This window comes from Gopherus evgoodei, chromosome 4, assembly GCF_007399415.2.
Source record: "Gopherus evgoodei ecotype Sinaloan lineage chromosome 4, rGopEvg1_v1.p, whole genome shotgun sequence".
NCBI classification, from domain to species: Eukaryota; Metazoa; Chordata; order Testudines; family Testudinidae; genus Gopherus; species Gopherus evgoodei.
In genome coordinates, this window is record NC_044325.1 from 8,679,599 (window position 1) to 8,823,240 (window position 143,642).

Consider the following 143,642-nt stretch of genomic DNA (forward strand, 5'->3'; position numbering starts at 1 on the left):
GCTTAACGTCCAATCTAGACAGGTGCCTTCCTGTGATTTCCTGTTATGCTCATCTGTACTCTCAGATAGCAAATACCTGATGCATCTATTAGTAATGCAGAATTGAGCTCTGCAAAAGCAATAGGAAAACGAATTGCATCTAATTTATTAAATGTGCATGCGCTGTCCCTAAATTACTACTCAGGCTTCATGTACAGAATGAAGAAGTAAAATGAAGAACTGTTGCTTAGTTAGCTCAGCTCACACTGTATAACCCCATTCTAATCCCAATATATCGCCAGTGTTGTTGGTTTGTAAAGCAAAATCTGATACACCACAGCAGAACTGTTCAGAAATATACCTCTGTAAAGGTGGGCACCGAAACCAATCAAGACCTGACAGGCTTAAGGGGCTGCATTCAGTTAGTTGTGTGAGAAGGATGACACGCTTTCCCAGAAAGGAAGTAGTGTGAGCTTAGTGTAGTACTTTTGGCTTCTTTTTGATTAACAAAAGAATTAACCATTCTTATTTCAAGCTGGTCACTCTCCAGTCAATGGGCGTTTTGGCGTTGACTTCAGTGGGTCTGGGATTTCCCCCCAGGTGCCAAGCTACCAATGGCAAGGCTTACTTGGGGATTAGACCTTACTCCAAGGCCTGAACTTGCTTCCACTGAAGTCCATGGTAAACCTCCCCTGGACTTCAGTTGGTCTCAAATCACAGTTGCGGGCCACACTCCCACACCCTTACTCATGTTTGAGTGGCATGGTAACGTGCAAATGATCCCCATTGTCTTTAGTGGGACCACATGTGGGACTATCCCGAATGAGCAAGGGTCTCAAAATACAGCCTCATGCCAGGTTGTCAGCTCCTCGGGTTAGCTTCATCCAGTTGTTGGGATAGTTGTCTTCTCGTCAGAGAGTATATGTGTGGTACGTGGGTGGGGGGACGAAGGTGAAGCTGGATGTGATGTCTGTAGCAGATGTTCAGTGTAATCTTGACGAACCTGCTCAGATGTGCCATATTCACTCGACCAGTGCTATGCCGCTTTCATGGGAGTGAAAGTTTAGAAGAAACAACTCACCCCAAATAACAGGGGTAAGGTGGGGCCCTGGTCTCCCTCATTTTGTGGCAGAACGATCGGCTTTGCCAACCACACACAGGTCTTTGACGCCGGCTGAGAATCTGACCCACGATCAGCTTAGCTCCATTAGAACCAATGCGAACTTATCCCAGTTGAGAAACCAGCCTAGAACTTTTACTCCGTTTCTTACCTGCATGAATTGACCTGCATACCAAACCATGCTATTTATGTCAGAAATAAGACAGAAGTGTATGTACAGTAGGCGGTTGTTTGTATAGCCTGGAAAAATGATTGATTGTTTCTAAGCAACCTCTTCAACCCCTGTGAGAGGCAGGCTTGCTCCTTCACTCCCTGTGCCAGTGGAGAAGACAGCATATATTCCATCCATGGGAGATGGAGGGAATAGAAGTTTTTAAGTCCCGGCTTGACAAAACCCTGGTTGGGATGATTTAGTTGGAGTTGGTCCTGCTTTGAGCAGGGGGTTGGACTAGATGACCTCCTGAGGTCCCTTCCAACCCTGATATTCTATGATTCTATAATCAGAGTGCCGTACATTGATCTTGACTGAGCCCCATCTCACTGAATGCTGGGGATGATGTTGGTGGGTTCTGAGGGGGCCATGTCCAGCCCTTCCCGGCTGCAGGGTGGCTCTCAGCATGATGAAGTCTGAGGATGGTGTGGGGAAGTGGGTGAAATTGTGGAAGTCGCATCCCAGCGGTGGATCAGCTGGGTGCTGCACAGCACAGGAAGCCAGTTGAATGGAGATTATTTTGTAAAATGTAATTGAGAAACTTGGACCGTGCCTCACAATCAATTGAAAGAGCTTCCTGGCCTCTCTCGGCGCTGGGCTCACGTGAGAATGGAGTGAAGGAAAACAGGATTCTCAGATGTTTGACCTTTAGCCATGTGGCAATGTTCTTTGGACTGAGATGGGTGGTGCCGCGTGAACAGAGAGTAACGTAACATCCTGTAGGGTGTCTTCAGCACTTTCCCAACTGTCCACTCTGGGTAGACTCGTTTATTGTTCCTTTTACTGCTAAAGTGCTGATTACTCTTTGATGGTGAAATTTGTGCAGGTTATCTGCATGGGGGTGGGGAATCTCACCTGTCATTGCTTAGACTGCTATTTAACAAACTCAGTATGTACTTAGAAGTGACAAACTTTCAGTGTTTATCTCCTGGAGGCCTTGTCAGTGTTAATTTGATGCTTATTTGTCTGAAAACACAGTGCTTGTCTGAGCTCATTCTCTTCTGTTCGGCCTCATCTGGAGTACTGTGTCCAGTTTTGGGCCCCACACTACAAGAAGGATGTGGAAAAATTGGAAAGAGTCCAGCAGAGGGCAACAAAAATGATTAGGGGGCTGGAGCACATGACTTACGAGGAGAGGCTGAGGGAACTGGGATTGTTTAGTCTGCAGAAGAGAAGAATGAGGAGGGATTTGATAGCTGCTTTCAACTACCTGAAAGGGGGTTCCAAGGAGGATGGATCTAGACTGTTCTCAGTGGTACCAGATGACAGAACAAGGAGTAATGGTCTCAAGTTGCAGTGGCGGAGGTCTAGGTTGGATATTAGGAAACACTTTTTCACTAGGAGGGTGGTGAAGCACTGGAATGGGTTACCTAGGGAGGTGGGGGAATCTCCTTCCTTAGAGGTTTTTAAGGCCTGGCTTGACAAAGCTCTGGCTGGGATGATTTAGTTAGGAATTGGTCCTGCTTTGAGCAGGGGGTTGGACTAGAAGGCCTCCTGAGGTCCCTTCCAAACCTGGTATTCTATGATTCTAGGTCTTACCAATGCCACACATTTCTCTTGCAAAGGCTTGTGCAAGCCATAGGGACGGCACAGCCTGTGTGGCTGCACTAAATGCATGAGGAGAGGGTTTACAGAAGAGCCTAAGGGAGTTGGGAGACCAATCCCACTTAAAGGCAGCACCTCCCCACTAATTGTTTGCTCATAATGGGACTGCTGCATTAGACACTTTTGAAAGTCCAGCCCCCAGGTGCTATCCATATAGCCTTTAAAAGTCCTGCTTTCCCCAGACAACAAAGGGCCTGATTTTTTGCCCTTAAAGTCAGTGGGTCTCTTTCTACTAACTTGCTTGGGGATGGGTGTCGCTTTCTCGAGTTTCCATCAACCAGAACTTCCTCTTGAAACAAGTCTCCCTTTTACAGCTCTGCTTCTTTTCCCTCTTCAGAAGCTGCCCACTTAGCGCCCCGCCTCATCCACATGGCTGGAGTTTGTAGCACTTTCAGACCAGTGCTGGGAAATGTAGTCAAACTGGGAAGGAATCTTCCAACCTGTTGTTTCTCTGGGAACAGAGAGTCACTTACGTGCAGAATCAACAGAGACGTCTTTCTCCTGACTATGTTCTGATCCGTGCAAACATTCCTTTTCACAAGGAAATCCCTCTCTGCCATTAGGAGAGGAAGGGGGGGGCTACTTCACATACTCACCCATCTGGGGTTTCTTTTACCCTCCCCTCCTTTCTGTACCAATGTCTGTCTCTTTCTCTCTCTCCCTTTCTGTGTGTGTAATTACGTGTATTATGGACCAAAAACCCTAATTTAAAAGAACATTAAGGCTGCGAAGTCCAGCACTCAAAAGTTAGAAAAGGGCAGAATTCAGGTTGCTGTGCAGGGATATTTGCTGACAGCTGAGGGATGATGAGGCTCAGGAATCTTGGGTTCCATTCCAGGTTTGTGCAGGGGGTGTGCTCTAGTGGTCACAGACTCTTCTGGCCCTATTCCCCCCAAGCCCTACCCCTTTTTCCCTGTCCCCATTCGCCTATCCCTGTGCCAGTCCGGTCTTCCCCAGTTCTTGGTTCCTTGCCCAGCCAATTGCAACATCCCCTGTCCCACCCCACCCCGTCCCAGTCTTCCCTTCCCACAAAACTCTTGTATCAATCCACCCCTTTCCAGTTCTTGTCCCTTGTTTTTCCATCAGCAGCTTCCTCCTCCTCCCCACTGCCTGGACCACAGCAGGGGAGCACTGACAGCACAGGAGAGACAATCTACCTGCTCACAATTCCTGTGTCCAGCACAATAGCCACCTATAACCATTTGGAGGAGCAATTGCAGAGAAAGTTCTGCTCAGCCCTGGGCTGGAGCATGCTCAGTACAGACACAATCTTCAAGGAATTCAGCTGCCAAACTCCAACAGGTCTCTACTAAGTGACGGCAAGCTGAATTTTTCAAAGGCTTACAAGTTGGCCAAATTTGGGCAGTTTTTCACGGAGACGGCATAAGGCACATCCCTGACCTTCCTGCCAAATTTCAAGGCCTTATTTCAAGGCACTAGAGTTTCGCCAAAAAAGGTTGTAAGAATGTTTTCAAGATGGGCAAAAACAACGTATCTTTTCCTAATCTTGCTCTTGAAAATGACTGACAATTTTTGCTGAAACTTTTCAAAAAAGTTCAGCCTGAGGCAGATACCTGGCATGGAAAATGTCAGTCTCAACAGCTAAAATTTGTCTAACTTATAAGGAACTGAAAACAGGGTCTTATAATGGGAAGTGTCAGGCAATCTTAACTGTAGGCATTGTACCAGCTCCACCTGTAATATATCTGCACACATAGATAAAAGATACGGCTGTAATTCTATATTGATATCTCTAGCTCATATGAGAGATATAAAATTAGAATCAGAGGCGTCTATTTTATGCCACTCTGTAAGCTGGTGTCAGTGCTTCTATTCTAAACCTTTATTTTCAAGGGCTTTATATCTGGATCATAAAAACTGAGGAGAGAAACAAAGCACATAAAAGACTTTAGCAGCTGCAGCTGCTTTTGCTTTGTTGTGCTCATATAGCTCATAAACAGCTTTGTTTTCCAAAGCGAAAATATTCAGGCCAGCAGTACATAACACAGAATCTTCCCTTTTGCCGTTGGGTGTTTGCTTTAGCACACAGGAGCTGATGTCTTTCCAACAATAACAACTCACCAAGATTTTTAGGATGCAAACGCAGTGCGACTGTGGGGCAGCTGTATTGACACCATAGCAACTCTGTATCGTCGACAAGCTTGGGCCCCGATCCTGCAAGCTCAGACGTGCAGGCTGCCCCTGCAACCATGAAGAGCCAGCGGCAGGTCATGACCTTGGGAAACACATCATGACTGTAGATAGACTGTAATGGATCACAAGCTGCCATTCTGTTCTGGTTAGTGTATTGCACCCATCACTGCGAAGTCCCAGTGGCTTCCAGAAGGACACTGAGTGACATGAGTAGCAGCTACCCTTAGCTTCTTTCTTTCCCTTCCTTCCTCCCTCCCTCCTTTCTTCCTGGAAAAATAGCATGTGGATTTTTTAAAAAATAAATGTTTAAATGTGTATTTTGGTGTGCTGTGCCCTGTGCTTACATTAGTGAAGGCAGGTGAAAAAAAATGCACGTGGCACTTGGAGTGGAAGGTGGTGAGGTTTGTGGTAGTCCCTGTGGGAGTTCGTTCTACAGTCTGGGAGAAGCCCCCCAAAACACTCCCCTCTCCCACAGACAAGTTTTGCCTTTGCAGCAGAAAGGTCCACTATCCCTGAGGAGTGGAGTTGCTGACCATGATCTTCATCCTGATGCTTTACGTGATCTTTACCCCAGGCCTTGGTGGGAAGGACCAAGGAGGAAAGCCTGCTCTCACTGAAATCAGCGGCAAAACTCCCAGCGACTGCAGCCGACTCCTTGAGTCTGATGTGCTATTCACTAGGAGGCCAGGGTAGAGAGCAGGTCAGATGTGCTCACAGCAGCCTGTGTTGCTGAGGAGACGTGCTGCAATGTTCTGTGCTGATTGCAGATGCCTCAGGGCTGATGGGTTCATGTCCAGGCAAATTGCATTGCTGGGTGGAGAGTACCCCAAGCAAATAGGAGCAATTTAAAAACAAAATAGTATTTCCTTCTCTCTCTCTGCCCCTCCTACGAGGGGAGTAACCTCGCCGTTCCACTCCCCTTCTTTTCATGGGTCTCCTACAGACTCTGCTGAGAGGCGTCCCACAGCCTAGCCAGAGAACCAATCGTCAACTTTCCAAACTGTGCCCATGAATTGAGCTCCTGGCTGAATGTTCTCTGCAGGTCCAAAAGCTTTGTACTATTGGAGGGGAACATACCTTTTACATGGGGCTGAGTGTGGGAGCAAACCCTGAGCACTCTCCCTGCAGCACGTATGTCATCTGTAAGAAAGCAGAATGGAGCTTCACAGCTGAACCTTTTCTCTTGGCTCTGAATAATTGGAGATATACCAGTCTCCTAGAACTGGAAGGGACCTTGAAAGGTCATTGAGTCCAGCCCCCTGCCTTCACTAGCAGGGCCAATTTTTGTCCTAGATCTCTAAGTGGCCCCCTCAAGGATTGAACTCACAACTGTGGGTTTAGCAAGCCAATGCACAAACCACTGAGCTATCCCTCCCCCCCAGGCTTAGCCATGCCTAAATCCTAATGAAGAAACAGTGTGTGGGATCCAGTTCTCCTGGGCTCTAGGAGTCTCTTGCATCAGGGAGATCTTTGTACAGGCCTTTTATTCCTTTGTTAAGGGGCCTGGTTTATTTCCCCAGCAGCACATACCTCTGCTAGAAAAGGGTCACGCATGGCACTGTGGGGTTGTTCTTACAGTTCATAGAGCTTGGATGTAATCAGCAGTCATGGGTTACTGGTGTGGTTAGATGCTCAGCTGCATTTGTGTGTTCTCCCTGTGCGCTGCCCCAGCTCTGCGCAGACAGCCGGCACAACAGACCTGGAGCAAACTGCCCAATGACCACAAGCTCTGTTAAGGTATGAAGGCGCCCAGTGAGGTTTATTGTCAATTAAGTCATAGGTGCCGACTCCGTGGGTGCTCTAGGGCTGGAGCACCCACAGGGAAAAATTAGTGGGTGCTCTGCACCCACTGGCAGCCAACCTCCCCTGTATGTACTGGAGATCCCATTCTTTTTGCACCCCCTGGGTGTGACCCAACTCCGTTGATTTCTACTTTAGATTCTCAGCAGTCTAGGGCAGGAACTGTCTGTGGACACATAGTATTGCACTCAGCACCATGGAGCGCCTAGGTGGAACCCATACATCCTGCTGACGATGGTGATTTCACTGGGGTGGTTTGGGCCCCTCGCACGTAGCCCTAACCCAGACCTCTGCCTCTGATTCCTCTTTGCCCCCTGCCCCACATCTCTGCTCCAGCAACGCTCCCTTTAGATGACTGAAACTCTCTGCCACTGACATGGTAAACTCAACTTTAGTTTGCAGGCTCCTTGGGGAGCAGGGAGCTTATGTAACTAGCACAAAGTCCTGTGCACTCCTGACAGCGCTGCTTATGAGAAAGCAGTAGTAATTCCCTAGATCCTGCTTCCTTGCTGCCTCCCAGCTTTGCCTGCTTGACTTCAGGGGCCCTCTGAAGTGAATTTTCCCATTGATTTAAGTGGGAGCATGACTCAGGCGTCTGCTTCGCCCTCCAACCCAGCAACTCACCCACACAGGCCGGTCTAACTAGCTATCCTTGGGGGAGGTGAGTCAACCCGTCGCTCCAACTCCCCTCCTGCTCTGCTTTAATTAGACAAGAGTGTGATGAACAGCACTCCAGCTCCCAGAGCGGTTCCAACCCGCAGGCCCTGGGAAGAGTCATAAAACTCCCTTTACATTTGGATCCTCACTGGGGCTTCCTGATTCTTCTGTGGTGCTGTCACTTCTTGTAGGAACGATTCACAGCTGGTCCCTCCTGCTTTTCACCAGCAAGGTGACCCAGCCCATTCATGGGAGTGGTGCCATTTGACCACACCCCTTTACAAACCCCAGCTGGGGGAGACCAGTGAAAGCAGGAGGGGAGCTCGCTCTCTCCTGCAGTCCTCCTCCCTGTGTCTGGCCTTCGCCCTCTCCCCTCTGGCAGCAGGGCAGAGGCGCCTTGGAGAGGCTGATGAGGTGGCTGCAGACAGAGCTCCTGGAGGCAGGCTGACAGATGCAGGGGGAAGTTGGCATGGCAGGGGTCACTTTGTTACATTTTTCCACAGGGCTTACTTGTAATTTCCCTGCATCAGATGTCGACGCCTGGCCTGATTTACCATCACTTCTCTGCAAGCCTTCGGATCCCTCCCCTTGCCGCGCTGTGCCCATGTCACACGAATGACATGGCTGAATCCCTTGCCAGGCAAAAGCCGACCAGCTGGCTGGGGCCTTTTGGTTACCGCTGCAGATCACCACACCCAAAATTCTGGCCCCCGCGCACAGCCCAAGCAGCCAGGCAGCATTATTCTGGGGACTGAGGGCTAGAAACCACTGCTCCCAGACGGCTGCTGCTGCAGCCTGTGAGCTGGCAGAGCCTCCTGATGGCTGACCCTCTTCCCCTATCGGAGCAATGGCCAGAGGATCAGCCAGATCCCCATTGCACACCAGGCTGGGCTCCATTGCATGCAGTGGATACAACCCCCAAATCCTGTTTTCCCTGCTTTTTGCACAGCAGAACTGCACTGGCACTGTGTGCATGTGTGGATGAATATAGATAGCAGAGTGCGCATCTGTGTGTGTGTGTGTATAGATAGGGTGGGGGGTGTCCGTGCAGGGAATACAAACCCCTCCTCTACGTGTTTTATTTATAGTGTGCATTTCTTGTGCCATATTCGGTTATGTTTCTTTCTACCCCCGGCTCTAGTCTGACATTGTGCAATGAGACACTTGCACTTAAAAAAAAACAGGCTGATTTCACCTTGGATAGATCCATCTGCTATCCCGCTGCATTCTGCCTGCCAGGAACCTGGTGGGCCAAAGGAAACGTAAGGCAAGGAACATGTAGAGTACAGGCTGAGATCGCTGGGGTTTGCTGACTACCCCAGCAAAGTCTTTTTGAATAGTTCAGAGAGATGAAGTATTATGAGGAGGAATATTGTTTCCTAAAGCCACACGTGCAGATCCAGTTACAGCTTTGGGGCCAAAGGCAGTATGGTTCTTGGGACAGAGACTGGATTTCTCACTGCAAGTTTCCACAGTGCCTAGCACAAAGCGGTGTGAGCCCTGATTGAGCCCCTACGTGCTACAGTTCTTAGTATTAGCAAGGGGTATGTGCCTGACAAAGACATGCATCCGATGCTTTCTCAGTTCCTTTTATGCCTGAATGTGTGAAGTGTAGCAGGAAACTCAATTTCATCCTTGTATTTTCAAATGGCGTCTCTCCTCGCCAAGTCTGCTCAGGATAATTTAGCTCCATCACATATAATTCCATTTGGCTGACTGGGGCAGTTGGCTGCCCGGCTCTTGCTGGTTTTGAGCATCCTCCGTTTCTGTCTTTATGCATCAGGATTTTTGATCTCTAATGGCAGTGTGGGAAGGGAGTGAGCACAGTGTAGGGGCGGGAGAAGGTCCCTGCACCCTGGAGCAGAGCCCATTTGCCAGGACAGGCAGTACGGTCTGGTGGAGCAGACCTGAGACTGGGAGTGAGGAGACCTTGGTCCTAGTCCTAGCTCTGCCGCTGCCCGGCTGGGTGACTGTGGGCACAGCCCTTCTGCGTCTCAGGTACTCGTGTGGCTGCCATCGCTGTGGTAGCTGAGCCCTGGGGGCTGTGCGGAAATCTGGTCCCTACCGTGCACCTCACCTGGCTGGGAGTGTGCTTGGGCCTCGGGCCGGAACCAGGCACCTCACCTGGCTGGGAGTATGCTTGGGCCTGGGGCCGGAACCGGGCACCTCACCTGGCTGGGAGTGTGCTTGGGCCTGGGGCCGGAACCGGGCACCTCACCTGGCTGGGAGTGTGCTTGGGCCTGGGGCCGGAACCGGGCACCTCACCTGGCTGGGAGTGTGCTTGGGCCTGGGGCTGGAACCGTGCACCTCACCTGGCTGGGAGTGTGCTTGGGCCTGGGGCCGGAACCGTGCACCTCACCTGGCTGGGAGTGTGCTTGGGCCTGGGGCCAGAACCGGGCACCTCACCTGGCTGGAAGTGTGCTTGGGCCTGGGGCTGGAACCCATGGCAGCCCCTCTCCCTGATGGGGGTGGAGGAAAACTTGACCCAGCAGGGAGTGGGGGTAAGGAGCTGGGAGAGGGGCTCTGGCACGGCTGGCACCTGGGGCCTGCTCTGGCTCCTTGGCCCTCCTGCTGCTGGGGCAGGGGTGCCTGGTCAGCATGCTCCAGACTGCAATGGTGGCAGGGCTGACTGTGGGGCACAAAGGGGAAGACCCTAAATCCCTTCCCCCAAGGAAGCTGTGAGCCAGCAGGGAGGGGTAAAGGAGCAAGGCGGAGCAGAGGCAGGGGTTTCTGGGAGAGGATGTTAGGAGGCTCCTGGGAGGGGAGTAGGGGCTCATAGGGAGACAGGCAGGGGGTCTGGGAGGGGTGTAGGAGGACAAAAGCAAGGGTCGGGGGGGCAAGGGGGACAGGTGTCAGGCTCAAAGGAACAAAGGCAGGGGCTCTTGCTACCCTGGGTTTTGTGTGGTTTTTAACTCTAAAACTTTTGAAAGTTAGCAGGTGCTCAACCCACTGCACTGTGTGTATCATCATCAGGACTTTGTGCTTTTTCAGTGCAATATAGCGTAAGAAAATGTCAAAATACAAATAAAAGAGGGTAAGCCTGCCCAGCGACAAAAATCCTGTGTTCAGTGGAATTCTTAGACTGCTCAGACAAAGATTTCGAGGGAACGTGGCAGATTTCTCCCTTCAACCTCCGTAGGGCTGTTATCCACATTGTACAGATGAGGAACTGAGGCACAGAGAAGCTAAGTGACTTGCCCATGGCCACACAGGGAGTCTGTTGCAGTTTAGGGCATTGGGTCCACCTCTTCTTAGCACCCTATCCATTTAACCACTCTTCTGCTTCTCCTCCCCGCCTTTCTGCATCAGACTGCAAGTTCTCTGGGACAGTGACTGTCTCTTATTATGGGTTTTTACAGAGCCTCACATCCTGGGGCCCTGAGCTCAGTTGGGCCTTTTGGGAGCTAGTGTAACATATATATAATCTACTGGGCTTTATGCAGGGGCTCAGGATCTGACCCAAAGTGTACGTCTACATTGTAAACCCAGGGCTGCGGGACCTGTGCTTGTCAACTCGGTAGTTCCAAGCCTGCTCTTGAGCACCCACACTGCATTACAGTAAACCTGGGCTTACGATTGCTTTACCTGGTCTAACAGCCGTGCTAATGAATCCACACTGCATTACACAGAACTCCTGACTCCGGTGTGCAGCTTGAGCTGCGTCCACACTGCACTACACAGACCTCCTGATTCCGGTGTGCAGCTTGAGCTGTGTCCACACTGCACTGCACAGACCTCCTGATTCCGGTGTGCAGCTTGAGCTGTGTCCACACTGCACTACACAGACCTCCTGACTCCGGTGTGCAGCTTGAGTTGCGTCCACACTTCACTACACAGACCTCCTGATTCCGGTGTGCAGCTTGAGCTGCGTCCACACTGCACTGCACAGATCTCCTGACTCCAGTGTGCAGCTTGAGCTACATCCACACTGCACTGCACAGACCTCCTGATTCCAGTGTGCAGCTTGAGCTGCGGCCACAATGCACTACACAGATCTCCTGACTCCGGTGTGCAGCTTGAGCTGCATCCACACTGCACTGCACAGACCTCCTGATTCCAGTGTGCAGCTTGAGCTGCGTCCACACTGCACTACACAGATCTCCTGACTCCGGTGTGCAGCTTGAGCGGCGTCCACACTGCACTACACAGACCTCCTGATTCCGGTGTGCAGCTTGAGCTGCGGCCACAATGCACTACACAGATCTCCTGACTCCGGTGTGCAGCTTGAGCTGCATCCACACTGCACTGCACAGACCTCCTGATTCCAGTGTGCAGCTTGAGCTGCGTCCACACTGCACTACACAGATCTCCTGACTCCGGTGTGCAGCTTGAGCGGCGTCCACACTGCACTACACAGACCTCCTGATTCCGGTGTGCAGCTTGAGCTGCGTCCACACTGCACTACATAGACCTCCTGATTCCGGTGTGCAGCTTGAGCGGCGTCCACACTGCACTACACAGACCTCCTGATTCCGGTGTGCAGCTTGAACTGCGTCCACACTGCACTACACAGACCTCCTGACTCCGGTGTGCAGCTTGAGCTGTGTCCACACTGCACTACACAGACTTCCTGACTCTGGTGTGCAGCTTGAGCTGCGTCCGAAATGATGCCAAAGACCCGGAGCGACTGAAGGTCCCCCCATCGCTGAAATGCTGCTGAAGACCAGGAGCAACTGAAGGGCCCTGCGCCGTCAAAATGCCGCTGAAGACCCAGAGCGACTGACGGGTCCCCTGCCGCCGAAATGCCGCTGAAGACCCAGAGCGACTGAAGGCTCCCCCCGCTGCTGAAATGTCACCGAAGACCTGGGGTGACTGAAGTGCCCCTGCCGCTGAAATGCTGCTGAAGACCCGGACTGCAGCCAGGCTGGGCTCGTGGGTCCCCTGTGGGGCCCAGGGCAAATTGCCCCACTTACCCCCCCCCCAGCAGCCCTGAGTGGCTCACATGAGATCTAGATTTGGATGTGAAATCTAAATTAGCTTCAATTTGTTATTCCGGCTCCCCTGAGTGCTGTAGATTCAGACGAGAGGATGTGGCTGCAGACTCAGCTGGAAGCTGTTCACCACTTCCCAGTGGGGGATTAGCTCAGCTGGGTGGAAATTGCCAGGCTAAGGTTATAACTGGGAAGAACAGGAAGGCTTCCCTGCTCTGCAGCACCTCCTTGTGACAGAGCCACTCCATGTGTGAGGAAAGGGCTGTGTCTAAATGCCAGTTTGCTGTTCCTGGCATAACATAATCAGCAAACCAAGAATGAAAACAGGGCCTGGGAAAGAGGATTTGCCCCCACCTACTGTTTTCTTCCTTCCCACGGAGGAGTGTTTGCACCAGCATTTTGGTCCCATGCAAGGTACCTGGTAAAACTGCAAGGAGGAGGGTACAGCCCCAGGAAAAACCCAAAATAAGGTAGGAATTGAATGAGAGACTACTGCAAGGAGGATGTGGAAAATTTGGAGAGAGTCCAGCAGAGGGCAACAAAAATGATTAGGGGGCTGGAGCACATGACTTATGAGGAGAGGCTGAGGGAACTGGGATTGTTTAGTCTGCAGAAGAGAAGAATGAGGAGGGATTTGATAGCTGCTTTCAACTACCTGAAGGGGGTTCCAAAGAGGATGGATCTAGACTGTTCTCAATGGTACCAGAGGACAGAACAAGGAGTAATGGTCTCAAGTTGCAGTGGGGGAGGTTTAGGTTGGATATTAGGAAAAACTTTTTCACTAGAAGGGTGGTGAAGCACTGGAATGGGTTACCTAGGGAGGTGGTGGACTCTCCTTCCTTAGAGGTTTTTAAGGTCAGAATTGACAAAGCCCTGGCTGGGATGATTTAGTAGGTGTTGGTCCTGCTTTGAGCAGAGGGTGGGACTAGATTACCTCCTGAGGTCCCTTCCAACCCTGATATTCTACGATTCTATATTTTTTTCTGCCAGATTAAAAATCCTGGAGCCCTGTGCTAGCTTCGCTGGCACTAGAAGGCCAGAGCGTGTTGCTCTCATGTGCCCTGTACTGTGTGTGTAGCTCTAGATTAGAAGCTGCTCTGAATTATTTAATGATGTGACGCAAAGCCCATTGACAGCTAGACCCTTCGAGCCGCCTTTTCAACCGGCTTCAAACCAGCCTCTAAATGCGCATGTGCAGAATAATTGATAGCTCAGTGGTTTGAGCATTAGCCTCCTAAACCCAGGGTGGTGAGCTCAATCCTTGAGGGGCCCATTTTGGGAACTGGGGTTGGACTAGATGACCTGACGAGGTCCCTTCTGATTCTATAACTCAGATTTCTATGAATTGGCAGGACCAACCATTTGCATGTGCAGTTACCCAATTTTCATGAACAAACAGATCTTTGCATGTGCAACTCAAGTAGTTGGCAATCAGGCTCCTTGATTAGTGCAAACAAATGTTTGGTTTTTCAGTGTAAATGTAGGTTTTCCAATCAGAGGCTGAGATTATTCCAGGTGATCTGTGGCTTTTACTCATTTTGTGCATAAAATAGTGCAAGTGGATTTGTTTAATCTGCTGTGGGGGAGGGAAGGATTTGAGTTAGAATAGAGTTGCCACTGTCCAGGCTTTCCCAGGTTTGTCCTACTTTTGAGTGGTTGTCATGGGAAGTCTGTATTGTTACCAGTTGTCCAGTTTTATGGGCTCAGGATCATGCCTGATGTCCTGGTTTTTTGTACCTGAGATGTGGCAACCTTCAGTTACAAACAGCTTTCTAACAAAAGACACAGATGGAGGAGACACTTAACTTGCTGGCCACTAAATGTTTTGAATTAAAATTAAATCTCCCCCCAGATTAGAAATGAAGCCAACAAACAGAGAAACTCCAATTACCAACTATATTATTAAGCAAACCAATCTCTAATTGACCACAGTTGTGCAATACTTCAAATGCATTGAATTACTCACATAATTTAGACTTATTAGAACAGTTCCTGTATATCTAATATTAAACATCAGAAAATAGGTTCTTAGTAATTAGTCAACCACACATTCCTGCATAGAACAGTGAACCCAGTATCTGCATAGGCACCGACTCCATGGGTTTTCCTGGGCTCATGCACCCGCCGAAAAAAATAGGGGATGCTCAGCAGCCACGAGCCACAGTCATAGGCAGCACGTGACTCTTGCATTTGGGGAGGCTGGGCGGGAGCGCCAGAAGCTCCCTAGAAGTGTGGAGAGCTACCAGTGCCCGCCCTGTGATCCTGCCCCTGCTCTGGCCGAAGGCCCCATCTCTGCTCTGCCTCTTCCTGCCACTGCTCCACTTCTTCTCCCCAGGTGCCCTCCACCCGCTAAGATACCAATTATAGACACACATTCAATAACTTCAATATAAAAGAAGTGTATAAATATGCTGGAAATAGCTTCCCCCCCAAACTGGCAGAGTCCCTCCTCCCCCTCTTCAAAAGCACCCACCAGCAAAAACAAAAGTGAGGACCGGTGGGTAGTTGCCTTAGAAAAACCTAAGCTAGATGGGAAGGTACAATGCGGAGATACAGACACACGCAATACAATTCATCTTATGGTACTGAACCTAACAAGTAAAAATTAGTGCCCCTGACTTTGGTGGAGTTTTGCTGCTAGGTCCAGTGGGCCCAAGATGTGATCCTTAGTGTTCATCTTCAATACATTGGGACAGGGGGGGAATCATCTAATGTTTAATTAAAATTGTCTAATTAGGGTGGAAATTCAGCCAGGGTCAAGGGCTTCCACACAGCCTATGCACCATTCAAGCCTCACATGTAGGGCCTAGGAGGTGCATGGGAGCTCTGCACTGGGTGATTCTTTTTTCACTGAAAGGCTCAATCCTGCAACTGGATCCATGCAGGCAGCCCTCTGGGCAGGTATGGTGTCCCAGTGCCTGCAGTGCGTGAGCAGGGCCAGTGGGCCTGATCCAAAGCCCACTGAAGCCAGTAGAAAGATTGAAAGGGCTTTGAGAACAGGCCATGATGCCCCTCATGCAATGCTCTGGGTATGTACCGGTGCTTTGCAGAGCTGAATATTACTGTGTGATGACTGCATATGCAAACATGGCCAGTATGTTTCACAGCATGAGGGCTCAGTCTGCTGGATTGCGTCTGTTAATTAAACAGAGCTGGATTATTAAAATCTATTTACAAAGGTCTAATATTTATTGACTAGTCTGGAGATGGATCCTTGTACATAGCCATTAATATCCCAGCGAATCCATTCTAATAAGCAATCTGCATCTAATTAAGTCAGCAGCTGCTTCGTTAAATCTAAATGCGATCCTTAGCAGAGCCCCTGTCTGTAAAGCCAGGGTGAAGTGCCGCACAGGCATTCTCGCTGCCTTCCGTGGCAGTAAATGCCATGAGAAAAACTGCAGCTCTGGCAGCTTGCTCCCACGCAGAGCCTAGGACACAGTGGCTGTGGTATTCCTTGCGCTTCGGGCCGAGCTTCTTTCATCTGGGCTCTGACCTAGCATCTGAAGTCAATAGGATGCTTTCTGCTGACCCCAATCAGCTTTGGATTAGGCCTCTGGGGTGTGCTGAGAGCAGTTTGCATGAGACTTTTATGCTGGGGGATACATCGTAAATAGCACGCACATAAGTGCCCAAAGCAGGCCTGCTCAGAGCAGTCATCCTACTCCACTTTCAGCCAGCGAGAGGGGCACTGCAGGTTTCTAAGCCCATTGCAGGACCCTGCTTCACAAAGCTGGAAGAAAAGAGAAGATGTGCCTGGAAAGGGAAGAATCCCCCTTGCACTCCTGTGCAAGCTACTTGGGTCTCAGCACATAGAATCGTAGGATTGGAAGGGACCTCAAGAGATGATCTAGTCCAGTCCCCTGCACTCATGGCAGGACTAAATATAATCTAGACCATCTCTGACAGGTGTTTGTCCAGCCTGCTCTTACAAATCTCCAGTGAGGTAGATTCCACCTCCCTAGGCAATTTATTCCAGTGATTAACCACCCTGACAGTTAGGAAGTTTTTCCTAATGTCCAATCTAAACCTCCCTTGCTGCAATTTAAGCCCATTGCTTCTTGTCCTGTTCTCAGAGGTTAAGGAGAACAATTTTTCTCCCTTCTCCTTGTAGCAACCTTTTGGGGAGGTAAGAGGATGTTGCACACCACTATTGCTCTGTGGAGAAGATGGGTATCCACCCCACACTCACCCACCTTCTCTTCCTACTTACTAGCCGGGGGGTGGGTGGGTTTGGGGCTGTGTTCAACTCCCAGTAGAGACCATCAGCAACTCACTACCCCTCCCCCCAGAGCAGGGAAGGAAAGGGTGAAGAATTATGCCAGAGAGGGGTTTCTCAGGATCGTGGCACCTCTCAGTGTCACATCCGGGACATGGGTGGTCTGGCCTAGCGGGTTCTCGTCTTCCAGACCCTTACACAGGTCCTGAGGGTGCAGCTGATGCGCTGCCCCTTGCTGTGAATTGCCTTGGCCGTCCATCCCTTTTCTCTCATTCTTGTTGAGTAACATTCTAATTCTGCGATGTATTTATGTTGTTTTATGGGAGCTCAATGGGGGACATAAATTCTCATTTGCTGCTTCCAGCCGGCAGAGATTTACTGGCTGTTCAGTTACACTGCCTGTGCCTGACCCCGTAAGATTGATGTTCTGCACAACGAGGATCCAGAGAAATGTTGCTCTTGATGGGAGTATGTAAGAATGGAATTGGGCCTCATTAAACCCACCTTCACTTGGGCATCTGTTTGTGTACTTGCAGCAGTGCCAGGGGATAGAGAACAGAGCAGTTCGCCCTTTTAGATGGAGAATAGGAATGGACACCTTGCTTTTCCCAGCTTTACATTAGCGTGAAAGTAGCACCAAGAACAGTTTACACAATCGCTTCCTTGAATCGTGCTTCTATAGACTGGGAAAAATTCAGATCTTGGTTACATTCATGTAACTCTACTGACTGCAGTGGTGCTACTCTGGATTAACAGCCAGTGTCAATGAGGTTAAAGTCTGTGTTCTCCACCTGTCTGTTGTAGGAGACAGGCAGGAAGCTGCTGTGTATTTTTATTGTTTCTGGAAGTTGCTGTATAGTTTTAGCATGTCTGGAAGTTCCGCGCAATCCATTGACCATAGCTCCAGTACAATAAACAGTGGTTCCACATTCCGACGATGGCATTTACTGCAGTTCATGGACACTTGCTTGCGTGTAGAAAGAGGATTCGTGTTGAAGATCCTTCAGTGAGGATCCTTGTCCATAGCTGATGAGTGGGTGACACTAGTGAAATGCTCTGTGCTGTTTCTTTCATCTTCTTTTCTAAGGAAAGAAATACCACAAACACTACAGTAAAGGCAATACTGGACAGTGAACATCCAGGGCCAAGTCCTCGTCTGATGGAAGTCAGTGTAGCTCTGTCGATAGAGCTACACCAGCAGATGATCTGGTCCCAATTTTTGATGGCATCTGCCATGAGATGGATTTTTCATGGTCAATGACAAGCTGAATGTAGAAAACTCAGAAGAGCCAGGCTTCACTGACTTGCTTTCGTGGTAGTGTTCAAATCAGGCACTATCCTGCCTTCACTTCTTTTTATTGGTCTTGTGGCAGTGCCCTAAAGCCCCAGTCATGGCTCGTGGCCCATTGTGCAAGGTGCTGTACAAATACAAAGCAGAGAGACAGTCCCTGCCCAGAAGATCTAAGCATCTTGTAATGATTGTTTCAAAGAAAGTCTAAGCCTCTTGTAAATAGTCTCATAATCTGCACATTGACTGAAACAGCCTGGTTTTAGCAGTGTTTGAGGATTGGTTGGCTCCAGAAGGTCCCCTTGTTCATTTATCCAGAGAGATTGATGACAAAAAGTTGTCCTACCCACCTGTGACAAAACAGAGACTTTGTTGGCTAAGAGTTAAGAGCCTTGGAACATCCTACCTTTTTTCTTCTTATGATAGTATGTAATGTACCTAGCGGCGTCCCCTCTATCAGATGGTAACCTCATTCAGGGCAGGGGCCCTTCTCTCCAGCAGCACTATATAAATATTATTTCTTCTGGAGTATTCCTCCCAAATGAGCATAGGGTCTTAAATATTGGGGCTTCCTTTATCTGTGATCTTAAGGCTTCACCGTACCATGAAGTATGCCTAATATAGACAAGGGCATCAACATGTATGTACCATATATCAGCTGAGCTATACAGGACACTAATAATGCTTCAGGGGCTGATCCAATACCCATGGAAGACAACGGGAGTGTTTCCATTGACTTCAGTCACTCATAGACTCTAAGGTCAGCAGGGACCATGCCTGACCTCCTGCACATTGCAGGCTACAGATCTTCCCCCACCCACTCCTGTAACAGACCCCTAACCTCTGGCTGAGTTACTGAAGTTCTCAAATCGTGATTTAAAGGCCTCAAGTTACAGAGAATCCACCATTTACACCAGTTTAAACCTGCAAATGACCTGTGCCCCATGGGCTTTGATCTCACCGTACAGGCCTGATGTTGCTGTACAACACTTTTGGGGCAAAATCTGTTGCTGATGAGTGACTTTTCTATCATACATTCCCCTTCTGAACAGACAGGAATGAGGGAAAGTGTAGGGCCAGATAGTGTGAAGAAAAGGTCCTTGCTAATCACTATCACCCACTTCTGCAGGGGCACATTTGTGAATTGTTAAGCCTGATGGAACATCCAGAAAAGTAGCCTGTGTCGGGCATAGGGGATAGATGTTGCTTGTGTTTCTCCCAGGACATGGAGAAAATTGTGCCTATTGTCAGGAAATAAAGGCTTGATCCTATCCCATTGGAGACAATGGGAATTTGATCAGAATTTGACCAGTATCGAAGAGGTTAAAATCTGGTGTACATGTGCTGGGATAAATCAGTGGACCCCCAATGACTGAGGGTCTGGCTGTGAATACAGTCCCACTGGAACATCATATAAAAAAGTAGAGTGGTGAGCCAGCTGTGCTGTAGTTAAGGTTAGTGATCTCAGAGGACTGCTCAGAATCCTGGCCAAGCCACGTGACATCTGCTGCTTGCCTGACCTTGTTCGGATTGACAATTTTCGTACTGTTGTATCAATGACCCACTAGTGAACTGGTTGATACCTACACAATGAGTCATTGTTCTGGCGCAATTCCCTGCTCTCCAAACACATTTTTTCACCTACCTTTGGAATGTGGGACAACTGACCTTGCGAATAAAAACTCAAGCAGGAAAAGTGGGGCCGCCAGTGGCTTTACAGCGGAGAGGACAAACAGTGGGGGAGCATTTTTCCATGCACGGTGTGACCAAATGATGATTTTAAAGTGAAAGGCCAGGGGCAGTTTAAGACAGATATCGTAGCTGCTCATGGGTCTGCTAAAGTTGCAAAGTTGCCTGCCTACACACACACACACACACACACCCCTTGTGTTTATACACAGTGGGCTAACATCCATGTAACTGACAGCAGCGTGTGTACACATTTAATTGCAGACACAAATCCCGAGCTCACTGAGAGCTATGAAGATTAAAGGATGCTGGGTGTCCACAATTTGCTATAACACTGAATCAACAAAGGATGTTGACATTCCTGCTATTCCTTACAGTCTTCAGCTGTGTACATAACGGCATTGAGCTGCTCACAAAAGGCATTACATACTTACGGGTGATTCGACTGATAAGTGAAACCAACCTCACCTTAAAGATGCTGGTTTGCAGTGGATTTCTGTTTGCTGAGTACAGTAACAGAGAATTATTAGAGGTGTTAACAAAACAAACAAGTGCTTACTCTTCATTATTCTGAAGCTGTTACAATAAGGACAGCGAGTACTCTGCAGAAATAAATAACATTGCAGGATGCGACAAACAGGTCCCCAAACACCAGATCAAATTAATAACAATTACTCCCGCTGAGCTTTAGAAAACCAGCCTGGATTCATCCAGAAATCCCAAGTTGGACAGGTACATAGAAAGATATAACGTGCATCTTTTTGGTTCCACTTTATGATTGAATCTGGCCATGGAAATAGAAACACTATGCACTCCAGAGGGTTGTTCTCAGTGCCTCAGGATAAAGAGAGAGGGGAGAAGGGATGCAAAGCAGGATGTAGCATTCTAGGAGAACTTCTATGCAAGGAGTAATTATACAAAATCAATCCAGGTTTTGGGGAGGCGTGGGGTTGAGTCAGTGAACATTAGCTACTAGCTGGAAGAAGCGTGAAGCAGGCACAGCCGTGGTGATGGATGCAAGAGGGAACAAATTCACTTATGAGGAGCAAACACTTTGGGACTGAACAGAAAGAAACAGGACGGACAGTCTCCTGGCTAATACACGGAACAGAAGTTAGGGGTCTATTACAGGAGTGGGTAGGTGAGGTTCTGTAGTCTCTGATATGCAGGAGGGCAGACTAGATCAAACTGTGGGTTGGGACCCCAAAGTGGGTCGAGATCTCATTTTAATGAGGTCGCCAGAGCTGACTTAGACTTGCTGGGGCCCGGGGCCGAAGCCAAAGCCAAAGCCCGAAGGCTTCAGCCCTGGGTGGCAGAGCTCAGATTGGGCTTTGGCTTTGGTCCCCCAACCTGTAGCATGTAGTAATTTTTATTGTAAGAAGGGGGTCTCGGTGCAATTAAGTTTGAGAACCCCTAGACTAGATGATCACGACGATCCTTTATGACCTTAACGTCTCTGAGTTCATATCCTAGTTCTGCCACTCTCTTCCTGTGTGACCTTGGGCAAATCATTTAACCTCTCTGTGCTTAGTTCCCCATCTGTAAAATGGGGATAATACTTCCTTGCAGCCTTTGGCTGTCTTGTCTGTTTAGATTGTAAGCTCTCTAGGGCAGGGCCTACCGCTCACTAAGTGTATGAACAGTAGCTGGCACAGCGGGGCCCTGATCGAGATGGAGTTCTCCAGATTCCACTGTAATACAGATGATGATGATGATGATAGTGAATAAATAGATCAAGTGCAGGTATTGTCTCTGTGTGGTATAATGCTGCTCTGATAGCATGGAATAAGATCATAGAACTACAGGGCTGGAAGGAACCTCTTGAGGTTATCTAGTTAGCCCCCTGCGCTGAGGTCACATACCCATGAACTCAAAGCATCATGCTCATGAATAAAATGTGGCCCACTACCGGTCACAGCTGGGTCATGGGCAGCCAGATGTCACAGTCACGAGACAGGAGTCCAGAGTCAGCTAGGTTGGGATACCAGGAGGTCAGAACCACAAGTCAGGACCCAGAGTCAGGCCGGATCAGGATACCAGGGATCAGAGGCAGGAGACAAAATGGAGGTGGGGAACCACAAGTCAGATGCTTGTTGTCACGTCAGGTCAGAATGCTGGGAAATCCAGCTGGAGCAGCAGGAAGCACAAGGCATGCAGTCCAGAGCAGGGCAGAGTCTAGTTGATCAGACAGCTTCCTGTTCCTACTGCTGGCTTAAGTAGGGCCAGCGAGCCAATCAGCTGCCCTGGGACTCTGCCAATCAGACCTGAGGGGTGGAGCCTTACACTGGGGGCTGGGCTTTGTGAGTCCCAGGTCAGCTCTTTCCAGCAGGCTGCCAGGTGTTGGGTTGAAGCATGGCTGCTCCCATGAGCCTTGGAGGGTCATGACAGAGCTGCTCGTTAATGTGAATTTCCATTGATGAGGCAGCACCATTGCCAAGATAGACCAGGTCACCACAAGGACAATATGCGCACATGCTTAAAAGTAGATACAGTCTGAGGAGCATTTGATGGAGATGGCATGATGGAGCGGAGAATGCTGGGTCACAAACAACCAGTGTCAGATTCCCAAAGTAGACCAGATTCCAGGCAGGTGGAACTTACATGGCCCAATACCTCAGAACAACTGACAAAGCCTAAGGACGATCTGCCTCAGTAAATGCATCTTCTAGGATTAGCACTGGTTTAACTCCTCTTGGTGTGTGACAGCTCAAAGCATGGCCTCTGGCCTATTGCCCTGGTGACACCAACCAGAGAGGAAGTAGAGGCGTCATCTTCTAGGGCAGCAGAAGCTTTGGACTCAAGACTAGCAGAACCAGCAGACTGTTCACTAAAGTGACTCTTTGGCCGTGTGTTGTTAAACCACTCAGCCCATGGTAGTGGAGTATGACTTTGTCGTGTCTAACTAGCCCTGGGCCTTAGGCACTTCTGAAAATTGTATCCCTCCTATAGATATTGATGGATAGATTAAAAAACATAGTAAGTTTGCCCAAGGATTTTATCTATTTATTCTTGAAAAATCTATATTAAAGGTAGGAAGGTAAGTTTTGCAGCTAATTGAAGTGTCAGTATAAGAAATATTCCCCCCCTCCCCAAGTAAATATTACTGTTGGAGCAATGGGAATATTAGTACTTGAAGCCAGCAGTTTAGAAACCCCCTTAAACAATAAAAACACAGTATTAAGATCTTGGATTAGATGCCAAAGGCCCAGTCAGCATATATTTCAGCTTCCCCATGCTGCTAATGTTTCTGAGATCTCATAATTGGTGCGTTAGTCACGCTTGTGGTTTGAACTGTGCTCGGATGAGATGAAGCGAGATGGCAGCCAAGTTTAAAACATGCTGGAGAATTCATAAAACAGAAATCGGTGGCATTTCTGAGTGGCTCTGAAGTAAAACAACAAGACAGTGTGAAAAAGCACCAGGTTTCCAGATAGAATCTGTTAGTAACATTTGGGGGTATGTCCCATTTTAGCACAGGAGTTTTGGTTATTTTAAAACCATATGGCAATTTTCTAATCTGGGTTACACCACTGTAAAACTGAATCACTCCCACTGGAGAAAGTCTATACTGACTTCAATAGTTACACCATGTAAATCGGAGACCAAAACCTGACCTCAAGTGCCAAATTCCTTCCACCTGTACCTCCAGTGAAGTCAATGCATTTACACCAGGGATGGACCAAGATTTGTCTTCATTTAATTCAGAGTGTAGTTATTATAAACCTAGTCCCAGATTTGGACCTTAGCGTCCAAAATATGGGGGTTAGCATGAAAACCTCCAAGCTTAGTTACCAGCTTGAACCTGGTAAAGCTGCCACCACCCAAAAAATTAGAGTGTTTTGGGGCACTCTGGTCCCCCTAACCCTTCCCTGGGGACCCCAAGACCCAAATCCCTTGAGTCTCACAACAAAGGGAAATAAACCTTTTCCCTTCCCCCCTCCAGGTGTTCCTGGAGAGACACACAGAAGCAAGCTCCGTGAATTTAAACAGAGGGATTCCACCCTCCCCGTTTCCAGCCTTGGAAAACAGAAGTACCGAGAGCTAATCTCCCTTCCCCCCTCACCCAGAGGGAATGCAAAGTCAGGCTAGTAAATCTAACACACACAGATTTCCCCCTGACTTCTTCCTCCCACCAATTCCCTGATGAGCACAGACTCAATTCCCTGGAGTTCCCCACTAAAGAAAAACTGCAACAGGTCTTAAAAAGAAAGCTTTATATAAAAAGAAAGAAAAATACATAAAAATGGTCTCTCTGCATTAAGGTGACAAATACAGGGTCAATTGCTTAAAAGAAATATGAATAAACAGCCTTATTCAAAATGAATACAATTCAAAACACTCCAGCAACTACATACATGTAAATACAAAAAAAAACAACCTATCTTTGTACTCACAACTTGGAAACAGAAGATTAGAAAGCAGGAAATAGAAAAATCCTTCCCATAGCCAAGAGGGACAGGCAGAAGACAAAGAACTCAGACACAAACTTCCCTCCACCCAGACCTGAAAAAGTCTGGTTTCCTGATTGGTCCTCCGGTCAGGTGTTTCAGATTACTTTTTTCCAGGTGAAAGAGACGTTAACCCTTAGCTATTTGTTTATGACAGTAGTTACATCAGTGAAACTGATGTGGTTGAGGATAGACATTTATTCCATAGTGACATTTGGGCAAACAAGGAGTCGTTTGTTAATTTACGGTGAAGATTTGTCTTTTGAACTGTGTAATTGCCAGTGACAGAGATAGAACAAGGTAATTGATCCAGGGATGTGAACCAAAGTGAAGGCTCTGATCCTGCAGTCAGGTCTGCTCATGCAGACAGACCCTTGTGCTTATGCAGAATCCCACTGAAGTCACTGGCGCTCCATGCGATTGAAAGGTCTGCCCCCACATCCAATTGCAGGATTGGGGCCTACACATGTGAGGTGTATCCAGATCTCGCCTCCCCCGACCCTCTTTTGTCAATGATGATGTTACTGCAGTCATGCATATCAAGGAGAGTCTAATGACTGAGACAGACAGGCCACTCAGTACTATGTCCAGTAGTCAACAATACATTTCTCTCTCTGAAGCAGCACCCAAATGGTTCATGACTACTGGTTTTGTGCCCTGCCACTTAGCTATTCCCTGTTGAAAATAGATGTCTTTACAAAGCCCCCCACACAGATATAAAAAGTTGCTGCTAAGAATAAATATATTAAGACTCTCGTACTTTGTCTGATTGTCTTAAAACTCTGTGCTTACAGCAACATCTTATGCATAAAGATCTGACAAAAGATGATACCCTAGATCAATTTTATAAAGTAAGTGGTAAAATGGGTCAATCGTTCCTGGAGGCTAAACGCCTTCCCTGGCCCCATTACTCGACTATATTGGTTCTATTCCCCATTAACACAGCGCCTTTACAACTTCAGTACCAGGGGACAGAATAACTCTGTTGCATAAGCAAGGCTGAGCACTTTCTGTGCAAGACTCCTGATCAGTCTGAAGATGACAAGAATAAAATAGACTCTTTAGCCAGACCCCAAATCAAGCCCTCCACTGAACTGCATCAGGTAAAGCATTGGAAATGGCCTTCTGTCATAGCTTTAGGCCTGAGACGGTGGTATTAGTATTTGGATTGCATTAGCTTTGAGAGATTCCAGCCCTGGTGAACACCTCCGCCCCCCCCAAAAAGATGTTTTCAGATCCCATGAGCTTCTGCAGCAAATGGCGTGTCCCCCCACCTCGCTTTTGGCCAAAAGGCTTTCAAGAATGGAACTAGACTAGAAGAGCCATAAAGACGGGTGGTTCTGAAAGTTGTAATCAGACTCAGAACGCCTCCCTTTTACTTCTCATCTGTGTCATGACATTGCAAAAATACATCCCCGGAATGTCCTCACGGCAGCCATCTTCTCTTGAACTCTTCTAAACCCCCTGGCTGTCATGGCCAATAGACTTCCTTAACAAAGGGACATGGGCAGGCAGAAATGGAATGGACACATAGGAACCTGCAGTGTTGTCACATGGCAAACACCTTGACTTTCTGGCCTCCTAAATGACTGGAGGATAATTGATGCCTTTTTCAAACACAGTCATTTGGTTTCCAGAAGGATAACTTTTTAAAATACCTTTTGTAGCCCTAAGACTCGAATTGCCTGAGCCATGTCAGACTCTGGCCCTCAGCCAGAAGAAATGTTGCTGGTCTCAACTGCAGAACTGAGACAGCTTGGCCATCCTCAGCTTGTCACACTTTTAGGCTCAGCAGGATGATAAAAATTCATTTTGAGCCCAAATTAGAGCCATGGGAAACCGGGAGAAGTTGCCTGGAAAGCAAGCTTGCTCTTTTTAAATCAAATGACTTGCCACCAAAGCCTGCAAGAACATGGAGATCTTAAAGTCAATGGAGAAAAGTGCTATATTCTTAACACGTCTTAAAGCTACTCCAGGAGAGGTCGTTGCTGCAGTGGTCTCCTGCAAGAAAATGTGGGGGCAAGGACTAAAAAACTGACTGGTAGAGCTGGTTGAAAAATGCTAGTTGTTGGAGGTGGGGGGAGGGTTGTTTCTTTTTTGTCAGGAAGTTTACGAAAGATCTTTCCTTCAAAATGTCCTTTCAAAAATGTTTCGGGGTTTTGTTTTGTTTTTTTGAGAGAGAAAAAAAAAACTAAACAGAAAACTGGGGGCAGAAATCTTTTTCTTTACAAAACCAAAAAAAAATGGGGGGGGGTTTGGAGGAGGGGTTCAGTAAAAATGTTCAGTTTTAGAAAACCAAATACCAACACAGTTTTATCAGACACCAAAAGAAAATTCCATTTTTGAACAACTGAAAAAAGGTCATCCTTTGATTTTTGAAAATCAAATATTTTTTCAGTGCTTTTTTTTTTTAATAGAAAAATCAGAAAATTTTGAAGGAAACAAAAGTCCTGGCATTGCACTGAAATGTCATGCTTTCAAGAGCTGCATGAAAAATCTGGTCTCCAGGTATTCCCTCTATTATCTAGGGAGTAACCTAAGAAGGATAGCAAGGGCAAGCCACCTAACCCTTTAAATCTCTGGGTTACCTTTTTTTCCCCCATTGGTTTGGCACTAATTGAATTGGTCCCTGCCAGTTGCTCCCTTGTCAGGCAGTGCTAGGCCTGTTAAGCAGGACTGAAGGACTCCCTGGGGACTCATGTTCAGAGCATTCTTTTTTTCCACTGTGTTCTAGCTTCTCCTGCTGCAGGGGCGGCTCCAGCCACCAGCACTCCAAGCGCACACCTGGGGTGGCAAGCCACGGGGGGCGCTTTGCCGGTCGCCGCGAGGGCGGCAGGCAGGGTGCGTTTGGTGGCTTGCCTGCGGAGTGTCCTCTGGTCCTGCGGCTTCGGCGGACCTCCCACAGGCTGCTGCCGAATTCGTGGGACTGGGGACCTCCCGGAGGCAAGCCACCAAAGGCAGCCTGCCTGCCTTGCTTGGGGCGGCAAAATATCTAGAGCTGCCCCTGTCCCGCTGAACTGTCATTTCTCACCATCCATCATTGTCTGTCAGGACCCACATCAGCATGGAGAGAAGCAACAGCTCCTGCTGATAGCCTGTAAGAAGGGGGAACGTTCTAACACTGAGCCAGTCTTTCATGCAGACCATTTAGCTGATGATTTTTGCTTCTCTTCCTGCTCCCAGCAGATCCCAGAGCGGATCGCTATTTTGGTTACTTTCCTAAGCCTGCGTCAGAGCCTATAAGTAAACAACCAGCATAAATATAGGGCCCAGGTCATTAGCTTGCGTAAATCAGTGTAGATCCATTGATTTCATTCATCCAGTGGAGCTGTGTCGATTGAGGCCAGCTAAGGATCTGGCCCTAGAGTTTAAAATTATTTTCTTTGAATGATATAAGGTGTTCCTAATCTTAGGTAAGAAAATTTATTATTTAAAAACACAGGGCCAGAGTCTCATCTGTTGTAAACAATGTAGCTCCATTGAAATCTGTGCTAACTTATCCCAGCTGAGAATCTGGCTCATGATTCTTAGCCCGATAATGATCCTTTCAAGTGCTTCCATTGTGCTTTGAGGTTCTCCGAGCTCACTCTCTCTTCCCTCCACACTTCTACTCCCTCAGCTGGTGTCCAACACAATTCACCACAATAATTCTCTTCAGAGCAGGGACTGTCTCTTTTATTCTGTGGTTATACCATGCCTGGCACAACTGGGTCTTGACCCAGGCTCTTAATGCTACAAATATATAATAATCTATGAAAATATTATTGCTCCTTGATCTCTCCTCTGCCACCATCCTCTGTCCCCTTGAGCCTGGGCTTACGTGCACCAAACAAAATCTTGTTTTGAATGCACTAATTTCATTGTGAATGTTCCATGTGCTTTTAGCGGCTCCACTGAATCCCAGTGCAGTGCAGCAGGGAACACTCCGCCTGTCCAGAAGTTGATAGACAGGCTGTCAGGTGTTTTCTCTCTCTGTAGTGAGTCGGCATCTGTACAGAGCTTTGAATGTGTGAATCACTGCTTCAGTGCTAAGAACGGTGATTATCTGGAGCCTAGCAGGTAGGTATCATTGGCCTTGGAACCTGGTACCCTGGCTAGCGGCTCCCAGAAATTACCTCAGTTCTCACACTACAACAGGAACAGAGAGTAGCACAGTCCCAATTTTGGGGTCTTTTTCTTATATAGGCTCCTATTACCTCCCACCCCGTGTCCTGATTTTTCACATTTGCTGTCTGGTCACCCTAGGTATAATTTCAGTGAAGTCAGGGGAGCTAAGCTGTGCTGGGTGACACCAGCTAAGGATCTGGCCTCGTATATATTTGAGTGCAAATCAAGAGTTCCTACTGTTCATTCTTGTGCTCAGGCCCCTAATCAACAGTCCCTTAAATATCTGCACATCAGAAGGCATACAGGGCCAACATTTCCTTTGTTATACCAACGCAACCTCACTGGCTTCCCTGGGATTGGACTGATGTGCATGACATAAGAATTTGTCTCACAGCTTTGAAATGGTTCTAAGTCCTAGGCAGCTGTAAATGATGGTCAGAACACACTGTATCAATAGTAGCTGTATTTTCATCTCGATTAAGGAGCTACAGACAAGACGTAAATTCCAATATACCAAGAGAAGCTGAGAATGGATCCTTAAATCTTTCTCAGTTTTTCAGACATTTCTTGTGAACTGAGGTTGGATCTTATTTCTTATCTTCCCATTCCACTGTAACCCCGCTCTCCTCAAGAACTGCTTGGCTCAGCCCAGATCTTGTTGATTCATTTTGCTAATCCCTGTGTGTGTTAGATATTGGCTTCCTCAGCCAGGACAGAGCATTATTCCACAGTGTATGGGGAACACATCTCGAATGAGAGTGGAATATACTGAGTTACCGGAGTCAAACCAGAACCTGAACTCTTATTCAGCAAGAAGTTTACGTTTATCACAGCAGTGTATGCTTGTGTGCTCTTGCTGTGAGTTATGTGGAGCACACCAGGCCTCAACAAGAGGAATCCAGGCTCACTTTGTCAGCAGGCAGCGGAAAGGACAGTCCGGGATCCTGGAACTGTGTGTGGTTCTGCATTTCTGACATTCCTGCCTGAGTCTCTGATGGCTGCCTGCCACTGGCCTGTCAACCCCAGTTGACACATCCAGTTATCATCGATCATCGCTGGGTAAAGTTAACAATTTAGCTTGAAGTCAACAACTCCAGCAATTTCAAACAAAGCCTAAAGGTTGAAATCAGTTTCGGTGACAGTGGGTCAGTTTCCCCTGTAACCTGAACCAACTTCTCTTTCAGGGCAGAACTTTGTTTTCAGCTCCTGTGCACAGCTGGGAAGTTTTGTCAACACAGTGGAAGAAGCAGAATTGCAGCTGGAATGCTAGGCGGTAGGTACAGTGGTCTGGTTAATTCCCATGTCTTCCATCTCAGGAGATCTGGATCCAAATCTGATTAAGATCACAAGCCAAATGAGTTTGGTGAGGTCGAACTGTCATGCTTGGACATTTTTACTAACAGCAAAAAAAAAAAAATTTTTGCTGCAACTGATGGTCTGTCTGAGAGGCCTGGCTCAGCTAGAGATCACAACTTTTAATAATATTATTGTATTACCATAGCTCTAGAGTCCAGGAGCCTGATGTGCTAGGTGCTGCACAAACACACACACAAAGATGGTCGCAGCCTCAAAGAGCTTCCAATCTAAGTCTAAGACAAGAGTCAACAGACAGATCCGAGCAGACAGAGGGAGCATAAGGGAACAATGAGACAGCATTGGTCGGCGTGATTGGCAGTGCTCTCTGCACATCAGTAACCTAATCATTGTCAGCGTCATTGTAGGCATCACAGCAAAGGAGAGTTTTGAAGGTGGCTAATGGGGAATTCAAAGAGGGTGTGACATGGTCAAAGCAACAGGCTAGGAAAATGATCTCTGCAGCAGCTCTTTGAATGGAAATGAGTGAGGCCACGTTGCATTTGTCATGGCCAGAAAAAAAGGATGTTGCAGTAATTGAGACGTGAGATCATGACAGCTGGGACAAGAGTTTTAGCACTGTGAATGGGTAGGAAAGGCTTAGAGATCTTAAGTAGAAGATAAGAAAAAACTAAGGCCTTATTGAATAAGAAAATTGCACTGGTTTGATGTAAATTGGGTTTTAAACTGATTTAGTTAAACCGGCACAAGCCCGCGTGTAAACAGTTTTATTTCTGTTTAGCTTAAATTGATTCCTAATCGATTTAAGTTAAATCGAAATAAGCCTGATTTAGGCCAAAATAAGTGTGTCCACACAGGGGTTTGCAACAGTACATCAAAATCAGTTTAAAAACACATCCATAATTAAAATGGTGCAAAACTGTCACATGTAGATGAGCCTTAAGTTGCTTTGGGTAGCTGTTTGAGCAAACTCACCCAGCCCCTCCCCACATTCGCTAGAGTTTAGCCTTTGCAATCATCCACCTCGTTTTTAATGAACGCTCCAATTCACTCCATACATCACTTCCCTGAGGAAGGCAGTTTTTATCTTCCGAGGGCCACCTCTGTGATTGATTGCTATGGAAGCTGTGGACTCTCCCACACCTTGCAAGACTGGACCCTTGATGATGGAAGTCAGATTTCCGGCATGCAGTCAGTTTCTGCTAATTGACTGAACCAGACTAGTAGGAGGCCAATAGCAAGACCCAGGCTTTTACACAGATGCAAAACTCAAAGACAGAAAAAAACCCCTCCGTTGGATTTGCCAGTAACTCTTTGGATCGCCATAGGGCAAAGTTACAGACTAAGATAACAGCAAACCAAAATGTAACATGGCTTGATAACTCTATAAGAGAAAATTTGAGTTGGTGGCATGGTGGATACAATCCTCAGGAATAAACCACTTATAGCCTAGCACAGATAGCTGGTGCAGCCCCTAAAACGTCAACATAATTTAAGACTGTTTCCATAAAAGAAAATCTAAAATGTATGTTGCAAAAGTTTATGATTTGAGTCTCCTCGTATGTGCTTGTGTCTTTCTTTCAGCTGTATGGCCAATAGCCGGAGCTTACTGCTGGTGATTTTCAGCTCAACCAGGTAATGAGGGAGGCTGGTGCTGATTCCGTGGCAGAATGGATGGTATTAATGGATGGAATTTAGAATAACACAGCACTGCAGGAATAATGTGAGAGGCTATCAGGGAAAGGGCACAGATAGGTATTTTATATTCAGTCTTCTGTGTGGTTTGGTAACACATTTTGTTCCTGGAATGGTAAAATGAGTCTTCTATTTAATCTGAAAACTGCTGATATTACAAAATGTTAATAAAGATAATAATACCACACACTTATAGAGGTTTTCATAAGTAATCTTAAAGCACTTTACAAAAAAGGGCAGTGTCATTATCACTATTTTATAGATGGGAAACTGAGGCACCAACAAAGTGACTTGCCCAAGATATTCATAAGGCTAGTGGCAGAGCCAGGCAGGGCTGCCCAGAGGATTCTGGGGGCCTGGAGTCTTCGGTTAAGGGGGGCCCTTGCTTCTGCGGTAATTCAGTGACAGGGGGTCCTTCTGCCCGGGGCAGAAGGATCCCCCGCCACCGAAGACCCAGAGTGGAAGAAGCTCCAGAGACCTGGGCCCCGCGAGTTTTCCGGGGGCCCTCAGAGTGAGTGAAGGACCCTGCTCCAGGGGCCCCAAAAAACTCTCGTGGGGGCCCCTGAGGGGCTGGGGGAAATTGCCCCACTTGCCCCCCCTCCTCTGGGTGGCCCTGGAGCCAGGAATAAAACCCAGGTCTCCCGAATCCCACTCTAGTGCTCTATCTTCTAGGCAACACTGCCTCCTTTCTTTCTGCAGTGAACCTGTGCAAGCCCCATGCTGAACTTTTTTCTCAGGCAAAACTCCTAGTGAAGTCAACGGGAATTTTATCTGATGGAGGAAAGTGTGTGTGTGTGTGTGTGTTTACATGTGTGTGTGTTCATGCATGAATATGTGCATGTTGTTAAGTAAGACAAAGGCATAATTATGTCTTTACAATGACAGAGGCTATTTCTAGAACCAAAATATAACGAGACTGTCCTGATGAGAGCAGCAAAAGCTCAAGCTTTATCTTGAGCAAATGGCTTCTAGTGTGATCCACTTACATTGCAACTTTTACTTATTCTAAACACGACCATAAAAGATTAAGGACAGAACCAGCCTCCCCAGAATGTCAGGCTGTAACGATCTCAAGAAATAGCTTCAAGATTTTAATTACTGGAGCACTAAAGTGATCTCTTCATTTGCTCTAGCGGGTTGTGAATATTGGTTGTAAAAAGGGCACTCTGTGGTGTTACTCATGACAACAATTGAGAGGCTTCAGCATTTCTCCAACACGGTCACACTTTTATATTTTTCCCTGGGACATAAAGGTTTTAACTGTATGTGATGCCGCCTTCTGTTATCCATACCCTCCAGGAGATGTGTGCTCAAAGGAAGCCATGGGTGTGGCCTCCCTTAATTCTGCCCTCAAGTGCTGGCATTGGCAGCAGCTAATGGGAGTCCAAGAGCTGAATTTATCTCTGTGTTCTCAGAATACTGCATTGAAATGTTGATGCCATTTCTCAGCTTGTATGGAGATGCAGCAAGAACTTTCCCAGATCCTCTGGAAAAAAAATGTCCCAGGTCTTCATTAGAGTTTACAACAATCAATATATGGTGGTGACTCTGTAGAGAGCAGCTCTTTTTAATTAATGTCTAAGTCATCCTTTAGCAAAACACTAATACAGAAAAAAACCAACTTCTCCCCCCTTCAAGATTAATAGAACTCCTTTTTTATTACATGGTCTGTGTGAGGATTTCTCAGTAAGGTTTAATGTAACTGGAAACAAAAGCATTGGCCCTGCAGCAGAGCCAAATAATGCTAAAGACACATTAGCTTTGCTACTGATCTCACCCCCTCAGCATGAAGACGGGGAGTTTCTTCACAAAAGACAATGGAGTTACGCAGGTGTGAGCAGAGAATCAGACCCCTGGTTATTTTGTCCAGCCCTTATTCACACAAGCAGTCTCATTACTACTTACTCACTGTGAATAAGGCTTGTAGAATAAAAAGTGGTTGATTCCTCCATAAACAAGGTACCAGTTCATGGAGATATTTTATACCACATACCAGTGGCTCTGGATGTTTATAAAGACGACACATTATTGAAATGGTACTTACTTACCCAAAAGTGCATAAAACCAGTTACATTAGACTTGTATTATGTAAAACATGCACAACCCCAGTACAGGCAAGTCCATTGATACTGAACATGGCAGAGCGCCTTCTCAATCAAGACAATGCAGGAAGCTTGTATTGCTGCTGTTCTTGCTGTCCAGGTCCTAAATTCATATTGCTGCTGGCGTTGCTCTACCTGTGGTGAAGTGCTGTCCCGGGTTGGGGCCTATATGCTCTTGTGGAAAGAGGACTTCAGTCTCCGGTGATGTCAACCTAGCACCTTTCACAAGGACAAACATCATATCAGTGTGTAAAATGGAGATGAGACTGAATTCCTTTGCAAAGGGCTTTGAGCTCTACCAATGAAAAGCACTAGGTGGTATTACTAGGCGAAGTACACCTCTACCCCGATAGAACATGACCCTGTCATGGTATCATTCCCCACTCTGAACCTTAGCGTCCAAAAGATGGGGTACCAGCATGAATTCCTCTAAGCTCAATCCCAGCTTAGAACCTGTAGCGCTGCCACCAACCAGGAATTCCAGTGCCTGGTACACTCTGGTCCCCCCAAAACCTTGCCTGGGGACCCCCAAGACCCAGACCCTCTGGATCTCAACACAAGAAAAGTAAACCCTTTCCCCCACCGTTACCTCTCCCAGACTTCCCCTTCCTGGGTTACCCTGGAAGATCACTGTGTGATTCAAACTCCTTGAATCACAAAACAGAGGGGACAATTCACCTTCCTCCCTCCTTCTCTTCCCCCCTCCCAGACTCTTCCTGAGAGAAAGTAATCCTGGCACAGAGAGAAATCAGCCTCTCTCTCCCTCTTCCCTCCTTTCTCCCCACCAATTCCCTGGTGAATCCAGACCCAGTCCCCTGGGGTCTCACCAGAATAAAAAAAACAATTAGGTTCTTAAATAAGAAAAGCTTTTAATTAAAGAAAGAAAAAACAGTAAAAATTATCTTTGTAAATTTTTAAAAAATGGAATAGGTACAGGGTCTTTCAGCTACAGACACTGGGAACACCCTCCCAGCCTAAGTATACAAGTACAAATTAAAATCTTTCCAGCCAAATACACATTTGAACTCCTTTCAGCCAAATACACATTTGCAAATAAAGAAAACACACAGAAGCCTAACTCACTTTATCTACCTAGTACTCACTAGTCTGAACTTATAAGAGCCTGTGTTGGAGAGATTGGAGAGAAACCTGGTTGTACATCTGATCCCTCTGAGCCCCCAGAGTGAACAACAACCGAAAACTAACAGCACAGCACAAAAACTTCCCTCCCTCAAGATTTGAAAGTATCCTGTCCTCTGATTGGTCCTCTGGTCAGGTGACAGCCAGGCTTACTGAACTTGTTAACCCTTTACCATGAAAGAGATATAAAGTACTCCTGTACTATTAACTTTTCTTATCTGTTTATGACAGACCTGATATAACACAAATTTGGATATAATGTGGTAAAGCAGCGGGGAGCCCCGGGCCCTTTAAAGCGCCATCCAAGCCCTGCTGCTTTATCGCATTATATCCAAATTCGTGTGGAGCCCCAGGCCCTTTAAATCCCACCCGAGCCCCACTGCTAGAGCTCCAGCAGTGATTTAAAGGGCCTGGGGCTCTGGCTGCTGCAGGGAGCCCCAGGCCCTTTAAATCCCCACCCAAGTTCCGCTGCCAGAGCTCTGGCAGTGATTTAAAGGGCCCGGACCAAACCCAATATAACATGGTCTCACCTATAAGGCGATGAGATTTTTTGGCTCCTGAGGACCGCATTATATCAGGATAGAGGTGTAGTTTAAAAAGAATAGTAAGTGAAGTTGGAAAAGTAGATGTAAGAAACTTAAGAACCTCCTGATGAGGGCTTTATGAATTTTGAGATATTAGATGGAAGAGCATTAAAGTTTATATTGAGTATAGTTTGGGTGAGTGGTACCACAGCCTTAATTATCACTAAACAAAGCTTTTGTTTGGGTTAAAACATACTATATTGGTGAAGCCCTCAGTCCAGCATCTCTCTACACACTGTAGAGGGCCTCATGCCCAGTGAGAATCCCTTCCCTGGCTAGAGGTGCCTTTTCAATTTTTACTCACCCAGAGGCACTCCAGGTCTTCGGCAGCACTTCAGTGGCGGGTCCTTCAGTGCCACTGAAGACCTGGATTGAGTGAAGGACCTGCCACGGAAGACTCGGAGCACCGCCCGCTGAGTACAAGCCCACTGTTCGAATTGGGCCGCACACTTCCTAAAGCCGACCCTGACTGTAGGCCTGTATTATTGTCAGATGTGTTGATATATTGTGTGCAGTAGTATAGACTCTATTATATCAGTAAGTTATTTGAGGCTATCTTTTAATTATAAGTACACACCTACCACAACAGGACCTCAATCGCTGATTGAGAGTTCTAGGTGCAAATGCAAATATGAAATAAGAATAGAAAGGGAAAGCTCACATATTGTTGTTGTTAAAAAACCAACCCTCTGGATTTAATTATTATGGTATAATACACATGGTAAACCTGGTTATATCATGAAAAAAAATCTTGACTAATTATGTCAATTTTTTTGCAATGGCCTATAGTTATAAAGTATATTGACAATGGATTGTGCTCTATCCCATCACAAACCAAAAATGCATAGAATTAAAGATATTTAAAAATAATCTCTGTACTAAATGGCTCAATTAACTTTGGGTTGCCAATTTTTTCAAATGTTCCTTAATGAGCTTGGTACTCATGGACAGATGAATTCATACTCTGGGTCATTGCTTACATTTTTCAACTGGTTAAACAAAATCATAGGAAAATCTGCATGAGAGAAGCCAGTTTTCTTCGTTGCATAGTTGTATAGCTATTCTTGCCATCAACAATGCTACCACTGAAATGCTGTTGAAGAAGCAACTTGACTGGCAATGACACAGGATTGAAGAAAGCAGCTGCTAGGTTCTGCAGACTCAATTCTGTTAATGTAAATATATCCTAGTTTGAAATATTGATATTTATTTTAAGTGAATGATATATTCAGCCACAGTAATGGCTCCCTTTCCGAAGTTTGCAGAGAAAAGCCATTGTTAAGACTCTATTGCATCTTGTCCAAAAATAATTTAATTTATTGCAGCTGCATTTTTCATCTATGCTTCCATTTCCTGTTTTTAATAGTATTAATTCCAGAATTCTTAATGGAGCAATTGTTTGTCTTAAAAAAAAAAAGTTAGAGAGGATACCAGCTAAAGTTTATTTTTCTCTCTCTCTCTGCATAAAGAGACAGATTGTCAATTGGTGTAAACTGGCATAGCACAATTGGCCTCCATTGGCTATTCTGGTTTATGCCAGTGGAGAATTTGGCTCAAAAACTTTCACTTAGTCATTTAGCATATATGTAAATTAAATGTGCATGTTAATTATATTGCTATATGTACTGTACATCCTGTTATAATCATAGATAAGAAACCCCTGTAAATTATCCAGGCTTCTGAACTCTATTTCATTTGCTCCATCTAATCATCTCAATTTCTTTGTAGCAAGGTTTCATACCCCAAGAAAATGCAGTATTCATAATGCATAAAATGTGCAAGCTCAAAGGCTGTAAATGATGTGGAAAAGGCAGGTTAAGAAACTGTGTTTATGTTCCAAGATATTAAACAGAACTAATTTATGTTTCCATATGAGATACAAAACTACTTTTTGGCATCCAATGTGTCTTAAGTGCTAGCAATGTAGAGATGATCATGAACCAGTCCTAAGAGGAACATACAAAATATTGAATATTACTTTTCCAGATGTCTGACCTGCAACAACTTTGTTCATTTAAGCACAGGTGCTGAAATATTTGGTGAATTGAGCTAAAATTAATGACCATTCTCAACAGAACTCCAAGAAAGCAATGGTATTGGTTCTTACCAGAGCAGTCCACTCATATGATAGACTAAAGTAGAACATATTTTTCCTGGTACTATGCTCATTTGTTTGACTAATCCAAAATCTACCAGGGACATCTTTGCCTACACAATTAAATGTCCACTTTTTGTAATGATTCCCTTTTGAACTTCAATGCAACAAAGGAATTTCTCTTGCAGATAGCAATATAACAAATTCAGTTAACTAACCTTGTCTGAGTATCATTGAAAAGCAATGGGATTACTGGTATAAATGCTTACGTTCATCCCTGTTCAGCAAAGCACTTAAGTATGTGCTTAAATCCCACTGGTGCCAGTTTAAGTGTTTCGCCCAATACTAACGCTTTCCTGAGTCATGCCCTAAGCTACTGCACAAAATATGAGCAAAGGTGGCATAATTGGACTTGTGACGTGACTGTTTTAGCTATGAGATAGGTGCCTTTGATGTCGATGGGGGGGGGGCACATACAGGGGTCCAGGCACATAGGGAGGGGGTGCTAAGAGCCTTGTATATAATGGAATCCACTTCAAGCCAGGGGATGCAGCTGCACCCCTAGTTCATTGCATAATGTAATCAGGCAACACAAATTGTGGCTCTCTGCTGCAAACTACTCCACGGTGTGAGCCGTTCTCAGTGGAACTGCTCTTCAGTCTGGTTTACAACCTAACGACTGTTTGCTCTTCAAAACTGGGCGCTTGTTCTGGCTGTGTTGGGCTGGGCGGTTTGCTCCAGAATTACAGGGGCCGGGCTTGAACCCCGGTCAGAGCAGGATTCAGACTCCGAGCCCCCACCGTGTCCTGCGTCGCGGCTCCGGGGCGCTCGCTGACCCAGTCAGCCTGAGGCTCAATCCGGAGTCACTCCCGCGGCTCAGTGTAGACATCCCCTGGCAGGCTGGGGGCGGCTCTCAGGGCTGTACCAAGGGCTGCCCTGCGGAGGGGTCCGAGGCGCAGCGGGAGGAGGCGGCGGCGGCCCTGGGGAGCGCCTGCCCCGTGTCGGCGGAGGGCGCTGCGCTGCGCTGCCGGAGCGCCCGGGCCCTGCCCCCCGCCCGCCTCCCCCGCAGCCCAGGGCTTGGTACGTTCCCGGCTGGCGGCGCCGGGGGCCGCGTTCCGGAGCTGGCCGCGCTCTGGGGCCGGCGGGAGGAGCGCGGAGCCGGGAGCCGGGCGGGAGGAGCGCGGCAGCCCCGGGGACTCTCGCCCAGGTACCGCAGCGGCTGGAACCCGGCTCGGCCGCGCGGGGTGAGCGCGGGGACCGGACCGGACCGGGGTGGGAAGGGAGCCGCGTCCGGGCAGAGCCCCGCTGGGCCGGCGCCCCGGTCCCCCAGCCCGGCTGGCGCCTAGGGGCTGCCCGGCGGCCGGGGCTGGGTCTGCGGGGAGGGCTCCGGCGCGGGTCCTGTTGCGGGAGGGGGGCACTGCCGGGCTCGGGTTGTCCGAGGGCCGCAGCGAGGTGCAGCTGCCGGACTAGGAGGCGAGCTTTGGGACTGGGGGGCAGGGTAGTGCCTCCCCTGCAGCAGCCAGGCAGGGCTGCCCTGCTCCGCGGGTCCCTCTTGGCTTAGACTCGGATTCTAACTACAGGCTCATTCGCTGTTTGCCTTGTGTTTGCACGGCGCGGTCCTGGCCCATGGCCGGAGCTTCCCGGAGTTACTCGAAAGCTAATAGTAAGGAGAGGTCTTGGCTTCTCTTGGCACTTTGCATGACATGTACGGGGAGCGCAAACCTGAAAACTCTTCAGGGCAGGTGTGTAGACAGTGTCTTGAACATAGAGGGCGCTGCTAAAATGCAAATAATTAAGAGCCATAGTTTCCAAAAGTAGCTAGTGATTTGGGGTGCCTCTGTGTTTGGGTGAGACCTTTAAGGGATCTGCTTTGCAGAAGGTGGGTGTTTCAGAAAATCTGACCCTTATAGGTAGGTCAAATTGAGAACCGTTGACCCTAATAAGGATTGAAGGTATAAACTGGTGAAAATATGTCAAAACAAGGCTATTTTAAAGCCCAAATGAAGGCTGCAAGTTTGTTAGACGTATCACCTGTTAAATTGGTGATCACAGGAACCTTGAAATTTTTGCTAAATCCAGTGTCTTGGTGAGAGATTTAATATGACACAAATGTAGCAGCAGAAATAGCTTCCTTTGGAAATAAAAGGCCACCCAGTTAGATGCCATTATTCCTAGCAGTGTGACATTCAAAACACTCTTTGTTTGTTCTATAAAAGTTTGAGTTTAAATGTATTTTTTTTATTTTGAATTTGGTAATTTGAAAAGATGAGATGATGTAATAAAATCTCCATGGATTGCCTTTCCTGTTTGTTTGGGAACATATAGACATTTTCAATGTTTTGGTTTCATATGCGGCTATTTTAATTTTGCTGTTTGTTGCATGAACTACTCTTTATTGCCACAGGGTGCAGTTTTACAGATTAGTAAGTGGTGTTGGAGAAACTGCAAGTTGCTTCATTTTCCAAGAATGTTAGTCATTTCCTTTCAGGGAGTTGAAATTTAACAGCATCCGTACTTCTAGAGGAAAACGTTTCCATGCTGAATTGTCATTTCGTGTCTCTGCATTTCCTAACCTATCTCACAGAAGCAGTTCTTACTCCTGCACATGTAGGCCTATTGACATCAATATAGTTGTTCGTTAATATGAGTAGGATTTACCCAAAATCAGATTTAGTCTTATCCTGCTCCCATTTCAATCAATAGTTCTGCTAACCAGTTTGTGGGGGTAGGAAAGGGGTCCTGAAGTGAATTATTAGTTTGATTTCATATCACATTATTTGGATTTGGTAGGAAGACACCTTTACAAGTAAACTGATAAGACAGTTCTGTTAAAACATGTGACCAATAAAAGAAATAGATGAATACTCTCTGGATTATGGAAGTCTGGTAGATAAAATTGCTTAGCCTTTTAATGATGCACTTTGGTGAGAAAGTGGAAATTTAGGTCCCAGCCCTGCAAACATACTTAACTTTCTTCATGAAAGTAGTCCTTTAGGGAGTAAGTTACCATCTAAACTGGGACATATTACCCCAAGATTTCCTAGCGTGACTAGTGATTTTTGAGTGCCTCGGTTTTGGGGTATCCTTTGGGGCGGTTCACATGAGTAAAGTTATATGTGAACCTGAGTCTTTGCAGAATCAGGGCCTTAAATATTTACTTTTGTACTGAATATTGAAAATGAAGTAAAACATTTTCAGAAAGTAAAATGAGATATTTTTAAATCTGTATTTAAACTCTTATTGGACTAATATATCAGTAAGAAAGATGTATACAGCAGAGCGCTATTATCTGGTTATTTTATGTGCATGATATCTTGTCCAGACAGCAAAATACCTAGAGTTTGAGTTGGTGTTTTAATTGACTTGCAAGAGTCCATAAAAATCTGACCAGTGGGTGACCACAGCAATCAGCATAGCATGTCTGTCAGGAAGCAGACAGGAAGGCCTGGTCTTTGCCGAAAAATTAGATTGACCTAGCTACATTGCTCAGGGCTGTGAAAAATTTTGTGCGGTGTGTGATTTAGTTAGGTCGACCTGACCTCCACTGTAGATGCAGCTTGGTTGATGGAAGAAGTCTTCTATAGACCTAGCTACCACTTCTCGAGGGGTGGATTTACTACAATGACAGAGGAACCCCAGTAGCTGTCCTGCTGTAGTGTAGACATGCTCAAAGTGTGTGTTAGCAACCTTGTTGCAAGGGGGAAAAGTTGTACAAGTTTAGAGTTGCTGTAGGGCAGAGGTTATGGGGGAGTGGGGGCAGTATGCTGGGTCACATTCTCCCCAGGTTTACTGCGTGGCTTGTACTAAGCATGTCCACGTGCCTTGAGCATCCTCAGTAACACTGCTGAAGCCAGGGCTGCCCTCATTCTGCCCCTCGCCCCGTTGGCTGGCATGGGTCGTCTCTGCTGTAGGACTTAGCAGCTCTTCTAAAAATATATATTGTACACAAACCATATTAAAAGAACTGTATTAAGGTTGCTAAGTCAAGCATTCAGAAGTTAGGAAAAACCAGAATTCAGATTGCCTGTGCAACCTGAATTTGCCTCCTTGTGCATGTGTATTATGACAGGAGCAACAAAGAATCCTGTGGCACCTTATAGACTAACAGACGTTTTGGAGCATGAGCTTTCGTGGGTGAAAACCCACTTGGTCAGATGCATGCACGGAAAGCTCATGCTCCAAAACGTCTGTTAGTCTATAAGGTGCCACAGGACTCTTTGCTGCTTTTACAGATCCAGACTAACACGGCTACCCCTCTGATAGTTGTATTATGATAGTCTTTAATTACGTGCCTAGCCCAGAGCTGCAGTTGCAGGGAAAGTATTACTGAGCTGTGGCTGGAGCGCGCTCAGTGTGAACAGGAACTATGTCTTTTAGCTGCTAAAATCTAAGTTTTTACTGAGTGTGTGCAAACTGAGATTTTTTTTTTCCTCAGAGTTTATAACTTGGCTGAATTTGGGCAGTTCTTTATGGGGACAGCAAAAGGCACATCCCTTGCACAAAGGCCATCCATCTGCCAAATGTAAGTTATTGGGGTTTTTTTGCTCCAAAGCCTGGGGGTGCTAGAGCTTTTCAGAAAAAAGGTCAGCAGAATTTTGTAACCTGAGTAAACAGTGTATTTTTCCCTAGTCTCAGTCTCCGAAATGACAGAACTATTTTGGCTTTAATTTACCCTACCCACTCCCTTCCCCCCCCCAAAAAAAATCAGTCTGAGGCAGACACCCAGCATGAAAAATTTCAGTCCAAATGTTGGCAACTTTGTCATCAGCTGAAAACAGGGTCTTATAATTAGAAGTGTCAGGCAATTTTAGTGAGAAGTGGTGTTACTTGCCCCACCTATTTAGTCAGTGTGAAGAACTTGGCTAGTGCAGCAAAAACATTTGAATATGTTTGTCCTGTTGGGACAGGAGTCAGCTTTTTTGTATGTGGCTGGTATATTTTACTTTCACAAGAATGTTTTCATGCCAAGCCAAAGCCTTTTTTTCCAGAAGGAAAAATTACAAAACTATGCTGATTGACCTGCCAGATCTTTTCTATTCCTAGGTTGATTTAACAACATTTATAAAAAAAAAACTCTGACTCTTTTAAATAGAGGATACATTTGTGGGTTAGTTTGGCCTTTTTGGACAAAATCCTTGAAACTGAGGCTATTTCCTTGAACTCAGCTACTTTTAATGGCGAGTTCAGATTTGGACACGTGTACTTTGTTTCCAGGATCGCTTTGTAAGTTCTTGGCCATGCTCAATTTTAACTCTTAGTTTATTCAGACTAAGAATTCCACAGTGAGTCCTGCATCTTGGCAGGGGGTTAGACTAGATGACCCTTGCGGTCCCTTCTAACCGGATGGTTCTGTGATTCTATGAAATGTTCTTTTAAAGAAAAATCTGCAAGCAGTTATTCCTTTACATGAAAGTCATTGCTCTGAAAAGATTAATTCAGACCAGATGTAAAAATACATGTGAATTTCAAATTAAGATGATCTCAACTCCTTCTTCCCTGTTTTTTTTAATGCTGTGGAATATACAAATTATGGCTGTTAAAATATCTACTTGATTGTTAATCTAGCTTTATGCACTTTCTGGAGAGATGGTTTATAATGTTTTTTTAAACAATCAGCGTTTCCCTGTTTCTGCTGAGGAAATGAAGTTTATTAACATTGTCAATTGAAACAAAGCACATTGCTGCTCTGGTTTAGTAGAGGTTATTTCCAGCTGAAATGTAAGCAGCCAGTAACCTAATTTGTAGTGTGTGCTCATTGTAAGGATGCTAAATTCATACTGGATTATTTAAGAACGGCAATATTGAGTCCCTTGTAGAAAAACACCTCGGTGCCATTTTGTTTATGGCCATTTGGTTGGTCATTTATGGAATGCCATTGAAGATGATTTCAGGGATTAAAAAGTAATTCCTTATGGTTTACTTTTTCTCCCATTTGACGTTAGGGCAAAGCTGCCAGAGACTTCAGTGAGAACAAGATTGGGCCTCAATCTTGAAGGATCAGATTCTGTTCATTTCAGCATAAATGGAGTTCACTTTATTAGGGTCTATCATAGACTCAAAAATTCTTTAAAGTCTTTCTGGGCCCCCAAAGTGGGTTGTGACCTCATTTTAATGGAGTTGCCAGAACTGGCTTAGACTTGCAGCGGCTCCAGGCCGACACCCAAGGGATTCAACTCGGGTGGCTGGGCTCAGGTTATAGGCCCCCTGGCTGGGGCTGAAGTCTTTTGGCTTTGGCTTTGACCTCTTCTCTATCTGGGGCAGTGGAGCTCAGGCGGGCTAAGGCTTTGGTCTAGGGTGACCAGATGACAAAACTGAAATCAGGATGTTGGGCGGTGGAGGGGGGGGAAAAAAAAAAAGCCACCAGAGTGCCTCCCCCTCTGCATCAGCTTGCCTCATCTCTACCTCCTCCCGTAGAGGAAGGTGCCCAGCTGGTGCAATCCCGCGAGTGGCCTCAGAGTGGGGCCAGTAGGACCCAGCTCCTCTCCTGTCCCCGTAGGGGAATGAACGGGACTGCCACTGCCTCCGCCCCCACCTCGGGGCGGGGTTTCCCTACAGCCCAACCTGCAGGGCGGCGCAATCCCATCACCCCGAGTGTGCCCAGACCTGGCCCGCGCCCAGCTGCCCCACAGAGCACCACGGGTGACCCCAGAGTGGGGGCAGCAGGCCCCAGCCCCCCGTCCCGCTCAGGTCCCACAGGGGAACGAATGGGGCTGCCGCTGCCTCCATGTGGTAGGAAGTGAAGCCCGGTCAGTGTCCCTGTGAGGGCAGCTGCGGCCCCTCCCCCCCATGGGCGCATAGAGGGAGCCGGTTCCCGGGACTGCCCCTGCAGGTACCACCCCGCCCTCCTGCCTGTGCTTGGGGCCAGGCCGGACTCACCCCGTGCTCCCCTGCATCCCCTGGGCCTCCCTTCAGTGCTTGTGCTGCCATACAGCTGATCGGCGCAAGCCTGGGAGGGAGGAGGAATGTGGCGCGCTTGGGGAAGAGGCAGGGATTTGGGGAGGGATCCAATGGGACAGTGAGGAGGTGGGGCTGGGGGGGAGGCCAGGGCGGGGATTTGGGGAGGGATCCAATGGGGGTAGGAGGGGACAGAGTCAGGGGGCATGAGACCCTCCGGGCTCAGCCTGTGCACGGGAGCGGAGGGCAAAATTGCTTGTTTGTCCAGATGCGTGACAAACAAGCAAATATCAGGGCAGTCCTGATAAAATCAGGACGCCTGGTCACCCTACTTTGATCCCACCTCCTGGAGTCGGGTGGGAATTTTTTGTTGTCAGAAGGAGGTTGTGGTACAATGAAGTCTGAGAACCCCTGTTTCAGCAGGTTTTGGATTAGGCCCATCATGTGCCTTCCAAGAAGCTTTTGGTTTGTCTTGCAATGTTGATACCTATTGGACTATTTTGTAGGCAGATACTATCTTTCTCTGTGCAATGTACTAAACTGTTCTGGCTCTAGTTCTGTGATGTTGGATGGGGGGAAATGAGATGTAGCTAATAAACAGCTGAAGAAAATGCAGCTGATGCTTATCCTGGGGAAGTCTAAACAAGCGAAAGGGCAACAGTTGTCAGTGCGATTAAGAAGAGAGGCAAGTAGTAGGAACAATACACAGAAGGCTTTCAACAATGTAAACATTCTAGCAGGAAAGAGCATTGGAGTAAAAATATAAACAAATTAAAAGTACTTGCTTTGGACCAAAAAGGAAACATTCGTTCTTGGATTGTAAGGAGTTCAAGGCAGGATTCTTAACTATAATCCCAGTAAACAGAAGGTAAAGAAAAGAATGGTCCATTTAAACAAGTGATGGAGAACTAGAATTCTTGGTTGGGAAGAGTTTATAAGAGATTTACTGGTATGGGGCAGCATCTCCTTTGTGAAATATCTGGATGAGAGTAATAACCCCAGTAGAAGTTCCAGTCAACACCATTAGTCTTTTGGTGGGTGCTCAAATACTGCAATGATGTAAATATTTAAGTAGGGACCAGGAGCCTGGACACATGTAGATGAATCAATCTGCTGCTCTGTTGTAAAACCTAGCAGACCAAATGGAACTAGAGGAAAATTTTCCTTAGAAATTCCAGTTGAAATGTAAATTTTTTTTTTCTTGACTGACACCAATGGCAACAGTTATGTTAGCAACTAGGGACAAAATGTTTTTAATTGCAGTCAGCACGTTACCTGTATGGTTTACTCTTGCCATCACTGTGCTTGTCGTTGTATAACCTATGTGGGTGTGTAGTGCTTAACGTGCGCCAACGCTGGGCCCTGGCATCTCTGGGCTTGGCAGTTCATGGCCCTGGCATCTCTGGGCTTGGCAGTTCATGGACCTGGCACCTCTGGGCTTGCTGCATCAGTTACAAAGGTAAAAAGTTGCTTGAGCCCCGGCCCCTCTTTCATTACAAATTAAGCACTGTGGGTGTGTGTAAAGGAGCAGCTATGCAGTATACATTACTGACCAGGAAAAGGATCTATACTCAGATCCTCCAACGTATTTAGGTCTCTAACTTGCATTGATTTAAATGGAAGTTACACGGGTTAAAATATCTTTGAGGTTCTGGGCTTGAAAGTATGTTGTGGAAAAATCCTTGAATCCTTCAGGTCACTGTTTGAGTCCAATGGAAAATAAACAAGGTACAGGAATGTGTCACAGACAGAGAGAATCATTTCTTTGGATTTATATTCTGTTGTGCTAGGCACTGGGGAGATATTGTCTAGAATTCATTTTGGACACCTTTCTATTGAAAAGAGATTGCCTTGGAGAGGGTGCAGCATAAACAACTAAGATGGTTGCTGGTTTTAAAGACAATTCTCTGTATAATGTGGGATCATAACTGGGTTCTGAATATTTCCACTTTCATTTGTGTTGCTTATTACAGTTGTGGATGAACAAATGGATTCTGCCTCCTCCTGCAGCCAACTCATAATGCCTGAACATATGACATCCCAGACATTCCCGTGGCTGGAAACGCTGGTTATTACTTAATTGTAGAAAGAGAAGCCGTGGAGGGAGACGTCTCTTACTCAAATGCATGCTTTCGCATGTTACTTGTAGAGTTCTTTTAAAGAACCCAATTCTGCAGCTTCACACTGAGTAGCTGTTACTCATGCGAATCATCCCAGTATCTTCACTGAACTGCTCCCATGGGTAAGGGATGTCTAATGGGGTCCATGGGAAATAGCCTTTTGTATACATGTTCTCTCTTTCCTGTTAGGCTCGGTGTGAAAAGCTCTATGTAAGAGGTGACGTATGTCATTACAAGAGAGGCTAAAAGCTTGAATTTATTCATCATCCTTATTTTGGGCCAGATAGGGACAAAGGGCATCACTGCAGTGACTTGAGTGGGCTTTCTTGTGGCGTTAAGGCCAGATTTTTAAAGGTATTTAAATGCTTGACTTCTGTGGAAGTCAATGAGTTAGGTGCCTAAATACCTTTAAAAATCTGCCCAAAGGTACTGTTAATTGTGAGTAAGAGTCTCCCTGTCTGGCCTCAGATATATTAGTTCCTGCTCTTCACACAGGAAGACAGTCTGGAATGAGGTGCCCAACTCCCCTTGATGTCATCTGGAACTGGGCACCTTGCTGCCCGGGGCACTTTTCTTAATCCCGCCCACAGTCCCTTGCCCTGCAGGGCTCCTGCTCTGAAAAAGAAAAAAGAAGACTTGGTGGTGACTGATGAAATCTTGTGAAGGGCATGGGGCACTTGCAGGTTTAAACTATGTAAATGGTGGATCCTCTGTAACTCAATGGAGGACTTCAGTAACTCAGCCAGAGGTTAGGGGTTTATAACAAGAGTGAGTGGGTGAGGTTCTGTGGTCTGCATTGTGCAGGAGGTCAGACTAGATGATCGTGATGGTCCCTTCTGACCTTAGTCTAGGTGTCTATAAGTAGGAAATCAAGAGAGGACAGGATATTTTGACTAGATAACTTAGAGGGAGAGAATGCTGAAGGATTGGTCATGTGGCTAAAATAAACAAACGGGACAGACTTATTTAGCTGAGTGCCACCCTCTTGTCCAGCAATTCCTCATGTCTGTTCCCGCCCTTAACAATGTCATCAGGGCAGATTGGAACTTCTGGATACAAACACAGTGTAAACTGTGCCAGCTGGCCTGGTATATGATACTCCTGCCTATTAACTGCAATGCTAATTGATCTGGTTAGCGCTTCTAATTCTTCTCTAATACCCAGCAGCCTCCATTTTAAACGTAATTATGTCTCCCCTCCTAAGCTGCTGCCTTGTGGGATAATTGTTTCCATCCAGATACAACAAGCTGTCCTTAAATTGCACTATAATTGTGCTCAGCTTACCCATTCTGTTGATTAATATTACATGGGTCTTTTAAAAACAGGAAGAGTTACAGCCTTCTGAGTCTCCTCGCTAATTGCAGTCCTGGGGTGAATGTACCACTGCTGTGGAAAAATATTCATTGTCAATGTAATGCCATTTTTATGCTACGCCAGGGTGAGCTCAGCTTTGCTGGGGTTTATTATAAATCAGAGGGAAAGATATTGTATGTTCCAGCAGCGTTGGGTCAAATAGTAAGATTTGTTCCTGACATTTTACTATTGAAGAATATTAAAAAATGATGAACAGAGCTCTGCCTTGATATTGCTATTTAATCATTTGGAAGGGATGAGGGGTTCTCCATATCTTACTACTGACTGTTTCATTAGTTACAGCTATAAAGCAAAGCAACACATGGGAACTTCTATGTCCTAAGGAATGCTGGAGGGAAACAGGAGCCAAAACAATGTGGCACACTTACTATGGTGTAGGAAGACAACTGATCAGAGTCCCTGAACTTGCTTCCTGTTTGATCAGAGGCAAAGCTCCCCTAGATGTCAGAGGGAGTAGGAGCATAAAGATGAAGTGATCTCTCTCTCTCTATATATATATATATATGTCTGATCTTGCAGATTTCCCTTTGACATCAGTTGGAGTTTTCAAGGGTGCAGTATTGGGCGCAGAGTGTTTAATGCCACGCTGCTCCCTAAGGAAAGGTGACCATCTGAAAAGGAGCACTAGTTTACGAAAGGGCTCTGTGTGTTTACAGGCTGTGTGGTTTTGTTTAGTGTCCTAGCTGTGTTAAGAAAAGGCAAGAGCTATCCTCCAGTGGACAACGTTAGTGGACTTTCTCAAGTGAAATTTTAAGGACTTCTGTGGTTTCCCAGGCAAATTCAGCAGGGCCCCAAACTTCTACAAATTGAGCACTGTCCTGCAGCCTGCTCCCATGTGAGTTCCTGAATGAGCAGTCTGACTACACTCAGCAGGGAAAGGCTCCAGGATCAAGCCCAGGGTGCCCCAGAATTAAATCAATTCAGTAGTTCTTGTTACTTCTGTATAAAGAAAGGGGGATGGGATTCTGGTTCTAGGTCCTCATTCCCTACTCTGGAGGTATGTTGGGGTTGTAAAGGCACTGCAGCTTGCTGGGGGGTAATCCCCCTGGTACCAGAGCAGTGCAGGACTACATGCCCCCCTGACCCTCGCAGGGCCTGGTGATGGGGCAGTGGCTGGGGCTGGCGAAGTGTTTCTGCAGCACTCCTGCTATGAAGATTCTGGGTTTCTACAGGCGGCGGGGCAGCAGCATGGGTAGGGCTGCTGCAGACTAGAGCAGCCCTCTGTCTGCTTCCATCTATTCCAGAAACCGCATCAGCCCCCAGCTGACCCAGAATATGGGGAATGCAAATATGGCTGGCAGGCATCTTTGCCCCCGACCTTCCCCCAAGTTGTTCCTTGCGTCTCATGCCCCCTGGACCATGTCCCTGAACCGTTCTGTGCTCTGGGTGGGATCCTGCAACGTGCTGAGCGCTCTGAGCTCCCACTGACTCCATGGGAGTTGAGGGTATTCAGCACCGTGCACGATCGAGCCCACAGTGAAAATGTAACCACATAGGCTGGCCGGATCGGGCCCTTCCTCCCTCAGGCCTTGCCTCTGGTTCCTATGAGAGCACTGCTGCAGCAAGAACTGCTTATGTGAATAGGAGTTGCTGGAACGGGCCCAGCATTAGTCTGTGTTTTGCCTGGGGTTAGTGCAGCCAGGCTGCGTGCCTCTTCTGGAGACGGTGGTTGAGTTGTGAGTGTACCAAACGTCGCTGTCATCAAGGCAAATCCCTCCTCCGTCTGTCTGTGGCAACTGCCTCCCTTCCCTTTAAAGCTGTTCATTCACATCTGTGCCGTTGTCTTCAGCTGCAGCTGACTTGGCTTACGGGGCTCAGGCATAGGGGCTGTTTCATAGCAATGTAGAGATTCAGACTTGGGCTGCAGCCAGAGCTCTGGGATCCTCTGTCTTGCATGGTCCTAGAGCCGGGGCTCCCGCCTAAGCCCGAGCGTCTACACTGCAATTCAACAGCCCCTATTCCTGAGCCCAGGTCAGCTGGTACAGGCCAGCCGCGTGTGTTTAGTGGCAGTGTAGACGTCCCCTTAGAGGTTCTGCCCTAGGAACAGACCAGCGAGTGAATTGCGGCTCAGTCACGCCTGGTCTCTGGCTCCCCTGCCCCCCAACTCCTCTGGAACAAGGTACCTGGCACAGATTACTGGTGTGTGTCATGAGGCAGGGCAGAAACAAGCCCCCTCTCCCTCCCATTCCACAGAGGCTGCTCTCCCCCTCAGTCTGGGATGAGCATAGGAAGCACAGGGGAGTAGGGAGGGTGCGATGTTGAGAGCTCTACTGCCTGAAGCTCTTTGTCTGGCTCTAGAACGAACAGACCGTGCTCAAGCAAAGCTGCTGCCAGGTCTGTTCTTGACTGAAGAGAACAGGGCTTGGTCCCACAGGTGCATCATGGGCAGCAGGAGCTTCCCTACTCTGGCCCACCAGCCCTGCATAGCAGTTCAGGCTCAATATCCAGGGACCGCTGGATGCTGCCAAACTTTCAGAAATAGGTGGCTGCTCCCTTTGGCTGTCAAACCTGTGCAGCACCCACCGCTCCCACTGCAGGGGCTCAGCATCTCAAGCTGGGAACTTGCGAGTAGTGAGCCCTTCCAGACGTTTGGTTTTTGCACCCTAAATAGGCAAGACAGAGAAAGCATGGAAGAAAGGAAGTATTTTTATCCCCATTCTCCGGATGGGGGAACCGAGGCACAGAGCAGATAAAGGTGATTTACTCAGTGTCACACAGGGAGTCCGTCACAGAGCCGGGAACTGGACACTGATCTCCAGCAAGCCAGTCCTTTACAATTACATGCAGCCCCCACAAAGCAAGGTCTAAAACAAACACTATTTGCAGTACCACCGTTCGTCTTATGCTGCCTTTTGTCAGGTCCTTCCTGTTCTTGTTACTTGGTATGATTAAAACAAAAAACACAAACAACATACAATTTGTGTGGTTAAAACAGCAGGCCCGGAGTCTTTCCATTGCTTTTTGCAGTGTTGCCTTTATTCAGTGGCATATACCTCTAGTGGAACGTCATGGGTTCAAATATTTTCAGGGTTGATCGCAATCAGAAATGGCTTCAGTTCTTGTCTTTTGTAAGAAATCACACTTCACGCCAAAGATTCACAAGCAAATATTTCAGGAAACCTGTTTGCTAGCATGACATGGTGGGTTGAGACCAAGAGAAGACTTAGCAATTCTGGGGCCCATTAAACAAGCTGTTGTTTTTCTTCTGGGGGGGTAACAAGTTAGTGCAGACAAAATGCCTTATTGGTGCAGTTGTCAGTAAGCGTTTTAGGTGTACAAAGCAACCAGGATTTGGACCTGAATGGTTGAGCCTTCAGAAATGCCTTTCCTCAGGAAATTGGCTGCAGGTGAAGGTGGATCTTTACAAATGAACATAGAATATCAGGGTTGGAAGGGACCTCAGGAGGTCTAGTCCCACCCCTTGCTCAAAGCAGGACCCATCCCCAGACAGATTTTACCCTGGTTCCCTCAATGGCCCCCTCAAGGACTGAACTCACAACCCTGGGTTTAGCAGGCCAATGCTCAAACCACTGAGCTATCCTTCGAGAAGGGCCAGCTTCTCAGCTGGTGTAGATTTTTGCATAGTTACAGTGAAGCTATGCAGATCTATACTTTGCCAGTTGATACCAGATGAGGCTTTGGACCTTGAAAACTGTCAAGCGTTCTGCATCCAGACCAGCACAGATATGACTGATACTGTGTTGTGCAGCAGGAAATGTTCTCCCTTGTCATGATATCAGTTTTTGTTTCTGTGTTTGAACAGAGCAAATGACACATGATTTCAGCCAAATCTCCTTTGCAAGTAGCATCGCTGACGGTCTGTCCCTTGCAACGCAGCTCAGCCAGGGCTCTGTACGTTCCAGTGAGAAGGGGTGGCAAGGGATAATCCGTCTGCAGAGGTGTCTGAAGCCCTGAGTGCTGCAGGAGGGACAGCGGAGCAGCTCCACAATGATCAGTAGACTGTGAAACTTACAAGGAGTTGTGAGGAGAAATATGGTAGTTGGGGGGCCAGGTCAGTGGATTTACACCAGTTTTAGTGAAACAGCATAGCTGAGAGGAGAACTTCCGCTGATACTGGGGATCGTACTCCGTTTTCAGCGTTTGTCTGGATGTTCAGGTTTTTTTAAATCTTTCAAAGCTCATTTCTGATTCTCAAGTGCCCTGCATCTTGGTCCTGATTCAGCTCCTGTTGGTGGCAGTGGGGCGCCTTCACATCAGCGGAAACTGTGCGCTCATTTTTATTTGTGGAAAGCTTGGCTGTGCAGTGGAGTAAATGAGTGCCCATAGTGCAGGGCAAAGGAGAATCGGGCTCCATGTGACTTCTGCCATCCCCCTCCAACATCCCCCAAGCACTGTTTGCTGAACACCTAAGCTGGGGTACACCTCCCTGGGGTAACAGCATTGGCTTTACTGGAGTTACGCTAGGAATGACTTGGCCAGTGATTTTTATTTTGTGCTGCAGCATGCGTTCTTCATATATTTACATCATGAGAGGCAGGCCTTCCCTACAGCCTTTGCCCTGACATGTAAGGATTCAACTGCCCAGGGTAGATAGGCAGCACTTGCACTCTTAAATCCTCAGAGTGCCACCCCTTTGATCTTAAATTAACAGTCCTAACTTAGCTTGGGCAGAAACCAACTCTGGCACAAGAATTCCTGGCCTTGGTGTGGCTGGAAGTGCTTGCCAGATATACCTCTTAATCCCTGGGGGTCATGCAGACATTTCCAAGGAGAGAATAAACTTTACACCAGGTGAGGTGTGAAGGCCCGAGCTCGGTCTTTGAGCCATTTTTTTTCATTGTTGGGGCTGATGGATGGCGGTGGAAGCTGGGCACCACCAGTTTTCTGTGTGCATCTTTTTCAGGGGGCGGGGTGCACCACTTGATTGCATTGGGCCTGAGGTAAAAAAATGAAGACAACTGAAATGATTGCCCCTCATCTTGTGCAGCTGGAAAATGAAAGTATGATAAATTACATGGCTTTAGGGCCAGCTGCTTCTTTTGCATTGCGATTGCGGGTCAAAGCCTGTGCTCAAATTACTGGCTGTGTCTGTGCTAGAGACTCTGCTGTGTGGTAAAATGAACAGTCATGGGATTTTCTCCTAGGAGAAATTCAGCTTCTTGTACATGTCACAGGAACAAATTTAGAGCAGTCTTGAGGCAGCTATAATCTGGTTGAGGGCTGAATCGGAACCCAGCCTGCCCCAGGATCATGGGACAGCAAAGGAAGGATAAAGCCATCTTTATTGCTCAGCTCCTCCTTCCTGTTGTTCATTAATTGTAGTGTGGCTGGGATCTGTAGTCATGGATCCAAGATCCTGTTGTGCTAGGTGCTGTACAGACACAGAACAAAAGAGTCCCTGCCCCAAAGAGCTTCCCTTTAGCTCCTGCACTGACTACAGCTCTGCTGGGCCTGAGGATTTGACCCTAAGACATAACCCTCAAATCCAGTTAGTTGCTTTATGATGGAGTAAAATAAAACTGCAATGACAGATTCGTGCTGGAAGGGCTAAGCAACTGTCAAAGGAATGTGATTCGCCACTGGGAGTAGCCACTGAGCATTCAATATCCTGGTCAGGTGACTAATTCAAACTTCCCAAGGCTGTTTGTGTAACCCCTTTTGGTGAGGTTGGTAACTAACCTGTGCAATTACTGTATCTGCAGGTCAGAATGGCCACCGACTCTTGCCACCTATATGAGACTCTTTTAATTGATAAATGAATGAACCAGTTGGTATGTGCCCTTGTGACACTGTACTTCTTGTCAGAGCCTATCCTGATATGATGTCACTCTTGGATCTGATTAATGACCATACCTGCCCCTGGAAATTTCCACTACATGCATCTGACGAAGTGGGTATTCACCCACGAAAGCTCATGCTCCAAAATGTCTGTTAGTCTATAAGGTGCCACGGGATTCTTTGCTGCATTGGAACTGGGCCATTCAGATTGACCCGATGGAAACTTACATTTTTGAGCATTTAACTTTAGGATCTGCTCTTCTGAAGGGTAAAACAGTATTCTGCCTTCATCCTTCACAGAGCAATCCACAGTTTGCTTGTCCTCCTTAGTTCACTGTGTAAGCACATCAGCTACCTTTCCATCCTCTCTGTGCTGAGGTATGTGCTCTGGCAGTGCTCCCCTTGGCTTCAGAATGAGACATAAGCAGGATGGTGTTGAAGGATGTCATGGGATCAAATCCTGTGGCTGGGTTTCAAAAAGGATCTGGAGAACTGTGACCATTGCTAATGTTTGTAGATAAGGGTAATCTCGTCATACGGTCAGTTGCAGAGTGATTGGGCCGGGTTCTGATCTCAGCCTCACTGTTGTAGATCTGAAGTAACTCTCTTGATTTTATTACAGTCAAGAAATTTTATATCAGTGTTAAGATGCTCAGGATCTGACTGTCATCTGCTGTGATCAGGATTGAATTGTTCATCCATATACAGCAGTGCATAATTGGCTATCTTGTGTTCATTTTTCCTTCCTCCAAAGCATCAGTTATTGGTCACCCGCAGAGGTGGGGTATGGAAACTGATGGTCCAATCATCTAATTCAATATGGCAAATCCTCTATTTCTCTTTCTATTTTGGTTTTTCAACATCTAATCTCTGGCTTTTTGTGGCAGATGAAGTAATCTGATACTTATAATGAACAGTTCTTGTTCCAATGAAAGTCTCTTTCATCTGCTTGCATTCAGTACGTGGAAACTTTTTAATGCATGCAGAATTGGAGACAATTTTAATTATGTGGCAGCCACAAACATGAATTAATCCAGCTTTTGGTTAGCAGAAGTTGTGTTAAGTGAGGGATTTAAAACTTATAACAGTAGCTTGCTGAATACCTACATTGAAATGATGTATCATAAAGCAGACATTTTTAAAATTGAAAAATAAATTCCTCCAGAGTGAAATGAAGCATGATAAATTTCATCTTTCCACTGTCCCTCACTTGGACACTTGACCCTGGCTTTCCTTTCCTTGCACAAATTTTGATTGTATATCCCTCAATTCATCCATTCCTTTTCATCATATTAGAGGCTCTTAAGAATTAAGGGCTCAGCCAGTAGTCAGTGACTAGTGAGTTCGTTTAATACTCTAAAGCAGCTGCATGAAAAACATTTGGCAACATTTGAAGCTGGCATTTAAATGTCGTAAAAATATGCAAGGATTTATTCAGAACTCTGTTTCTTGTGTCCATCGATAATCCCTTTGCTATTTAAATATGGTAGGTGGAAAATCTGTTGTAATACTCCGAAGAGGAATAAATGTGTCATTGAGTGATCAGCAGATAAACCCTGGAGCTAGTCTGCATTGCTCCTATGCCAACTGGTTGGCATCGGAGCAGTGCAGACTAGCTCCAGGGTTTATCTGCCGATTGCTCTGAACTAGTGTTCTCAATGTTCGCCTTCTATGATCATTATTAAAACTCACGATGAAGGGAGGTCACAAATAGCATTCTCATGACGCTGCCAACTCGGTGTGTCCTGGCAGGGAATCTGATTGGGGTGAAGGAAGAAATCTGTGTTGTAATGAGGAAAAATGATGAAGTGTGAGAAATAACCAGCCTTCTACGGTCACAGGAAACACATGAGCAGAGCAGAGGCCCTGGTTGGGTACTCCAAGGTAAACTCCATGGAGTTTCCTTCGAGGGGTCCACTCGGGAAGTTGGGAACCACAGAGGAGCTGGGGGCATGGACCTCCAACCCTGCAGTGGCCAAGGATCTGCAGAAAGCTCTGCTCTCAATCCCACAGATCCCAGAACTTTAGCAGTAGGGAGCCACTGTTCCTCTGTGGTGAGCTGTGATCTACCTCCACTTCAGCAGCCCAGCAACCACGACCTTGCCCCCGTGCATATACGCAGCACAGCTCATTGAGGGGACCAAGTGGCGGATAACACTGCTTGGAACACCAACAGTTCCCACGTGATGTCCGGAGAGGGAGGCCTGACCCTCTGGAGTGGGAGCTGAAGGATTTCCATGAGCTCGGAGTCCAGGGAAAACATGTCCTGCAGCTAAACTGCACCCACGCTGCACCCCCATTCATCCACTGCAGGATGAGAGCATTAGCTCTTTATAGACTGATTTTTTTCCCAAAGAAGTCAGCACCCCTTCCCCCCATCCCCAATCCAATTAAAGTCTGCAGAAGCTATGGGAGTTTTGGCTTTTCTGGAAATCAGGCCCTGGGGTTTTTAATGCCTTCTTTGATCAAATAATGGATGGAATTCGTCCAGGGCAGTTCCGTGTGTCAGGACCTTTCTTAGAGGTAACAGATGCAGATATTTTAGGGACAGAATAACCAAAGTTAAATGTGCAGATTCAATTCTTAACGACCAGATAATAGGAATTTCACAGTAGAATCACTCACTAGTAAACAGCACAGCATATATGCCAAAGGGAGCTCTGTGGAAGACCCATGCATGAAGGAATCAAAGATTACATTGTAGAAATAAGAAGCAGATGCTTGAAAAGAATTTTCCAGAGTCCAGCGTTTCCCCCCCTCCTCTTCCTTGGATACAGGCTGCATCGTGATTGAAAGGAATTTTTTGTGCCTGGTTGCTAAATCTGACATGGCCTCATATTGCAGATTGTTGTCAAAAAAAAGCAAGTATCAGAGGGTAGCCGTGTTAGTCTGGATCTGTAAAAGCAGCAAAGAATCCTGTGGCACCTTATAGACTAACAGACGTTTTGGAGCATGAGCTTTCGTGGGTAAATACATGACATGCATCTGAGGAAGTGGGTATTCACCCACGAAAGCTCATGCTCCAAAACGTCTGTTAGTCTATAAGGTGCCACAGGACTCTCTGCTGCTTTTACAAAAAAAAATCAAGTGGATCTTGGCATTTAAAATTCATGAATTTTAGAAGTGTGCACAGACTGGTTGTACAGTGCCTTTCAAAGACACTTGTCAGCCTAAAAGTTGAGCTTTACTGGACCAAAACCAAATGTCTGCATCTCTTTCAACATGGAAACCAATTTTTCAGGGATGGATCAGACTAGTCATTTTGATGGTTATTTGTATTACCGTAGCACCTCTGAGCCCCAGTCAAGGACCAAGGCCCCACCTTGCTAGGCGCTGTATAAGCACAGAACCAAAAGACAGCCCCTACCCCCAGGAGCTGACAATCCAAGTGTAAGGAAAGGTGGATGCAGACAGGCTGGCGGAATACAAGGAGACAGTGAGACAATATGGGTCAAGAGGCTAGGCACTGATCTCAGACTGATCGAGTGTTTTGTAAGCACCGTGGCAAAGGAGAGTTTTGAGGAGGGATTTGAAGGAGGCCAGTGGGTTAGTTTGGGGGCTGGTTATGGGGAGCTGCTCCCAGACGTGGGGCAGCAGGAGAGAAAAGACGAAGGAGATTGCTTGTTTGACAGCATAGCAAGTAGGCAGTGGAGGTTGGTGTCCTGAGTGGACTGTAAACGGGAGTTGACATAGCAATAGTGAATGAGAGATGACCGGTTGGCTGACCATTTGCCCCCATAAGTTTCAAATTCACTGGGAATTCTTGGTGTGTGGGGAACTGTTGTTGTTGTTGTTGTTTGAAAAAGAGCACAGCCTATGGGTCCCACTCATGGATCAAAGCCCCTTTGCACTGGGCCCTGTACAAACAAACAACAGGAGCGTTCCTGTCCAAAGGAAGTCATAAAGGTAGTTTGTGAGAAGGCAGAAGTGGGTGTTGCAGACAAATGGAGTGAGGGAAGAAAAATGGGTACAGGATTGGTCCCTAAAATTTTACTTCTGATAAGCAAGGGACAACTTATGGCCAGTGTCCTTAGTAAGCTGCCTCTTTGTTATTGGACCATTTAATTAATCCTTCCTGACTAACGAGCATTTTTAGTTCAGAGGAATTGTGTTCATGCACCCAAGCTGTGCTCTAATGATCTTTCAAAAGTCACTCTAGCTGCTTCCTTGCAAGTAAAAATCTAGTGATCTGGTTATTCTGATGTGCGCATCTCCTACTCTTCAGAGCACCTTCTGGCATTTTTCACTAGCCTTTGGTGGAACAGGAACTGCTGGGTGAATCTGAGTTGACAGGTAATAGCTGCAGGTTGCATCTCTGAATGTCGAATGGTATTCCTGCCCTGGGAACGGCTTGAACTTTCCTTTATAAAAGGGTACTCTTCATGCTTTCATTTTGTTTTTTCTAAGGCTCTGTGTCTACCCTACAGCAACACAGCTGTGACCATCTAGTGCTGCTGTCACATAGATGCTCTCTACATCAACAGAAGGGGGTTTTCTATCACAGGTGTTAATCCACCTCTCCCAAAGGTGGGAGCTAGGTCCAAGGAAGAATTCTTCTGTCCACCTAGCAGTCTCTAGTCTGGGGCTTAGGTGTACCTACCCACAGTACTCGGGGTGTGACATTTTTTCATAGCCCTGAGCCATGTAACTAGATTGATCTAATTTTTAAATGTAGGCCAAGCCTTATTCTACTAATATTGTTACGAAATCCTAGGGAAATGAGGGAGCTGGCCCCAGAGAATTGCTACAGGCCGCTGATTTTTTGGCAAGGAGGAAAGCTTGGGGTCAGGAATGGACTGCAGCTTCCATTCCCAGAGACGGCAAAGACTAGTCATTAAACAAAAGAGACATGCTTTTGCCTTCTTGGGTCGAGTGGGTGGCTGCCCATTCAGCTGCTGCCCAGCACCATTTTACTGTTTGCTGCATTAACTTACCGCTGATGCAATTTGCAATGATCACAGCAAGCGGGAGGAAAAAGGAAGGACTCTGGAGGGGAGCAGGGGTCTGTATTGAGCAAACTGGTCCCTGATTGCCCCAGGAAAGAACAGGATCTGCTGGGTGATTAGCGGTGTATGTGAAGGGAAGGGAAATATGACACCATCAGCAAAACACCTTGCTTTGCATCTGATATTCCTTCTCTTGCTGAAAGTTCGTACCCTGAACCCGTCAAGTGGGATGAAATAAAGAACCAGACCTGTTTAGAACCATTCACCCCACCATCGCACTTTGCATTCTCCACCTGCTGCCCCTTCTCTGGATTTCTCAGGGCTCCAGGAAAGGAGAGCCTCTACTCTTAGCCCAAAACCTCAGTCACTGTTTGTATCTGTGTTTCCATCCAGCATTTATTCCTAGTTTATTATCTCGATTGTGTTTTGTTATAGCTGGGTAGCAGATACAATGCTCCCTTGTTCTGATACAAGTAGGATCCTTCGCCCTGGCTTGGCAGCCTCTCTCCTGCATGCATTCTCTCTCTGGCGTCATTTCTTACTCCTCTTTATTATTGGTATTGCAGTAGCACCTAGAGGGCCCCCGGGTCTCTGTGTTAGCAGCATGTGACCCGTGCCAGCGGGCATTGCACACAGACAGGGCAGCTGAGCTCCTCTGGGGCTCTCACCAAATAGGAAACACTATTTTGCTGTTGTTACTCATCGGTTAAGAGCAGGGCTGATGCGAGATTACAGCAGCCAACTCCCATCCTGGAACTCGGGACGCCAGTGGAGACCCAACTTGTGCTATGTCTGGAAGTGCTTAATATTGCAAAGCAATGAATCCGTCTGCATGCTTACAGTAAGCAATAATGGCTAATGTTACTGGGTCCGTCTAGCTTCACAGACCAGATCCAGTGTTCTTAAAGTTACTGGTAAAGTTAGCAGTGGTGTTTTGGATGATATTTTCTATGGGTACAGGGCTAAATCCTGCTTGCCTTACTCAGAGTGGGTCAGTTTATGAAGCTGTTACTCATTGTTATTATTAATGATTTTATCATACTGTGCAGGAGTCTGTCATGGTCCAGGACCCCACTGTGCTGGGTGCTGCACAGACACAGAACAGAAGGACCATCCCTGTCCCATAAGCTTACAGTTAAAGACAAGATACAACAGACAGATGCAAACAGATGGGGAGTGTCTCCTTGTTTCCGGGTAATGTTGGTCAGCATGACAGGTAGTGGTCTCAGCATACCACAGGCTCACCACCATGGATAGGTCCTTACTCTAAGCAGCCTCCTTGCTCTCCTGACAGAAAGTCCTATTCCTGGAACAGTCTCGATGCGAAGAAGGGTTCCCCAATTCGGCTCAGCAGGACTGCTCAGCTGAATATGATTTGTGGGCCTTAGGCTGTAATGTAATCTCTCCCTCCGGGGTTTAGAGCTATGCAATGCGAAAAACCAAATCTCCGTTTTCAATTGGTTAGTAGCATCGGCCCTAGTGAGAAGAAGAATCAACTTCAGTAACTGTAGGGCAAAAAATAGTACCAGATATTGTAGCTGACTATGAGCCACAGTACCACCAACTTGATGACTCCCAAATCAGATCAATCTTGCTGTCCGCACTTCTGTGGCTTGCAAAGGAAGCCAGCTCCCATCCAGTACAGTAATATCTCACAGATGGTTAGGTGGGGGGAGGCGGTATGTGAAAAGCACAGTGGGCCAGGAGTTTGAGTGGACTAATGATTATGAGTTTCTCAGTTCTGGGGGCCTGACTTGAGTCCCCTGAAGCAGGCCGGATTTCAAACGGCTGACGTCCTACCCGTGGGTAATCAGGTTCTCTTCAGGTATTTCTGTTTGGGCCCTAGAAAGTGAGGCACCCAGAATTGCTAGTCCCTTTTGAAAATATTAACCAATGGTCTTAAGCATGGTGAGTGGTGTTCACACAGACCTCAGCAGTCCAGGCTCAGCTACTCCGGATAGTCTCTGATCAATTTGCACTGTACGTAGCATGCATGGGATACCTTATTTGCTTTAAATAATGTTGTGTGATGCTCCTGAATCATTCGCTGTGAAGTCTATAGGAGAGAGGGCATGGCGGGAAGGGAACTGACCTAAACTCAACTCCTTGCAAGGAGACGTTTTATGCTGCAGCTGAGCACTGCAGGGAGTCCCGGCTGCCAAATGGAGACCAAAAGGGACAGGAATGGTAACTTGTTTTTAGGGAACAGAGAGTTTGGGTAGTGGTCGACAGCTTGTTGCTCTGCCACAGACTGGGCTGTTAGTTTTGCCAGCTCTTTCCCTGAGTTAGTTTCTTCGCTCAGTATCCTAAGGCCATTGGCTTGTTTTGCAGGGAGTGCCTTAAACTGCTGTCTCTGAACCACATGGTGGCAGATGTTTGCTCCTGCATCCGGCTGCGCTGACTGTCTGAACAAAGCAATGCAGGCATGCTCTGCAGCTCTAGCTATTTTCAGCGGGCGTATCTTTTCTGGCCTTTTCATTTCTAGTTTAAATGACAAGGCCAGTCTCAAGTCTAAGCAGGAAATATATTAACTTGACGCTCTGTGGAATCGGAGCCGTATTCTCTCCTGACTCTGAGAATAGTTTTTAGTTTAACCTTTCCAGTGCCAGTGGCTAAATTCACCAAACTTACCGCGTGCTCCCGTCAGTATCAGCAAGTGCTTATCAGTAAGGACTCCTGGTTTCTGTTCCTGCAGGCTGAGGAGATTGTGTGGTTCCCTGACCTCAGGTTTAATTAAGTTTGTATTCCTGTCTGTGTCCACTGGTATTCCTTTACTTTTAGGGGTTGGTTTCATTTCCTACTGCTTTAAAGAGACCTCTTTTGTATCTGAGCAAGCTGGAAACAAGGAACCGGTTACAGAAAAAGCCATTTGCTAAGTCTGCCCTCTTCAGTATTCCCTTTGCTGTTGTCTCTGAAGCCTGTATTTTATAAGGACGCAAATCCCTCACAGTTCAGCTTGTCTTTGCTTGATTCTTCAGCAAAGTAACTATCAGCCTCGCCTCTTACTTATTTAAATTAATGTGATGCCACAATTTAGCACTTGTGAATTTTATTGTAGGATCACCTAGGAAGAGCAGGTGATCTGAAGAAACGGAAATATCATCTGAACTAAAAGCCAACCAGGTTAAAGTCCCACTGTGCAAACTGAGTAAAATTTCCAGCAGTGCCCAAGTGACTTAGCAGCCCAAGACACATCTGAAAATGTTACCCAAGTCTCTTTTTGACAGTGATTTAGATGTTTAGAAACCTAACTCCCGCTGACTTTCAATGAGAGTATGACTTAAGAGTATGTCTACACTACCCTTCGGATTGGCGGGTAGTGATTGATCAATTGGGGATCGATGTATCATGTCTCATCTAGACGCATTAAATCAATACTCAAACACGCTCCCTGTCGACTCCAGAACTCCACTAGGGCGCGAGGCGGAAGCGGAGTCGACAGGGGAGCGGCAGCCATCGATCCCACGCCGCGAGGACACGAAGTAAGTCAATCTAAGTCGATCTAAGATACGTCGACTTCAGCTGCACTATTCTCATAGCTGAAGTTGGTATGTTAGATCGATTTCTCCTCCCCTCCCCCCAGTGTAGACCAGGCCTTAGGCACTAAGGATTCTAAGTTGATTTTGAAATGGGACCCCTGATGAACGTAGATGCTTTGAAAAATGCTACCCCTAGTAAATGAAAGTTCCCTTCTCCAAAGAGCTTATGATTGAAAGTCTTCACTAATATACAAACATTACAAAAGGTATTATGGAAAAACAAATTGAAAGCTGAAAGTGTATATTTTAAATCTAATACATACAAAGAACTTTTCTCTAACGGGAAGCCTTTGTTTTAAGGGACACGCTCAGAAAATTGTATAATAGCTCTTCTGAATGCCCTCTGGACCAGATTCCTGTTTATGCTCAGGCCCTTTTACACTGCCTGGCCAAGAGCACAAGTGAAAATCTGCTGTCTGCTTCCAAAACCTCCTTGGAAGCCTGAATGGCTTTTCTCCCTTGTGGTTGTGATTAGGATGAGTATTAGTTTAAATTTATGGCTGAGATTTTGCAAGCTGAATTTCATCCTACACACTCTACTTTGCCAAACCAAACTGATCCATCTGAAATTTCACATGCCGGATTTTAGCCCAGGATAGAATATTTTTGGAAAGTTTTGGGACACACCTGACCAGGTATTGCGAAGATTTGGGGGGCTGAAAATGAGATGAGTTTCACTTTTGGAAACTGTTCACATGGTTTCTGTTGGCTCACTTCATCAAATGGCTTGGCCTAGAAACTCCACGCTTGTGTAATTCTGTTGATCCGCGTGAGAAACAGTGCCTTTGGTTTGGTTTGTGTGGAACTAGTTGGATATTAACTGCATTTTCGGTATTGCCAACCCAAATGTTGAAAAATCATGATTGGAGCCCCCAAAATCACGAGGTTATCTTAAAAAATCATGAGATTTTAAAAATAAAAAACGTTAGTTTTTTTTTTTTTTGTTTGCATCTGAGTTAGAGTGCGATTGGATTAGATCTTCAGGCTTTTCCCTTCAACCATAAGGGCTAGAAATTCACTTTGATTTTAAATGGAAGCTGAGATTCTCACACAATCGCTTTACATCAGGAAATGAGGCTTTAAGAAAACACCAAATTAATAGTGAGAACTGGCAACCCTGAGGTTTTCATGTTCATAGTAAAGTCTGCATGGCACAGGCATGGTGGCGGAAAACCATTGCTCAGGCCAGTGCACTGTTTATAAAAACTTGTATCAGTCAGATGTGCCCATATAATGCTTCTGCAGAGCTTCTAAGCTAAGAAGGAAGGAATTGGGAGCTATTGAGGGTGAGGTAGCTCCAGCGGAAATTGGAAACTTTGCGGAGCATGTCTTGCAGTGCTAAGTGCTGCAGGGCTCAGACTGAGGGGTTCTGCAGGAGTAGAGCTCCACCATAATTAGGGACTGCACTGTCTGGACTAACGAGAGGGAGAAAGTTGGGAACTGTAGGCTGGCTGAGATCTGGAGAGACCCGAAAGGGAACCACACTCCCACTAATCACAGCTTCTGAACACCACAAGAGCAGAGCTCCATCAGTGCCCAAGAATTCTGTGGTGCAAATTGTGTGTCTGCTCCCTGTAGTGGGAAAAATAATGGGTTGCTGCTTTGGACTCCTGTTAGCGTTGCAGAGACAGCCCAGCCATGGGAGAGCGAGCTGGGTTCTCTTCCACCTTATCACATTATCAACCAAAGGGTCTTCGGGTTCAGTCAGTCACACCCGTGTAAGCTCCAGCAGTGGGGGTTACAGAACTGCCACTAGCGGGTAATGGGAAGGCCAGGGGCTGCACAGGTATTGCTGAAGAGAGGCCCTCTGTTCCAGCTGGTGTGAGACGGAAGGAGCTTTATTCGACACTCAGGGCCCAGGCTGTGGTGCTGGCGTAACCCACGGCTGAGTGTTTTCCTGATCCCCCTCCATGGCCGCTCGACAGAAGATAGGAATCTGTTACAGCTCCCAGCTATGGAGCCTTGGTTCTTTAGGTCAGCAGTTCTCAACAGAGGGTTTCAGGGGGGCCTCGGGACCCCCTGACTGAACCCAGAGCCCAAGCCTAGCACCCCCCACCACAGGCCTGAAACCCCAAGCCACAGAGTTCCTCGCTAGGGGGACGGGGAACCCCTGAGCACTGGTTTGCACACCCCGTGCCCCCTACCCCCCGCAGTGCCAGAGCAGGGCAGTCCCAGAGGAATCTCCACATTTCTTCCCCTCCTCACCCCCTTCCAGGTCAGAGGCGGGAAGCCGGAGGCCAGCAGCTGCTGCTCTGGCTGGTGGCATGGAGCAGGCAGCCAGGGCATTCCCCCATCTGCTGCTGGTGCCCGGGGTTGCGGCTGCTCCTCAGCTCGTGCCGCTGGTAAGAGCCGCCCAGGCAGGGGGACCCAATTCTGTGGCCAGCAGAGCCTTGGGGAGCAGTGACCAAAAGGAAGCCCTCCTAGCATACAGCCCCTCGCTACCCCCCTGCCTGCACCCTGAGCTACTCCCCCTGCCTGCACACAGCCCCTCACTACCCCCCTTCCTGCACACAGCCTCTCACTACCCCCGTGCCTGTGCCCTGAGCTACTCCCCCTTTCCACACAGTGTCCCTCACTACCCCCTGCCTGTGTCCTGAGCTACTCCCCCTTTCCACACACAGCCCCTTGCTACCCCGTCTGCACCCTGAGCTACTCCCCCTTCCTGCACACAGCCCCTCACTACCCCCCTTCCTGCACACAGCCCCTCACTACCCCCCTTCCTGCACACAGCCCCTCACTACCCCCCTGCCTGCGCCCTGAGCTACTCCCCCTGCCCGCGCACAGCCCCTCGCTACCCCCCTGCCTGCGCCCTGAGCTACTCCCCCTGCCCGCGCACAGCCCCTCGCTACCCCCGTGCCTGCGCCCTGAGCTACTCCCCCTGCCCGCGCACAGCCCCTCGCTGCCTGCGCCCTGAGCTACTCCTCCTGCCCGCGCACAGCCCCTTGCTACCCCCCTGCCTGCACCCTGAGCTACTCCCCCTGCCCGAGAGGCTGCCTGCACCCTGAGCTACTCCCCCTGCCCGCGCACAGCCCCTCGCTACCCCCTGCCTGCACCCTGAGCTACCCCCCTGCCCGCGCACAGCCCCTCGCTACCCCCTGCCCGCGCACAGCCCCTCCCTACCCCCTTCCTGCATCCTGAGCAACCCACCTGCCTGCACACAGCCCCTCACTTCCCCCTGCCTGTGCCCTGAACTACTCCCCCTGCCCGCATACAGCCCCTCGCTACCCCCCTGCCCGCACACAGCCCCTCGCTACCGCCCTGCCTACACCCTGAGCTACCCCCCTTCCTGCACGCAGCCCCTCGCTACCCCCTCCCTGCGCCCTGAGTGGTTTTCAAACTTTGAGCTGAATCCCTACCTCATACGTCCCAGACAGGTGGGTGACCTGCGGAGGTGAGTCGGGGGTGGAGGTGGCTCTGCCTTCCTGGACCCTGCTGTTCGGAGCTGGCCTGAGCCCCACCAGCCCCTGCCCCCACCCAAAATAGAAGTCAAACTACGCCTGTGTCCGAGGGCCCATCCAGAGCCCCAAGTCTTCCCCGTGCACACGCACACCCTGGGCCCTGGAATTTTTTAGCATGTTGGGGGGGGGTCTTAGAAAGAACAAGGTTGAGAACCCCTGCTTTAGGTCATGCTGGAGCAACTCACACTTTTAGGTCTGGAGTGCCCCAATTTGATCCCTAGTGTGTCAGCTCAGAGGGTGACATTAGCACTCGCTGAAATCCCTCCACGTATTTAGCATGTAAACTGAGCATACTTGCTGCAGAGTCACTGAGACTGTTTGCAGAATGCTGTCAAATGCTGTCCAGAGTCAACAAGCTGAAAAAGCAGTCCTCTTCCTCCAATCTCACTTCATAATAATAATTTGAGCATTACTTATAGAATGGACCAATAGGAATTCAGGCAGAAGTGATTTTCCACCCTAGATTGATGGTGTCCCTTTTAATGAAGGCCTCTGCCTTTGAATAATTTGCATTGAATTAGCTCCATGTGTCCTCCAGCATCGCTAGTGCTTTCCTGACTGTACATAGGAATCCCAGAGCCACTTTTGTCATGTAACTGTGTACGCCCAAATCCTGAGGCCAGTGTCTGCCCCGTGTAGACAGGCCAATACCTGAGCAGATGCGAGAGAGAGGGAGGAAGACTCCTTCCCCATGTAGGCGATAGAGGTTCCCCGGCCAGGCTCCAGCCCCCCTCCTCCCCCCGATCATAGGAAGATCAACACAATATGCGGCCTTGCCTGCATGTCCACCCACCTGTCATGGTGTGTGGTGCAGGAAGCCCATGCAGAGTGAGGATCTGCTCAGGAGTCTCCCCCCCGCGCCACCCCGCAGTACAATCCCTAGCTCCGTTTCTGTCCAGCGGAATCAGACCAGTTCTCCTGGGGGGACTCTGCGGCCATGGAGCACGGGGGCTGACTTGCCCTTACTGAAAGATATCTGTGTAATGCCGACATTCAGCAGCTTAGAGCTGAGTTTAGCCTGGGAGCCTTCGCTCTGACTTTGCTGACTTTGTTCCTGCAGCGGTAAGACTGGGGTTTAGTGGGAGGCACTTTCAGAATATGCAAATGAAACTGGCACGGAAGTCGGAGGCAAATATCCACTGAAGGAAGGGGGCAGCCTCCTCCAGTGCAGGCATCAATCAACAGGTTATAAAAAGGAAAAACTAGTCTCTTTGTGAGACATTTGCATGTTTCATTATGTAGGTTATCTGTGCATTCATAAATCATCACAGTGACTTAAAACTACTTGTTCTGAGCTCACCCTTTAAGAGAAAACGCTTTCGATAACTGAATAACATTACCACTGTGGTGCCTGTTCTTTATAAATACCATCAAAACTGCTCCTTTTCTTATCAAAGGCAAAACTGGAAAGATGTTAAGGGCAGCTGCTGTAAATGAATCTCATTCTATTCAACTGAAACCTCCGTCAGCTGGAGGATCCCTTCATTTCTGTGCCTAGCGTATGCTGACGTATATTTCATAAGACATCTTGCCTTGAGCTGACTCTGTCTGTCTCCTCTTTGAGGGCCTCTGAAATACTCAGTGAAGAGCTTCTGCAAAGGAGAGAGAACCCAGCTTTTCTCTGCTATCCCATTTAAAGCTTCTTTGCATATCCTATTGCCACAAGTGGCACCATCATCTCCATCAGGGTATCAAAGTCCATAACAGAAGCTGGCTCCTATAGTTGAAGAGAAAAGAGCCCATAGGAAGCAAGAAGCAGCCAGCCAAGATCCATGCCTTGTCAATAACTGCCAAAGATCATGCAAATCTCGGACTGGACTCTTCAGTCACATGAGACATTGCAAACCATCTACATCATAGGCTGCAGTTCCCACCGTCTCTCGCAGATGAAAGGATGCCAACAACAATTTTGCATTTCCTAGTTCAGACGCCCACAAAGCGCAGGGGAGTGTCTGAGCAGAGGTAATGGTGATAAATGTGCAGCTGAGGCCAGTTTCCAGGTTCTTTTGGACTGTTCCATGACCATTACAAGAGTTTGGTTAGTTTAGGGCCTGTCAGTGGTAAATCTCCCAGGTCTGTTTTTTGTATTGTGGTAGCATCCAGAGATCCCAAGTATGATCAGGGCCCTGTTGTGCTAGGCGCTGCACTAACACCTACTACATGACAACCATCCCTACCCTGAAGGGCTCTCAGTCTAATTCAGAGGTGGGCAAACTACGGCCCACGGGCCACATCTGGTCCGCGGGACCATCCTGCCCAGCCCTTGAGCTCCTGGCCAGGGCCGGGGCCAGGGGGTTGGGTAAGGGGCAGGGAGTCCCGGGGGGCAGTCAGGGGACAGGGAGTGGGGAGGGGTTGGATGGGGCAGAGGTTCTGGGGGGTGGATGGTCAGGGGACAGGGAACGGGAGGCGGGGGGTGTTGGATAGACCTGGGAGTTTCAAGAGGCCTGTACGGGGGCAGTGGTGTGGATAGGGGTTGGGGCAGTCAGGGGACAGGGAGCAGGGGGGGTTGGATAGGGGGTGGAGTCCCAGGGGAGCGGTTAGGGTCAGGGGGTCCCAGGAGGTCAGGGGACAAGGAGCAGGGAGGAGTTGAATGGGTCAGGAGTTCTGAGGGGGACAGTCAGGAAGCGGGGACCAGGCTGTGTGGGGAGGCACAGCCCTCCCTACCCAGCCCTCCATACAGTTTTACAACCCCAATGTGGCCCTCAGGCCAAAAAGTTTGCCCAGCACTGGTCTGATTAGACAAAACAGAGGGCAGGCGGGGAGATGGAGGCACAGGGAGGTGTGGTGACTTGTCTGAGGGTGTACAGCAAGCCTATAGCAAAGACAGTACAAGATTAACCGGGTTTAAGCCTAGAAGGGACCACTATGATCATTTAATCCGACTTCTTGCATAACACAGGCCAGGGAATTTCATCCAGTGATTAGCCCAGCACCTTACAGTGGAACTAGAATGAATCTTTTACAAATCTTTATTGAAAGACTCCAACTGATGGAGAATTTACCCCACCCCTTAGCAATCTGTTCAGGGGTTAATCACCCTCACTGATAAAGCCATTTTATTTCCAGCTTGAATTTTGCTCTCAGTCTGAACCCAGGTATCCTGAGTCCCCATCCAGTACACTAACCATTGGACCATGCTGCCTTGGATGGCACGTGTCAGATATACCGTCATGGCACAGAGTGTGAGCGCAGTATAAGAACTTTGATATACTAGACTAGAAGAGAGGGACCAAATTGTGTCCTTCATTCTAAATGTAGCCTTCAGAACATCAAATAAACAAGTAAATGAACGAGAGAGAATAACCTATTAGATATGGGATCCATGGGGAACAACAATGGAGAAGCATCTCTATCGGAGAACAGAGACATACTGGTGGCTTACTCTGCAATGCAGCTTATAAGTGTCCTGATTTGAATACAAGTGAAGTTACTATCAAAGGACACAAGAATCTTTTCCTGGAAAAGGCCAGAAGCAATAGTAAATTCTGCCCTTCATAAAGTCTCGCCTGGGTACTTGGAAAGATAATTCTGCCCTTGTCTGCTAGCCAGCCTGGAGGATTGTTGCTGCAAGACTTCCCTGCCGGGAGGGAGATTGGTTAGCATCACTTACGTGCTTTCCCTGACACCAGATAGAACTGGAGGAATCTGAATGTACTGCAGCATTTGAAGTGCTTGGAATCTGAGCACAGTCCTATTCTGGGCAGCCTTGGGCTGGCCTATCCGCTTTATTACAAGATCAAAACGGAGCCATAAGGGATGATGAATTTTACACTTCAGACTGTTGCAAATTATATCGGTAAAGCAACTGCAGTAATAATATCTCCCATCTGACTGGAGCCTTTCAGCTGTTGAATTACAAAATGTTGTATGTAGTGATAATTCATGTCTCAGAGCTTTTCCACTTTCTCCTTTTTTTTTAAAGCTGCTAAGAAAATTCCTCCCAGTGGTGAGACATTAGGTGCTTCTAATTTAACACATTGAAAGTGGGTCAGTAGAAACGTTCCTTCTATTTTCTAGGTGCATTAATTACCACTAGCTAATTCCTGAAAAGAGAGACCGCACAGTTTAATTCAAACCATAGAGCCCAGGTCCTCAGCTGGTTGACGTCAGTGGAGCTGTGCTGATGTACATCAGCTGAGGATATTTGACGTATATTTTCAGAGGAAAGTTTCCTGAGGTTAAGACCATTTAAGGAGTTGAATAACTTCTAAAATCCCTCCTATAGAACAGTTTAGTGGGGAGGAGGGGGACACTGAAATGGGAAGCACTTACACTAACTGTACAGGAATGAATAAATCACCTCTATAAAACCCAAAAGCAAGGAATTATGAGCTTCCAATGTATAGTCTCGTAAAAATAGAAGCGTGTTTTGATATATTTCATTTTATTTAAATCCTGAAATAATCAGAGGTCAGAATGTAAGTGATTGTGGAAGAAATAAATGGATTAAGTTCATCAGAGCTATTGGGTGTGTGTTGCTGAGCAGTTATAAAGGTACCACTCATTCTTTCTGCTAGCTACAGCAAAATAAATCCAAATGCTCTGCTGTTTCTTTCCAAAAAGAACTGTGTTGTTCCTGCTGTATATACATTTTCCCCTTCTTAATATGCCAGTAAAGCCTTTTAGAGGCTGGTCTGAAACCAAGCCAGAAGAATAAAACTGCCAATTCAGTGCTTTTCAGGGTCAGTCTTGATTTTTGGCTGCTGTAATTAATGTCTCTGTGAGCTTTCAGTCCTAGGAAGTTTCATGGTTCTGTGTCGCACTCTGGTACATACTAGGTTGGCCTCAGACCTGTTTTTGTTCATATGGGTAAAACGGTATGGCATGTCCTCTTTGCAACAGGGCCTGTATAGGTGGGAACTCAGAGTGGTATTCAAGTAACATAATGGATGGGTTTTTAAGTAAGTATCTCTGATTCTGCAAGATATTTAAGCAGATGAATAGCCCAAGTCAGTGGGACTGGCAGCCTGTTTTAATGTTATCCAGGTGCTTTATTTCCTTGCTAAATTGGGGCCTTAATACAGGTGGAAGCAAAGACCCAGTCCAAATAGTTTCCGTGAGTGACTGTTTTAACAGAGTGCCTTTCAGATCACTTAGGGCTTCCAGCTTGAGAATGCAACAGATTGGGTGGTAAAAGTCTGCCCAAGGTAAAGCTGATTTATTAGTACGTTTTACCTTGTTCGAAACCTCACCAACTTGTCAGGCTTTAACATACCACTCCTAGGAGTGCAGACTCTGCATGCAGACAGTGCAGGGGGAAAGGGGTGTCTGTATGTTGGGAAATATACCGAGCAGGAGTTACCTCCTTGATCTTGTAAAACATTTACACGTTGAACTCAATGAGACGGCTCATGTATATGCAGCTAGTTGTATGTGTGTGTGCAGAATCCAAGCCCATGTGGCCAAAGACCAACCCGGCACAAAAATGCTGGCGTTCAACTTTATTTGAAGGATCACAGACACAATGTATGTTTCCAAAAAAAAGGGGAAGTTGAGACCTGGAAACCATGGTGCTTTAGTTTCCCCTTTTCAAAATCACTGAAGTGGGTGAGATTATCATTTTTCAAACGTCTGAAAGCTTCTATCTGTGTTAATGATGTTGGACAGAGAGAACCCCTTGTAGAAGATGTCGTTTGATTGCCATTTCTATAGCCATATAGTTTTTCATGAAACAACAGGTCTGTAGAAGTGGGCAGGGAAATTTCAGCATCATTTGCTGCTGTCTGCGATGCCTGTTATGAAACTGATATTCCTTGGTAATTCTGTCTGCTGCTGTACCTTTAGAACTGGGCAGAGATGTTTTAAATGAGAAATAATAAATCCCACATTTAATCCTCTGAGAGGCAGATGGTCAGAACGTACCTTGAGGATGCACTGCTAGCATTAGAGAGGTAGTCTAGACGCTACCACATAAGACATTGAATAACAATGAATTGCATTTCATCAAAGCAAGCTAACTAAATACAAATGCTTCTCCACGGAGAGTTGCAGCTGTTAATTGCATATCACTTTGTAGATGTGTAACGGTGTTAGGAAATTAATGTAAATCCAGCTGGCTTTTTGTTGCTAGGGCCTTGTCTACACCACAAAGTTGCAGCGCTGGTGAGGGGGTTACAGCGCTGCAACTTAGGAGGTGTACACATCTGCAGGGCATCACCAGCGCTGCAACTCCCTGTTTGCAGCGCCGGCCGTACTCCCGTTGAAACTCGGGTGTAGAGGATCCAACACTGGTGATCCAGTGCTGGTCATCAGGTATAAACACTCACCAGCGTTTTTCTTGACCTCCGTGGAATAAACAGGTATCCCAGCATACCAGAGGAAGCCTCTCTGGTAATCAAGCAGGTCTCCTTCCCCGCGGTTTGCAGGGGGGTTCGGGGAACGCGAGAGCAAACCGCGGGGAAGCAGGTCTCCTTCCCCGCGGTTTGCTCTCGCGTTCCCCTAACCCCCGTGCAAGCAGATCTCCTTCCCCGCGGTTTGCAGGGGGGTTCGGGGAACGCGACAGCACACCGCGGGGAAGGAGATCTGCTTGCACGGAGGTTCAAAAAACACCGGAGCAAACCGCTTGGGAAGGAGACCTGCTTGCAGGGGGGTTCGGGGAACACTGGAACAAACCGCTGGGAAGGAGACCTGCTTGCAGGGGGGTTCGGGGAACACCAGAGCAAACCGCTGGGAAGGAGACCTGCTTGCAGGGGGGTTCGGGGAACACCAGAGCAAACCGCTGGGAAGGAGACCTGCTTGCAGGGGGATTCGGGGAACGCGAGAACAAACCGCGGGGAAGGAGACCTGCTTCCCCGCGGTTTGCTCTCGCGTTCCCCTAACCCCCCTTGAAGCCGCCCAACAGCGCTGCAGTGTGGCCACATCTAACACCACTTGCAGCGCTGGTTGCTGTAAGTGTGACCACTCGGCAGTGCTGGCCCTATACAGCTGTACTAATACAGCTGTAACAACCAGCGCTGCAAAATTGTAGATGTAGACATACCCTAGGTGTAAGTAACGGGTTCCCAACCTGAGGGGCAGGTGCCCGAGAGAGAAGGGTGGGACCAGATTAACCCAGGCAAACATGCACTTCTGGCCCCTCTGAAGGCCAGCTAAACTAGACGCATTCACACTAACCCTACTCTGCCCAGCACAGCTGCACTAATGGTTTAGTAACCCAAGTACAGCCAGCTCGCGCTGCATGGATGTCGCTTAGTTAACCTTCCCCTTTCCAGATCAGTCAGTGACTGGCTTCTGCTGTACAGATGCTGCCCTGTTAACCCCCTGGGGTCTGTCCCTCTAGGTTTCCTGGCTGGCTCCCCTACATGGGCACTCACTGCAGCTCCCTGTACTTGTAGCCAGTCTTGAGGGGACATGGGTTGCTGGAAGCTGGCCGAGGAGGAGCAGTGCTGGCCACCCCACTGCCTGCTCAGGTTTGGCCTTGTCACACTGGGCCAGGTTGGAGTAGAGCTGCGACCCCGTGCGCCAGGTCATGATGCCACTCACTCAGATTCGGTGCATCCCCCCCACAGCCCCATTGTGACAGAGGGGCAGCCAGGCTGAATTTGAATGAGTGGCATTGTGAGCTGGGTTGCAGGACTGCTTGGGTTGGGCCCCCCCCAAATTGGGGCCCTAGGTACATGCCAGGTGTTTCTGAGCATTAATCCAGCCCTGGAGCAGGGAACCCTTTTCTGTTGTAACATACGGTCTCAGGATGGGAGAGGCTGAGAGCCACTGCGGGAAACGATTCCACTGAAGTGCAGCCCAGGGTGTGAAGCTCTGGAGCCCTTCCACAGTTCAAAGAAAGCTGCTGAGATTCCTTCCCTGTTGATCTGACACTGGCGTGTTCTCTCCTTCCCAGCTATGGCACCCCCAGAGAGAGAGGCCAGAACGTCCCTCCTGTGACGGGTTTGTGATGAGGAGAAGCTGTTGGCTGCTGAGTGCTCTGAACCTGAGGTTTCTGCTGGGTCTTGGAGCGCTGCATTGAACCACTAGAGAGAGCCCAGAACACAATGAACAAACTGAACTTCCATAATAACAGAGTCATGCAAGACCGCCGCAGCGTTTGTATTTTCCTTCCCAACGACGATTCCCTCAACATCATTATAAATGTAGGTAAACGCCTTAACCCAGGTATGTCCTGTGAATTCGTCTAGCATTGGTCTCCTAGGATGTTGTACCCGCAGCCAGCATTGTCCCGATTGCCTCAGTTTTACTGCTGGAGTCTGTCTCACTTTATCACACGCTGACACCTGTGACACAGGTGATCTCCAGGCTGCTACTTGACAGAATTATCTGCCCTGGGCAACTTTCCTTGCAATACATTGTTCAAAATTAGTTTAACGCAGGCTTGTTTTTAAGAAGTCCATTTGACACCCAGTTGCCTTACTTCTCTATGTACGTTTACATCAAACAGTGTGGAAAAGCGGTAACTGGAGGGCGTACACAAAAGCTCAGTTAGTTACTTTCATCACTTTTTTTGTAGCCTCTCCATTTTATATAAAATATATTTGATTTAGGACACAGAAAGTGTGTGTATCTAACAAATGTGTTTCTAAAAGAGGTCAGTCTTCTGTAGTTTTAAATGTATTACTCCTTTTACACTTACTCACATTTGCAGGCGCATCAGGATTTTACTCTCTGTCTCATTGGACTTGATGCTCTGAGAATTCATTCTCCGTGCACTGCTCTAGCTAAATCCAAGTGATGTCATTTTAAGTGTGAGCCATTCCTTTATGTATCATTAGAACTGGGTCCAGTTAAGCCCTCTGACATGCATGCCCAACCCCCATTGGTTTTGAAAGGACAAACAGAGAGGCAGAATGGAGCCTTTTGACAATAATATGGGTTTCTTCGCTCTTCCAAAGGGCCGGCTGGAATTTATTCTGGAGAAGGAAACCACAGTTGTTCCACTCCACAGATTAATGAGATTCTGAATGAGGAGTTGTGTGCCTGATTCCCTGTGTAAATTACTGTGCACAGTGCAGGGCAATGGAGAACCAGGCCTTTTGGGAGAACTCCAACGGGAAGAAAAACTGTACTGCAAATGACAGGAGCAGCAATGTGGGGGTCACTTTTAGTTTGCTTTATTCTTAAACTCTCGTGAGTCCTATACATTGTAATATGTGGGCTAATGGGTTTGTGACCCACAGCCCTCTACTGGCTGGAATTTGAATTGTTGGACTGTGTCATAACTAAGCCCTAGTACTGATACCAGTAAAGAAGATCCTCTTTTTAGCACAAGTGGTAAGTTTTGTCCCTTCTCAGGGACTGTGCAGAACTAAGATCCTGGGTCTTTGGGAGTTCCTAGGCCTAACACCAGCCCTCTGCACAAGATTGGTTTTCATTCTTGAAGAAGATCAGAGTTTAGTCCTTCCTGTGCAGTGCTGAGTGGCCACCACCTACAGTATAGCGACACCCTTGAGGTCCTAAGTGACACTGGATCTGTTGCACTGTAGCCAAGGCCTGTAGGTGTGAAAGGCCTTGCCTGTAGCAAACATTTTATTTTTAGAGGCAAATATTTTGTTAGACTGATATCAAAAGTAGTGACCATCTTGGCCGTCCTTTGGGAAGTTAAATGTCTGTCTCGTGCAGTGGGTAATGGGATCAGCTGGAATTTGGAGTATGCATGGTCTCCAGAATACATAATGTATATGCCTAATGTTTTACATTTCTTGGTACACACTCAAAGCTCCCATTGACCTTCAGTGGAAGCCGTGAATGTACAATGGATTCAAGATGGGGCTTGATTAAAGATTATAAAACACCTGAAGAACATATTGACAGATTCTAATTAATGTTTTCAATCCTGTGTTTTTCTGCTGCAGGTTAAAATATTGTGTCGTGAGTTACTTGTCCAGGTGTGCGACCTTCTGAGGTTAAGGGATTGTCATCTCTTTGGACTCAGCGTCATACAAAGTAAGTCTCAGTCTGAAGTTGCGTACTTCAAACAATGCTATGTCACATACAGATGCGCATCAGAAGTATCCGGGTTGCCAGGATAAGAGTAAACCTGCCACGTCATGAGTGAAAAGTTGATTAAACCACTTGAGCATTATTATAACAAGGGATGATAAATATAAAGTATTGTCCATTGTATCACGGTCCCTCTTCACCCGGAAATCCCCGTTCATTGTGTGCCCTGATTAGTGACAGGATAAGGCTCTGCTTTGGAGCTGGCTCACGCCTAAGTTCTATTTTCTTGCAGTTTTCTATATATTTTGTGTGTTCAAACAAACTGTTGTGTGCGCTCTGATATTGTCTCGTCACCAGGGAACCCAGTCAGTCCGCATTAAAGTCAGTGAGAGCTGGCTCAAGCCCCGGGTGAGCACTGCTGCTGTTAATGAGGCACTCCCACGTACTTTTATAGTTCCTGGAGTGCTGTTAAATCACCGCTTCAAAAAACAAATAATTCCTCTTTGCATGTTGAGTCAATGTGTTTTGGTGTCCTTCAAAGTCCCTCGCAGCTTTTATGCTAGATTGTTTACTTCCTTATCTGTTCACCAAGCAGCATCTCTTGGAGGGGTGTTTGCTAGGCAAATCCCGGAGTGCAGACTAACCACACAAGGCTGAAATGTCCGAGGAGTTGCAGTATGTGCGGAGTGCCATGCTGCATCAAGACCCCAATTCAGCACATAACCAAGTTGTTCAACAAAGCCCTTGAGTACATGCTTAATTCTCATCGAAGTCAATGGGGTTTAAGCACTTGCGCAATTTCTTGGCTGAATCAGGGTCTGAGGGTACATCTGCACTGCATCGTAAACCCAGGTCTGCGGGACCTGGGCTCGTGGATTCAGTCTGCATCTTGAGCTGCGTCCACACTGGACAATGACAGGGCTTGGACCTGACTCTCAGCAGGACTCTGGCTCTGACCCACCCGCCTCATGGGGTCCTAGAACCGGAGACCTGAGTGCTTGCTGAGCCGAGTCAGGATGATTTTTTTATGTGGACAGGAGGGGGACTCGGACTCGGTATGCAGTGTAGGCATACATAGAGTGCCCTGCTCTCTTCCGAAGTTACTCAGCAAGAGAAATGTAGGGGTTGGGGTTTATTTGAGAAGCTTTTACTATCCAGTGAAGACCTTGATCATGCAAATCAAATTGGGGGACTGGATCTACAGGGTTGCATTAGTTCTAAAGGCTTTGATCATTCACTTGGAGCTCCAGCCCAGAGTCTCAAGGGTATTTTGGCTCCTAACTTCTAGTGATTTCAAAACACCCTTAAGGATCTGGGCCATGCTGCCTTTCCCAGGAAAAATCCAGCTCCTGGTAGCGACTCCCATGTTTGAGATCCATTTGGCAGCGGCAGGAGTTGAGTGGGGCTCTGAAAGCAACACTTCCCCTGCATGCAATTCCGGCGAGGTCTAGTATAGAAATCCCCCATGTTGGAGGCAACACTTTTTTGAGTTAGGAAATTGTCGTCTATAATATTTAGAAAGTCCACAGACGTTCTGTTACTGGTGGTATGAGTTTCCAGCATGTGTCACTCATCACGAAGTCCCCATGATCATTCAGCTTTTTTCCTACACTTTATAGATAGGTATGTAAGGAGAGGGTCATCCTGTTTCTTGGTGTGATATGGTGGTCTTTAACAGATACCAATTAATATCCTATCTTGTGCTTTATCTGTTAGGACACTGACCCATAAGCATTCAAGATCATTTTCTTCTAAGTTATCAGTGACACAGAAACAGACAATGCCATCTTTGACATAGGGTGCCCTTCCCCCTCAGCTTTGCCCACTCACACCTTCCTAAATAGGTTATAACCACTGATTTTAATATTCAGATCATGCAAATCATCTCACTAGACTTCAATAATACCAACTAGATCAAAGTTATGCTCACAAATGAGCAATTCCAATTCCTCTTGTTTGTTACTCAGGCTCCTAGCATTGCTGTATGGGCAATTCAGGAATTTCCTCTCCATGTCCTTTGGTTCCTTGATTAATTTTGTTCTCATCTTGATTTTGTGTTGAGTGCTTATGTCATCCCTCTTTTTACCCTCCCCTTTTATTATTAATTTAACACCCTCCTGACTACTCAAGCCAGCCGATCCCTGACCTTCTGTGGGGACATGGAGAGCGTCCAGTTAGGATTACTTCCACCTCAGTAAAAGAGAAAGCAATATTCCACTTAACCAAAACTCTACGCCACTTACCTAGCCAATGGTTTGCTTGCCTTCTGGCTTCCTTTGCTCATGGGACAGGCAGAATCACAGATACGATGGCCTGGGCATGCTTCTGAGTTTCCTGAAGTGATCGACTATCTGAGATATATCCTGCAACGTGGTTTGATTAGTGCCAAATATAAACCATCACCAGTGGATCCTTGCCTGTCAGCTTCAGAAGCCTATCCGGTCTTAAAGTGACATCTCATGTCTTAGCTCTGGGAAAGCAGCACACCAACTTGTTGTCTGCCTGTCCCTTGGTGAATGTTCTTTAGATTCTTCTGAGTACTGAATCCCCAACAAGGATTATCTGTCTTCCTTGGATAGTTGGAGAACTTTGTAGGCAAGCTTAATATTCTTACAGGTTGGGCCAAGCTGCCAATCCCAGATGTGCCCTGCACATCTGTCCATTCCCTTGGAACAGCTGGATCTTGAGAGGTTTCTTCCACAGATTTCACACTGAGAACCTGGTATCGATTGGAAACTTCTAGCTCTGTGGAATTCCTCCTGGTCCTTTTCTCTCTCATGGCCACAGGCTGCCCTTCTTCATCTATCTCCAGCCACGGTGGATGCTTCTGTGACCTCTTGCTTCTGGTGGTTGCAAACCACCAGATTGCTTCTCTGACATCCTTCCTCTCCAATTCCTTGGTGGCCAGCTCCTTTCTTCCTTGAACCTGGGGTACTGGTGTTTCCCGAACTTGGCTGTCTAGAAAGTCCTCCGTGTCTCTACTTGCTCCTCCAATCCAAGAATCCTTTTCTCCAGCACAGCCACCAACATGCACTTCAGGCACAGACAGTCTCTTCTGGTTTCAGGCAGGAAAGAAAACACGGCACATGCGTTGCAGGTCACCACCATTGTTCCATGGCTGGCTATCTTGAAATCGCATATACATCTGAACCTGGAAAAAAGAGCCTTTCACATACTCTCCAAAACTCTCCTGTTAGCTGCCTCTGTTTGCAGCTCTTGAATTCGCCTAGCAAGTGACTTTCCTGTGTCACGTTTCCCTGCTTAACTCAGCTCTGCCCCTCAGGGAGTGATTAACCACTCTGGGTATGTCTATACTGCAGTTAGACATCTGTGGTTGGCTCATGCCAGCTGGCTCCGGCTAAGGGGGCTGTTGAATTGTGGTATAGACGTTCCAGGCTCAGGCTGCAGCCCGGGCTCTGGAACCCTTCCAGGGTCTCAGAGCCTATCCTGCAATTCAAGCCCAAATGTATACACTGCAAATAAACAGCCCCTTAGCCTGAGCCCCGTAAGCTTGAGTCCGCTAGCCCAGGGCCAGCTGCGGGTTTTTACTTGCAGTGTGGACATACATACCCTCAGACTTCAAATGGGGGGGTTGAACAAAGCAACAGGGATGTTACTGTCCCTTTTGATAAGAGTAAGCACAATAAATATTTCTTATAGTGCTGTAGTTATATAGAAAGCAAGAACGTGCTGCCACACTGCATAGTCATTGGCTTCTACCTGTGAGGGCTAGTTCTTGCAAGGAATCTTGCAAGGAAGAAAGATGCTTCTAGAACCTCTCGGGCATGAGAAAGATGAGGATATGGAATATTCGCCAATGCCATGGATTTGTTGTTTATGCTAGAGAGTGTTTAAATAATACTGCATTTTCTTCTTTTGAAATATATTTGGGAGCTTGTGTAACTGTGGATGTGAGATTTTTATAGTATGTTTTTTAAAAGAAATCTTGGGGAACCATTTGCATTCTCCTTTCTTATCCCTACCCTTTCTAATGCAGACAATGAGCATGTGTATATGGAATTGTCACAGAAACTCTACAAATACTGCCCAAAGGAATGGAAGAAAGAAGCTAGCAAGGTATGACTGTGAGTTGGGTTGAGAGGGGCCAGTTATTTCCTCTCTACAGAGTCAGCATTTCACATAGCTGGAGCTGTTGCACCTTAGGGGAAGGTTTGAAGGGTGCATAATTTATAAGACGAAGAAGAAAAATTGAAGCATTCAAAATTAACTAAAAACGAATCAGCTGTTACTGATGAGAGTGGCACAGCATGCTCAAAAAGACTTCTTAATGTGTGTCCCACTCTACCTGCAAAACAAGAGGGGATCTGAAGTTCTCATTAATCATTAAGTGATTTATAAATGAATAACTTGAGAAAATAAAGATTACCTACATGGCAGTTGAATACTGCTGGATTGCAGGATGTCTGGAAGGCTAAATTACGGAATATTTGGGGAAACCTGGGAACTACATTAGGACCCCAGAGCATTAGCCCTCATGATCACCGGCAGATCTGTCAAAACTAGTCAATCCATATACCAAGCTCTGAGGTAGGAGATGTCAGACAAGAATGGTTAGGGGATGGATTCTTGTAATTAGAGACAACAGGTCACTGAAAGGAAAGCAGTGGGGGTGAGTGTGAGTTGAATCTCTACAGAAAAGTTCCAACCTAGACAGATTCTATGGCATCCCTTCTAGGTTGTAGATAACAAGGAGAAATGCATTAAAATAACAAACTCCAAACACAACACTGGTATCTGTGTTGTCCCCCACCCCTCCCCTTTACTGCTACTAGAAACTACTTTTCTAAAAAATTCACAGGAATCTTGCGGCGGGGGTTCAAAACAACATGAATTTTTCCTCTTAATTTTTTTGCAGAATTTTCCTCAGAATTCCCCCTTGCCCATTTTTGAAATCCAGTAACTGTTGAACACAAAACCTTTTCTGCTTTGAAATGGAAACTGAAGCTTTCTCATTTTGAGAAATATCCTCCCCTGTAACTAACCTGGCCATATGAAATTGGCAACTCAGAAAAAGATGCATGAAAAATGAAGGGATAAAATATATCAAATAGCCAACAGGGTAAATATTTTTCCCTTGGAAGTTTTCCAAAAAAAGGAATATTTTGAAAACTTCAGAACATTTTTGTGAAAAATGTCCAATTTAGAAGAAGAGCCAGACTTTGATCTACATTGTTGCACTAGCTCCACCTTCTCTGGTTTTGTGGATGTGGTGGTCATGATAAATTTTGCACTGAGAGAACCTGATACAGGACATCAAATATTGCATTATCTTTCTGATTTCACAGCAAACGTTGCAAAAAATTACATTCTCAATGGTTTCTTTATGTCTTCTGTGGAAGGAACTCTGAATATTTTCTTTCCATTGCAGGGCATTGACCAGTTTGGTCCCCCGATGATTATCCACTTTCGAGTGCAATATTATGTGGAAAATGGCAGACTGATCAGGTAAGGGGAAAATATTCCAAAGAATGCCTTTTTGCACCAAAAGATGCTGTGGTGTTAATGGAAAAAATAGAAAATATCTTGGCTTATTCCTTTTTGGTTAGAGTTCATTGCATGTATTGTAATTTTGTCATAGACCCTCAGTAACAGCGGATTGCTAGAAAAAATTATTTGTAACTAGCCTTTACTCAGTCAATTTCATATTTCTATCCTTATAAAGATTAACATTAGCAAAGTGCTCCTCTGTGGCTGGTCTGAGTGGGGAGAAATTGTTTTGTTTTTTACTTTAGCAAAATACAGTAAGTCTTTTCTGATATAGTTTGAGCAGGTTGGTTTATAACTTGTTGTATTTTTCCATTGTATAGCAAAAAGCAGACAGAATTCAGCTTCTGTTCAATTAACAATCTATGCCACCGAGCCAAACTTTCCAAGAAGAAGGGTGATGTGGCTCATCCCAAAAATGCATGTACCCGTGATCGGGCCTGCTTTTTACTATAGCAGCACGTGCACAAGCTAGTATTGCCGCAGCTATCCGTTTGCTTGTTGTATAGCCTCCTCTATCCTATTAGCCAATGTGTGCCTGCAGTTGGATGTGCATATTTGTGTGAGCAACTTCTGCACAACCCCTACCTCTTGGAAATTGGGGTAAGTAAGTCCTTGATCACCGGGGCTACTGAGATGTGTAAATAAGCCCGTTTGCAAGGTCTGAGTCTGTGTGAGATCAGACTGTTACCCGAAGATGTCAGGAATAGGTAAATAAAACTGCAATATATTCCTCCTGTTAAGCTAGTCGCTGGTTAGAAATATGGTAGAGTCTCTTCCAGCACAGGTCAGGGCTGAGCTGTTTTCAAGTATTTTACTTGCCAACCGTAAGAGGGACTGGCTAGCAGCTTCAGTCCTGGAGGTACAAGAAAGGTGGAGAAGTACTGTGATTGTGTTTAGGGTTTGCAGACTACTGGGAATAGCTATTTTAATTCGAGTGGGAAATTGTTCACTAAAGAAAACACAGGAAAATGACTAAGAACCTGAATCAGTTATGCATTGTTTACATGAACTTTTCACTGTATTTATATAGATGGGCAATCCCCTGTCCTTTGCACAGGCAGTACCCAAACAGATGTGTGCACAACAGAAAACCTTGACCTAGGAATTCTTTAGTGGTGACTTCCTCTGTTACGATAGGATTGTATGGTGATCATGTAGTTTCTCTAGGGTAGGGTTACTGTACGTCTGAGTTTTCCTGGACAATGCTTCTTGTTTGATCCTCTGCTGTCTATCCAGGCGGATTTTTCAAATAGGAGGCAATGTCCCGTGTTTTTTGTGTAGCAAACATTGCAGATCCAGAAAGACCCCCAATTGGTCCACTTCCCGATAGGTCCCTCCCCTGCATCCTCTGCATCTGATTGGTCCTTTGCAGCTGCTGGATGCTGCCCATCCAGGCCCCAGCTCCCAGCCCTGGGATGGGGAGAGCCCCACAGGGAGGGCATTGACTGACAGCCATCACTGTGTACTGGGTCTGCGCCAGCCACCATGAAAGGGAGCACCACTGCCCACCACCTCAGGAGTGAGGCCCCAGGTCCGAGCTCCTTAATAACGTGCAGGTGAACGTAGAGCCATTAAAAGATGCTAGCTCAGTCAGTAGCAACCTCCAGACCTGAAGGATCCCCAGTCTCAGTGCATGGCAGGGCATCCTCCGCACGAGCCTGTGTCTCACTGCTGCTCCTTGGACCTGACCCTCTTCCCCTGGCAGCACAGCTCCCTCCTTGCAAGGAGAGGTAAAAACCAGGGACAGAGCTAACATTACAACAAGCACCTGGCTGCACCAGACACCCCTATCCCTTTCCTCTCATACCTGCCCAGTGTGCACAGATGTAAGGGTGCCTGTGCCTCCTGATCCCCACTGTCCTGTGCTCAGGCAAGACCTGCCTGTACTCAGCCACCCAGAGATACCATGGGGAGGGGAGGAAAGCAGGTGCTATGAGATGCCTACTGGAGCAGTGGATGAGATGGGTCTGGGGGGCAGCTAACTTCTGAGTAAGTTGAGGAGGGACATGGGAATCAGGCAGGATCCCTAGCTCCAATTCCTTCCCTAAGCTGTCCCCACCACATCAGTGCCCATAAGCGGCCGTCCTGCTCCCCCAGCTCCTCCCTGCAATCCCCAGCCTCCTTTCTCAGCATCCTTGCTGTGCACTTCTGAATCAGCTGAGAGTTCTGCCCAAGCCTCAGCTCCCTCCCTGCACTGGCGGGCCCCACCTCCCCGCTGCTGTCTCCTCAGATGCCCTCCCGTGAGTGTCCTTCATGACAGCACCTCATGCTAGCTGCCTCGCTGGGTCAGAGTCCCAGGCAGAGCCTCTGAGGTGTATTGAAGGCTGGAGACTCTGCCCCTGCCCTCTAGCTGGGAGCTCTGAGATGGGGCTGGTGAAGAATGTAGCCTGGAGGCGCATTTGACCCCTGTGTAGCTTCCCAGCGCTCCTAGACACCTGTCGCCCCAGCGTTTGGAAATGACTTTGTTTTGCAGGGGGAAAGGTGCTGGAGGTGGCAGCGTGCTGCTGAGCAGCCTGGTCTGCATCAGGGACCCGTGGTCCGTGGGGCAGGTTCGTTCTGTCGTGCATGCACTCACGGTTCTGCTTTTCTTCTCTCTTCACAGTGACAGAACAGCCAGGTACTATTATTACTGGCACCTGAGAAAACAAGTGCTGCATTCCCAGTGTGTGCTGCGCGAGGAGGCCTACTTCCTGCTGGCAGCCTTCGCGCTGCAGGCCGACCTGGGGAACTTCAAAAGGAACAAGCACTATGGGAAATACTTCGAGCCGGAGGCTTACTTCCCTGCATGGGTACGTGCCATGGGCTGTGCCATCTCATGTGCCTCCGTGTGCATGACTGCCTTCTTCCCCCGCTCATTTCCAAAGGCGGAGGGAACGCGACATGCATTGGGACAAGAAATACCGTAAATGGGAGCTTGGTAGGGGAGGGGGAACCCAAGTGGTCGTAGCTGCCAGTAGCATCATTTTGATCCACTCCACGTGGCAGGATCCCGCGTCAGGGCAGGGGGGAAGATGGGTATGTTTGTGCATAGTGGGAAATGCATGCTGGGCAAGTGAGTGGGCTCATCGTAGGGTCTGAACGCAGATGCTGTGCTTGGGCGTCAGGGTTGCGGTGTTTCTCCTTCATCACAGTGCTTGCTGTTTGTTATCTGAAGACGCCTAGAGGGGATTATGTGCCAGGGTGGCCTATGGTAGCAGGGGGCTGGACTTGACCAAGAAGATCCCTGCCTGGCCTATGTTCCTGTTACGTTCAGTGCACTCAGATTTCCGGAGAGAGGGAAGGGCTCTCGGCAGCGAAACTGGAAAGGCCTGCGGAGTAAGCCACGGGCTGGTGGGAACTCGGCAGCACACAGCTGGGCCAGGTAGCCCAAAGCAAGGGCCTGCTTCCCCCAGAGCTGCAATGGATGGACTAGAGTCTGTGTACGGATAGTAATAGTGAGTGGTGTGGGCTGCAGGGATGGCGAAGCCAGGCTGTGCACTCAGCATGTGCACACTTGGGTCCTCTGTACCCGCACACACCCCATTGCCCTGCAGGGTCAGCTGGGCCTGTGCTGAGCTAGCCAGTTCTTGCTCCACCACCCAGCCATCGCTGGACTGCCAGAGCTCCAGATCTGAGTCCTTGTTTCTCCTGCCCTCAGCACAGCTGCTCGTGTGTCCCTCCAGAGGTAAAGGAAGCAGCCCTGTGTGCTGAGAGGGGCCGTTCGGCCCCAGCTCATTTGAGGCCTCTGGTGGGTGGGAGGTTTGTGTGGTTCTTCGACTTTCTAGAGAGAGTGAGTTGTCCCCTTCTGCACTCTGCCCATCACCGCCCGCATAGCTCCTGGGTCGCGCTCCTGTCTTCACGTGGGAGTGGCAGGTGCTGTTAAGACCATACTCTGACAGTAGGTGCAAGTGGTCCATTTCCTGCTGTATTGTTGGTTCACCTGGAGCCTGTGACTGTAGTGTGGCTAGCTGATAGGTGGTGGTGTCGTTATTGGGTAAGATCCATGCAGGACACACTTAGGAGGAGGCTGCAGCCCTGCCTTGGAGATTTTTACAGTCTGTAAACTGTGCGACCATGGAAGGTCTGTCCAGAGCAGAGAGTCCCCAGTGGTACTACAGGACCAGCATAATCTACAGATGAGATTGTGCCACCCAGCTGGAAATCCACACCCTGAATTTGTTTTAATGGGTTTTAAATTGTACATAAGGAAGCTACAGAAATGTATCTCGCTCAAGCCTGCCCACCTCCTGGCCCAGCTGTTTCCTCTGGCGGCCCCCTTCCTTCATGGCCATGGCGCAAGCAGTGTGAATCTTCTTCTCCTTTCTCTGCATCGCTCCCCGCAGCAGAAGCCAGCTGGGGTGTACGTAACCAAAAGTCAAGATGGGGCCAGCCTTTGTCCTGCACCAGAGAACAGGTGTGAAGTTCAAGGGACGCAGCCAACGTGTGAGTCGTGTTTCAGTCCTCGAATGTTGTCATACCGGCAGCAGCTGCAGTTACCAGAGTGCAGTTGCTGAGAGATGCTGGTGCGGAAAAAGTCATCGCTCTCCATTTAGTCAGTGGGTTTTTACACAGCACCTTGTGTATAGTCAGTTTCACTGTTTTCTCCTTTAGAAGCCCTGGTCCAGAAAAGCCCTTAACTTTTAAGTATGCAAGCGGCCCACTGGGACTTCTCCGGTGCTTAAATTAAGCACGGGCTTAACTGCATGTATGGAGGGGGCCCTTAGTCAGTTTCCCCTTTGCTGAAAAGGCTAATAAACATCAGCAGGGGAGCACCAATGCCTTCATAAAACCCTGCGAGGGTGATTTTTAAATGCCAAGTGATACTGTTTAAAGGGAGCTCTACCAGAAAGAGGTTTTTTTTAATTATTATTTAGTTCACGCAAATTGTTATGAACATGTCAGGCTCGTGGCCTTTTTAGCAGTTCTTTGGGATTCTTCATGGCTCTTCTGCTGCATCCAACCTGCATGTATCATGCACTTGAGTCTTGCGAACCCTTATGCACATAGGTAACTTTACTCCTGTGCATGTTCGCAGGAGCGGGGCCTTACTTTGATTAGTGCACAGACTGTTATTTCTCTTTGTCTGTGGGTTAATGTGGCCACTTGCCGTCTCCGATGTGCTTTGCTGGCTGGTTGTGAGCTTTTGCTGCATGTTAAAACACTCCAGATGACATCCTCTAGTGAAGACATGAGTGCACTCACAGTGTAGGCTAATTACACACTTAGAGCAGGGTTGAGCCAGTGTTTCCATTTCAAACCTCCTATTTCAGGAGCTTACATCTCACCTGGTTTGAAAGTGCATCAGGATGGAACAGTGTATCCAAGCCTTCAGCCCAGCTGGGAGTTCTTTAAACTTTAAACCCTTTATAGAACTGTCAGCCTGCAGACAAATGAGCTCTTTTCTCGCTGTCCTTGCTCCCTTGAAAATGAACAGAAGTGATATGTAACCCATCTGCAACACCTGACAAGTGTAAACTGTCACACGGCAGCCATTAACTAATCGCTTATGTGCCACAACTGTAACAATCCCATTTTACACTTAGGGAAACTGAGGCAGGTAAGTAGTGACACTCAAGGCCATATAGTGACTAAAAGGCAGAGCTCAAGGCTGCCTCTCCCTGGGCCGCTTCCTATCCTCCACCACCCACCCAAAGCCTTGAAGTCTGAGGCAAGGTAATAAAGGAAATGCAAATAGCAGTAGCTGCAGCCCCACAAGGCTCAGCAGGCAGGCATTTCTCCCAGCGAATGGTTTCTGCCGCACCCTCCCTCAGGAGCTCTCTGGGTCGGTCTCTGCCCTGCCCTGTCTGGCCCCTTCTGAGTTGTCTGGTTCCCTTTTAAGCTCCGCCTCCAACTGAGGCCCACCATGGAGGGATAGAGGGGTGGAGTTTAGGGTGACCAGATGTCCCGATTTTAAAGGGATAGCCCTGATATTTGAGGCTTTTTCTTATATAGAAGCCTATTACCCCCCCCACACACACACTGTCCCGATTTTTCACATTTGCTGTCTGGTCACCCTAGTGGAGTTGTCTGGACCCAGAGCTGTTCCTTAACCCCTTCAGTTCTGGAGTGGGGTTTATACACCTCGTCACTATGCCCCCACTGTACCACTGCTGTACGTCTGTCCTGAACAGAGGGCAGTATGGCAAGCAGAGCTCTTCACAATGGCTTTTCATGAAAATGGAAACTTCCATGGGAAATATTCCATTTCGATGCCTTTTGGTGAGGGCAGGCGGGAGGTTCATTGAGGGATGAAAAATTTTCAGCAACTATCTCGAATCCTTCTCAGAGCCCTTCCCCACACCCCATCAATACGTCAACGTCCTTTCTGAAGTGTGGATACCACAGCTGGACGCAGTGTTGCAGTAGTGGCCTCGCTCGTGTCATTTGCAGTGTTAACACCTACCTGCTGCTAGTCAATGTGCCCCTGCTTATGCTTCCAAAGTTTGCATTTGCTCTTCGGCCATCACCCTGGAAAATCATCTTCAGCTGCTGTCCACCCTGACCATCAAGTGACTCGTTGGTGTCAATGGTTTTGCAGTAGCCATTGGATGTTAAAGATGTAGGCACTGTTGTCCCTGTTGATTGCTGACTTTATTCTCTTGAACAGAGCTCACTGGTATTGGCCAACTCCCGGTTTAGCTGAAGAGTAAATACTTTGTTTTCTTAGCCCAGAGTCGCTGCATGTCCCTCACAGCATCTAAAAAATCACTTCAGAAAGTTTTTAGTACACTGGGGTGTACTTAAATGGGTGGAATTTAGCCAACTGGTTTCATAACCGGATGCTGAAATGCTTGACGATCCCAGCCTTAAAGCATTACCATGGAGCCTAAGGGAGTTAGGCACTCAGTTCACATGGAGTTTTAGTGGGATTTGGGGGGTTGCCTTTGAAATCGCTAGCCAAAAATGGAAGTAACAATCTGCTTTTGGGGAGTCAGTCCCATTTCTTGCACACTAGGATAATCCTGCTGCAACTTTGTGAGTTCCCAAGAGCTTTGTTAACGAGTAGGTCACTCTGTGCTTGTAGGTGCTTTGTCCTTTTTCTTTGTTAGGAACGGGCCAATAACCTGTTTGAAAACTGGTCGTGAATAGTTGTCTGTAGTGGATCACTATACTTCTCTTTGTGAACACTAAGGCCTTGTCTACTGTGATAGACCCAGGCCAGCTGGGAACAGCAGAGTAGTAGAAGGGAGATATACTGGCCACTGGATATGCAGTTTTCTATTCTCTGAGTGACCAGAGCAGGGGCTGCTCCAGACTAATGAAAACACCTGACTCCAATTAACCTGCTAAGAGTCAGGTGAGGCTGTTAAGCACCAGACTCTAATTAAGGCCCCTCTGATGCTATAAAAGGGCTCACTCCAGTCAGGCCAAGGGGAGCCAGGGAGTCAGAGGAGAGGAAGTGCATGCGAGGAATTGGGAGCAAGAGACACAAGAAGCCGAGAGTGAGTAGGCATAGTGCTGGAGGACTGAGAAGTACAAGCGTTATCAGACATCAGGAGGAAGGTCCAATGGTGAGGATAAAGATGTTGTGAGGAGGCCATGGGGAAGTAGCCCAGGGAGTTGTAGTTGTCATGCAGCTGTACCAGGAGGCACTCTAGACAGCTGCAATCCACAGGGCCCTGGGCTGGAACCTGGAGTTGTCATAACTTTCCTACTCAGATCTGAACCTTAGAGTTCAGAACATGAGAAGCTAGCATGAAACCTCCAAACTTAATTACCAGCTTGGATCTGATATCGCTGCCACCAGCCAGAAAAATTCCAGTGTCTGGCTCACTCTGGTCTCCCCAAAACCTTCCCTGGGGAACCCCAAGACTCAGCTGCCCTGAGTCTCACCACAAAGGGAAATAACCCACTTCCCTTCCCCCTCTTTACCTCCTCCCAGATTTCCCCGCCCTGGGGACCCTAGGATATTCAAGTCCTTGAAACACAAGTACTGAGAGATCAATCTCTCTCACCCCTCACCCAGAGGGTATGCAAAGTCAGGCTTAGTAAATCTAACACAAAGAGATTCTCTCTTCCCCCCTGTCTTCTTCCTCCCACCAACTCCCTGGTGAGCTGCCGACTTAATCCCCTTGAGCCCCCACTAAAAAAAAAAAATCCAACAGGTCCTAAAAAGAAAGCTTTATATAAAAAGAAAGGAAAAGACATAAAAATGGTCTCTGTATCAAGGTGACAATATACAGGGTCAATTGCATAAAAGAAAAAATGAATAAACAGCCTTATCCAAAAAGAATACAATTTAATACATTCCAGCAACTACACACATGTAAATACAAAAAAACAATATAAACCTATTGTCTTCCTATCCTTGTACTTACAACTTGGAAACAGAAGATTAGAAAACTTGGAGATAGAGAGATCACTCCCAGAGCTGAGAGGGTCACCGAACCAAGACAAAGAACTCACACCCAAACTTCCCTCCATCCAGATTTGAAAAAGTCTTGTTTTCTGATTGGTCCTCTGGTCAGGTGTTTGGTTCCCTTTGTTAACCCTTTACAGGTAAAAGAACATAACCCTTAGCTATCTGTTTATGACAAGAGGGTAGGCCCAGGTTCCCCCCAAAACCTCCCAACTCCTAATCAAACACAGGAGGAATTGACCTGGACAGTGGCTTCTACCAGAGGGGAAGGTCTCTGGGCTGTCTCCTGACCCACAGGGTAAATCTGTGAGGCGAGCAAATCCACCAATAAGCGCTGGACCCGCCAGGGTAGAGGAGGAACTTTGTCACACTACACAAGGAAAGGTTTGCTAGTACAGCTATATTGGTAAATCCTCCGAGTGGAGATGTAGCTTATAAAAGTTCTTTTGCTGGTATAACTATACCACTTCCCCAAACAAACTGCATTGTATCACCAAAAGGACTTTTTTGCTGCATCTACACGAGGGCTTTTTCTGGCGGTTAGGAGTGTAGGGTTTTTTTGTACTTAACCAACACAGTTGGTTAAATGAGGCCGAAGGGCAAAGCTCTTCTTCAGATCCACACATGCTTATCTCTGACCATGGCTCTCAAAGTGAGCAACATCCAAGTGAAGTGCTCAGCTGGTACTGTTTAGATTCTGCTAAATACCTAAGTAGACTTTCTGAGAGACTCGCCTGCTTCCCTGTCTCAGAGGGCAGGGCTCAAGAACAGCCCTTCTCACTATGATATTTATCCACATTTTACCACCTGAAAATTGATTAATGAAGTCCTTTCTAGGAGCACACATTGGGCCACATCTTGCTGCCAGTGAAATAACTGACAGCTTTCTTGGAGGTGGAGTCTATGGAGAGTGGCTGTATCTCTGCATACAAATACTGAATGATTGTTAATGTAAAGATCTCTGTGCAAATGTTCACATCCAGAGAATCTTGTGTGCACTGTGAACATCATGGAAGAGTTGAACTTAATAAGAATAGAAAATGAAAACACACACCTCCCTACTCCTGTGTTTTAGCCTCTCTTTGCCAGAGGATGTTGTGAAGGCCAAGACTATAACAGAGTTCAAAGAAGAACTAGATAGGTTCATGGAGGACAGGTCCATCAATGGCTGTTAGCCAGGATGGACAGGGATGGTGTCCTAGCCCCTGTTTGCCAGAAGCTGGGAATGGGTAACAGGGGATGGATCACTTGGTGATTACCTGTTCATTCCCTCTGGGGGCACCTGGCATCAGTGGCGAAGCCAGGTTTTAGCATCAAGGGGGAGCGAACATGTAAAAAAAGGCGCCACCTGCCGCGAAGAAAAAGAAAAATCCCAGCTGACCCGGAGCGGCTGAAGGACCCGCCGCCGAAGTGCCACCGAAGACCCGGAGTGCCGCTGGGTGAGTAAAAGTTAAAGGTGCCACTTTTCTGGTCAGTGGAAGCAGCCACTCCTCCTGCTCGCCCCCAGCTGCGCTACTACCTGTCACTGGCCACTGTTGGAAGACAGGACACTGGGCTAGATGGACCTTTGGTCTGACCCAGTCTGGCCGTTCTTATGTTCTAACTGTTCTATATCCATATGTCTTAGTCCAGCCTCTGAAATTGCAGAGGATAAAACCCACTACTCAGCATGAATATAGCCACTTATAATGGCCACTAATCTAAGCTGATCTTCTAGAATTTCAGGCTGTCGGGGTGATACGTTGTGAGAAAACAATACCATTTTATTATGTTGTTAGGTCAAATTCTGCCTTGAACTTACCTCTCTGAAACTCCATTGGCTAGTGAGACTGTATAGGTGAACGGGAGAGTGACGGAACAAAATGGGGTTTCTTCCCCAAAATGTCCAAGGGCTTGGCGCAAATTGCCATAGGCATGTCATTGAAGTGGAAGGTGTGTCTGTCTCTCTCAGACTTGATCTGTGCTATGAAGTTCTGCTAGCACGGCAGTTAGTTAAGCTTGTGAAAAATTCACACACATCCCCAAGCTGTCAGAGCGCCTACTGTAGGCACATCCAAGCTGGAGGAAGAGTGCTTTTGCCGGTGTAGCTAACGCTGGGCGGGACTTTGGTCTTGGTATTGTATCGACAGATGTGGCTGCAGTAAGGGGCTGTGCCAGCCTAGCACGCATACTGTGGAGTACATCATGCTGGCAGTGCTGTGAGACAGCGTGGTGACCATCTGCCGCTGAAAAGCAGGTGCATGGCTGGCCTCGAATGCCACAGTCTCTTATTGCTGGTTTTCGGGGACCTAACCTCTTGGAGAAGAGAGCCCGTGCTTGACATTTCATCATGATGGAGCTGTTTGATGATTTCAGGATCATCAGTCAGGTCGTTTGTTGAGGCTCAGCATCCTGCAGCAGAAGCGCCAATGATGTTCTGGTAATACTCCCACTACATCTGGCAGCCAGAATGAATGAAGAAAGCGGCAATCCTCCAGGGCAGCGATGTTGGACCTAGTGGTTGGAGTGTGGGTCTGGGAGTAGGGAGTGTTCTATTCCCAACACTGCCTGTTAACCCCTCCATTCCTGCTTCCACATCTGCAAAATGGGGGTCATCAGTAGCTGCCTGCATCAAGGCTGTGACTGTTCAGGGCCATGGAAGTGCCAAGTATTGTTATAATTGAGTGGAAGCCCAAGGCAAGTGGCTCACTTGGTTAAACGCTGCATTCTACATGGTTCAGAAGGGAGCTCGGAGCCTTTCCACAGCCAGGGTCTGGGCTTTGCAAATGTGCTTTTGTGATTGGGAGGAATTTCAGCCCTGTGTAGGATCAGATCCACTGAGGAGTAATAGCCCCCTCCCATTGGCTAAGCGCTGTGCAAACCCTGACTAATGAATCCTTGCGACAACCCCCTGTGCTGAGCTCCTGAGAAAATCTGGCCCAATTGTGGGAGCTGAACTTTTCTGAAAAGCTGTGGCCTGACCCAAAGCATGTTGGAGTCGGGGGTTGGGTCTCTGTTGACTGGTGCACTTTGCACTGGACCCTGTGTGCTGCCTTGCTCTCCCCACCACCCCAGAGCTTTTAGAAACCTCCCCTGGCAAGTGGTTCCTCTACCCTCGGCAGAAGAGAGGTTTAAGGACACCTGGCCCAGGAGAGAGGGAGAGCAGGTCATCCTATAGATATTATAGCATTAAAGGCCAGGAGGGCCCATTAGATCGGCTAGTCTGACCCTCTCCGGGGCACAGGCTATGCAGGGGCCTGCATCATCATCTGTCCGACTGCAGACAGGTGGAGGGCGAGGCCCAGGCAGTGGTGGGGAAAGGCTAGCAAACTGTGGCGGTTTCCTTCCTATATCTCCGGGGCACCCAGTGCTGCAGCCACCCTTTCCCTGGCAGTCCCTCTGGGAGCAGTGCCACTGGTGCGTTATCCCTAAGGTGGGGGCTGGGTCTCTTTGCCCACATCCAGCTCTGGGCAGCTGAAGGTGAAATAAAGCCTGCTGAGCCAGGGAACTTGCTTGGCAGCACTGTGGGGAGGAGGCTGTTACGCCCCAGTCTGTCTTTAAAAGTCTGGACAGTGGATCTGCTTTAATACTTCGCTGTTGCGTATGATTTTGTTTCCTCGGTGCTAAGTAACAGCTCCTTAGCTGTGCTGTGCTAGCGGGAGGAGCTCAGTGGCTTCCCAGTGTTGCCGGTTCAGCTGCAGAACATGGTGACAGACGGTAGCCGGAAGGATGGGCAGTAGCCTGTGGCTTAGGAGACCAGGGTTCCCTTCCCTCCTCTGACACAGACTTCTTGTGTGAGCCTGGGCAAGTCACTTATTCTCTCTCTGCTGCTGTTCCCCATAGGGACATTAGCCCTGCCTTGCCTCACAGGGGAATTGTGAGGTGCTCAGATATTGTGCAAATATCTGAGAGCAATAGACTAACAGGTGGTGCAATAGGTCATCACCCCACATGGAAACCTAACTTTAAAAAAATAGTTCCTGTTTTCCTGCCTCTCAGAAGCAGCAGGCCAGTTGCAGGCTGCTGCTTTCGTCCCAAGAGCAGGCACTGACTGGTGTCTCTTGATTTTCTTCTAACAGGTGCTGACAAAGAGAGGGAAAGACTACATCGTAAAGCACATTCCAAACATGCACAAAGATCAGTTTGCACTCACAGCCTCCGAAGCACATCTTAAATATATTAAGGAGGCAGTCCGGCTGGACGATGTCGCTGTTCATTACTACAGATTGTATAAGGTGAGAGAGGGCAGCAGATCTGCAGGGCAGATGATATGCTTTTGATTTGGGGTGCTTTTTATTAAAGAGGACAGCTGTTTGAATAATTTCTAGCATGCCTTGGGAAGTGCTGCATTAGAGATGTCACTTGATCGTTATCATGGATCAGTCTTAGAGGCAGATCAATGATGCACTTAACTCCAAGAGGCCGGATATTGCTGCTTTTTATAGTACTTTTTATTTTTAAAAGTTAAGAGGAGACAAGATGAAAAGCAGGCATAATATACCGATGGGATGGGTGAGCTGGATGCTGCACAGCATACAAGATTTTCGGGGTAATTTCTCATCCTTCCATGACAGATTTTACATTTCTTTCCTCCTGGAAATGAAACATTTGCTTGATAACAGCCTGATGTTTCATATGACGTTTTGTAATAGTCCTCACATTAAAGAGAAGATGTTTGTCTGCTGGAGAGCAGAGTAACAGCAAACTACAAATACAAATACGATGAATTCCAGCAATGAATGAATTATTAAAGAGGATTCGAATGCTGAATACTATGGAGATGGCATCCGGCTGGAAACAGCTGCGAGATTTATTTTTCCATGTTGTCTGTGCTTGAAATGACCAACATTTGCTTGCCGCCTATTTGGCTAAATGGGTGAAATAGTAAAGCAGTGTGTATTCTTCCTCCACATCTCTCTTCCTTTTCCCCACGGTGCATTAATAAACACTACCCAGTTACGCTTCAACAGAGGCCGGCATTAGCTCTGATAGAACCATTCCTAATACTGCTGTGTTTACATAGAAGCCATGATTCTCTTCTCACTTACGCAGCTGTAAATCAGGAGTAACTCCATTGAAATGCAGTTACACGGATCTAAAGCCAAGTGTGGCAGAGCTCTGACCTTGTCCCTGTGGGTCCTGCACTTCTAGGCGGCTTATGCTAGCCTCAGTGGCTCACTGTGACCCTCCACGTAGCCCCTCTCTCTCTAGGGCCAGGGTTACAGTCTACTGAGGCCAGCAAAGAGGTTGGTGAGAGAACTCCCACAGTCTCTGTTGTCCCTGGGGGCTTATTTCAGAACAGTTTAGCCTCCTGTCCTGACAGGGGCCTGACGTCCCTTCCCAGGAGATGTTCCTGTAGTGGTGGGTTGGGGGGAACCTGGGCCCACCCTCTTCTCTGAGTTCCAGCCCAGAGACCCTAATGGTAGCAGCTGTTGGCAGCCAACCTTTCACTGCCAGAGTTGCTACATTTCCCTGGGCCACTTCCCCACAGCTCTCCTGCTTCTCCCTTCTTCACCCTTACCTTAGGGCTGCCTTAACCATGGTTTGGGGGTGTCTTCATTAACCAGCCCTTCAGCCGCACTTCCTCTCCTCTGGCTCCCTGGCTCTCCTCTGCCTGACTGGAGTCCTTTTTATAGTATCAGCAGGGCCTTAATTAGATTCAGGTGGTAACATTAGCTTAATGGCCTCACCTGACTCTTTGCAGGTTAACTAGAGTCAGGTGTTCTCATTAGCCTGGAGCAGCCCCTGCTCTGGTCAGTCAGGGAACAGAAAACTGGTAATCCAGAGGCAGTATATCTGCCTTCTGCTATTCTGCTGTACCCAACTGGCCTGGGTCTATCACACAAGTTAAATGATGATTCACCTAGGCCCCGATTCAACAAAGCACTGACGTGCCTAAGCACATACTTAACTTCAAGCAAGTGCTCTGCCGAAATCAGGAGTCACTTCACTGAAGTCTCTGGACCTGAACTGTTCAATTGAGTTTTTAAGCCTTTTTATTGCGCTGTTGTTCCAAATCCTCACCTGGGGCCTGATCCTGCTCCCGTTGATGTCCATGGCAAAACGCCCGCTGACTTCCTTGCAGTGTCATAGGAACGGCCATACTAGGTCAGACCAAAGGTGGCCAATGCCAGGTGCCCCAGAGGGAGTGAACCTAACAGGTAATGATCAAGTGATCTCTCTCCTGCCGTCCATCTCCACCTTCTGACAAACAGACAAACTGACAAACAGAGGCTAGGGACACTCTTACTTACCCATCCTGGCTAATAGCTCTTAAATGCATAGAGGTTAAGTCCATTATCTAATTCTCAAACCTCTTTTATAAATCAGCGACGCTCCACTGCTTTCAGTAGAGGCATGCCCACTTCCACCAGCTGTGCAGCTGGCCTGTTGCTGGGATAAAAGGATTTCTCCAATGATGGGTTCTTTGGGGCAATTCTCCTCGTGTCAGCATTCTCCTGCCTGTAAGAGGACTCAATTCGTGTCAGTCGCTGGAGCTTTTGGCCCAGATTATGCATTGTTACATGCCTGGATTTGGCTTTGCTGTGTGAATGCCAAGGAGTGGAACCCTTCTCAAATACCCATCTCTTTAATGAATCTCAAATCCTCGATTCAGAATGGTAGAGACTGCTCCGCTGCAAACAGCACATCTGGAGCCTCTTACTTTCGCATTCCGGCATATGGGTGTGGTGGTTACCCGATTTTTGCTTTAAGGCTAGATTGTCATCGCCCTGCCATTCCTGTTCCTCCTTTGCTAAGATAGTGACTTCTGGCTACTCGCCTGGTACCCCCTGTTGGGTGCAAGTAATCTGAGATGGGCCCCCGCCATCCCCTTCCATCTATACTCACTGACCAGAGTAGCTGGCCAAGTGAACGGGGGTTACGAGGTGTAGCTTGCTCCTCTCACCACAGCAAAGGGGAGCCATGGAGGATCCCAATATCTTGATCTACTCCCGGGGCACTACGGTGATGCACCAGCCCTTACACAGGACACATTGTAATGTCACGATCCAGCCATTGATGGCTGTAACAGTGACAGTCCAGCCCTGGATGCCTGTAACAGTAACAATTCTCAAGCCACGGTCTTTGTGAAACGCTTATGGATGATGCCCAATAATGACATCACACACCTTCCAACACAGGTGTGTTTGTCTGGATTGATAATGCCTAATGTGGCCTGAATTTCCAGGGTTAACATGCATCAGAGACTTTTCCAGCCCTGCCTCTGTGTGCTATCCTGCCCTCTTTACGTTTTTGTCTAAACATCAGAAAATAGGTCGTCTTTTAAAATAAACGCAATTGAGCTTCTCTTTTAAAATGTCTTCTGCAGAAACCTAAAGTTTTTTACGCCTCCTTTTCTGAGACCTTCTTTAATTTGCCACTTTTCTGTGAGTCGTTTTTTGGGGTCTGAGTTGAGAAGTTTTGTTTTGATTTATTTACATAAAGTGCTTCAAATAAACCCAGTAATTGATGTGCATTTTTAATGACATAACATCTAGTATAGAAAATTTGAGACTGTGTGGTGTTACTCCGCAGCAGATGGAAGCAATTAGAGAAGATACCTACGCAGTAGGAGTAGATTTATTTACTGTAGGTCTTTCAAACACATCCAGTATTTGGAACAGATGCAGTATGCTTAAGCGATTCAGGAAGTTGTGCGATCTTTGGCTCCAGGTTTCAAAATCTTTCCCAGTAGCAAATGGGAATGCAAAAGTATTTGGTTCAGAAATGCAGAGGAGTTGTGCTTAATATATTGCTATAGAAGTAGAAACTAGAAAATGTTTGGGTGGTTTTGACAGGGAGTGTAATGGAATTCTTGATGGGGGTGCGTGTATCGGAGTATCACACCACTGTCAAAACTGTGGGTATATCACCAATTGTAAACCATGTTGTTTATATATAAAATCTCTCTCTCTCTCACACACACACACACACACACACACACACACACACACACACACACACACACACACACACACACACACACACACACACACTTGTTTGATAGTGCTGTGCTTTTATTTATATATGTATGGGCCTGATTGTTCAGAAGTGCGAGCACCCACAGCTCCAGTTGCAGTCGGTAAGAGCAGCGGGTGCTCATACCTCCCATAACTCAGACCCAAATCCTTTTTACGTATTGTATTCAAGAAACCTGAGCCATCCGCATGCAATTATTAAACAGCATAATGCTACAATTATTTCCCACAAAATGACAGCCTAGGCTATTGCCTTTCTTCTCTTCAGGGATCTACTGTATGTTTATTTTATACTGAAAAGTATTTACTAAAAGCACTGTGGATTTTTTTAGGACAAAAGGGAAATCGAAGCCTCATTAACCCTTGGGTTGACAACGCGGGGCATACAGATCTTTCAGGTACGTAGCTGAATGTATCCATCAGCCCATTTTTTGCTCTCATATCTTGAGCATTTCTCACTGAAATCAGGCTGTCTGAAATGAAAACAGTGATACATTTTTCTCACCTGATGATCTCAAGTTTCATGGTCTAGAATAGGGGTCGGCAGCCTTTCAGAAGTGGTGTGCCAAGTCTTCATGTATTCACTCTAATTTAAGGTTTTGCGTGCCAGTAATACATTTTGATGTTTTTAGAAGGTCTCTTTCTATAAGTATATAATATAGAACTAAACTATTGTTGTATGGAAAATAAATAAGGTTTTTAAAATGTTTGAGAAGCTTCATTTAAAATTAAATTAAAATGCAGAGCCCCCCAAACCGGTGGCCAGGACCTGGGCAGTGTGAGTGCCACTGAAAATCAGCTCATGTTCTACCTTCGGCACGCGTGCCATAAGTTGCCAACCCCTGATCTAGAATTAGTGGCTTTTGCTTCACCGGTGGAAGTTGGCCATTTTGACTCCTGCTTATTTTTCCATCTTTTTTTTTTTTTTTTAATCAGAAGTTTCTCAAATACTTTTGAAATTCAGCAATCCCTGTTTGGGTCAATCATCTAGTAAAAATTAACAGTAAGATACTAACTGCACTAGAAATGTGCTGACCTGCTAGCCAGTGCACCAAGGACTGAACTGGGGATCTCCAGAGCCAACGGCATGAACTAAAGAGTCACAGCTCCCTAGCTGAGATCTGTAACAACAGAGGGACCTGCCAGACACGCACACACCAGTAGCTATCATGGACAACTTACAGTGTATTACAGCACTTGGATTTGCACAGACAAACATCTTCTTGAGCAAATTGCAAAAAGGGTGCAAATATTAATTGCTTTGACTCTGCGAGATGTCAGCTACAGAAAAGTCATTCAGCAGAATCCTCTTCTCTGAGCTGCACTTTGGGTCTGTGCTGGATATTCTGCACGCATTCCAGAGGCTGTTTTCTCATTGATGTCATTGGGATTGGCAGGCAAGGAATGAATGCAGAATAACCTATGTGCATCACAGAGAATTTTACCCTTTGGATGGCTTCATGAAACTTAAGCCATATCTATGCTAGAGACCTTAGGAGGACAGTGCTTCGAAATTTGAGCGTATCAGGGGAAAGAAGTTATCAGCTGTGTTTCAGCTTGTTCCTAAGTCAGTAAAAGTAATGAATCTGTCTCAGGTTTCCTAAATCCCATTCTCAGTGTGCAATTTGTTTCTCAGAATTTAGATGAAGAAAGACAGTTGCTTTATGACTTCCCCTGGACAAATGTGGGAAAACTTGTGTTTGTGGTGAGTACAGAACAATAACGGGTTCGTAACATATGTAAAGAAAGGTATCTTTCTTTTTTAACAGTGAGGTTTTCCTCTCATCTTTCATCAGCTTCCCACTGACCCGCAGACTGCCTATAAGAATATTGGAATGGCCGTAGTGGGTCAGATCAGTAGTCTATCTGGCCCAGTATCCTGTCTCCCGACAGCGGCCAATGCCTGATGCTTCAGAAGGAATGCACAGAAGAGGGGTATTTATCGAGTGATCTATCTTCTGTCATCCACTCCCAGCTTCTGGCAGTCAGACGTTTAGGGACACAGAGCATGGGATTGTGTCCCTGATCATCTTGGCTGATGGCCATTGATGGACCTATCCTCCAGGTCCTCCTTTTTTTGAGCCCGGTTACACTTTTGGCCTTCACAACATCCCCTGGCTAATAGTTCCACAGGTTGACTGTGCATTGTGTGGAAAAAATACTTCCTTTTGTTTGTTTTAAACCTGCTGCCTATTAATTTCATTGGGTGACCCCTGGTTCTTGCTTTACGTGAAGGTGTAAATAACACTTCACTATTCACTTTCTCCACACCATATATGATTTTATACCTCTACCATGTCCACCTTTTGTCGTCTCTCTTCCAAGCTGACAATCTTTTTAATCTCTCCTCGTCTGGAAGCTGTTCTGTACCCCCTAATCATTTTTCCTTCCCTTTTCTGTACGTTTTCCAATTCAAATGCATCTTTTTTGAGATGAGGCAACCAGAATTGCACGCTGTATTCAAGCTGTGGGTGTCCTGTGGACTTACATAGTGGCATTATGACCATTTCTGTCTCATTATCCATCCCTTTCCTAATGGTTCCTAGCATTCTGTTCCCTTTTTTGACTGCTGCTGCAGATAGAATAGATGTTTTCGCTGAACTGTCTGCAGTGACTCCAAGATCTTTTGGGAGTGGTAGCAGCTCATTTAGACCCCATCATTTTATATGTATAGTTGGGATTATGTTTTGCTATGTGCATTACTTTGCATTTATCAACATTGAATTTCATCTGTCATTTTGTTGCCCAGTCACCCAGTTTTATGAGCTCCCTTTGTAAGTCCTTGCAGTCAGCTTTGGACTTAACTGTATATCTTACAAGTCTGTGACTGTCATATGGCCAGATTCTGATCTCAGTTACATACCTGGAACTCCACTGAAGACAACCCCTTTCAAAAGCCTGAAAACAGTGGAATTACTCCCTGTATACACCAGCGTAACTGATCAGAACCTGGTACAGAAACAGGCAAATGTTACCGTGCTCTTAGGACCAGGATGAGAGACCATAAGATGGATTGTTAACTGATAGGTTGCAACAACAGTTTCCAAGCCATGAAGGAGCTGGCTGAGCTGGGTGGGAGTCTTGAATATTTTAGACTTAAGGTTTTGTGTTAACAGTGACCAAAATGTTCAGAGGCCAGGTGCTCGGTATTGCTGAAAAACAGGCTCTTTGAGGTGTCACAGATTTGGCATCTAAACTCTGAGAAACTCCAAATCACTAGCTACTTTTGACCTTTTTGCCCAGATACATTTTTGGGGAATACTGCTTCATGGACACTCAAGAGACTGCAAAGACATTCAGACCTTCAATCAAGCTCTAAGATCATAGATACACTCGGCATCTGATTGGGAAAAGTCTGTTTCCTTTAGCCTCTTCTTCTTTTTAGCCCAGCCCCACTCTGCGCTCTAGGCCTAGCAGGAGCAAGAAGCTGAATCTCAAGTGTGAACTTGTTTTGAATTGGAGAGCAATGAAAAATATTGATGTGAGGAAAATCAATATGAACAGGTTTGATCCTGGTTTGATTCTTTTTCCCCATAATGGTACAGGTATGAAAGCAGTTTTAGAAACTCTGTTTTACTGAAAATTTGCTAGAATCTCGTCAATCCATTGAGTTGCCTGGTTGTTGGGTATTTAAATGTGAGCATCATAAAGTCAGTACAATGTACAGTCAACTTGTGGAATTCATTGCCGGGAGATGATGTGAAGGCCAAAACTGTAACGGGGTTCAGAAGGAACTAGATAAATTCATAGAGGATAGGTCTGTCAATGGCTGTTAGCCAAGATGGACAGGGCTACAACCCCATGCTCTGAGTGTCCCTAGCCTCTGTCTGCCAGAAGCTGGCTGTGGATAACAGAGAATGGATCATTCGATGATTGCCTGTTCTGTCATTCCCTCTTAAGCACCTGGCATTGGCCACTGTTGGAAGACAGGATCCTGGGCCAGATGGACCATTGGCCTGACCCAGTATGGCCGTTCTTATGGTCTTAGTAGTAAAGGGGAAAAATAATTCATCCAGAGTAACACCTCTGTTATTTCCTTTAGATCGTTACAGCTGAAGCACCAAATGGAATGTACAGGTTGGGAACTTGTTAAACCAGGGCCGCTCTTACTGGAACCAGTGGCAAAGCTCCCAGTCACACCAAACGGAGCCAAATTGGTGCTAGAAAGATTCATAGATGTTAAGCCCGGCAGAGATCATTATAATCCTCTTGTCTAACCTCCTGCCTGACACAGGAGCATTAAGCATTGTTTGTGTATTAAATTGTGTAAATGAATCTGTTTGTTCTCCTGCTGAAGTGTCTCATGCACTTATTACTTTCTCCCTGTGAAACGGAATAACTGAAGCCAAACCACCTGCCTGGTCTAGCAGTGGGAACCTGCCAGCCCTGACGCCGGGCATGGTTTTTGGCAGCGTTGTGTAATGCAGAGCAAACCGTGTTTGTTTCCTGTGTTTGACTTTGAAATGCAGTGAGACAATGTGCCCTGGGGTAACTGATTGTTCTGCTAGTAACTTTAAAGAGTCATCTTAAATAGAGCAAACTTCCACTGTTTCCTCAAAGCTCCCTTTACCTTTCACGAGGGAGCAGCAGGAACAGAGTAATGGGTCTCTGTATTCAGGGCTGAACGCCTCCCTTTACAAACCTTTGCAGTGCAGATACTGATATTTCCTCCTTGTTCCGCACAGGGTAAGAAATTTGAGATTTTGCCAGATGGTTTGCCATCGGCCAGGAAACTCATCTACTACACAGGCTGTCCCATGCGCTCCAGGCACCTCCTGCAGCTGCTCAGCAATAGCCATCGCCTCTATATGAATCTGCAGCCGATCCTGCGGCAGGTCAGGAAACTTGAGGAGAATGAAGGTACTCGGCTGTGTTTTAATCTGGCTATACTGTGTTTTACTGCTCCCCCGCAGCCTACAACAGTCTGACTCCGAACAGTGGCGCTGCAGCCTCTCATCTGGCTTGAGCTGCTGTCTAGAGCTGAGTGGAGAAAGGCTATTCTAGGTCATGGAGGGAAACCAAGAATTTCAAAACTCTCCATGAAAGGGGATGGAGCCCCCTGGGGTAGGCCCAGAGACCCCCCCAGCCTCAGGACAGACTGCGTAGTGGGCAGCCCCGGAGACCCCCTCAGCCCCGGGGCAGTCTGCCTGGTGGGCAGGCCCAGAGGTGATCCAGAGCCGCAGACCCTGGAAGCCCTGGGGTCCCCACCCCTGCGGCATTCCAGCTGGCAGGGTTTCAGTGGGTTCTTGGGGGAAATTGGACCACATGTGAGAAACATTCTGATTTCACTGAACTGGCAAATTCCAATGAGACATATTTCCTCGGACTCTTTCTGACCAGCTCTCCTGCTGTCCGCAGCTGCAGTTTGGTCCCCTGTGGCCTCCTGCTCTAGCGATGATGGATTGGAGGCAATTGCATAAAACTGACAAGAAAGCGACTGGCCTCCCTGACAGGACAGAATTGGCGTCTTCTCCTGCAGGGCCTGGCTTGCGTTACTCTTGCGGTTTCCTGCTCTGGCTCACATGCTGTGCGGTTTGCGTGCACAGGTTTCTGAACGAGTCCCCACCCATGCTGGGAGGAGGGACTTGGACTGTGGGCTGCTGGGCTGGGCAGCTTCCCCCCCCCCCCCCCCGGTGCTCTTGAAATCAGGGGAAGTTTCAGCCCCGGCTGTTACTATCAAAGGCCAAACCCCTCCATGTGGTCATGTGAAGGCCAAAAACCAGACAGAAATGCCATCTCCCCATTGTGCCACGGGGCTAGGAAGTGCAGAGAGAATCTGGAGCCATATGACAGCAAGGAGTCAAGCCCCACAACAGAGATCAGACACCATGGTGATGGGCATGATCTAGGAGCTTGAGAGTAGGCTGGGAGAGTGCAGATGGCATAGCCAGTGAGGGTGTGCCATGTGGGTTGTGAGAGTCCCCAAGCTGGAGGTGGTGATGGTGGGGGATCAGAGCTACTGCCCCTTTATACCCCGTGAGGGTGACGCTGGCCAGCTTGCCCCGCCCCCTGCACCATTGAGTGCCCAGAGCTGTTTGCCTGGACTCCGTTATGTTTGCCAGTACTGGGCCCAAACTGCAGAGAGCTGTGTGTAGAGGGGCAGGAGTGTGTGCTGTTTGGTAGGTAGCGCTGGCAAGACACAGTCATGTTAGCAGCTCCAGCATGAAAGGGGCAACTGATCTTCCTGTGCCCCAGTACACTCGACGCCCAGCCTGCTGCACTGCTTCTTCCAGCGAAAGGCAGCCAGGCAAGGAATGGGGCTTTGCCCTGAAACTCAGCCTGCCTTCAGTTTCCACAATCCTGAAGTCCAGTGGTTTGAATTTACCCTGGCACGCTGCAATGCCGCTAGAAATCTCTTCCATATCCATCCGAGGGGCTGTCTGGGGGTCCAGCGTTGTCCAGCATGTTCCCGGTCAGAGCCTGGCCTGACGCGGCCTGCAGCTCACTTAGATCAGGAATGTGTTCCCTGAGGGAAATCTGCTGCGTGCTGTTGTTTGTGTGGGCTGAGCATCAGCAGAACAGGCTGTGCGATAACCACACCGGAGGCAGATGCTGGCCTACTGATAAGGCCGCGGGCCATCGGAGGAGTCAGGAGGAGGCCCTGTGCTGTGATAAACGCAACCCTAATTAGATAGCTGCACTGCATCAACAGAGCCTGTCTGGGCCTCAGTGCACGGGCGGTGGGATTGTGCATCAGGATACAGAGATTACAGGGGAGGGTGCACCCTGCATGGTCCCATTTAGCTAGTATTTCACAGGCTGGGGGTGGGGGCTTGTTCTGGCTCCATCTCCCTCTTCTGGCCCCCTCTGGGGCTGCACATCACCACAGAGATGCTGGGAGGCAGTAGTGTCAGTCCTCCCTTTGCTGCCGGGTCTGACCTTTGTGCTGCCTGACCCAAGGTAGCCCAGAACTACCAGGGAGGGCTCCAGCCCTGCCGGGGTTGGGGCTGTTCAGAGGTGGAAGGGGGAACGAGGAGTGTCAGAATCCAGCCTGGGGTGGGAGTGCCCCTGCCATCACACCCACAGGGCAGCCGATCCCCACTTGTGTGCTCAGCCAGTTGCTCCGAGGGCCATGGCTCGGGATCCTGGGAAGGGCCTGTCCCTGCACCGTTGCCTAGCAGCTGCCCAGAGGCAGGAGACACAGGGTGGGTAGGAGAGGCAACAAGCAGCTTCTTGCCCCCAGGCCCAGTCTGGCCCAGAGTCAGTATGCATCCCGGGTGTGTTGGCACCCCTCGCAGGCCACCAGGCTCCCGTGGGGAAGTGACCATGCTCCTGGCTTGCCTTGCAGAGAAGAAGCAGTACCGGGAGTCTTACATCAGCGACACGGTGGACCTGGACATGGACCAGCTGGAGAAACGCTCCCGAGCCAGCGGGAGCAGCGCGGGCAGTGCCAAACACAAGCGCCTCTCGCGGCACTCCACGACCAGCCATAGCAGCTCCCACACCTCCGGCATCGAGTCAGACACCAAGCCCAGGGAGATGGGGCCGGAGGACAGCTTCTTGGGCACCGCTGTGCACCGCAAACTGAAAACCTGCAGCTCCATGACCAGCCATGGCAGCTCCCACACCTCCGGGGTGGAGAGCGGGGGGAAGGACCGGCTGGAGGAGGACTCTCAGGATGACGGTAAGCCGAGCAGATGGCCCTGTCAAGCTAGTATTTCTTCCGTGCTATGTGCGTTCTCTGCAGTCTGTCTCACTGGCTGCTGAGTTGCGATAGATCTGTGACCAAACCGTCAGGGTGATTGCTCTCCATCCGTGCACAGCTGAGCCTCTAAAATAGGCTGCACATAGGAAAGAATAGATGTCTGGCTTAGACTGCTATTTCAGTGCTGCTGGCAGGGAAAACCTTTTCAGTGTTGTGCCTGTTCCAAGCAGCTCGTCCTCATCAGTTTAGTATCCTAGTTGAAATCGCTCGGGGGGATGCTAGAGACACTGGGGGAAAGAATTAGAGCTGGGCTGTGAGAATCCTGAGCCTTGCTGTTGCATCGCAGCATCCAGTTGGAAGCAGTCATGGTGCTGAATATTGCTGGTAGGATGGAGCACTGGCCAAAGACAGCCAGGGGACAAATGATTTCCCCCCCCGCGTATCTCACCCACAGACATCCCTTTCCAGCATCGCGATGCGGGTGATTGGGCCTCTGGGAGTCCGTCCGCACTGGCGCTTAGAGGTGGGTAGACAGACACGCTAGTGCTCTCAAAACAGTGGTGTGGACATTGTGGCACGGGCAGTAGCACGGACTAGCCACCAGAGCTCAAGTCCAGACCATTGGGCCAGCTTGGACTTGTGCCCGCCCATGTCGCAGCGGTCAGGCTGCTGCTGTGAGTGCATTGGCCGGAGCTGAGCTAGTGTGGGTCTGTCTCCCCGGGCTGGGAACACCTCCCAGTTGCTGTGTGGATGTACCCTGTGCTAGTTAGTGCAGCACCCAGCAACCGTGCGCCTTAGAACTATAGGCGCTACCATAGTACACATAATAGATGATCAATTTCTCAAGCATTTCTGCACTCATGACTGGCATTCAGTGCTGCTTTTTAGGACTCTGCAGCTGTAATGGACTCAAGAATTGTCTTTATGCGGCAGCTGCTGGCCGGTAGGGACAAACCATTGTATAGTGCAGAGAACCTCCGGTTGTGGTTGGTTTGTTTTTGGTTTTTTTTCAGGCACTCTTTCCATGTTAGAAAATCATTCAATCTTTTCTTCCTCTTCTGCTTCAGAAATAGAAATGCTGGTAGATGACCCCCGAGAGCTGGAGCAGACAAATGAGTCGCCCCTCGAGGTTAGCCCAGACATGTGTATCTACATCACTGAGGATATGCTGACATCACGGAAGTTTAACGGACACTCGGGTAAAATGCCACAGGAAAATGCCTGACCTTGCTTTCTGTGATGACAGGTGAAATCACTCAGAGCACATAGAGAGAAGTGCTGGAGATGAGAAGCCATACAAAAAAGGGTCATCTTGACAAATGCCACAACAGAGCTGGAGACAAATGTTTCAGGAGATCAGATCCCCATGAATTTACCTTTGGGTGTGAGATCAAAGCACCAAGTGGGACAGTCTACTAGATTGCTTTGGGGGGCGAGGGGAGGCGGTGGTCAATAGCACCCTTTCCAGCTCCCTTCATCTCCTTTCCTTTGTGGGGCCACATTGGGTTCGATGGTGCAAATCCCAGTTTTAATTTTGAGCAATGTGAAACTTGCCTAAGGCCAGCAACAAAGGGTTTGCTCAGTAGCAATGGGTCCAACCAAAGATCAGATGAACGTGTACTGGAAACCATGGCGATCCTTTAAGATAAGGGATTGCCAGGAGTGGGAGGATCTTAAAAGCACATTTCACTTCAGTAGCTTGTAATATATGTACTGTATCCTTTTATCAGTACATCTAGGGTGAAATTCACCTCTTGGCAGAAAGTCTATGTACCACATCACTTCAGTCCCACCTAATTCCTCCAAATAAAACTTTATGCGCACAGGTGAATTTCATACTGAGTGAAAATAGACACACAGATAAATTCAGTCCTGCTGTCTCTCTCCTTTGGAGCTACTGGAAGTTTAGTCCACTTACACAAGGCAGAATTTGGCCCAACAGGCAGTCCCAATTGTTTTTCTTGAGTCCAAGAGTTGAGGAACAAAACATGTCATATCTTGCTCAGCAATTTTTCGTGCACAGTTCCCCGACTGCATGTGTAGTTTCAGTAATGGCATGCAGATCCTGTCTACATGAGCATGCAATTTACCATGGTGCAATCGCAAATAGTTGTGCAGATGCACATGTCCAGAGATATGGAAAATCTGACCCATTTACATTGTAAAATGGTTCTTAGGTGATGTAATCAGTTGTGCCAAAGGCTATTTGTTTGAAGGATTTTGCTTTTCTGTGATCCAGCCCCATTTTGAAGGACTCCATCGACTTGAAATCTAGACCATTTCAGAAGTAAGTTGGAAGAAGATGCAAGCTCTGCAGCTGCCCTGGAGGGCATCTGACACTCGCTGTCATTCTGCAATCCTATTCCCCTTTTATTAAATAGGGGTTTCACTCCTTTGTTGCTGGGTGACAGGCCCACATCTGAAAGGAGATTAACTATCCAGGGGAAATGATGAAACTGACTCCACGCACAAGGCCGCTAACGGCACAAACTGGAAAAAATAGGGAGAAATCATCTCTTTTTCTAGTCTCTTGTAGCTATAGCAACTGTAGGTGTGGCTTGTAACAATCACAGGTGAAACCTCATCAGACAAAATTGTGATTTGTTTTTAAATATCCCTTTAGTCTCTTAGTTTGTGAGAGATTAAAAACTAATTCAGTTACTTTCTGAATTACTAGCACCAGTTCGAATGATCTTTACATAGTGTCCTTTCTTCTTTCATCTAGACAGAAAGTAAAACCTCTCTTGTGTAAACGGCGCTGTTAAACTGACCTGCATGGTGGTTTTGCCATGTTGGCCTTCACTCCAAATGAAGATGCTTTAGCACATTCTGTCTGTTTTCCTTGATCTCGCTTCCCTTTCCTGTCTGCACTCAAAGGACAGGAATGCTTCAGCACTTCTCTGTCAGCTTTGCCATTCTTTCAGCAGCACTTTGTCAGATGAAGGCCACCCTGCCCTCTGGAGAGACTGTGTCAGTGAATTGTCGCTGTGCCCTGGGGCCTCGACCCAGGCGTACCAGGATTTGTACTTCAGATTTTCACGGCACACCTAGAAAAGGAGAAATTCCCGTTCCTAAGGACTAATGACATTTCAGCTTCACACGGACGCAGGAGTTTAGGGGAGGGTTTGTAACGGCTAAAGATTAGGTAGCTCTAATGGTGACAATAACACCTGATGCATTCTTAAGGTGAGAAAACTGTGGACTGAAGTTCGAAGTTCCAGCACTATAACGTGAACACCGTTAGCCCATCAGCGTACAAACATACAGGGCCAGAGCCTGAGCAGGTGTAACTCAGTGACACTCTGTGGAGTCTCCTGGCATTGTCATCCTAGTTTTCTCCCTCAGTCACAGGCCACCTATAAACCATAGGAGGAGTCCTGGCCTCGCTGAAGTCCATGACAAAGCCCCTACCAACCTCAGGGGAACCCTTCGCCTTGGGGCTCTGTTGGAGCATCAATATAGTGCCAGAGTTAGAGGTTCATTCCATTATTTTCCTACTTCGGGAATAATCAGCTATTGGCTTTGTTTACATTTTGCATAGGAGTTTATTAAAAGATACAGACTCAGTTTCAATCATCTCAGCTTTCGACTGTGGCTAGAGAAGCAACTCGGGGAGCCAAATGCGGAGGCAGGGAGTATGGTGAACTCTTTATACTTAGTTTCTCCATGTGCTTCTGAAATCCTCTCTGCTCCGCTGATGGGAGTCGTATCTGCTGAGGAGCTGGAGAAAGACACAAGTTAAAGTGGGGCGGGGAAAACCTCATCCTCTTGCATTGTCTTAGGGCCCTTTAATGTGTAACTCACAATTGCTTGGACCTGTGTACACAGTGACGTCCTGCGTGTAAGCAGAGGCGTCGAAGATTAATGTAAAGGGATCTAATGTACATTGCACCTCTGAATTTGATCCTGTCTGCCTGAGGGAGGCTGCATTGGTGTAACATACGTGTTGAAGGGGCACCAGTGCAGACTCTCTCTAGATTGATTTATGAATCGGGCCCCAAGTAACTAAAGAGGATCTCTATGGATGTGACAAAATGTTGATACCAAGTATTTTCATCTGGGCAGTTTTAAATGTGGCCTTCCATAAGGTGACTTAACCAGGCTGCTACATATCCTGGCAACCCAGAAGATGACTTGAAATCACTCCAGAATTTAGATCTGCTTCTTTCCTTGTTTCCTAATTCAGGGTTAATCGTAAAGGAAGTGAGCTCATCCACATCCAGCTCTTCAGAAACAGTGGTCAGACTTCGTGGTCAAAGCAGCGACTCGTTGCCCCAGGTATGCATGCATTGAGACTTCAGACGTACGGCTTGATCTAAAGCAAACAACGTGTCTTGATTAGACATGGACAAACCAATCTGAGGGGGGGGAAAAAAGAACCGTCCAGTACCTTGCTCCAAACTCAAGTGGAATTTCTTTGAGTTTGGGTAAATTATAGCTTTTGGGGGTGAAAAAACATTATATTTCCTTTTTGCAAACTTGGGCCTTTTGGAAGCAGACAGCAGGGAGGGCCTTTTTCTGCTGCATTTCTCACCCCATCAGAAACAGGGAATGCTGGAAATCTTACAGGAACAGCAGATCAAATCTCAAGGTCCCAGAGACTTTCATAGATTGGAATACACCAGCCCTATATCCCAGTTTTTTATCCAAACCAAACCCACATCCCATCTGAGGTGACTCCTCGCTGATCTTGATCCCGAATGGTGGTGACTGGTGATGTGTTACAATGCCCAGGAAAGTTTCCTTTGTCCAGAGACATACAGCAGTATGGGCTCCAACAGCTTCACTTAGCACCCCAGCATCACCCATATCCTGCTTTCACTTGTCTGCAGAGACAATTCGAAGGAGCACACAGGAATGTCTGCTTGAGCTGGAAATTACACCTTCCACTCCAGGATAGGCACTCCTTAACTCAGGGGTGGCCAACCTGGGTCTCTGGAGCTGCATGCAGCTCTGCAGAAGTAAACATGCGGCTCTTTGTACAGGCACCGACTCCAGGGCTGGAGCTACAGGTGCCAATTTTCCAATGTGCCAGGGGGTGTTCACTGCTCAGCCACAGGCTCTGCCCCACTCCACTCCTTCCCTCCCTTACTCTGAGCCTGCCTTGCACTCACTCTCCCCCTCCCCCCGCCTCCTGTGCCAGAAACAGCTGATCAGGAGGTGGGGAGAGGAAGGAGGAGGCACTGACTGGTGGGGCTGCCAGAGGGTGGGAGGCGCTGGGAGTGGGCTGAGGGGAGCTGATGGGGGGCTGCTGAGGTATTACTGCGGCTCTTTGGCAATGTGCATTGGTAAATTCTGGCTCCTTCTCAGGCTCAGGTCGGCCACCCCGGCCTTAGTCTCAATGCTGGATCTGACTTGTTTGCTCTCCCAAGTGACTGCACCAGAGAAAGTCATCACTGTCTAGAGATGGGTCCAAGCCCAGAGCCCAGGTCTAGGGGTTATTTGAAATCCAGCCCCACATCTGGATTTGAATGGGACAGCTAGCCCCTATCTTTATCATGAGTCCAAACAAAACCTTGTTTCTAAACACCTATGGTGGGTCTTGACCCTACTGAAGTCAGTCAGGGTTTTGCCAGTGACTTTTTAGTAGGGTCAGAATTTGACCCCTGAATTTTGCTGACTTGGTGCCTAAATGCTATTTTTGCCTTTAAAAATCTCCCCCTCAGTCCCTGGTCATATTCTCCATATCTCCAAACGTGTATGTAACGTGAGAGTTCCAGTTAGGGTGAGCAAAGAACATCAAATGCATAATGGTGCTGTCTGTCTGCCGTATGAGGTGCTCCAGTGATACGGTTTTTAGATTCATGACTGATTCCTGCTAACGCTCTTCCTGCAACCTTCTCTTTTGTACAGACCGTCTGCAGAAAACCAAAGACTTCCACCGACCGGCACAGCTTAAGCCTGGATGACATCCGGCTTTACCAAAAAGACTTCTTGCAGCTAGCGGACACTGCTCAGAGCTACACGTTTGGTTGTGGCCACGAACTGGATGAAGATGGTCTCTATTGTAACGGCTGCTTGGCTCAGCAGTGTATCAATATCCAAGAAAGTTTCCCAGTGAAAAGAACGAGCAAATACTTCTCTTTGGATCTGACCCATGATGAAGTTCCAGAGTTCGTTGTTTAAGCTCCACAGCTTTACTGTGGCAGGACTGGCTACCTGCACTATTAGAAAGACTTGAAATCTATTGGTGTTTCCTTGAAATGTCTGGTGCCATATGGTTTTTTTCCCTCCCCCTGCACACCTTGCTCTTTGCTACTACAGATCAAGGCCTTAGTTACCATTGCACTTTGAGCAGTACCCAAGCAGTAGGGATACAGATTGTGTGGCATGACAGAGCCTTGTCTAGGTCAATCAGTCAGAGGGAGAGAGAAAGTCTCTCTTATTTGGAAGTAGTTTGTGCAAAACACTGATTGTCTTATTTCAGTTTGGAGAAGCACAACATCATTTCTTTATTTAACCTAATCAAAGATGATCCTGACTTTCTTCTTCCTGCCTCAGGAAAGCTCTCAAGTCTAGTCGGGTTTGTCTTGAGTCTAGTCGGGTTTGGGGTTTTTTTGTTTTGTTTTTTTCCCCCTAAAGATGCTACTGCCTCTTGTTGTATAGCCATCGCTTTAGCTTCTGTAGATGCTAAAAAGAAAACCTCAGTTTCTTTGTTGTGTTCTGTCAAGCCAAAGAAATGTAAATAATCCTAAATGCCAGTATCAAGAAGATGAGATTTAAGCAATAACTAGACAAGAAACTCTATGCATGTTCAGGATACCTTGGAAAATAGTGCGTTAAGTTGCAGTTGATATAGTGTGCGATCCCAGTTCTTCAAAAAATTTCCTTTGGAATATAGTTCCAAACAGAGTTTTTGTTCAGCATTTTGTAAAGTTTACAAAAATCAGATTGATGTTACGTGGGAACTTAGAAAACTTCTAACCTTCTTCTTTATTTTTTTTAATGAAAAATAACAGATCATATATAATGATGTAGCAATAATGTTTGCTGACCAAAGTACCTTAAATATATATAATATACATATATAAATATATAAAATTATATATATGTTTATATATGTTTGGATCTTTATAGACCCTTTTTATTTTTGTTCTAAAATACTTTTTTATACAAAGAATATGCTTCCTTCCTTTAATAATATGTATAGACAATCATTTTTTGTTTTTTTCCTAAACTCTAACATTCTGGAAGGTGAAAAAGTACTTTCCGGTTGCAAATAATATGTATGCAACTGCATTGTTAGCATGACTATTTTCAGTTAACGTAGTTTTGTTATTTTAAATAAGGCTTTTCATGCATCATTAAATATTTTCCAATTTAAATAGTTCTGATGAAAGGATGAAGAGGATCTATCAGAAATGCAGCAGGTGCAACTTTCAAGCTGGAGTGTCCTAATGTAATTAAAATGAACAGGTATTATGATATTTTACCATCAGTAAATATGGGGCAAAGCATTACAGCAACTAATATTTACAGCACAATGCCTTTCTTAAAATGAATATTTTTAGTTAGGGATTTAGTATTTTACAGCCATAGTTTACCATATTTTGATTATATCATATTTTTAACTGGAAACTTTTCTTAACAAAAGGTTATTTTATAAATAAGGAGTGTGATATTTTTATAAGAAATGCGGGTGTGTTTTTGCTAACATTAAGGAATTTAGATTTTCGGTACAGGGCAACGTAATCAGTATTATTGCTATATGGGAGACAGTGTTATAGAGCAAATAATGAACACTGCAAAATTTGCTACAGCATTGCTGCCTGATACATTTTTTGGCTAGAAAACGGGCCACTTTTCATCACTCTGCTGCCTAGTTTGTGGTGGCTTTATGTTGCCAGAGTGCGGAAAAGCATTCAGAACATACCAGTGAATTTTTCCCATTATGTATTAGTGTTTGCATTGTGTGTAAGATAGATAGCCAAATGCTGCCATGGTACTCTCTAGCCAGTGCAGGGAGAGTGAGCAGTGCCGCGTGCAGGCGGCTCAATAGGGGGCAGTATTCGGTGGCACCCAGCACCTCACTGCAGTGTGCTGTGCAATAGGACCACCCTCCAACTGCTGGCCACCACTTCCTGCAGATGATAGGAGATGCACAGATTAGCTGCGGGGCTAGATCTGCACCGCTATCCTCTAGACCATCCCTAGTGCTGAGCATCTCTTAGCCTCTCTTGCTAGCAATGGAGAGGATCCGTATCCATTGGAAATGGTTTTCCCTTCCACAACAGCACAAGCCAAAGCTAGATCTAACTCGGATGTGGGCAAAGTCTCCAAGCCTTTAGAAGTCCACCTTTCTGGCGTTGGAGTGTCTTCCCTCTCTACTGAGGCATGTTGAGTTCCTGCACAAAAGATGATCCCCTCCTGCAGAACAGGCAGAATTTTCAGGTTCTAGGATTGTTTCTCTGGGGATGACCACAGATCTATGTACATGGATGTGTTTGAGATATACACTATATATACGCGCGCACACAGAGTATATACAACATATATAATATACACAGCTATATCACATTGCAGTTATCAGAGTTCAACTCTCAGAAATAGAAAAGAGGACTTATTCTGAACTCACGGGGTCAGATTTATTTTTTTTCTTGCCAACTGATTGGATAAGCCAAAGTTTCTGTGGTCAGAAGGTTTGTACGAAATACCTGCTCCTCTCAGTTTATTCCCCAGTGGTGGTGTGCAATATGTAAGGTTTCCCTCCTACCCATCTTCACGCGTTCATTGTTGGCAAACCCGTTTTCCTTGAAATGGTATGTGCTGCATGTTGGTATGACCCTGGCCAAACTGAATGGTGTAAAGCACCCATATCATTGAAGAGACCCCAGCATGAGATGAGCCCTATTTGTTCTTGTTATTTATTTTGTTAAAATATAGGGGGAAGGATGTAATTAAAGGGTTAAGTATGCAAATAATGCTTTATGCAGTCGAGAAAGCAGGCTACTTTCAGTCCAGATCCTGCAGTCCAGTCTGTACAGGACAGACCTTTTGCAATCATGCAGAGCCCTAAAGTTGTTCATGGGCCTCTATGAGGGTCTCCTGATATGGATCCAATTGTAGGATCAGGGCCTTTTGCTTTATACTCCAACCAAAAAGAGTCCAAAATCATTCACTTGATGTCACAGACGTGGTGGTTTTGCTCAAGTTGTTCTTCTTGGATTCACAAGCAATTGACTTTCATGAATAGACAGCACTGACCCCTAACAAGACGCGTCCTTGCTTTTGTCATAATACTCATAATTTGTTGCAAATCATTCTTTGTAAGGCGGGGTGCAGGCAGTTTGAAAGGCAATATCTTGTATTCTACACTTGGTACTAAAAAGCTGTATGATATAAAATTGTTATTTATTCTGCATCGGTTTGAAATCCCAAGATGGTCAATGTCTGGATTTGGTGTCTGTTGCCTTCTGACATGTACATTAATAGGTTTGCAGTAATGAGCTATATGCATGCACAAACTAACTAATCCTTTCTGTGAAAGGATCTTCCTGTCAGGACCATATGAGAGAGGGAGTGTGCGTGTGAAAACAAAGCGGAGTTATTTTGTTACATTGAAGTGTGTTATGTGCCTTTCATGGCACAGTTAGAGATTACAATAAAGTGACAGTTGTTTGCATTACTATGAATCTTGACAATATAAAAAAAATTGAACTAATTGGTGAAGCTTTGTGAGTTCTTCAGTGAGAGGATTGCAGAGAAATTGTCCTTCATGCGAGAATGGACGAGGCCAATATGGTGATCCTGTATCCAGTTCTGGTGACCACGTTTTTAAAAGGATGTTGAAAAACGGAAGAGGGTGCAGAGAAGCGCCACTGTCATAGTATAATTCCCAAATCTGAACCTTAGCGTCCAAAATATGGGTACTAGCATGAATTTTCCTAAGCTTAATTACGAGCTTAGATCTGATAGGCTGCCACCAATCAGGACTTAGGTAGAGTGCCTGATAGACTCTGGTCTCCTCAAACCTTCCCTGGGGACCCCAAGACCCAAATTCCTTGAGTCTCACAACAAAGGGAAATAAACCATTCCCTCTCCCCTCTTTACCTCCTCCCAGATCTTTCCCCTCCTGGGTACACTAGGAGATCACCGTGATTCAATTCCTTGAATCACCACATAGAGAGGAATTATACCTTTCCCCCAGAGGCAATCCAGTTTCAAGCTCCGTGAATTTAAAACAAAGAGGAAACTTACCTTTCCCTCCCTGCTCTCTCTCCCTTCTCCCCACCAATTCCCTGGTATATACAGACTCAGTTCCTTTGAGCCTTAACTAGAAAAAAAAATTAGACGGGTCTTAAAAGCAAAACTTTTAATAAAAAAGAAAGAAAAAAGTAAAAGGTTTATCTCTGCAATTTAGATGGTAAAAAGTTACAAGGTCTTTTAGCTTATAGAAAATGGATAAACAGCCTTATCCAGAAAAAATACAATTTAAACTATTTCCAGCAAACTACACATTTGCAAATCCAGAAAGACAATGTAAAAGCCTGTAGTGTCTTTCTACCGTTGTACTTACAAATTGGAAACAGAAGATTAGAGAGCCTGGAGATTCGTGTGGTCACTCAGAGCCCAGAGAGAGAACAGCCCAAGAACAAAGGACCCACACCCAAACTTCCCTCCACCCAGATTTGAAAGTATCTTGTCTCCTGATTGGTTCTCTGGTCAGGTGTTGCAGGTCACTGTTTGTTACCCCTTTCCAGGTGAAAGAGACATTAACCCTTAGCTATCTGTTGATGACAGCCACAAAAACTGAAGTCTCAGAAAAATGCCTGAGAGTGAGAGAGCTCAATGTCTGTGCGCGTATCAAAAACAAGACTGAGAGGAGACCCGGTTACAGGGTATCCAGAAAGTTCTGTAGCTGGTGTCATACAGGACGTCAGACTAGAGCAGGGGCAGGCAAACTTTTTGGTCTGAGGGCCGCATCGGGTTTCGTAACATGGTATGGAGGGCCGGTTAGGGGAGGGGTCGTGGCCCAGCCCTCACCTCCTATCTCCCCCCCCCAGGATCCCTGCCCCATCCAACCCCCTCCATTCCCTGACAGCCACTCTGGGACCCCTGCCCCATCCACACACGCCCCTGTCCCCGACCACCCCTGGACCCCCACCAGCCCCTTCTCTCATTGCTAACAGCCCCCCAGGATCCCTGCCCCATCCAACCCCCCCATTCCCTGACGGCCGCTCTGGGACCCCTGCCCCATCCACACACGCCCCTGTCCCCGACCGCCCCTGGACCCCCACCAGCCCCTTCTCTCATTCCTAACAGCCCCCCAGGATCCCTGCCCCATCCAACCCCCCCATTCCCTGACGGCCGCTCTGGGACCCCTGCCCCATCCACACACACCCCTGTCCCCGACCACCCCTGGACCCCCACCAGCCCCTTCTCTCATTCCTAACAGCCCCCCAGGATCCCTGCCCCATCCAACCCCCCCATTCCCTGACGGCCGCTCTGGGACCCCTGCCCCATCCACAAACGCCCCTGTCCCCGACCGCCCCTGGACTCCCACCAGCCCCTTCTCTCATTCCTAACCGCCCCCCAGGATCCCTGCCCCATCCAACCCCCCCATTCCCTGACGGCCGCTCTGGGACCCCTGCCCCATCCACACACGCCCCTGTCCCCGACCGCCCCTGGACCCCCACCAGCCCCTTCTCTCATTCCTAACAGCCCCACAGGATCCCTGCCCCATCCAACCCCCCCATTCCCTGACAGCCACTCTGGGACCCCTGCCCCATCCACAAACGCCCCTGTCCCCGACTGCCCCTGGACCCCCACCAGCCCCTTCTCTCATTCCTAACAGCCCCCCAGGATCCCTGCCCCATCCAACCCCCCCATTCCCTGACGGCCGCTCTGGGACCCCTGTCCCATCCACACACACCCCTGTCCCTGACTGCCCCTGGACCCCCACCAGCCCCTTCTCTCATTGCTAACAGCCCCCCAGGATCCCTGCCCCATCCAACCCCCCCATTCCCTGACGGCCGCTCTGGGACCCCTGCCCCATCCGCACACGCCCCTGTCCCCGACTGCCCCTGGACCCCCACCAGCCCCTTCTCTCATTGCTAACAGCCCCCCAGGATCCCTGCCCCATCCAACCCCCCCATTCCCTGACGGCCGCTCTGGGACCCCTGTCCCATCCACACACACCCCTGTCCCTGACTGCCCCTGGACCCCCACCAGCCCCTTCTCTCATTGCTAACAGCCCCCCAGGATCCCTGCCCCATCCAACCCCCCCATTCCCTGACGGCCGCTCTGGGACCCCTGCCCCATCCACACACGCCCCTGTCCCTGACCGCCCCTGGACCCCCACCAGCCCCTTCTCTCATTGCTAACAGCCCCCCAGGATCCCTGCCCCATCCAACCCCCCCATTCCCAGACGGCCGCTCTGGGACCCCTGCCCCATCCACACACGCCCCTGTCCCCGACCGCCCCTGGACCCCCACCAGCCCCTTCTCTCATTCCTAACAGCCCCCCAGGATCCCTGCCCCATCCAACCCCCCCATTCCCTGACGGCCGCTCTGGGACCCCTGTCCCATCCACACACACCCCTGTCCCTGAATGCCCCTGGACCCCCACCAGCCCCTTCTCTCATTGCTAACAGCCCCCCAGGATCCCTGCCCCATCCAACCCCCCCATTCCCTGACGGCCGCTCTGGGACCCCTGCCCCATCCACACACGCCCCTGTCCCTGACCGCCCCTGGACCCCCACCAGCCCCTTCTCTCATTGCTAACAGCCCCCCAGGATCCCTGCCCCATCCAACCCCCCCATTCCCTGACAGCCGCTCTGGGACCCCTGCCCCATCCACACACGCCCCTGTCCCCGACCGCCCCTGGACCCCCACCAGCCCCTTCTCTCATTCCTAACAGCCCCCCAGGATCCCTGCCCCATCCAACCCCCCCATTCCCTGACGGCCGCTCTGGGACCCCTGCCCCATCCACACACGCCCCTGTCCCCGACCGCCCCTGGACCCCCACCAGCCCCTTCTCTCATTCCTAACAGCTCCCTGCAGACCCCTGCCCCATCCAACCACCCCTTCTCTCTGGCCCCTGACTGCCCCCTGGGGACCCCTGCCCCAATTCAACCCCTTGTTTCCCCACCGACCACCACCCCAAACTCTCCTGCCCTTTATCCAACCCCCCTGCTCCCTGCCCCCTTACCGCACTGCCTGGAGCACCGGTGGCTGGTGGCACTACAGCCGCGCAGCCCAGCTGGAGCTGGGCCACACTGCAGCTGCTGCACAGCACAGAGCACCCGGGGAACAGTAGGGCAGGGGCTGGGAGTAGTCTCCCGGGGCAGGAGCTTGGGGCCGGGCAGGAGGGTCCTGCAGGCCAGTTGTGGCCCACGGGCCATAGTTTGCCCACCCCTGGATTAGATGATCCCAATGGTCCCTTCTGACCTTGGAATCTGTGAAGATATTGGGCTGTAAAGGGTTCTGTAATCTAGCAGAGAAAGGCAAAACAAGGACCAATCGCTGAAAGGTAAAGCCAGACAAGTTCAAATTGAAAATAAGGCCAAATGTTTTTAACCACGGGAACAAGCTACCAAGGGAAGTGGTGGGTTCTCCATCCTTTGGATGTCTTCCTGGAAGAGATACTTTAACCAAACACAAGGTTTTGGGCTCCATAGAGGGTAACTGGGTGAAAGTCTCTAGTCTGTCGTACATGGGAGGAGGTCTCTTCTGATCTTAAAATCTGTGAATTCTACAAAATCCTTTGGTGGTTCCATCTGTGTAACATTGAGCTGCTTAGAGGAGAGATGTCCTTTGGCTCACAGATTCCTTCTTCAGTCGTTCTGATCATCTGCTCTGACCCCTGTGGGACTGAGTTCAAGGAGGGGGTTAGGTTCCTTCAGACTGAACATAAATGACATTTCAACCAATCCAGCATCAGTGCTGAGAAGCTCTGTCCAGTTGTACATCGAAAGAGAGCGAGCGGGAAGGGGAGTGTTAAAGGCTGCGAGTTTGCTACCTAGGCTCCTTTTCTGAGCCAATTGCACAGCTCCACCTCGGCTCCTCCCAGCCTGTGTCTGCAGGAAGCAGGTGAGTCCTGGGAGAGCGGGGAGTGGGTGAGCGATGGAGGGGAGGGGGGGAAGGAGTGAGCAGAGGTGGGGCAGAGCAAGGATGTTCCATTTTCAGCAATTAGAAAGTTGGCAACCCTAAGAAAAGGCCATCGGCCATCTGCTCTGTGGACTCCCTGGCCCATCCCCCACGAGGATCCTGAGCCCACAGAGAGCTGTCCAACGAGTCCGAATCAGACAATGCTAGTTATGACTCAGCAGGAGCCGCAGGCTGGGAGAGCCCCTGAGTCCGTATGATATCAGTAACTCGCGGGGCTGTGACTGGCCAGCCCTTAACAGGGCAGCCGTGTGAAATGGAAAACAAGTGAAGGAATTGTACCATTGAACTGCCTGGCCGATGCACACGACGGGCCAGCTCTAGAGAAGCAGTGTGTGTGGACAGGTATGGTGCATATATGGAGGTGATGCATTTTCAGCACCAGATGGTAGACCAAGCAATAATAATACCACTAGCTCTTTTCATCAGGCGATCCCAAAGCACTTCAGTCTTCACTGTATTTATCCTCACAACTCCCCGGTCAGGCAGGGCTCTTACCCCATTGCACAGATGGGGCACTGAATCACAGGCAGACTAAGTGACTTGCCCAAGGTCACCCCAGAAGTCTGTGGCAGAGAAGGGAATTGAGATGGGCTCCCTTTGACTGCTTCACATGCTCTCTGTCCATTAATCCCTCTCCTCTGGACTTAGTCTAACACTCCAGCTCCCTGACCAGCTCAGACCCCTGCATCTGTGGGCTGTGTTGACTTTCATCCTTACAGCTGTGTCAATAATTTTAAGTTCCTGGTTAAACAACAGTCGGGTCTGTGAGTGTCCTGCTGTCCCTCTTCAGCATGGAGTTATCTTGGTTTCTAAAGGGAATGATCTATGTGATCAATAGGCCGAAGTCCTGTAGCAAAGACGAGCTGTGTCACACGCCAGCTGGGACAACCACCGCGTGGGCTCGGGAGAGCGAAGGAAGAGATGGGTTAAGAAAGGAGAGAATGTAGAAAAACAGGAGCAGTAAAACCAAGGTCATGGCTAGGCCATGTTCGGAGAGATGGGAAAATGCAGTCCGGGGGCGGCGTGGAGAGAGGACAGTACATCTGAACTGATTAAACAGCACTTGATCTAAGGGGTGGGGGAGGTTGTTATTCTACAGGCTTTGTTTTTCCCCTGAACACGGAGAGCAGCCCGCTCCATGGGGATTCAGCTCTCCAGTTACTTGGACCAAAGGCAGTTTTGTACCTCTTGGGCCAGATCCTCCCCGGGTGTCAAGCAGCAAAGCTCCACTGAAGGCAGGAGAGATCTGCTGATTGGTATCCGCTGAGGATCTGGCCCCCAGCGTTACTGTCTGGCTCTTGCAGCTTCTCCTACAGGCAAGTGGCCAGCAGCCGGCGAGACTTGGCCAGGAGCCCTTGCCCTGGTGTGAGAGTTGTGCTGATGTGTGGCTGTTAACAAAAATGCCTCTGGGAGACCTTTCCCTCCGTGCACCACAAACCAGAAGATGGCATCCCTGTAACTTGATCCAGCAGGGGCCACAGGTGGGAGTGAGGACAGCATCTGGCCCTTTAACAGCATCGCTGTCTCCTCTGCACCCTGGAAAGTCCCTTGGGCTTGTTTTCCTGGTGAGCCTGCCAGGGCTGTGCTAGCAGAGCCGGTCTCCAGGCTGGTGAGCGTTAACCTCTTCTCTCCTGTGCATGTGGTGTTGGGAAACCCCAGGCCCCATGTGCTGCTCCGCTAGGGGGAGCTCGGATTTCAGAGCCGGGCTGAAAGTCCAGGCACTCCTGTCTGTTGTGATTTGTTGCACCTGCTGCTGGGCAGCGCTTCCCTGAGATCATTTTTGTCATTCGCGCACGTCAGCACGAAGTGTGGTTGGGCGCCAGGGACTCTGGCTGAGTCTCACCTTGTGCCCTTGACCACAAGGTTCTAATAAAGGTGGAAGATGCAAAAGCCAAACTGGGGAGGAAGGAGTGTGAACCTGCCTTTGATAAGACAGTCCATAGCTCTAAATCATCATCCCACGCACAAGGAGGCAGGGCCAGCTGCAGGGCGCCACTTCTCCTTGCGCCTTTCCTGCACTGGGGGCGGGAAAAGAGCAGGGAGAAGAAAGGAGCCAACTTTGTGCCTCCCAATGTCAGGGCCTGTGCAGCCATGACACACTTCCCAGCTTAGAGCAGCTCCCGGGCTGCTCTATATTGAGGTGCCTGGCAGAGGCTGGCCGTGGGCTGTTTGCCAGCACAGAATAGCTGGAGTGGTGCTTCAGCCACAGCTTCTCATCCCCGGTATGTTCTTTTCCCATCCTGGCCTGACAACTTGCAGGCCCTGGTGCAGCAGTCTATGCTGGAAGCGGGAACCTCTCTAGGACAGGGGGATTCTGTCATGTCCACCCCCTTCATTCTCCAACCAATGGCAAAGCTTGCCATGGTGTTTCACCTGGCCATACCTGAGAGAGCTCATCTGCCCTTCCTTTTCTGTCCTCCCCTCCCACCAGCCGCACACGCTTCTCCCCTCCCCTCCCCTCCTCCTGCTATTCTCTTCCACTACCCTTGCCTGCTCATTACCAATTGGAATGTGGTGGGGGCTAGACACGGCTTTGGGGCTGTGTTCTCTCCTGGACCCCTGTAGACATCAATATTTGGCAAAAGGTTGCAGAAGGGAGGGAAGCGAAGGGAATCTATGGATGCGTGCACACGTGTGCACCTACATACCTGCTTGCAAATCAGCTGGTGCGTAACTCAGGGCAGAATCTGGACCAAAGATTGTCTGTTCATTTTCCTATTCTCCCTTTACAAAGAGACCAAGGCCCTTTTCCTACCTTCCTTGGTAAGTCCTGAGGCAATCGAATACATCGCCAAAGATCTCTCGTTCCCCGTTAGTGCCGGTGGGGGAGAGGAGTGCAGAGGGGCGACCTTTCATTTGATAGAGACGGGCTGGGGGAGGGCCCCTTCTGCAGTGCTTGGCTCGCTAGGCCCCAAACCAGGGTGTGTCTATGCTGCAAAGAAACACCTGAGGCACCGACTCTGAGCCGGGGTCAATGGACTTGGGCTTACAGGATTAATAATAGCAGCATAGATTTTCCTGCTTGGGCTGGAGCCTGGACTCTGGAAGCCAGCTGGCGGGAGGTACCCTCAGGCGCGCTTCTCAATGAGTGCTTGGGACGTGGGCTTTCCCAGCCCTTCACGCTGCCTTCCCACAAATGAAGGGCTTTCCAGGGTCCTTGCGCTAAGGGGCTGCCCCAGGTTAGGTTAATTAGGCTGGCGTCTCATCTCACTTCCAGGCATTTGAAAGCACTGCGACTCCTGATTTCACTCCCAATCAGACCCATAGAGATGAGCTGCCCTCCCTGTACCACTGATTGCTGAGATACAGCTGATCTCCACCCGCCCCCCCAGCCACAGGGATAGAAGGGTAGCAAGGGGCTTTAGCATGCTGAGTTATTATTTGCATTGCCCCTGCCCCGTTGCGCTAGGTGCTGCACAAACATAGCACAAAGAGATAGGCCCTGCCCCCTGGAGCTGACAATCTAAGGACAAGATGAGCCAACGGGGCTACAAACAGACTGTGGGGGAGGGACAAGGTATCAGGGAGATGCAACTGATCCGTGCTATAAGCAATGGCCCAAAAGCATATTTATCTGGGGCTAGTAAGATCAGCTTGCAGCATGACAGAGACTCTGACACCATTGCCCGCCCCTTTCCACCCCAACCAGTGTAGCCAGGGAAGGGGAGGTGGCTACACCAATCCATGGTTTCAATGTTGGCTCCTTGTGGCCATTAGCAGCCACTGTAAGTCGGAGCAGCGGCTCTCAACGTTTCCAGGCTACCATCCCTCTCAGGAGTCTGATCTGTCTTGCGGACCCCCAAGTCTCACTGCACTTCAAAACGACTCGCTTACACAATCAGCGCTAAAATTACCAACGTGGCCCAGCGCACTAGGAGTGAACAATGGCTGACTCTCATTGCTACCGTAAACATCTTAAATGACTCAACTGGAGTATAAATCTTGCACTTACATTTCAGTCCATAGTACATAGAGCAGGATAAACAAGTCAGTGTATGAAATTTTAGTTTGTCCTGACTTTGCTAGGGCTTTTTATGTCACCTGTTGTAAAACTAGGCAAATAGCTAGATGAGTTGCTGTACCCCCGGAAGACCTCTGCAGACCCTGGGTTCAGAACCAGTGAGTTAGAGCACTTCTCAGGCTGCTGTAACTCGATGCCGAGCTCTACCAGTGGGTGGCAGTGGGTGCCAGGGAGTACATAGGTGACCGTTGCAGCCCTGGCTGATGTGCTGTCCTGCTGTAGCTGAGAATCTGCCCCTAGGTATTGGTAACGATTGCCTAAGACATACCATTAGAAAGAGGATTCGTGGAGAGTTTGGAATATAGGGGCAGAGTTAAGGTTGTTTCCACAAACTTAGAATTTCCAGGCTTGCAAACCTTCCAACGAACCAAACCCCTGCCACAGTCCGAGAGATCTAGGCTGTATTGGCTGCTCACACTTTCCATCAGAAGAGTCTGGTTTCAGTTGCTTATGACTTTGCCAAACCGTAACCATCTATCCTTTAGCAAACAGCACAAGAGGGGAGCATTCCCGGCTCGGGCGCTGGAAGGGTTACCAGAGGGTCTCGCACAGGGCTTGCCAAGGAACCCAGCCCCCAGTGCAACTGTCCGAGGAGTGAGCACGCAGGCCTGTGTTAGCACTAGGGGCTGGGAAGCCGTTTCTCCTGCCTGTTTTGCCCCTTCTCCCTGGCCTGGTTTTCCTTCGCCCAGTTCTCCCGGCGCCTGAGCTGTCACCCAGTGTTCCTTGCTGGGCTACACGGGGCAGCTCCATTGACGTCAGTGGCGTTTCACCCTTTCTTCGCAGCAGCTGATTCGGCCTCTTTATCCCCATCCTGCTGGGGTCTGGGAGTGGCAGTAGTGCAGCTGACAGCACTCACTGAGCCGCAGAACTGGCCTGCTCCAGCCCAGTGATGGCAGCAGAAGAGGCAGCGGAGGTGCTCAGAGGCCATGGCGATGGGCACTGATATAGGGCGGGAGAAGTGCCGCTCCAGTGCTCCAGGCCTCACTCTGGTCTGTGGCAGCATTGCAGTCACTGAGCCCTTCCCTGGGGGGTGGGAGGGTCTGTGTAGAACTAATGGGGCTAGGCAGATCGGGGAGCGGTACAAGGATTAGTGTCACTCCCAGCCTTGAACCCCCACCCCAGGCCAGCTTTAAGGTGCAGCCAGCTGCCTCCCTGACCATTCTGACTCCTCAAGGAGCCAGTGGTCCTCTAAGATCCAGCTGTGCCCCCACAACCAGAGAGACTCCTACTGCTTCCACTGCACTGGCCTTTGTATCCGCCTCTGTGACGTCACAATGCCCCAGGATGCACTGGGCTATAGAGAAACCCCACCCCCTTAACGCCAGCTGGGGCAGCTTAGGCTCAGAGGCTGCTGGCGTGGGAGCTGGAGCTTTTCCTTCCCAGCTGATCCAGGCTTAGAGGGTCAAGGGCACAGGGGAGACAGGTAAGGTGTGGCGCTGGTTGGGGATTCGAGAGGCCTGGGTTCAGGTCCCTGCTCTGCCCAGGCTTTCTGTGTGACCCTGGCGAATCTCAGGGGTGCTCAGTGCCACCAGAATCCAGCTAACAGCACAGCCGGCTCCCATGGGTGCCGTCAGGATAAATCCACTGTGGAGTGGGCAGGCCTCGGCCGATGTGACAGTGAGGACCAGGGACTTCCCTAGACAGACCAAGGACAAAGGATTCCCCCGCCCCCCTTCTACACTGACCCAGGTGCAGCTCGAGCAGTGGGTCTGGCTTTCATTACGCTGAGGAACAGGCACCTCTCTCTCTCTCAAGGCCTAAAGTTTTATTCAGCCTCCCCCCCGAGCTGGGAAAGGATGTGCACAAGGCTTTTCAAATAGAAAACCACACAGTCAAAGCTCAGGTTTCCCAGCCCGGGCCTTCAGTCTGCAGTCCTCCAAGGTTTAGCCCCAGCACACGAAGCTTGGCTGTCCCAGTGTTTCAATGACATAAGAACCGCGACACTGAATCAGGCCATCTAGCCCAGTATCCTGTCTTCTGACAGTGGCCAATGCCAGGTGCCCCGAGGGAATGAACAGAACAGGGTAATTATCGAGTGATCCATCCCATCGTCCAGTCCCAGCTTCTGGCAGTCAAGGTTTAGGGACACCCAGCACACGGGATTGCGTCCCTGACCATCTTGGCTAATAGCCATTGATGGACCTGTCCCCCATGAATTTATCTCATTTTAATACCCGCACTCAAACTCGGGTGCTGTTTTTCTCTGGCCATCTCCTGTTCTGACTGACCCCAGATACTGCTTTCTTCAACCTAGCCTTTCAGAATTAAATCAAGGCCAATTTCTTTTTTGCCTAATTGTGAAGATCACCCCACTGTTTCTCACATGTCCTCATTCTCTGTTGCTCATGGGAAAGACATGCAAGTGGGACAGGAACTAGACAGTAAAAATGCTGCAGCATAAATAACCATGACACAGGGGATCGGGGGCACAAGACGAGAGGATCTTTCGTACACTAGTTGTATCACATATGCTCATTTAACCATGCCACTAAGACTTATAAACTACAGAAACCGGCCCTAGTGTATCCAGCCTCGCCGAGCGCCAGACAAACCCATCACAGCTGAGCCGGGAAGTAACACCACCGAACACATGCTGATCATGCCGCAAAGGCCGTCTTGGACTCAGGCGCCTACTTGGAGTTCTTGTAATATTGGATCCCTTCCATTGCAAGCTGACTGCTTCCACCTTCCCTAAGGGGCGAGAGAAAAAGAGGGCTCCGATGCCATCTTGTGGTACTAGATGACCACAACAGTCCAACGCTACTCAGTTCTGAGTATCTGTCATACAAACTATTGTGAGACATAATGAACGTCAGTGAGAAGGGTAGGACACCAGGGCTCTGAAAACCCTAGTTCTGTTTGCAGCTCTGCTGTGTGACCTTTGCCAAAGCAATTCCCCCCCACACCCTCTGTTTGTGCCATTAGACTGCATTTTGCTAAGTGCCAAGGCTCTCTCTGTGCCCATCGCCTCGCGCGGTGGGGCCCTGATCTCGGCTGAAAGGCGGCAGCGAACTGGGAGCCTGGCATTTCACTACTGCTTAGGCTGCAAGGTAAGGCTGAAATGGAAGTGAAGTGTGAGGTAGTATGGGACATTGGCAAACGTCAAGGGAGGCAGGAGAGGGAGAGCTGGGGCTAAAAACAATCAGGCCCTTGCAAAGGAAGTGACCTGGTTTGTCTGTGCTCCTCGCCCCAAATCTGGGACCATCACCCCATTCTGCTGGCTTAAGCACCAAATCCTGTCGCATTTACTGCTGGCACCCCCCCCATGGCATTTACTGCTGCCCCCCCTGCCCCCCCCCCATAGGTGCTAGGGTAGTGGATGTACAGAGAACCTGTCACCATCATGGATCTAGTAACAGGGTCTTAGGGGCAGAAGACTGGGAAGGCAAACATAAGGCTCCATCAGCGGCACTGGTCACCCTGCCGGCTGAGCTGGGGGGAGGGGGGCTGCAGCTGATTGAGCGGATAGAAGCTAGCGCTAGAGGCTAAGGACTTGATTTGCAGAGGTGCTGAGGTGCCAGGGGCGGCTCCAGGCACCGGCGCGCGCAGGGGGCGGCCTGCTGGTCGCTGTGAGGGCGGCAGGCAGGCGACTTTCGGCGGCATGCCTGCAGGAGGGCCACTGGTCCCACAGCTTCGGTGGCAATTCAGCAACAGGGATGCCAATGGCGCGGCACCGGTGGACCTCAGCAGGCACACCGCCGAATCCGCGTGACCAGTGGACCTCCTGCAGGCGCACCGCCAAATCCGCGTGACCAGTGGACCTCCTGCAGGAGTGCTGCGGAAAGCCACCTGTCTGCTGTGTTTGGGGTGGCAAAAAACATAGAGGCGCCATGACTCTGGCCCCGACTGGAGTTGTGTGCTCAGTTGTGTGCCTCCAATCTGTCCCCCAACCCCTGGCTGCTGCTGATGAGTATTTCTGGACTACAGGGGAAGGCCTCTTGGCTGAAACGCCTGCCCTTTGCAATGAGGCTGGGAATGGCATTGCTCAGGCCGTTATTGGGTGCTCCTCCTACTCCAGCATGGGTAGAAATTCAGCCCTAATTCTCATTGGCCAGAAGGTCCAAACAGCCTTATTAAAGTGAGATGAGATGTAGTTCTCCTCCTCTGGGTAGAAGTGACCAGCATTCTCAGAACCAGGAGATGCATCAGGAGCCTGCGTCAGAGCAGCTGCTAAATGCTACCGGAGATGGTAACCAGCAATCTGCACTGTGCACGTGCCATTTGTGCTGTTCCTTGTAATGGGTGAGCTGCCTGGGGAAGGAGAGGTGGTGTGGGTCCTCAATTCCTCATCTCCTGTAGACTTGCCATGACGTGTAATGGGCCAAATCCTGTCTTCAGTCTCATTCTGGTTTAATATTTGTATTGCCCTGGGCTGCTGCCACTGGCACAAAAACCAAACGGAGACTCAAGCACTGTAACCCACTGAGAGAGCTCCGTCAGCCCCCAGAGACAGCGCACAGCAAAGAATCTGGGCTTCTGCTTGCACAGACTAATTGGCCCAGTACACCTCACCCGAGGATACCAGCCAGCGGGCTATGATTTTGATCCGAGTTCCCTGATGCCCCTCCCTACAAAGTGGGGATGAAGGACAATCTTGGTCCATAGTATTTTTTTTTCTGATCTGCTTTGAGGTGGCAAAGCCTTTGGAGCAATTGCTAATGTTTAAAACATTTTCTCTGGGCGTAAATGTGACTTGAGGCAATTGGCAATGATTTTCCTCTCCGACGAGGTCAAGAGATTGTGACAGCAGAATTAGAGGGCTCCAAATGCAGCAGCCAGGAGCGTTATTATGGGTTGATGACAGTTCTCTGTACTGCATTATGAAATCCTCCCAGTCTTATGTGTGGAGGGAAGGTGTTTGTTTTCCAGGAGTAGCATGTGCAGTCACTGGCCTGTGCTGACCCCTTTTCACTGTTCCCTACTATGGGAGGAGACCCAGTGTCTGCACTGGAAACCTGCATTTGTGATGCATGTAAAACACAAACCAGCAAAACACAGAACGGTCAGTGAGTTCTTGGAACACGTTGGGGACACCTTTTTGTTTCAGAAAGTGGCGGAAGTAACCAGGGAGGCAGCCATTTTAGACTCGATTCTGACCAACAGGGGGAGGTGGGTGTGAATCTGAAGGTGGCAGGCAATACGGGTGAAAGTGAGCATGAAACGGTAGCTGGCTTGATTCTTAGGAAAGGCAGGAGTGAGAGAAGCAGAATAAGGACAATGGACTTAAAAAAAACCCCACCAGATTTTAACCAACTCAGACTGCTGGTAGGTAAAGTCCCCGGAAAGAAGAAAATTGAATGGGAAAAGGAGTTCAGGCGAGCTGGCAGGTTCTCAAAGACAATATTAAAGGCACCACAGCAAATTACCCCAATGTGAAGGACAGAGAGAAAGAACAGTTAGAGGGGAAAATGGCTCCATCAGGAGCTCTTTAACAACCTGGAAATCAACAAGGAGCCTTGTTACACCTAGCAAGGGGCAAAAAAGCAGGAAGAAAAGATGTTATAAATACATTAGGAGCAAGAGAAAGCTGCAGGAAAGTATAGGACCTCTGCGTGGCAAGGAAGGAGAGCTGAGAACGGATGACAGCAAGAAGACTGAGGTGATCGATACCTATTATGCTTCAGTCTTCCCTGTAAAAAGGTAAATTGTGACCAGAAAATTAACAAAATTAATATTAACAACAGGGGGAAAGGCACCAGCCATGACGGGGAAAGAACCGGTTACAAAACATTTAGAAATGTTAGATGTATTCAAGTCAGCAGGGCCTGATGAAATTCATCCTAGAATCCTGAAGGAACTAGCTTGAGCTAGCAGCAAAGAGTCCTGTGGCACCTTATAGACTAACAGACGTTTTGGAGCATGAGCTTTCGTGGGTGAATACCCACTTCGTCAGATGCATGTTGTGGAAATTTCCAGGGGCAGGTATATATGTGCAGGCAAGCTAGAGATAATGAGGTAGTTCAATCAGGGAGGATGAGGCCCTGTTCTAGCAGTTGAGGTGTGAAAACCAAGGGAGGAGAAACTGGTTCTGTAATTGGCAAGCCATTCACAGTCTTTGTTTAATCCTGAGCTGATGGTGTCAAATTTGCAGATGAACTGAAGCTCAGCAGTTTCTCTTTGAAGTCTGGTCCTGCAGGATGGCCACCTTAAGGTCTGCTATAGTGTGGCCAGGGAGGTTGAAGTGCTCTCCTACAGGTTTTTGTATATTGCCATTCCTAATATCTGATTTGTGTCTGTTTATCCTTTTCCGTAGCGACTGTCCAGTTTGGCCAATGTCCATAGCAGAGGGGCATTGCTGGCATATGATGGCGTATATTACATTGGTGGACGTGCCGGTGAATGAACTGGTGATGGTGTGGCTGATCTGGTTAGGTCCTGTGATGGTGTTGCTGGTGTAGATATGTGGGCAGAGTTGGCATCGAGGTTTGTTGCATGGATTGGTTCCTGAGCTAGAGTTACTATGGTGCGGTGTGCAGTTACTGGAGAGAATATGTTTCAGGTTGGCAGGTTGCCTGTGGGCGAGGACTGGCCTGCCAGCCAAAGCCTGTGAAAGTGTGGGATCATTGTCGAGGATGGGTTGTAGGTCCCTGATGATGTGTTGGAGAGGTTTTAGCTGGGGACTGTATGTGATGGCCAGTGGAGTCCTGTTGGTTTCTTTCTTGGGTTTGTCTTGCAGTAGGAGGCTTCTGGGTACACGTCTGGCTCTGTTGATCTGTTTCCTTATTTCCTCATGCGGGTATTGTAGTTTTGAGAATGCTTGGTGAAGATTTTGTAGGTGTTGGTCTCTGTCTGAGGGGTTAGAGCAGATGCAGTTGTACCTCAGTGCTTGGCTGTAGACAATGGATGGTGTGATGTGCCCGGGATGGAAGCTGGAGGCATGAAGGTAGACATAGCGGTCGGTAGGTTTTTGGTATAGGGTGGTGGTAATGTGACCATCACTTATTTGCACAGTGGTGTCTAGGAAGTGGACTTCCTGTGTAGTTTGGTCCAGGCTGAGGTTGATGGTGGGGTGGAAGCTGTTGAAATCATGGAATTTTTCCAGAGACTGAGCTTCAGTTCATCTGCAAATTTGACACCATCAGCTCAGGATTAAACAAAGACTGTGAATGGCTTGCCAATTACAGAACCAGTTTCTCCTCCCTTGGTTTTCACACCTCAATTGCTAGAACAGGGCCTCATCCTTCCTGATTGAACTACCTCATTATCTCTAGCTTGCCTGCATATACATACCTGCCCCTGGAAATTTCCACTACATGCATCTGACAAAGTGGGTATTCACCCACGAAAGCTCATGCTCCAAAACGTCTGTTAGTCTATAAGGTGCCACAGGATTCTTTGCTGCTTTTACGGATCCAGACTAACACGGCTACCCCTCTGATACTTAGCTTGAGCTAGTTGTTGGTGATTCTCTTTGAAATCTCATGGAGGCTGGCTGAGGTCCCAGAGGAGAAGGGCAAACGGTATCTGTCTTTAAAAAGGGGAACAAAGAGGACCCCGGGAACTATAGACCAGTTACCCTAACTTTGATACCTGGAAGAAATTATTAAACTATCAGTTTGTAAGCACTTGGATGATAATAGGGTTATAAGGAATAGCCAGCATGGATTTGTCAAGAACAAATCATGCCAACCCAACCCAGTTTCCTTCTCTGATGGAGTTACTGGCCTAGTGGCTAAGGGGAGGCAGTACATGTGATAGATCTTGATTTTAGTAAGACTTTGGACACAGTTCCACATGGTATTCTCATAAGCAAAGTAGGGAAATGTGGTCTAGATGAATTTACAATCAGGAGTAGTTATCAGTGGTTTGCTGTCAGACAGGGGAACATATCTAGTGTGGCCCCACAAGTGTCTGTCCTGGATCTGGCACTATTCAATATTTTCATTAATGACTTGGATAATGGGCTGGAGAGCTTGCTTATAACATTTGTGGTTGACACCAAACTGGGCAAGGCTGCAAGTGTAACACCGACAGACTCTCGTTGTCGGCAGGCAGGATCGAACTGGGGACCTTTGGAGTTTAGTGCATGAGCCTCTATAGCATGAACTAAAAGACAACAGCCTTAGAGCAGACTCATTTTATCTCTCTCTCTCCCAGTGGTCTCGGTGCCACTAGATGGGACAGAGCACCACCCCCAGGAGGTGTGGGGGTTACACCAGCCCTTTGGAGGGTAGGATAAGAATTCAAAATGACCTTGACAAAATGGAGAATTGGTCTGAAATCAACAAGATGAAAGTCAATAAAGACAGGTGCAAAGTACTTCACTTAGGAAAGAAAAATTAAATGCACAATTACAAGATGGGGAATAACTGGCCAGGTGGTAGAACTGCTGGAAAGGATCTGGGGCATATAGTGGATCACCAAGTGAACATGAGTCAACAATGTGATGCAGTTGCGAAAAAACGAAAAAAACTAGTCTAAATTCTGGGGTGTATTAACAAGAATGCTGTCCGTCAGACCTAGGAGGTAATTGTCCTGCTCTTCTTGATACTTGTGAGGCCTCAGCTGAAGTATGGTGTCCAGGCCCGGGCAGCACACGTTCAGAAAGCTGTGGACAAACTGGCTAGACTCCAGAGGAGCAATAATGATAAAAGGTTTAGAAAAGGTGACCTCTGAGGAAAGGCTAAAAAAGCCTGGGTCTGTTTTGCCTTGAGAAAAGAACACGGTCCCAGATAACAGTCTTCAAATATGTGAAGGGCTGTTATAAAGAGGACAGTGATCAATTGTTCTCCATGTCCACTGAAGGTAGGACAAGAAGTCATGGGCTTAATCTGCAACGAGGGAGATTTGGGGTTAGATATTAGGAAAATCTTTTTAATAATTAAATACTGGGCTAGGCTTCCAAGGGAGGTTGTGAATTCCCCGTCACTGGCGGATTTTAAGAACAGGTCACACAAAGACTTGTCGGGGAGGGGGAGGGGACTGGAGTAACCTCCTGAGGTCCCTTCCAACCCTACATTTCTGTGATTCTGTGTAATATTCAATCTGAGTATGTGCAGAGGAAAGGGAGTATGCTGGTTATTTAAGCTTTCATGAGCAATGCCCCTGTGTGTTTCCTGGGCCCAGCAATGTATCCCCAACCAGAACTCCACTCAGACTGTGGTTGGGCAAGCCTGGGTATTTTGCTCTTTTTCCTGAATATTATTGTCTCCATCCTCACTCGCTGTGCCCAGCAGGGTCGGCTTTAGGAACTGTGGCGCTTGATTCAAATACCCAGCAGTGGTCCGGGTCTTTGGTGGCACTTTGGCGGCAGTGGAAGGGGGGTCATTCCCTCGCTCCGGGTCTTCCGTAGACCCCCCACCACTGAAATGCCTCCAAAGACCTGGAGTGAATGAAGGAACTCCCCCTCCTTACCGCCCCCCCCCACCCCGCCAAAGTGCCACCGAAGACCCAGACCACTGCTAGGTGAGTAAAAAACATTCAAAAATCACCTAAGGCATGGGGTCCTCTTAGGCACAGGCACGGGGTCCTCTTAGGGTGCAGGTGCATGGCCAGTTTCTGGGGAATTAGGAGAATCAGCCTAAAGCCAGCCCTGTTGCCCAGGCATTTAACAGAGAGATGGATTGTCCATTTCATCTAGCTTTATAGGCCATAGGAACTGCTGTATTGGATTGGCCCATTCATCCATCTAGTCCAGTGTTCTGTCCCAGTGATGGCTGGTACCAGATGCCCCAGATGAAGTTGCAGGAAACCCCACCGTAGGCAAGTTTGAGATACATGGGTATGTCAGTGCGGGATTGTGGGCTGCTGCTTGGTAGAGTCTTAGACCGGCATCCTTTTGATTTTTTCTGTGTCAAAATAAAATATAATAATTCTTTTCGATGTGTGCGGGGGGATATATTCAGCCATTCAACCTGAGATTTTCTCTGTTTGCACTAAACTGAAGTGTTCTGCTGATGGCCATTTGAAGGGGAGGAAGGATGCTCTTCTGGTTAAACCACAGGGCCAGACAAGCTCGATCATGGGGGGTTGCATGGCTAGCTCTCTGGGACCTGGGGCATGTGGCAGAGGCCCAGGCTTTCCGACGTGTCCAATGCCTCCATTTTTGCACGCCAGGCTGGAGACACGCCCAGCAGAATTAGAAAACAACAGGTACAGGCAGCAAAAACTGAGCCGCAGCAGCCAGTCTCCAAGTCCAGCTCAACTAACTCACAAACTCATGTGGCTCACGCTATTATAGCTGTACAGATGGTGCAGCTGGAGCCTGAGGCAGGGGGAGGGGCTCAGTGTCCAGGCTCCAGCTCAAGCCTGAACGTCTGCACTCCTTTTAGCCCCGCAGTTGACCTGGGCTCTGAGCCTCACTGCTGCTGATGGTTGGGTTTTTTTTGCTCTGTAGACAGACCTGAAGAGCCTTGTGCACGTCTGTGAAACGCTCAGGCAGGGTTCCAGCCATTGCACTATCCTCCGGTTAAAAAGGGAGGGTGATTTAAACCCACAGAACTGGCCACTTTAAACATGTGAATAGAAATGTCACTGTGCGGGATTTATTCCCTAACCGCGGGGTGCAAAGCTCCCTCTGAGAGGGAGAGCAACGGCCCGCGCTGGTTGCTGGGGTTCTGTGCTACGTCTGCCCAAATCCAATGCAGCTGGCGTGCACGAAGCATTGCCCGAATTGACAGCCTCTGACAGGCCTGATTAGACGCACGAGAACCATTAAGCAGGCAGGGGAGTAATGGGCACTGCAGCAGCGAGCTATTAGCCAGAGTTTCAGACCAGCTGCAGCAGGCTGATTAACCCACGACCTGGTAGCTTGCGATGGCAAGGCGACCTGCCGAAAATAGCCCCAGCAAGCCACTGGGAAATGGGGCTGGAAGAGCCATGCGGGAAGGTTCGCGCCGAGATCCCTGCATTGGAACACGAGCAGGTTGGATCTGGCCTGCAGTTCACAGCAGGTTTAAGAAGGCGAGAGAGAGTAGATTAAACTCCGGGAGTAGGAGGGGAGTGTGAATTTAGCACCACAAGAGCCTGTCAGGGATCTCTCCCCATCAGATGCTACATGGCAAGTGCATTCATACAAGTCTAGTCCTTTTGGAGCGCACGGCCACTGTGTTACCCGCACAAAATTCTCTGTTATTTGCACACTCTAGGGCACCCATCCTTACCCTGTTCCTAGGGCTCAGGGACAGGGCCGGTGCAACCATTTAGGCAGACTAGGCGGTTGCCTAGGGCGCCGAGATTTGAGGGCGCCAAAAAGTGCCCTCAAATTTTTTTTTAAATGGTTGAGCAGCCGTTGCTGCTGGGACAGAGAGGGAGTCTGAGCTGCCGCAGTCGTGCCTGCACGAGCGCCCGCAGGCACCACTTACCACTGTTTGGAATGGTCAGTGTCCTCCCTAGAAATGCTAACAAGCTTATTCAGCGAAGTTTTGATGTACTTGATACATGATATTAGATCGTCAGTTAGGCATCAACGAGATAATTTAAGAGTAAATGTCTTTTTCTTTGAAGTACCACTGAACACTAATCTGTCCATTGCCCTCTCCCTCCTGTGTTACTGCTTGAAGCAGAATCCTGGGTAACAGTAATGGGGATGCTGGATAAACCTTTTAAAATATTTCCCTTTTATAATGCCACATTTTTAATACAATTTTAAAATTAGATCCCATAATTTCAAGGCATCGATTTCCCCGTTTAGACAATTAAATTGCAATTGTCGACATGAACATCATTTTAAAGCTGGGTTTTGAAAATCTAATTTAACTTCAAAAATTGATGACCAAAAGATAGGCACGTGAAGTACGGTAAAAGTAATTAACCGAGGGTCTAGCATTCACTCCCAACACGGCAAAAGAGCTGAGGGATTTCCAAAGAACTCCGACCCCACTACAGTGTATCATTCAAACGTGAGAACATAGTTACTACAGATAATAAATAATAAGTTACCTGGGTTGGAAATAGATCTTTGTGGGAGGGAAAGCAGGAAACTTGTCTTTTTGATTACAGAATTATTTTGCTTCTGGATCCATTAAAATCATAACCGATTTTTTGGGGGAGGGGATGTGGGGAAGAAACTCTTTTCTCTACTAGGTTTGTTTATAGGCAGCTGAAAAGAAAAGTTAACGGGCTTTGCACAGAACTGAAACCTAAAGGTCTCTCCTCCCTCCTTCTCTACTCTGACCCTCTGGGCTATTCCAAGTTAATTGTCATCTAATTGCCCAGCAAAGAAAGAGATAGTGGCAGCAATTAGGCATAGCCCCCACCAGTTCAGGAGTCATTAACACAGTACAAAGATATGCTGCATGCTTTCCGTGCACCCAGGCCTAATGAGGGACTGGGGGCAAGAGGAGCATGGCTGAGTCCCTAGGGAGTGAGCCGCAGAGAGCCAGTGCCCAGGAGGCTGAGGGCAAGGGGCTGCAGGGGCGTCCCCACTGCTATTTAAAATGCAGATCCCGCAGCGGTACCTCTCCATGGGACAGAGCTGGTTCCTCACAGAAGCTTCTGTCCAACAGCTCTTCCTTCTGCAGCTGCTCTTTGTGCTCCAGCTCCATCCATAGCAGCTGAACCCCCTGTCCTGACTGCAGCCAACCCCTCATCCCCTGCCCTGCCTCCAGTCAGCCCCACACCCCTTGCCCTGCCCACAGCCAGCCTCACACCCCCTGCCCTGTCTCTAGCCAGCCCCACACCCCTGTATCCAGCCAGCCCCTCACCCCCTGCCCGCAGCCATCCCCGCACCCCCTTCCCTGCCTCAACCAGCCCCGCACCCCCTGCCCTGCCCACAGCCAGCCCCTGCTGCACCCCCTGCCCTGCCTGCAGCCAGCCCCACACCTCCTGCCCTGCCCACAGCCATCCCCACACCTCCTGTCTCCAGCCACCCCACACTCCCTGCCCTGCATGCAGCCAGCCCCTGCTGCAGCCCCTGCCCTGCCTGCAGCCAGCCCCACACCCCCTGCCCTGCCTGCAGCCAGCCCCACACCCCCTGCCCTGCACGCAGCCAGTCCCGCACCCCCTGTCTCCAGCCAACCCCACACCCCATCTCCAACCAGCTTCGCATCCCCTGCCCTGCCCAGAGCCAGCCAGCCCCACACCCTATCAGGTTATTCAATTATTTTCATTAAATATGTAGGCTAAATAATGAAATTAATAAATTTTCAAGCCGAATATGTATTAATTCTAATGAACAATGCCACATTATGCAGTATTCATTTTTGAAAGTTTATAATAAGCAATGCTCTGGGGGGAGGGGTGGGGGCAGAGGGTGCAAGGTGGAAGTTTCGCCTAGGGCGCAAAATATCCTTGCACTGGCCCTGCTCTGGGGTAACCCTCTTAATTTAGGCATCTAACTTTACCCCTCTGTGGGCTCTACTCCTCTGGGCTCTGGGTAAACACCCAGTCCCTCTGGACTCAGAGCAAACACCCATTCCTTCTGCACTCTGGGTAAACACCCATTCCCTCTGGACGTAGAGCAAACACCCATTCCCTCTGGACTCATGGCTTAATCTTGTGCAGGTTTATGGGTTCTTTTACCAGTGAAAGAGCCTTACACAATAATATCCTACTTAACCTCTATTTATTAACAATCACCAAAAAGACTGTACACAGCACACATACAATGCTCACCACTCCCAACAAGGGAGAGAAGCTTTTCTTGACGGCCAGTTAGGATCAGGGTCATCTGGGGGACTCCAGCTTCTGCATGGTGTCATTGGCAGAGCGTTGAGGTCTGGCGGTTCTGATCTTGGGGCTGTGTCCTGGAGCTGGTTCCCAAAGAACTTCCTTTGGGACCCAGTTTATATAAAGTCACTTGAGTCCTGCTTAGCTGTACCTTAACCAATCATTTTACTAACCAATCCTAACATATTGTAATAAAACTCTCTAACCAATCCTACCCCACCACCTTAATTGATTTATACCTAACAAAATTAATTATGTAACAGACAGAAACAATGAAAGAACCAGACAGAGATCATACAGACAAACAATAGGGAAGTGGGGACCGTAATGACAAAACAATAAAGAAATGAGGATTTCACAAACACAACGGTTGAGAAGTGGTTCCTTGCCAGACAGGATGCTGTCAAACTAAGTTTTCTTTAACCATCTTAAGATCTGTTTCTTGATCTGGTGCTAGTGGGTGCCATTAGGACAGGATCGCCTTCTTCACAGCCGGGTCTTATCTTGTTTTAATGTCATTTAGATAGAATGTGAGGATGTGACTTCCTGCTTCTCAGCTAATGACTGCCGCTCTCCTAATATGGCTGCAAACATAGGCCTTAGGCCTTACCATATGGCTACAGGAGAAGGCCTTATCCTTACCACCATCTAGGGTGACCAGATAGCAAATGTGAAAAATCGGGACAGGGTGGGAGGTAATAGGAACCTATATAAGAAAAAGACCCAAAAAACGGGACTGTCCCTATAAAATCAGGACATCTGGTCACCCTACGCCATCAATCTAGCAATGACAGGCTCTCCGCCCTCCCACCAAGGGCATCTCACTATCTCTCCCCTCTCAGGGTCCTAAGTGAAGCAAACGAGCAATCCAAGGGCAGCAAAAGAATGAAACAAGAAGGCGAAAAAGACAAAAGAAGCCCGCAGGCAGGTCTAGCCAGGATATTTGGCCTCTCATTCTTCAGAGGGGCCCTGGATGGGTCATAGCCTCCCCAAAGCTTGCTGGGGCGCCAGTGTTACCCTGAAACAGATTTTAAGGTGTATACTTTCTGCGGCCGCTCAGAAGATGAGCTAAGCATCAGGCCCTTCCCTCTCCCATATCTCTCTCCAGGGTAGTTAAGAATAAAACCAGCAAGGTAAGCTGCAAATACAAGATTTATTGGACCTATGTGCTCTTACAAGCCAAACCCTTGTTACAAAGCTAAATAACATAAGCACAAGTAATAACAAATAGCTCGGTTGTTAACAGCAGATGCAAATGGACTTGAAGTCCGGAGCCCACAAGCCTGATACTCTGCGAAAACCAAAAGACAATAAAAGGAAACTATAGTACCATCTCTCTGCTTGTCCTAGGCTTGAACCCCGATCGTCCAAGGGATGAACCCTGACTGTCCCACGGAAAGAACCCCAAGGTCGCAAAGAGGATGGTTTTGGATCCTGGACAGAACCAATGAAAACTGGAAACGTTGGACCAGCGGAACACTGGAACAGGATGCGACAATCACCAGGTACGTGGCTTGTCTTCTTTCTTCTGTCTTCCATCCCCTGTGCGTCGTCCTGAGCGGTAGTGTGTGGACTCGCCGGTGGAAATGGAAACGGAAACGGGTGCATGCAGAGGGTGACACCACTGGAACCTGCCACCATACTCCTGGCCCAGCCGGACTCCTTGCACAGGCTGGTAACGTGGGAGACACTGGCTGCCTCTAGGATGGACAGCCCCGAGCAGCAGTGGGGCTGCCCCCTAGTCTGCAGTTGCTGGGCAGACTACGCAGTCACATGGTCCTAACCGCTCCCTGCCTTTCCCACTCTAATTTGAAAAAGGCAAAGGGAGGGGCGGGAAGCTCTCCATGAAGGACGGTGTCCAAAATGGAGTCCTACTTGTTGTTTTTACAGAACAAGATGGAGATACAAGGAGAAATGTACCAAAGCAAGATTTTACCTCAACGCCAGGACAAGCTCTACGAGACAGTCTCCTCCCACTTTTTGGGGACCGAGGATCTGTGTTCCCTCTTCCTCAGAGCAGAGCAGGAAAACTCAGAAACCTTCTCCCTCTCCAGGGCTGCTCACAGTAGTACTGAGCAGTGTTTGCTCCTTTTAAACTCCCCTTCCAGTCCTGGCATGACTTGCACGTGCAGCAGGATGAGTTTATACACCCCCATCCCAGAGCCATCGTCATTCCCTGGCCCCGGACCTGTGTTGCATCCCACTGCCAGTGATCCTTAAGATACCAGAAGTACTCGGCCTTCCTTTAGCAACAAAACACTTGGAGGAGGGGACGATCCCCCTACACGCCCATTCCACACTCGGCTTCACTCTCTGCAGCCATGTATTTAAGCTGTCCTCATTTCCATTGTCTTGCCACTGTCACCAAGAGTTTCAGTGCCGCTGGGGAATGCAATTACTAAGCAGCGAGGAAATCCAACCATTATGTATGTACAGTGACAGGGCTGCTGGCAGGCCCCAGGCTATCTCATGCCAAGGTCTCAGCTGGACACTAACAGATACACAGCTGCAATCTGCCTGGCTCATCTGTGGGTTAATAGTGATACAGTAGGTGTTAGAATGATAAGGAGTGTTCAGTGTTTGGACTCTGTTGGATACTTGTATGTTGCTGCCTGTGTTAAATCTTACTTGTAATATCTGTGCTCCATATAGTAAAGTAATTAATGCTGGAGCGGGTGTCATGTGACTGTACGAATCACCACAAAGGAGAGGGACATTAATTAGTGGGAGGAGTTGCTCATCTGCAGAAAGCATCACACCCCGCCTGAAAGACGAGACCCCTTGATACCAGACGGGCTACCACTGGAGCTTACAACTGGAAACTCTCTGCATCCGGATTGAGAAACCATCAACGACAGGACTAAAGACTCTTATTGTTGTTCTGCTCTCGTCCCCATGAAGAGGAGTCATGTGAGTGGACTGCTGCCATCAGCTGAGTGTGCAGCTCAGCACACATGTCAGGAGGGAGATAAAAACTCCAGACCACTGGTGCTCAGGATCTCTTGGACTCTGGGCGAGCAGGTTGTTTCTAGGCATAAGCAAGCGATCCCTAGCTGCTTAGCCTGAGGTAGCCCTAAAGGAAAAAGAGAGCTTGCTGATTATTGAAGCCTATGTTACTTTTTGAAACCTAAGGCCTGATCTACACTACAGACCTTAATCAGTAGAACTACATCACTTAGGGGGTGTGAAACATCCACACTCCCGAACAACGTAGTTACAGTGACCTAATCCCCCCAGGTAGACGTCACTGTGTCAGTGGGAAAGGTTCCCCTGTTGCCATAGCTACCGCTTCTCAGGGAGGTGGGTTAACTAGGCCATGGAAGAGCTCTCTCCTGTCTGCTTAGAGCATCTTCATTAAAGCGTTACAGTGGTGCAGCTACATCAGTGCAACTGTGCTGATGCAGTGTTTGACGGTAACTCAGTCATGTGTCTATACTGGTTTGCTTTAACCCTGTAAATAATGCTCCAATTTCCTTTTCCTATATAGGTGCTATAGGATTGGCTTCAAGCGTTGTCTTTGGTGTGAGACCTAAAGTGCAATTGACCTGCCTTTTGGGATCAGGACTCATCTGAATATTGCTGTGATTGTTGGTGTAAGAGCCCAGCTATCACAGAGCCGCACTCACCTGGGTAGCAAGACAGACCCATGTACCCAAGGGGAGTGTCTGAGCCTCTGTATTAAGGCTGTTAAAGGGCCCAAGGAGTTTGCCCTTGGTACCGTGGATTCGTGAAATTGAAGTTTAGAACTCACAGCCACTGTGGGGCTTGTGCCCTGGATTCTAACAGCCTGCCCTGAGGTTGGTATTCAAGCTTTTGTGTCACCATTGGGAGCGTCACATGATGGGTACATGTGGGCCCCTCTCTGAGAACAAGCAATTCCCTCAGACACTCCAGTTCCCTTGTATCATCACCAGCACCTCTCCTTATGGGGCTGAATGGTTATGAAAACCAATACCCGAGTAAAAGAAAAAAGCTTCTTCCAATCCCAAAGGACCAAGCCCCAGACTCAGGTCAATATACCAGTCAGATCTTACCCACAAATCATGCTGTTGCCAATCCTTTAGAATCTAAAATCTAAAGATTTATTCATAAAAAGAAAGAAATACAGATGAGAGCTAAAATTGATTAAATGGAATCAATTACATACAGTAATGGCCAAGTTCTTGGTTCAGACTTGTAGCAGTGATGGAATAAACTGCAGGCTCAAATCAAGTCTCTGGAGTCCATCCACAGCTGGGATGGGTCATTCAATCCTTTGTTCAGAGCTTCAGTGTAGCAAAGTTCCTTCAGAGGTCAGAAGCAGGATTGAAGACAAAATTGAGGGGTTTCTAGGGCCTTTTATGTCCTCTGCCATGTGGAAGGAACCTTTTGTCCTTACTGTGGAAAAATCACAGCAGCAAGATGGAGTTTGGAGTCACATGGGCAAGTCACATGTCCATGCATGGCTCAGTTCTTTACAGATAGTGCAGCCATCACTCACATGCTGCCTTGAATGTTCCCAAGGAGGCTCCTCATATGTGGATTGGAGTCTCCCAAGGTCCGTTATCAGTTAAGTGTTTCTTGATTGTGCACTTTATCTGAAGAGTCCCTTCTCAATAAGATGGACAAATGCTTGACTGGTGCTACTTAGAATCAAACACATTGAGATACAACTACATAACCAATACTCATAACTTCAAGTACAAAAATGATACACACATACAAACAGCATAATCATAACCAGCAAATTACAGCCTTTTCATAGACACTTTACTCGACCTCCTTTGTACAAGATTTGGTGCAACTATAGGACTGTGATTGCAACAATGATCTGTACGGTTACAGTTCATGTCAATAACGTCACACTAGGACTTCCAAGACCTCAGCTAGAGCCCTAACCATTTGGCCATCTTTCTTCTCGCTTGCACTGCTATTAACAACTGCCCAGTGTGCAAAGCAAAGGCAAATCTGCTTGTCACAGCTCCAGCTGAGCACCGCCCACCTTGGCCACTCACTAGATGGCTGTGAGAGGATCCTGCCATTGACTCCTGGATGTTTCAAACCCATAGAGCCCACGTCCTGATGCTTCCTTAGGTCTGCAGGCACTCACAGGTTGCAGATCTTCTATCTGGCACCCTTCCTATGAGCTTAGACCAAGCAGCCTGCTGCCTAGCTGCTGAAACCAAGCTTCCCTTGTATCTTAAGCCCAGGCTCTCTCTGAACTCCAGCCGTGCACCATACTGGCTGAAGTTTAAGGCTCTCAGGGGCATAGGATAAGATGGAACATGTTAAAGAACAGAACTGGTTACCAAAGGGTTTGATCCAAGGCCCATGAAAACCCTTCCATTGACTCAACTAGACTTTGGATTAGCTGCCATGTGCAGGTGCCCACTGCAGAAACGTCACTTTATAAGGGTTCAGGAAAGGGATAGTTAATTACTTTTGTGGTGGTCCAAATTTCTTGGTCAAGAGAAACTCAAAGTCCAGACTCCAAAGAAAATAATACAAAACATAATAAGTAAATAAAAAGATTTTGGGATCTGTTCAAAAATGTCTGGGAGTCCGGATTTGGCTTGCAGTCTGCCTATTGACTACCCCTGTGGGAAGTGGAAGGGGGTGGCGTGGTGGGCATTCCATAGTTATTTGGCTAATCAAATGAGACCAGTCTGCCAATCAGGGCCGGCTTTAGGAAGTGCAGGGCTCAATTCGAACATTTTCGGTGGGGCCCTGGCAGGGATGACTAAAAAAAAAAAATCACGTAAAAAGAAACCTTTCATTTCTTAGCAACCGGTTACCTATAAAAAGTTCTGATTTAAGGGATGTGCCACAGTATGCATTTTTTGTACCAATAGGGTTACCATATGTACGTACTTTCCGAGGAGGAATTTTAAAATTTCCTCCCGGATGGCAATTTAAGAACCAAAAAACCTGACATGTCTGGGAAAATACGGATGTATGTTAACCCTACCTAAAGTTCTTTTTTAAAAAGATGGGCCTGAACTAGAAATGAGCTCTGTTTCACACGTGTGGGTCCCCGCCACTCCCTGGGGGTGTGCTAGGGTGACCAGATGTCCTGATTTTATAGGGATAGTCCCAATTTTGATGTCTTTTTCTTATATAGGATCCTATTACCCCCACCCCCTGTCCTAATTTTTCACACTTGCTGTCTGGTCACCCTAGGGTGTGCACATGTGTGGGTCCCAGGTGCTCCCTGCCCCCCTCATTGAAGCAGGTGTGCAGGGTTACTGCCCTGGGAACTGCAGGCCACCAGTGGACATGGGGCTGGCTGGAGGCAGGGCAGGGGCTGACTGGAGGTAGGATCTGGCTGCAGGCAGGGCAAGGGGTGCGGGGCTGGCTGGAGACAGGGGGTGTGTGGGGTGGGCTGGCTGGCTTCAGGCAGGGAGGTGCAGCAGGGAGGGGTTGGCTGGAGACAAGGCAAGGGCTGTGGAGCTGGGTTGGGCAGGGCAGGCAGGGCAGGGTGTGCAGAGCTGGTGCAGGCAGGGCAGGGGGGTGTGACGGGCTGGCTGGAGACAGGATAGGGGATGTGGGTACAGAGGGTACAGCCCACCCTGTACAGTGAGTGCCCCCTCTTCCTCCCTCCCCCACCGGGGTATCTGCAGCAGCCCAGGGCTTGAGAGCTATTTAAAGGGCCCAAGGCTCCCCTGCTTCTATCGCCCTGCCCCTTTAAATAGCCGAGGGAGCCCTAGGGAAGTGGCAGGGCTTCAGTGGCTATTTAAAGGACTGGGGCGGCAGAAGCAGCTGGAGCCCCAGCCCTTTAAATAGCCCCCGGAGCCCTGCAGCCCTACCGCAGCGCTCCAGCAGTGGGGCTCTGGTGGCAATTTAAAGGGCATGGGGCTCCACACCCTGCTGGGAGCCCCAGACCCTTTAAATTGCCCCGGGGGAAGCCAGGCCACCCTGGTACAGCGCACTGGCTCTTGTCGGTACTCCATACTGGGGCTTGGGTGCGGGGCCCTCTTAGGGATGGGGCCCAATTCAGGGGAATTGGTTGAATTGGCCTAAAGCCGGCCCTGCTGCCAATGCCCCATCTCTTTTCTTTGGCATTGGCTTCCTCTCCGGAATATGCTTCCTGGTCTTATTTCTTCTTTTCTTGCTTTCTTTTGTTTTTCTTCTTCCTGCATCCGGCCAGAGCCAAATGCACTTGAACGGCCATCCAAAAATATCCGCTTTCCGCAGGGTATTCCAGGCTCTCTTCCTATTGTCCGCCTGAAACACCTGGCACTTCACTTGGCCTTGCGAATGAACGCCAGGAGCAGAAGCAGCATTTGAATAGTTAAGAGTGAGTCACGGGCCAGCTGGGCTTCCAACAGCACTGCAGGACAAAGACAGAATTTGGGCAAGAGGGGGGGACCAGTAGGTG

The 143,642-nt window shown here is 48.1% G+C and overlaps 1 protein-coding gene across 8 annotated transcripts; it reads left to right on the plus strand.

Moving 5' to 3' along the window:
* The first annotated feature begins 38,253 nt into the window (after positions 1–38,253).
* FRMD6 (FERM domain containing 6) lies at positions 38,254–114,209 on the plus strand. Of its 8 annotated transcripts, XM_030562865.1 has the most exons (16): positions 38,283–38,382; positions 41,574–41,660; positions 46,006–46,274; positions 73,046–73,295; positions 75,012–75,102; positions 79,097–79,176; positions 80,489–80,565; positions 83,210–83,396; positions 93,004–93,159; positions 97,236–97,301; positions 98,540–98,608; positions 101,589–101,763; positions 104,192–104,527; positions 105,616–105,747; positions 108,735–108,826; positions 110,402–114,209. In XM_030562865.1, exons 4-16 carry the CDS (start codon positions 73,197–73,199, stop codon positions 110,672–110,674), a joined length of 1,833 nt encoding a protein of 610 aa, XP_030418725.1. In that variant the 5' UTR covers positions 38,283–38,382; positions 41,574–41,660; positions 46,006–46,274; positions 73,046–73,196; the 3' UTR covers positions 110,675–114,209. The 8 variants fall into 8 exon arrangements, with proteins under 8 accessions (XP_030418724.1, XP_030418725.1, XP_030418723.1 ...); XM_030562864.1 differs by lacking the exon at positions 46,006–46,274 and having other exon boundaries at positions 38,254–38,345; XM_030562863.1 differs by lacking the exon at positions 46,006–46,274.
* Positions 114,210–143,642: the final 29,433 nt, after the last annotated feature.

Bases quoted from the DNA above. Each gene is read 5' to 3' on its own strand.
- FRMD6 (XM_030562864.1), top strand. From the start codon at position 73,197: ATGAACAAACTGAACTTCCATAATAACAGAGTCATGCAAGACCGCCGC. The intron at 83,397-93,003 runs GTACGTGCCATG...TTCTTCTAACAG, and splicing joins AGGCTTACTTCCCTGCATGG to GTGCTGACAAAGAGAGGGAA. The intron at 104,528-105,615 runs GTAAGCCGAGCA...CTTCTGCTTCAG, and splicing joins GGAGGACTCTCAGGATGACG to AAATAGAAATGCTGGTAGAT.